We start from the raw sequence: 121,896 nt of genomic DNA, 5'->3' as shown, positions 1-121,896 counted from the left end.
CTGCTAAGAAACCTGTTTTTTAAAGCACCGTACTGAGGTTTTCGGTTAAATTTATAAGTTTAACTTGCTCCGTGATCGGCAGAGCAGAATAGCTCGATTGGCAGAGCGTTCAACTGGTAACCAGAAGAACGAGTGTTCGGGCCAGTGGCGTAGCTAGACCCGACTTTCGGGGGGGGTTACTTCTTTATATATATATATATATATATATATATATTATATATATATATATATATATATACATATATATATATATATATATATATATATATATATATACACATATAATATATATATATATATATATATATATATATATATATATGTATGTATAATCGCTTGGAATTTTTCCCTTTTCTTCTTTTTTTTTCTTTCTCTTCTCTCTTCTTTTTCTCTTTTTTTTTGAGACTAACTTTTCGGGGGGGGGTTTTGTCCCCAAAACCCCCCCCTTAGCTACGCCCCTGGTTCGGGCCCCGTCTCTGATGATCTGCATCGAAAAATTAGACAAATATCATGCATTACGTGGTCACTTATAAACAATAAATAACATAAGTGAGGGAATAAAATAAATGAAATAAGAACGCTTCTTGCTGTTACGAAAAGTTGATGCAACCTGTAGCTCAAATGATTCTTAATTATAAGGTTTTGTTTTTAAAGCTTTGGCTCCGGTCAGAAAAATAAAGTATGATATAAGCGAAAATATAAGTATCACACAGGTTAGAATTTCAGACTACAACGGAATAATTTTTGTTCAGATAAAAAATCGTATACTAAAATGAAGATTTTCTAATAACAGTTTTCGACTCTTTGGACAGAAAAAAAAAACTACCCCAAATTGAAATTACGCTTTTCATTTAGTTAACCTATGAATATTTATTAGAATACCAAGTAAAACATTAAAATTACTAACAACTTGATGGGTAAAATATCTTTTTCTTCTTTCGGCAAAATACAAATAACCAGTCACATTTTTACTACATTCGAAAAGCTGCGCTTAAGAAACGAGCATAATTCAACTGATTTTGTATTTTAACCGATCGTTTAAATGATGAACACGTGCTGCCATCTAAGCCATAACGGTTCAAGCAGCCTGCGATAACAAATTGTATAAATTTTAAAAAACAAGAACACTTCTCTTCAATACCTTATATTATACACTATATCTGTGCATTATTTTTCTGTCGGTATGCGAGATCCTTATATTTTATTTCTGTTGCCTGTTTTTTGTTCCTACGCAAGATCTTCCTCAATTCTTGATCGAATTCTTTGATTTACCGCTCACTTTAAAGCTTATTGAGCCGGCTAATGACAAAAAACAGACCTACGGTCGAAAAATCAATTTTTCGAAAACGCACCAACACACCATGCTCTTGCATAACCTTGACGCAGCCTATAGTTCTTATGCAGTTTTTTTATTCAAAATTCTAAATAAAAATTCCAATTTTTTGCACCGCTTTCGGCGAAACAAAAAAACAATTAAACCTATATATATATATATATATATATATATATATATATATATATATATATATATATATATATATATATATATATATATATATATATATATATATATATATATATATATATATATATATATATATATATATATATATATATATATATATATATAAATAAAGCTCAAAAGCACTGGGCTTAGTTGTTCGGTTTTATTCATAAGTTTTTTTTTTTTTTTTTGGTAGAGCGTTCTGCTATAAATTAGCTGAACTTCGGGTCTGCCATTATAGATACTTTAGATTAATATTACGCATTACATGTATAGTGCAGCTCTGGTTAGTTGAGCTGTGACCTTGACTATGTTTACTTTTTTTGGGGGGGAGTTTAGTGAAAAATAGACGCGTTATTGGCTCGAATTTTAATTGGAATATTTTTGAAAAACTACTAAGAAAATTTCTCAACTCAATTTAGTACAAATTACCGCTCCCTATTTACCGAAACAGAGGCAAAGATTGTCAGAGTCGGAACTCAACTTTTCAGAGCCTCACAATACTCATTACAGCAGATAACACACGTAAGGCAATAACATAAATGCGACGGGAATGCTCCTTGGCATTTCAACTCTTTTATGCAGGCTACAGTTATTATTCAGATAAATTGACTCTTAATCAAAGGGTGTTGTTTCTTTTTTTTTAAACTTTAACTCCGTTCAGATTACTAAACGTAATATACGGATAAAAAAATATTAGAAAAAAAAATCAGGCCTCAAGGAAATACTTTTTGCGCAGAAAAACTCTTTATTGTTTTCACTGAAATGTAGATTTTTGCTGTTAGCAGTGTTCGACCTTTTGTATAAATAAAAAACTACTATGCCAAATTGAAATTACGAGTCTTACCCAGTAAACCTTTAACTATTTATTCGAATACGATGTAAAACATTAAATTTATTATCAACTTCAAAAATAAGAAATCCTTTTCTTATCCTCTGCTTTCGGCGAAAAAAAATGCAAGCTTTCTACGTTCGAAAATTTACACTTAAAAAACGGATTCAGCTCAACTGGTTTTAATTTTGAATTTTAAGTGTTCGATTAAAAGAAAAACATGTGCTGGCATTCAAGCCGTAACGGTTAATGCAGCCTGCTATGGGAAATTGTATCAACTTTCAAAAAAAAAAAACATTTATTTTCAATCTAATATATTATTTCTCTAGAATGTTTGTTTCAATCGCTAGACGAGATCTTCCTCATTCCTTAATCAAATCCCATGTTTTACAGATACTTTTAAAGCGTATCAGCTGGCTAATGACAAAACATAGACGCATGGTCTTTTTTTCTGGGAAAAAGTTTTATGGCTGTTTTTTATTACACATTGCTTCAATGAAGAGCACTCGAAAACGTAGGCACAACTGCTCGGTTGGTTGGAGTGTCGTGCTGTTAATCAAAATGGCGCCAGTTCAAATCCGTGCCAATAAATAGCTCTCTAAATTTTTCTTTTTTTTTCCCGTCACATGCTCACATAGGCAGGATTGTATTTGCCACAACCCGTTTTTTCACATGCACAATTACTGCTTTTTCACGAGTCTTTCAGTCACACTTTTAATGATATTTATGTTTGCATTGAAAATATGTACAACCAAAAAGTGAGCGATGATTACATCATCACAACTTTGTATTTAACAAGGTTTTGCCGCTGATGTCTTTAAATTACATGCCTTCTTTTGTGCATTTACTTTTTTTTCCGTTTACTTAAATCCGCTTACATTTTTCGATTCTCCTACATAATGTTCTTGTTTGAAACTTTTAAAGATAGAAATGCCACATGAAACGATTCGAAGCAAAGTGCGGAGTTCCTTACGGGACAACTAGTTATCGTCATAATTGTGTCCCTTTCAACATGTTTCAGATAGTTTTTTCTTACATTTGTAGTCACTTTTTTGAAAATGAATGGCTAGTATAGTTTTTGTTTCTTTACTTACCTTCCCTATTCTTCTCATAAAGCTCTTAATTCGTTGTAATAGTTTTGTTGGAACCCCAAAACTTATGAACGTGCAATTTTCATTGCAAATGGTGTTATACTTACGATTTAACACATCATGCTATGTAGCTATATTGAAATCGGGCCCTATTTACTGAAAAAGGGCAAGCGAAAAAAAATATTTTAGTGATGGTACAACTGAGCCTCTGTAAAATAATAAGTGATTTAGATGACACCATCTATGAAATTATTGATTAGCTGGACCAATGGACGTTCTTCTTCACAACACCAAAAAATTCTACAAATGTGCAAGTTTAATCTTCGATTCTCGAAATATGGATAAGGTTATCCGAATATTGTGTAATTGACATGCATCTGGTAAACCAGAGTATAATACACAAAAATTTCAACCAGCAGTGTTCTTGACGTTTCAAATGTCCCTTTAATTGCAGTTTTCTATCTGCCGCATCAATGTATTTTGAATAAGCTTTCTAACCTTGCAGATGATTAAAGTGAAAAACCACCGTAAATAAAGCAAATTCTGAAATAAATACAGCATATAGCTGTTTCAAAGCTACAATGGAACTTCTTCATCAGTGCAAGAATCTCACCAACACAACCAAAGTCGCGAGAGAACTAACAACAACCACGTGGACAACGATATTTATACCAAATATAGCCAAACAATAGGAATTCAGGACAAAAGACATCAAACAACCTATCAGCAAACGACACGGTTAACGTTGGCTCCTGAGCAAGGGGGAGAGACAACCAATGAGAAGACAGGAGACAAAAAGAGTGAGAGAGAACGAAGAAACCGAAAAAGCAATTATAAAAATTTGTCGATGAAAACTCACACACAAAAAACAGCAAGTTCTTTAACATATATGTTAAACATAGAGAACTTGCTCGTTCTTCCATCGCTCAGCATTGTTAGACTTCTGGCCACTGTTTTGATTTTTCATCTGTAAAGATTATTTGTAAATGTTCTTCGGTCTATGACCTCGATTTCTGGAAAGCTTACTACATTTGGAAAAATTCTCATTCTCTAGTCAATGATTTTTCCAGCACATCTTTTTTTTCATGATATTTGGAAGCAATTTTTATAATTGCTTTTTTGGTTTCTTCGTTTTCTCTTACTCTTTTTGTCTCCCGTCTTCTGATTGGTTGTCTCTCTCCCTTGCTTTGACCCCGAGGTAGACCGTGTCGTTTGCTGATTGGTTGTTTGTGTCCTGTATACTGTTCCTTTTGGTTGGCCAACTTTAATATAAATACCGCTGTTCTAGTGGCTGTTGTTAGTTCTCTCGCGACTTTTGTTTGTGTTGGTGAGCTTTTTCCACTGTGAAGAGGCTCCATTGTAGCCTTGAAATAGCTATATGCTGTATTTTCTCCGGAACTTGGGCATTATTTACGTTGTTTTTTTCATCTTAATCATATTGTAGCACATAGCTTATATGATAATTTTTTATTTAACATGCAGATGTTTATCTTATTAACTTCTTAGTTTAGCTTCTTTTCCTTTTTATTGAGCAACCACGTACTGCTTATTGTTCTCACTTGACCGTTTTAGACGTCCGTTCATCCTTTAAGTTTATTTTTGTTACCACTATGGATTTTTGGCGGGAGTTCACCTCAGCCGTTCCCTCCTGATGCTGCACCTCAAGCGAGCACCATCTCCAGGTTCCGTCTATATCCTACTCACACACCCGCACGCACACACACACCAATATAACCTACACACGTGCCTGCACATACACACACATAACCAACACACACACACACGTGATTGCGAAAAACATAATTTGAATTCCGGATGTTAAAATTCAAATTACGTTTTCTTCGTTTTTTTATTTATGTTTTTAGTTGCGATAACTCCGTATGTGCTAAAATTAAAAATTTAGATATAGCAACTAGAAATGGCAGGTAGATAATACTGGTAGTCCCGGTAAATGCTGTTATACAGCATGATTTAGAAAAGCTTTTCAATGAGAGCCAACCTCAGACCGGAACTTAAAACGTGTTTTTCTAAAAACACGTACACAAACTACTTGCACGTTTATCACACAAAAAAATATTAACTTACATCCCTTTCCTTGTCACTACCTCAAATGCAAAAAAGAAAGGGAAAAAAAAAACTATTTTAAAATCCAGTTTATTGAAGTTGTTTTGTAAGTTCTGTGATAAGTTAGTTTTAGGAGAGTAATTACTGATTACTGAGCTATGTAATTAATTGGGATGTTATCAGCCTAAACTAAACATGGGTTTGACGGTCATCAGAATAATTACTTGGCTCACTCGTTTCGGCTGCAAATGGGCTTAAGAGTTCGCGTTCTGTCCGTCAAATTCGAATTTGGATTGAAATTTGATATCAGTTCAGTTTCATTGAAACTAATTATGATGAAGCTACATGTTATATTTTGTAATAAAGTTATATGCTACATTATTACAGTTGTTCAAGTTTGTGTATGAAAATATCGTTTTAAAATGGTTTAATTGAGATATTTTACATAATTTATGTAAGGATATTTATAGTTATGTTTTGCTTGCTTCAAGGTTCCTTTTCGTAATGTGAATGAAGTTGAAACAAAATTTGTAAGCTTTTCCTGAACTGTTTTATTTGGTTCGTGCCAAGCTCGGTGTCAATCCCTTCGTCGAGTTCAGTTAACGTCTATCTAACAGAGTAACGTAAAATTTCGTTGTTGGTGAGATACATTATTGTTGCGAGTTACAATGACTCAGTCAAAACAAGTGCAGACGAGACAAATGTCGAAATGTTCTATTTTTGGGAGCTTTAGCGATTTGAATGAAGTTTTACTTTCTATATACGAAGATGTAATGAAATGCTACTGTTTCATTAGACACGGCCTGAAAAGTGCGAATGGAAAGGATCCTTCTGTGAGTGAAATATTGTAGCGAAGTTTGTACTACCCATTCGTGGATAACGATGGCTCAGTGGTAGAATTCTCGCCTGCCACGCAAGCGACCCGGGTTCAAATCTCAAGTACGGTAAAGTGTGTTTTACTAAAATTTCCTTTCTACTGGTTCCCGTGTTTTCTCGAATATTCTATTAATTTCTGTATCTTTCCGAGTCTGGAAAGTTCCAGCACTTTCTTAAGTTGTATATAAGCACATGTATCGTTCATTCGTGGTTCTGAATAAAGATCTCGTTGAGACTAACGAGTATTCGCTTCATTTGGCTTTCACATTGTCCTCGTTAGCTTCATCTACGCGACAATATCTATGCCTTTAGTTTCCAGAATAAAACACATTTGGTCAAGAGCTATTCCTGTTGTCTCTAACCAAAGAATTTCAGATATGATAAAAAATTATCATATCTGAACAAATATAGGAATCATAACAAATATAGAAATTTGCAGAAATGTAAAAAAAGAAGGTCTGACTCGATCTTCCTAAAATTTAAAGAAGAAGCTAAACGTTTGTTTGACATTGTTGCCTGCAAGTGTCAAAACTTTGATACTTGTAGCTGTAAAAAAAGAAAAAAAAAGTATCAGTTATAGAATAAACATTCTTGAAAGACCAACGCTATGCCAGGAAAATGGTTATCATTAACATTGATGGGGTAACTACAAGCGTCTTGCAGAAGAGAGCAGCAAGAAAAGTAAAAGAACAAGAAAGACAGTCTAAATTTAAACAAGGGGCAACAATCACTACACTGTAAAAAAATTCCGAAACGTTACTGAGTATTTCCGTGTAACGTTTTGGGATTTTAATGGTTTTTATCCACTTCCTGGAAAAATCAAGTATCATTGTCAAAAAGTTTCCTGGATTGCTACAAGTTGCACGAATGCGGACTTCTCACTGTTGTGAAATATTTTAGCTCCCAGTTTAAAGATTAACTGAGCTATTTATTAAGTGAATCGGCGTCAGTTCGTTTACGGTCCGTCCATGCTGATTAAGCTCCCAAAGGGAGCGAATAAGTACGGGCTGCAGTGCTTTGTAAGAGTTGCAGGCAAGTAAAATTCTCGATACTTTCTTGCAATTCTGGCTTAGCGTTGGCCATGTTTATAATACTGCAATGGAAGTTAAATAAATCCGGAAGGTTCCAAGCTATAATATCATACCTACGTAAGTTTACCCTGAAGTTCCAGAGAAACGACTGGCTTCAAACGGGAAGGTGTCTTAACTTTTCAGGAAGGTTACAAAATTTTAGCGGAAAATGTTCCTGGTTTTTGCAAGTTATGTTACTGGCAGAAATTGGGCACATCAGCTGCCCATTATTTTCCAGGAACGTTTCTGAATCGTTTTTACTGTGTAGTGTAAGAAAAACTATTAATGACGATAGTGATAACGCTGAATTAAATAAGAAGAAAGACTCGATTTTCAAAGAGCAGCAGTGCTTCTCGCCAGAAGAGGAAAACCTGCCAGGCATTTCATATGTACAAGATTTTAATCTACACGGCCCTACCAAACGAAAAAAAAGGGATAAAGAAATGCTCTCAAATGCGTAATTAATTGCCATCTGTAGCTTTCATTTGTGATCTTACAGGGATATCAGATAGAGCTGTGTAGCTAGTGCATCTTTACAGGATTTAGGTTTAATCACAGAGGAAGACAAAACCAAGGTAATAGACAGAATGAAAATTAGACGCGCAAGAGCAAAAAGTTGAAGTGATCTCATTGATGACAGTCCTAGTCAGACAACCAAAAATAGAGGTTTGTTTTTCGATGGACGAAAAGGCAAAACACATATACAAGAAAAAAAGAAGGAACAAAGTTTTACAAAAAAGTTATTTCAGATGAGCATGTTTCGTTAGTAGAAGAACCAAATTCAAAGTTTTTAAGCCACGTGACACCTTCATCTGGCACTGCAAAAGATATAGCAAATAGTATACTTGAATTCATTAAAGACAGGGGAAAAAAATACACAACTTCTGAGCTTTAAAGCTATTGGATGTGATGGAACTGTAATAAATATTGGAAGTAGTAACGGTGTAATCACTTCGATAGAAAATGCGATAGGAAGGCCTTTTCAATGGTTAGTTTGTTTGCTCTATTTAAATGAGCTGCCTTTGCCGCCTCTTCTGCTTTTAGATGGCAAAACGGTCTGGTGACCTAAGTGGATAAATCATGAAATGATAACTCAACTTACCATTAATCATCATTTTGACTACGGAATAATGAATAACAAGTGGCGTGGGCACCCATAAAGGGGCTAGAGGAGGGCTCCAGCCCCCTTTATACATTAGCAGTGACAAACTTTTACATAAACTGTATGCATAAACATCAAAATATTTCAACTGACGCCATTAATAAACAACGATTGTAAAGATTCATTTACTTACTCACGCTTAAACTCGTTGAACTTACAAACTTCCTTTTCATATAATTGCTTTCAGAATTACAACAGTGTATGTATTTTAAGTAAGAGCTTTGTCTTTTAATGAAAATTAAATAACAATCCCCTTTACATTGGGGTTGGAAGCCTAAAGTTCTTAAATGAAACTCATTATTGTAAAACGCTTCCAGCATTATAACGAGGACAACAGTAAGGATCAAAATCCGCATAAATTAATAAGATGATAAGTTTTTTCTCTAAAAATACCAATTATACTGAAGACAACAGATCCAAAAAATCCTCATTGAAATCAAGTGAGAAGGAAGTTAGTAGGAAACAGGTAGAGAGTAGAAAAAAGAAAAACTTAGGCCTTAAAACCCAAAAATTGTCTTAGCCCCTACTAAAATTACACATACGGGTGCCTGTGACAAGTGGGACACATACAATATCGCGCTGAGATATCCAGCTGCAGTTAACGTTAAACTTCACAACTTTGAATTTTTAGTCGAGCTCTACCAAGTCCAATATCCCCAAACCGGCAGCTTATGAAACCCCACCATTCTATTTGAACCACACACTGCATTTCAGTGAGAATAATTGTTCTTTCAGGTCTTCAGTTATACATGCAAGCCTTGAAGACCGATTCACTGCCGTTGCTGACACGTGAACTGGGGATTCGTGTCGTGGTTCACGATCCCCGGTCAATTCCGATAGCAGCCGAGGACGGAGTAGATGTTCGACCTGGAGATATGACTTCCATTAAGCTCGATTACGTGGAAATCCATCGCTTGGGGAAGCCCTGGGGTGTCTGCGCGAAGGACGGAGAAGTTCTCAGTTACAACTATTCCAGAGATCCTTACAGCCAGAACGTGAGTACCAACTCTTCCGAGGCTACAGGACAGAGATGGTCAACCTTTATACCAACAGCCCTCTTTTGCACCTATGTTAATAGCAAAATTAACCACCCACCAGTGTTGGGCATTAATCAATTTTTCAATTGCCTTGTTAATTGATTAAAAAAAGTAATTAAAATTAAATAAATTGCAATTAAATTAATTGAAATTAAACTATTATTTGCCCTTTGCAATTAATGTAATTGGATTAATGTACATTAATCGTTTCTCACAATTAAAATAATTGCAATTATTTTTTAAAATTGTTTTTTGAAACAATTTAAACTAACAATTAACTTTATGTATCAATAGGTACAGCGCAAGGTACAGAGTCGAAAGTATTATTCAATTTCGTTTTTTTTTTCAATGCTGATTGCTTGCTCGCCGCGTGAACTAGTCTCGTCTAGGCAAGCTTTATCCACACGTAAATGTTTGTGTTTTAATTAAGTGTTTTAACTTAGTGTAAATCATTGTTTTAGTTTAACTTATAACAGGGAAGGTGAGAAAGGACATAACAGGGGACGTGTGGTCTCAGAGACCGCTCTGTTTTATTTTATTTTTTAAAATCATGTACTAATTAAGATACATATTTCTTAAATTTCTCTCAGATGTTATTTAGACTTTTATTAATAAATTAAAAAAAATGAAAAAATGGGTTTTGAATTTTTAATTGAAATATACCTTTTCTAAGGAAATTTCGCTGGGACCATAATCAAGAGGAAAGTCATATGCTGCAGTAAATAATTTATTGCTCGTAATAAAGTTACTGTTGAGCATTGATCTTTTATTGGTTCGAACATGTGTATTTAAATAGATAGTAATATGGTACCCGTCCAGCGTCCACATCCCAGGTAGACCTGTCGCTTTCGCCTGTACAGAATATTATACAAAACCAGTAATTTTTTAAGGGTTAGTTTTAATTAAAAGTCACAAAACAATTGACAATTGTTAATTGTAGCAAACTACAATTAACAATTAATTAATTGTTAACTGTAGTAGTAAACTACAATTAACAATTAATTAGTCGTTAATTGCAATTTTCCACAATTACAATTGATCAATTGTTAGTTGTTGTGGTTACGTTCACCAATTAATAAATTGTTAATCTTTATTGTTCATGCAATTAAAATTTGCCCAACTCTGCCACCCATCCGTTAAACATTAATGTTGATCTATACATTAGGGCATTATTATTATTATTATTTTTTGAAATTATTTTGAAGCAGAGTTATTGTAAGGTAATCATATACAGTGTACCGATTCCCGACTTAACGATATCCTCAATTTAATGATACATTTCACTGGTCCGAATTTGACTGCATTGAATATATATGATCCTCGATTTGACAATGTCCTTGATTTAACGATAATTTTTAGCAGTCCCTTGCCAATCGTTGAATCGGGGTTATACTGTATACAATTTCGTATAATTCAATTCAATCAACAAAAATCTCATCTCGGACTTTCGCTTATTATCTTCTTTATCTTCTTTACTAATAATAAAGATGAAAGTCTCTCTGTCCGGAGGATGTCTGGATGTCTGTAGGATGTCTAAATCCCTGTGACGCGCATAGCGCCTAAACCGTTCGGCCGATTTCAATGAAATTTGGCACAAAGTTAGTTTGTAGCATGGGGATGTGCACCTCGAAGCGATTCTTCGAAAATTCGATTTTGTTCTTTTTCTATTACAATTTTAAGAACAAAAATATCATAAGATGGACGAGTAAATTACGAAATTATCATAACGTGGAACTGTAACATGGGCACAAGCGAATTGGCGAGATACGAAATTATCATAACGTGGAATCGTAATATTGGTACAAGCCAATTGGCGAGAAAATTCACCATACATTATTTGTAAAAATACAGACGAACAAAAAGACCTTTTAATTTTTCTATTACGGGCAAAGTCGTGCGGGTACCACTAGTGACAGAATAAATCTTCAGTATGGATTTTTGCTCTTCCTTGGCCATGCAGTAGTCATGCTGTTTCTGAATAACGCAATGCACCAGTCAGATGTCCTCTCAAGTTCAGCTAGAAGTTTCTGTCTAAAACAAAACGAACCTACTTTCCCATTGACTTTCTAGTACCGTAAACCGGGGCTACTTGAGCCTTTAGGGGCAATTTGGACCCATGATGAAAAGAAGAAAAATTATTTTGAATTTTGACATCTTGAATTCAAATTATGTTTTTCGCATTCACGAGAGTGTGTATGTTGGGGGGTATGTGCATGTGTGTGTAGGCATATGTATTAGTGTCTGTGCAGACATGAATGTGTGGGTAGTTGTGTGTATGTGTGTGTGTATCTTTTTGTGTGTGCGTATGTGTAGTTGTCTGTATGTATGCGTGTGTGTATGTATGTGTGTATGCGTGTGTGTGTATGCGTGTGTGTATGTATGTGTGTATGTGTGTGTAGGTGTATGTGTGTGTGTTTGTGTGTGTGTGTAGTTGTGTATTTATGCGCGTTTGGTAGGACATGGATGCAACCTGGAGACGGCTTTCGCTATAGGAGCAGCATCGTGAGTAGCCGGTCGACGGTGATGGTGCGGAGGGTGGCGGTGGGAAATTAAAATGATAGGACGCCAAAAACAGTCAAATGAAAGCAATCAGCAATCGTGATAGCTAAAAAAATTGTTTAAAATCCGTCCAAGGCTTATAAAATTGCAAATGAGACTTATGACTGGCTGAAAAATCCTTTTACAGCAAATGTTGAATACGCTGATGCAGCTTGCCAGAAAGAACTGTTAGAAATCAGATCAGATGTATTGAAAGAAGTAAACATTAATTCAACAGCAGGGATTATGAGGACTTATCGCAAAATATAAAAAATATCTTATTTATATCCAAGTGTGGGGAAAATGATCCTCAATTTATTCTTTTCCCTACCTCCTTCTTGTGGAATCAGGTTTTAGTTATGTCAAAAGAAAGAAACTGCTTGTATATTTTCGACGGAGGAAACTTTCATCTGTTCTTTATCAAATTTGGACCAGTGAATTAATATGTAATTCACTGAAATTTCGCATTGTACTAAGAAGCCTGAAAACTTGGATTTCAAAACCGTCGAAGCAAAAAATAACATAAACATTAAAAAAAAAGTTTTTTCTTCTGTTTTGTTTTTCATATTTTAATTGTTAATATTAAAATGCAGAGAAAAATGACAGTTTTGTTGAAAATTGTTATCACTTTCTTCAAAAAAAAAAAAAAAAAAAAAATCAAAATTGTAACTCCATCACACATGGAATGGCCCTAAACTGAAAGTCATTTTTTTCCTTGTTATAATCAACGTAGTAGGATTAGATTGTAGATCGCTATAAAATAAAATACTTTTAAGAAATTCAAATGAGAAAAACGATACGAATGAAGGATTTAAAAACGTAACCATCGCAACAAAATGAAACGTGAAAACTTGATTGGAGGAAGAATTTCCAAATTAGGTGTAAAACGCTTATAACTTTTTTTTTTCTTATTGAGATAAGAACTTTGATCCTCAACCTTAAGCCGTATTAAATCTAAGATGAAAAAAAAACGCTCTTTCGAATAATGTAAAGAAAGGAACAATTTAATCAATTTTTAATAATGGTTTTTAAAGAAATGAAGAAATTAAAGACCAAAATCTCTCTCTCTTTCTTTTCCAGCAAAACCAAGTAAAAATGGGTTGAAAACTCGACTAACTCTTGCCGTAATAAAGTTTGAAAATTGGAACAAATTTCACCCAACGCAAAAAAAAAAAAAAAAAAAAAAAAAAAAAAAAAAAAAAATCAGTTTTTTCGAATGACATATAATATTTAAATATACAAGCAATTTTCAATCCCCAAATTTCACCTCATTTTATTTACATGCTCAAAATTATACTGAAGTGAAATTTTTTCTTTAGGACTCACCCTTTTTTGTAAACAGCTGCTTTTATGGTCAAAAATGGCCCCTTTTTTCATTTAAAAAACGACTATAGTTTAAATTTATTGAATAATGAAATAAACAAAAATTCCTTAAAACTTTACTTTGGTAAATTTTTCGATACCTCTTGAAATCACTGTGAAAATCGTAAGTTTTTATCATTAAAACGTTTTGAGAAAAGGTGCTTAATGTTTAGCGATTTAACATTACGCATATGAGGGAGAGGTTGTACCTCGGGACACTACTGATTTCTGAGAATCTATTTTTAGCAGCCATGCTTTTTTTTTTGTAATCTCTAATAGTAACCTCCACCACTAAATGGTGCTATAGTAACATTTAGCATCAAGATAGCTAAATTGATGATTTTGTGAGGGAAAGAAAATTTCATGACTCCAAAGTTAATGTCATTTTCTGTCTTCGTATTTGTGAAACTAATCAACTGAGTTTTATATTGTTATTAAAGAGAAGTACTTTAAATATTTTGGTTATCAGAAAATAATTATAGTGCATCTAGATTGACCCCATTTTGATTTTTCTTAAACCACGTGGAGATTTTGTACTTCGGGACAGCCAAACATATTGCACCTTAGGACACGTCCCAAGGTGCAACATATACATGGCTCTTAATAATTAAGATTTGTTTAGGAACATGGAAAAATGTTCTAATCTCATATAGTCTTTTAAACACATTTTTTTTTTTTGGAGCAAAATTGGTTTAGGTTTATGGTTGTTTCCTGAATAATGAAGAGTGTCCCACGGTATAACAGGGTGTATCCCAAGGTACAATAGGATATTGTACCTTGGGGTACAATAGGATATTGTACCTTGGGGTACAATAGGATATTGTACCTTGGGACGGTTTGGAACTCTTAATTTAAATGACTGGCAATATTTTATTTCAAACTGACTGAATTTAAAAAAAAATACTGCAGAGAAATATGCCGGGGTATTTTAATGTGACTTTTAGATTTTAAATTTGATTTAAATAACTGACGTTAAAAATTTAAATATGAAAAGTGTCCCAAGCAGCAACACTCTCCCCTACAGGGTACCTATCCCCTTTAAATTGGAATGAAAAAAAAACTACTAATCAAACTTTTTTCGGACCTGCCTCCAACTCTATCTGGTGCTAAAAAAAACAAACTGAAATTCTTAGCAAAATCGACTGGGTAGCTCTCATATTTTGCGCATTCAAACACACAGACGCTTTTTGGAGATATCATTTTATACTACGTTGAGATAGTCCAGTGTAAACTTTAGACTTTTTCCAATTTATATTGATTTTAATCACATACATATTGTACTTGATTTTCTGGTTTTTGATCCCGAAAACTCCTGTAGTTGTCTACAGAATTGATCTACAGTTTTTTTTTCTCTCCAGGACTGTGAACGTGCCTGTGTGAACAACGAAATATTCCGAAGATGCCACTGTTACCATCCTCGTTTCATCCGGTCTACCATCATACCACGACGAGGATTCATCTGCCCTACTAACGGCACAGCTGGAGGTAGGAATCTTTTCAGTTGCAAATGCGTTTCACAATGGATTTGGCGATTCTACTTTGAAACGGAAGGATGATATAGTTTCATGATCAAAGATTATTTAGTTAATCAAAGATTGATATATTTTTTAAAACTGCTTTATTAATTTAAAAATTAATATTTTTTTATACTAGTGCTTAAATAATTATTAAAGCTTTAAAACAGTTTAAGATAAGTGGTTTTAGTTATTTTTATTGATTTTTATATAAAATACCGAACTGCTCCGCAAAATTTCCAATGGCTCCTCAAACTCACCCTAGATGCTCCTAAAATTGTTCCTCCAAGGTTTGCAACCTTGGTTTTCACTAATCCCTTTGGTGTGCTTTGGCTTTGTCTAAATATTGATAAACATCTTCCACAAAAAAAAAAAAAAAAAAATCACCCATTTGTCTTATTTTGTTTCTATGCAAAATTCAAATATACCAAGAAAAGCCGACAACTGTCAAAATGACCATGGGTTACATTTTTTAATTTTTTTTTTTTAAACATTTCTGCTGGATAGTTCCATACTAGAGGCAGAGAAAGTAGTGATTTGAAGTGTTTGACCTTCAGTCATTCATTTTTCAGGGAAATATTCGCTTGCGCGGAATTTTAGAATTTTTGTTTTCTTGTTTTCCAACAGCGTAATTCACATTTCTTCCATTGAGCAAAGTGCTCGTAAAAAATGTTTGAGACATATTTTTTTCGATTTTTTTTAATGCTTCAAGTTAAACTGTATGAATTGTAAATCATATCAAAACAAACATAAATTGCTTTTCTTCGTTACATACATTTTTATACAATATTCACAGCTTCTTTTAAAGAATGGTCATTTTGACTGTTGACATTACTAGGTAAAGGGTAAAAATCCTAATGTTTAAATCAATATCAATTTAATGTCACCCAAAGAGCACATCTAACATTTAAACGTTTCATAAACTTTTTAAAATGGTTGCCACATTGTTGACAAACGTTTCATAAACGTTTTAAAATAGTTGTCACAATGCTTACAAAGGTTTTAGAAACGTTTTAAAACGGTTGTCACATTGTCGACAAACGCTTAGGAAACGAAGTTTGCGACTTCGGAGGTTTTTGCAGGACAAAGCATTTTCCCTGATAATAAAACATAAAAAATCCAAGCTCTTCTAGTAATTTTTAAAGATACATCTGTTTTAGAACAAATGCAAATTTTAAACTTTGAGATTTACTATGCTGTCGTGGTAAGTGCAAATGTCCGAGTTCAAAATGAGATATTGATTTTTAAATTTACACTTGATTGAATTGTCACGTGTTAAGATTTTTTTAAAAGTATTTCTCATTTACAAATAATCATAAAACATTGCATTCAGATAAATTGTGTTACAAAGATCTCCACTCCATACAATACCTTAAAGTTCATAAAAAGTGACGATACGACATCTTTGTGCTTAGCAATGAAGTATGTTGAGCATGTCATTGCTTACGTTCGACGAGCACGACCGGTAGCGATCGGTTGGTTAATCACGTGACAGCAATGAAGTCAGTGGTTACTAACCGGTTGTTCACGAAACAATGCTTCATCGAACGCTTTCGGTTGATCACCAGTTACTTGCGCAGACATGACGCAGACGAATAACACGCAGGTGAAAAATACATATAATTGTATGTGTACATGTCACGTGGTTCCATCAACCAATCAACCAGCTAGAGTTGCGGTCGATCGGTAGATCAACCGGTGAGGCTCATAAAACTAAGGCCCCTATATATACGAGCCGACGCATCAGCTTAAGATAAGCCTTTTTGGGTCGTGTGTTTGAGTCCTTGTGTTTTCTGGCGAGTTATCTTGTTGGTGATCGTTCACTGTAAGCAATTATTAGCGGCACGTGAATTATTTATAAAATAAAATTTTATTTTCTGCAAATTTGGCGAAATCCGAAACTTTGCTGTGGTAACCCAAGCAGTGCAAAAATGAAAAATCCGATCCAAAATGGCTAAACTTAGACTGATGCGTCGGCCTATCTATATAGCGGCTCTAATAAAACGACATCGGAAGCAACTAGTTAACCGGTAGCTCTCAAGACAAGAACGCTGCGGTTAGCAACCGGTTACTCACCGGTCGACCGGTGAGGTTCGTCGAACGCAAGCTTAGTAACCTTAACGGTGAAATTAGTTTACATTAATAATAATTATTAAAAAAATATACCTTCGATGTTTATTTATGATTATTTTTTTTTTCTTTCGTAGCAGAGATTGACGATTGTTTCGTGGAAGTAATGACGGACAATGACGCTGGTAAAATTGATTGCAGTTGTCCTCCGGCATGCAGGTGAAGTGACGATTTATTTCAGCTCGCATTGTTTGTGATCGAAATTCGATCACTTCTGTTATGTGTCTCCCCTTATCTATTTGCATGTCAGTTCGACCCGTTAGCAGTTCATTAAAAATACATTAAGCATTTATTTTGTTTAATTTTTAGCCTACTTTCTAAGTAAAACTAAGAGAAAGAAGAAAAGGGCATTAAAAAAATGCTTAGTGTCGTCTTAAAAATATCGCAAAAAACAAAACAAATTCAAAAATAAATACAATAAATTCAATTTTGAACGGTTCAAATCCGTTAACATTAGCGCCTGTGAATAAACTGAAAGTCAACATAGATTTCAAACTTGAAGGCGGATTTACTTGAAACAAATTTTGTTCGAAATAGCTCGTGACGACCTACTCCCGACTCCGAGAATTTTGAGGCACCTGACTCCAACTCTGACTCCTATGCCCGAAAATTAGTCGGACTCCGACTCCCCGACTTTGATTCTGACTTCGTATTTTTCATAAAAATGTATACGCGGTGGAAAAATGACTGACTCTGACTCTTAGAAACTGAGACTCCGACTCCTTTATCCAAAAATAAGTCCGACTCCGAAAACAAACATTGGCAGTGTTGCAGACTTTAAAGGATAATAACCAATTCCATCTCCAAGTCTTTGAATTAAACACCTTCGGCTCTTGAATCTCTTTTGTCTTAAAATGAGATTGACTTCGACTCCAACTCTGCAGCCATGGTTTTTACTTTGAAATACATATATTTTTAACGTGGTTTGTTACTATTTTCACTCTGAAGTTTAATTTATGTATTCAATTTTTGGCGGAGAAATTCGGAGTCCTTTATGTTTCTACATAAGGATATGCGCAGACGATTTTTATTTTTTTTTTCGACAATGAAAATTATTTCTTTAAGTTGACATTTTACTGTTTTCATTATTTTGAAAGTAGGGGAATGTGGGGCAAAGTGACTTAAGTGTGGGGTTAAATGACTGATCTTTTTCAAAATGAACAAATCGGAAATTGGTTTTGAAGATTACAGCACATAAAGAAAGAACATTCTATTTTATAATAATACTTCCGTCGAAACAGTATTTTTTATTTTTGGCAGTAAGTTTGTGTCTTTAAAAAAAAAGTGGAAAATTTTCACTTTTTTTTCATGGGGCAAAGTGAAAAATAAAATATTTTTCTAATGAAATACTTTCTATTCGATTATAAAACATGTTTTTGATCAAAAGAATTAGTAAATAAAAGGTTGAATAAATAAATGAATAATAAAATGAATAAATCAATTAATATATGAAGAAACATAAATGAGCGAGTAAAAGGATGAATGAATATGAAAATAAGTAAATGAATGAATAAAGAGAGAGAGAGAGAGAGAGAGAGAGAAATGAATTACTTAATGAAGAAATTAAAATGAATTAATTGATAAATGAAAACTTATAAGTGATTTATATTAAATGATTGAGTGAGAAAATGAAACAAACTATTTCACTTTGCCCCCCCCCCTATGTGCTTGACTAATTGTACAATTTATTTCAATCACAAATAAGCTTAATGTTAGTTAAATTAATACTGCATTGAATACTAGGAGGTGTATATTTATGTTTAACTTAATCATTTTACAGTAACAAAAATAATTTGGGACTTGCAACAAAATATTACAATATGAGAGTCGTTTTTTAAACATTGCCTGCACTGTTAAAACCAGGAGTTCCACAGGGGTAAAGAATTTCACCCAAGGGTGAAAAAACAGTGCCTCTGGGTGAAACAGAGGCTAGGAAGTGTCGTTAAGGTGCTTTTGGTTCCTCAGTGGGTGAACGACGTCAACAAAAGTGCTAAAAGACCATTCAATAGGAGAGCGACTCCTTGCGCATGCGCTCTGACTTATCGTCCAACGAAACTTCAGTTTGAATCGCGAACGAAGGAAGTTGCAACGAAATTTACTTTCACATGGAATGAAGTACAAAACTGAAAATTTCGTGGATTAATCTTCGAAATCTGGCGTAAGTAAAGGCATTTGGTCATATTGTAGTTCTTAGAACTTTCGAACATATTTAAAGTGTTTAAAGTATGTTGACAACTCTTATTGTTCCGTTTACCTTATTAAACATTTAATGTCTTGTTATTTATATCCTGCAAAACTGTTACCTAAAACTATCTATCAGTACTATCTTGAACAACAACAACATTAAAAATAAAAACGTTTAAATCAGCTGATAATTGAATTGCTAATTCCGGAATAAAAATGCATCGACGTAAACAGCCTATATACCAATGTCTATTTCTTCTGAATGAAATAACTATGTAGTGGAAACGAACAGAGCAGCAAAGGCAGAGGAAAAAAAAACTGCGTGAAAAGAAATCTCTCACTCAGCGTTTGACTCATGTTTCATATCGTGTTTTGGTTAACGTATCTTTCTCAGGTGTTATTGCACGAAGCTAATGTAGTTATCTGCTCGTTTTTATTTTTAATCTGACGGAAAACTTGACATTGGAAAGAAGGGCTTTTAAATTAGTATTTATCTTGTACGCATAAGGATACTCAAATTTCGACTCTTATAATAAGTATTGATAAGTTACGCTCGATTAAAATTTTAAACGTTTATGAAACGCTTTTATTTTCCTATGATTCTAATCTAATGTTACCTAATATTTCTGGTTGTTGCGGCAAATGATTGATAAATACCTTCCCTGTTCATTTTCGGTACGGATTATAGTAAAAATTGTCAACAACATATTAATTACTGAGCAATTCAAGTGTGAATATAAGAAAGTTAGTGCACGAACAGACAAATTAAAGTCATGAACACTTCTAAACTATGTTCGAAAGTTGAAATGTGATCAAATGCCTTCGTATATATAAATCAAAATAAATAAAACACAATTGTATTCAAAAACGCACACAACACGGAGGGGTGGGGGGGGGGGGGATCCCTATAGGAAGCAATAAAGGTGCCATTTTTCTCAGCTAGGGTACCATCTTTTCACCTACGGTGCACGTTGGGTGAAGGGAGCCAGTTTTTCACCCTTGCTAAGGGTGCAATTTCGGCTCTTTTTCGGGTGTCGCTGGTGAACAAGCGTTTCACCCCTGACAGGTGCCAAACGCAACCTGTAGTTTTAACAGTGTGTATCACCAAATGCTTTAATCTTTATCGGTATTTTTTTCCTGACTGGTACAAATTTGTGCTTCTTCTAACGTTGTTTTGTCTTACTTTACATATGGTACTACATAGTTAAAATAATTCCAGATAGGTGGAGCTAAAAGCAGAGAAAATGTTTCACCTTTTCACTTTGCACTATGTCCCCTTACATTAATTCATTTTTTAAATTATTTTTCGGCAACATGGGAAAAACAAACTATTCTTTTGATGTGATGTATTTCATTTAATGAGCTTATTAATTCTAATTGCTTTTTTTTCTTTTTGAAAGCGGTTCAATAATTTTTTAATACGCAACTCCAATAAACTATAGGGGGCGCTGGAGCTACTGTCTAATGGCGGATGAAAAAAGTAAAACAAATAAATGCCGTAATTTATAACTTGCTTTGACGCTTAGTGAATGACAGTAATTTTTCATCGTGTTTGTGGGAAGCTTTTTTTTCTTACTCTTCTGAAATTACATTACACCACAAACTGTCTGAAGCCTGTAATTTACCCCAAAGAAAACACATGGAATGAAATGTTTTACCTATTTCGGCGGTAGTGTTAATCACCGCAAGATAGCGTATTCGAGCTCTGGAGTTGCGAAGAGAGAAAAAAGTATTATCTGCTTTGTTTAAAGTATTTGTTTATTCATTTTTTAACGCATTTAATTTTCTAGATGATCGAGGTGTATTATTTTATTTCAAAAAATCGGCTTAAAATATTAAAAAATTATGTTGGAAATAATTTGCGGTTTTAGCTTTGAGAATATTGATCAGATACTAGAAAGTCGGTGTTTGTGTACGGGAAAGTAGACTCGTTTAACTCTAGACGGAACTTCTTGTTCTGGAAAAAAATGCAGATTTGCTTTTAGAATAATAATAGGCAGTTCCCCCTCGATCAAACGCGGACTTGGGTGGCACGAGTACCACGAATTATAAAAATCGAGGATAACCCGAAATCGTTCAAAATAGAGTTTATGCAACAGCTTCGCCGGCACTTTAAATTTCCTCTCACCTTTAATATATCAAAAGGTATGACTAAATCTGAAAAGGAGGGGTGGAGGGTAAATGGACTGTGGACGAAACTGAGGATACACTCAAAAAAGGAGATGAATAAGACAAAACTTGTGCTTGCATGAAAATGATTATATTGTAATCGTGACTCAAACGTTGAAAATATATGTGGTACGATGTTGAAAACTAAATCTATTTTATAAACCGAAGTACTAAAGAGCAATTAAAAAAAATTGTTCTTAAGTTAACGCTAAGGTAAGCTAATTTATTCGTTAAAATGCATCTCACTACACTGTTAAAAATTCAGGAAGATTTTCTGGTAATTGTTAGTGTAAAATGGTGAACTTACAGCATCGCTGATTTTTACGGTAATTTCTACCGAAGAAATAAGTGATCCCAGCTCCAATTGGTTGCTGTGACCTACCGAGGAAACCGTGAAATTTTACTGTAACATTTGATTTTTACGGTAATAGTTACTAGCAACATGGATACCAGTAGCAATTACCGTAAATTTTCCGGAAAATTTTTAACAATGTATTAAGTTCAAAATTTACAAAAACAACATACTAAAAATAAGATTTGTAGATTTTCTTTTATTTAATTTGTTGTTGCGAAAACACTTATTCTTAACTAGCAAAAATACCCGGCGTTGCCTGGGTCAGTAATAATTATGAGAAAAAATCGTTACTTGCTTTTGTTTTCTGTTTTAAGTGAAAGAATTTAAAACAAATCTTTTTGACTTGATTAAAAATCGAGCTTTTTCCTTACCCATAAAACTAAAATAGCAATAAAGCAATAAGTATAAAGAACAAAATAGTATTGATTTAGAAACGAAAGCACTATATTTAAGCATATACAAATTTCCAAAACATGAAATTAATCTTCTCATGTTTAAAAAGATTAATCTGTTGATACTTTTTTTTTAACCTGGAGTCTAAAACCTTCTCTGTGTTGCTATTGAAGTTGCTCGTGATCCCCTTTTACATGCTTTAGTTATTTTGGGAAATTTCAATCATTGTGGGCTCTTGGTGCGATTTTACCGAATTTGCGAAAGTCGTTTTGTCGTACCTTCGATGATGCTCCCCCCTTCTTCCCTTACTTTGTAAAACGATATGATATTAATTTTTGTTACAGAGATATCGTCGGCAGATGCTGACATACCTGCCAGATGCTTGGTCACCATAAAATGGTGCTAAACAGTTTCATCCGAAATGTTTCCAAAATAAGTAGTAAAATTTGGTGATTGTTTGAAATTGTGCAAAAAAGGAAAATTAATGGAAGTTTTTGTGCTATTTATGGATTTGCCTAATTTAGTTGCTGGATTATTTAACATAGTAAAAAAAGTTTTTTGAAAATTCTTTGATTGGCGATATTTTGTTTACATGGTGAAAGCTGAGAAACATTATGACATAGTATTCGGCTTCAAAAACAGCGACGTTGAAAAAACTGCCAAATGCATCAGCTACGGAAATCTTTCTGCAAAAATTTTGGCGATATTTCTGCTGGTTGATTGGATAATGAGTAAGTGTTCAATCAGCATAAATAATAATAAAAACCATTAACATTGAAGTTCCGTTTAGGTGAAAAATGATCAACCAAATCATGTATTATTTGCCAATCTTGTGCAAAAATCTTACTTCAAGATTTGACTTGAGAAAAGCCTTGAACAGTCACGAAAAGCAAAGATAGTCAACAATACAACAATTGTCGCTATCGTCAGGGAGTTGAGATGATACACTAAGTACTGTATTGAGTTGAGGAAAGCCTTCGAACATGGAACTAAAAAGCTCATAACTCGTTTTTTATTCTACTTACAAATTTCGAACAGGTGCCATCTTCAGCAGAAAAATCAGAGCTTTCGATGGACAAATAATGTAAATATGTGCAAGTATTTTTTCATCCCAATATTAGAGAATTTATACAAAAATTGTGTTTTATTGCCCCCCTAAGGGGGGTTTGCCCCCCATAACGGGACAAAAACTACCCTATGTGTTATTCTGATGCATAAGCTATATTATTGTAAAGTTTCATCAAAATCCGTTCAGTAGTTTTTGCGTGAAAGAGTAACAAACATCCATACATCCATACAGACAATCTTTCGCATATATAATAGTAGTAAGATTCTTGACTGACTTATTCTTAACATCAATATTTCAACCGACCGTGCTACATCTTGTCTCTCTAAATACCGTATTAGTTTATCAGCTTGTTATGAAGCCGTTTTATTTTTCCATCAGCGCTTGTACGTTGAACTCTTCATCTTCATTTTCATCTTGCTCTTATTCTTTTCTCTATAAATTTATTTTCCTTAATACAGTACAAAATCCCCCCCCCCCCCCCCCGAAGTTAGCGAGTAACCCACTCTCGGGTAATCAGCAGTTTTCTGTAGTTGTATAAGCTGATTGAAAATTCTGCAGATGAATTTTCGGAACAGTTTTCAATCTGAAGTAACTCGTATTCAGTCAAACCTTAATATCTCGAACCTCCTTATCTCAAAATCCTTGATGTCTCGAAAAAAAAATTTCCCCAGCATTTTCTATGAAACTCCTATGTATTTTCCATAGTTATCTCGAAATTTATTTTTTGAAACCCTTGAATGTCGAAATTTTTGCACAGAATTGTTTTAATTGTTTTTCTTTGGCAACTTTTGTAGTAAAACCAGTTCCAGGGACAATTGCTTGACGTTTTTCATCAATTTTCTAGGAAATTTTGTAAATGGAGGATTGGGGCAAGATAATAGGGGAGTGTTGATATGAGGGAGGTGCTGTGTTTCCCCCACAGTTTAGAATCTTTGTGCATTTGTTGTGCACTTTGAGGAAAGGGGGTCGATTATTTCGTCCGTTAACTGTGAAATGTGTTCCTCATTTTAATCATTTTGCTTTTTAACTCCTACAAAATGGCTGCTGAGAACTTTTTGAATGTGAGGTTACTGGTTGAAGATATAGTTAGAATTTTTAAGTTTTTAGGTGAATACACCAAGTTGAAATTGTTGTTCATTTCAAAATCTCATCCTGTGCACTTTCGACAATTATAAAATTTCAAATCTAGTAAAATATTGAAGACTACTTTATTGATCGTAATTCGAAGTGACCCCATAGTACATATATAAATGCATATAGCGTACGTGTGTGTAATTGTGAGAGTTACTCGTGTAATTATTTTAAAACCTTGATAACTCAAAAACTCGATATCTTGAATTTTTTTTCCTGTCCCAAGAGATTTGAGATATCGAGGTTGTACTGCATATATATTTCTCAAGGAAAAAAAGATACTGTAGAGCTGCGAGAGAAAATCCAAGTGAATTTGATGAAACTTTCCTTGAAAGTGCATAAAAAAACGAAATAGATTACGAATTCGAAATGAATTATGACTGAAGATTTTAACTCTCTAAACAGTTGTTCCAGCAGCTCCAACTGACGTATATGATTCGAACAAGCTTAATATCAGGTTAAGTTTGGGAGTTTTCTATTAGTGTCGAAATTCAAACTTTGGAAGGATTTTTTATTCTTGATATCCGTAAAACAGGGAATGTATGAATACTCTGTCTAGAAAAAAGCGAAAACAGAAGAAAAAAGGCGTGATATTTCGGTTACCTTTGCGTTCATACGCATGTATGACGTACTATCTGTTCTCCAAAGCAAAGACTAGCCCTCGGGATAGATTCCATTTTAAAAATGGGCGATAGGTTGATGATGTGCAGTTTCCTTACATCTCTGTCCTTTTCGACGCCACTTAGGAAGAGCTGCTGAACACGTTATAGTGAGTGTCCAATTGGCCTTCTTTTACTTCCGGGTTTCCACCAGTATTTTGATAAAATCAGAGCAGAACTTAAACATTGGCATATTAAATGAAGGTTTTAGCTTAGGAAAACATCAGGCTGTATAGTGGTGTCCAAAACAGTTAAAAAAATTTCGTCTGTGTAGATTAAAATATAGATTTAGGTTGAAATTTGAGTGGGAAGCGTTTCGTTTATAAAATAGAGTCGAACTTGGATAATTCGAAATGCAATGGGGCCACTGCAAAACTTCGAATTATCCAAAAAAATATATATGTATTTTTTTTTTTTTGGTGCCATAAAATAATTAATTATAACAGAAATTGCGAAAAAATATTTTTTCATTAATTTTAAATAAAAGAACTACAGCTTTGTAAAATATTGAGATATTTCAGATTACATCAAAGAGTTTACTTATTTTTTTGAAGCAAAATCTTTCCATGAATGTCCATGTATTCATCCATGTTGACGTAATTAGTAAATAGTTAGCTGTCTTTCATGCACCTAGGGGAGGTACATTTTCTTTGTCAGGAAGGTCGCTAGGGACAGTGCTCTTGATCGATCCTGCCTTCCGGAAATAATTAGCTACTGTCGTTTGGCTCAATTCGGACCATGCATATAAATATATTCTTGTTGTATCGGAATTTAAATCATAGCAGAAAATAATTTGGCCACTTTTGAAATAACTACACTGAAACTGAATTTTGGCATTTTTGAAAGTGACCGCAACTTCGAATTCAAGAAGTTGGACTTTGAAATAACCAAGATTCTGTAGCATTATAATTGAATAGAAGTTTCAAGGGACAGACAGAAAACTTGGAATTATCCATGAATTCAATTAAAAGACTTCGAATTATCCAAGTTCGATCGTCTTCGTACATGAAAAAAAAGAAAAAGAGAAAAACTACTTTATATCTCAAAAAATAAGCAAAACAGAGAAAAATGGCAATGGAGTGGTTTCCTTCAGTCAAAAGTACTTTTAGTCATTGAAATGGATAGAATGAGCAAAAAAAAAAATAAAATAAAATAAAATAAAATAAAATAAAATAAATAAATAAATAAATAAAAAAAAAAACAAACATGGATCCAGAAAATACTTTTATTTTCCCAACTGTTTTTTTTTTAAATTAATTTTTTTAAATGTCCGATTTTTCAAACAAGGCATGGTCTTGATGACGTCACAAATGATGCACTTTGCCGCATCTTTCTACTACGTTTCCACGTTATGATAATCAAGCAGCGAATTAAAATTGCGCTCTACGCTTGCTATCAACCATATCGTTGCCAATGCACGTGAGTAAAGATGCGAATTATATATTTTGTTCTGTGAATGGCAACATTGAATGGCATTTCATCATTTGTGATGTCACACGACAGAAGTGTAAACAGTGAAAACGCACCGAATTACGTAATTTTTTAGAAATATTAAACTTAAATAAATTATTTGAAAAATGGTCAGATCCTATGTTTTTAAGCATGCTCTTTCAGAAAAAAATACTTTTAGAATTTTGGAAACGACCCCATTGGTGATTGAAAATGAACAAACACAATCAAACACAAGGAAATTTTCACTAGTTCTTGAAGGAAAGTAGGAACTATTTTTAAAGAAGCAGTACAAACAATAATGTCGAGATAAAGACTCGTTTTCAGAAATTTGGAAGAAAGAAATGCAGAAGAAAGTGCGAAACCGAAGTAACATCCAAACGTAACGAAAGAAATAGCGACTGTTGAAATGAATCGGCCTCGATACCTACCGCATTACAAAATCATGTATAGATATGCAATATTTTACTGTGGAACTGCTTTCACATTTCTCTGCAGGATACAAACAATCACTGCAAGGCAAATTTTGCTGCTGTAACCTATTACTTCTTTTTATGCTATTTTTACTATTTCTAGCTTGTTTTTGAGAAGGTTTTTTTATGCTATGACATTAGATCAATACAAGTCGATTTGTTTCGCAATTTTTTTTTTTTTTAAATTTTTCTTTCTAAACATTCTTGCAAGAACCAGTTGTATTTGACATTAGTTTCTGTAGAAAAACGATTTTTTTTTTGCTTTAAACATTTCGGAAAATTTAAGGGAGGATAGCCCTCTCCCCCTTATACAGAAAGGGGGGAGGGAGGATTATTGCTTCATACCAACAAATTCATATACTGGTTTAGGCTCATAATATATACTGCTAAACAACTTTTTGAATAATATTGATCTATGATGATTTTAAAAAGTTTTAAAACGTTTACAGGAGATAAATATGTCTCTCCTCCCCCCCCTATATATATATATATATATATATATATATATATATATATATATATATATATATATATATATATTACGTGATTTCTCATTGCACACTTGTTTTTTTTTTTTTTTTTTTTTTTTTTTGTAGGGAGAAAGACTATGACATTGTCCTCTCCAGCAGTAAGCTTAACTCCGATTTCTTCCAGTTGGTCAAAAAATCTCGATCTCTAACCATGAAGAATGGAACGCCATCTGTGATCAGTACTGATTCCGAGTAAGTTTTGCTTAAAGTCAAAAAAAAAAAAAAAAAAAAATAATAATAATAATAATAAAAAGAACAATTTGATTGCAATTTCGACCACTGCGGAAAACACATTTAAAATCGCAATGAATAACGAATGTTAACCCCTTTTAACATAACTTAGTGTGTCATTTTAATTTTGATAATCCATTTTGAAAACCCCTTAAAACATTTAAAAACATAGAGCAGGGGTTCACAACAGGAGGGGGTGTGCCCCCCTGGAGTGGTAAGGATGGAGAATTTGGCATAGTAAGGGTTAGAAGAATTTCCAGGGAGACGTGAATGTATTTCAAAATTTAAAATGAAAAAGTAAAAGTAACTACAATTTACTCAAATTTGAGGTCACATGTAAATATAATCGACGTTATTGCAGTTCTTAAGTTTTTAACGCGGGGTTTGTTCACATATTTCTGTAAATACATATTTGCAGCATTAGCAGGCATAAAGTCAATATATCGAGCAAGCACCCTGACAAGTGACCCGCAGTGCGCTTTTTCAGAAGCTGCAGCCTAAAAAGTCAAAAACTTGTCGAGAGAAAAAGCGGTTGTCCTCTTTTTTACGTTGTCAAAGTGGCTAGTACAACATGCCAATCTCACATACACTGGTGTACGAAATTAAGAGAATTTTCAGATTTGGTCAATAATTTTCAGAACCACTGGACCGATTTTAATGAAATTTGGCATGTGCATACATTGAAACAATACAAAACAAATAACCATCTAAAATTCAAAATACACAAGCATGATCATAAATGACACTCGTTAGAGTCGGATGGTATGAAACAGCAATTGCAAAACTAAAAAAAAGGGGGGTTAGTAGGGGGTTCGGTCCCCTCTAACAGACATATAGGCCTCGCAGTGTGACTCCGTACTTGAAATAAAGCAGTTTATGGGATCCTTAAGCAATTATTTCCACCCGTTCAACAACGCCGTTCTCAGGCTATGGATGGTCCCCGGAGAGGTGTTGCGAGTTGTTATTGCCCTCCTGAAAGCGTGCCAGACATGTTCTACAGGATTGGAGTCTAGAGATCTACTTGGGCAATCCATCGAGTGAATATCCTTCCCTTCCAGAAATTCGTCGACCAGAAGAGTTGTATGTGGTCTTGTGTTAACATCCATTAAAACTAACTTGGGGCTAACAACGCCCCTCAAGAGGGGATCATAGGGCTCCAAGATCACATCCCTATATTTCGCAACTGTCACAGATTCTCTCTCAAAGACGTGGAGGGGTGTGCGGCCATCCAACATGTTTCCTGCCCAGACCGTCAAACCTCCTCCTCCATAATGGTCGACTTCCCGGACATTGGAGGGTAAATAGCGAGTCCCTACTAAATAAATATTCTTGTCCTACGTTTACATGGATAGAAGCAGGGACCTGCTTCCTAACCTCCAATACCGGCGTAATCGACCATTATGGTGGTGGTGATTTGACGGTCTGGGCAGGCATCATGTTGGAGGGCCGCACACCCCTCCATGTCTTTGAGAGGGACTCTGTGACAATTTCGAAAAATAGGGATAAAGTCTTGGAGCTCTATGCTCACCTCTTGAGGGGCGCTGTTAGCCCTGAGTTATTTTTAATGGATGTTAACACAAGGCCACATACGGCTCTTCTGGTCGACGAATTTCTGGAAGGGGTGGATATTTCTTCGATGGATTGGCCAAGCAGATCTCTAGGCTCCAATCCTATCCCTAGTCTGGCACGCTTTCAGGAGGGCAATAGCAACTCGCAACACCCCTCCGGGGACCATCCATAGCCTGAGAACGGCGTTGTTGAACGAGTGGAAATAATTGCTTAAGGATCCCATGAAATGCTTTATTTCAAGTATGGAGTCACACTTATGTCTCTTAGAGGGAACCATCCGTCCTAATAACCCATTTTGTTGTTCAATTTTGCAACCGCTGTTTCATGCCATCCGACTCTAACGAGTGTTATTTATGATCATGCGTGTGTATTTAAAATTTTTGAGGGTTAATTGATTTGTATTGTTTTAATGTATACACATACCAAAATCTGGAGATAATTGACCAAATCTGAAAATTCTCTTAATTTCTTACACCAGTGTAGTTTCTAGATTACTTCAAATTTCGTTGTATTTACAGCCATAGAAAAAATTATAAGGACACGTTGAAAAATGAGTGTTATGTATGAAAGTAACCATCAACTGCAAACAAAATCAAACATAATTTACTACTTGTAAATAGGAAACATAAGAAACCTATATAACATGAAATTAAGTTAAAATATAATTGTTCAATCCCAAATTTTCACCAATGTATTAGGTGAAACATGGAAAAAAATATAAGGACATTAACAAATATGTCCCGGAAGAAATTAATTTTTTCCAAAATGACTTTTTTTTTTACCCGACTGCGAGTGCGTGACGCAAAGGAGGATAATGTGTTTAAAAGTCTATGTATGTCTGTTCCTATGTGGCGTTCTAGGGGCTAAACGCCTTGGTCAATTTTGGTAATTCTTACGTCAATCGATTTGTCTTAACCTTGGGAGTGTCACTAAGCACATGACAGTAATCAAAATTCACCATATCAACAACCTGTTGCCATATTTTGTCAGTTCGGGATCGGCGCACGTTTGGTTTTGCACACTGTGTCGCACGCTACCTGCGTGCGACAAATGCAGGTAGTTTCCGCTGCCTGAATTCTTTTGTTTACTAAGTCTACTAATTGGGATCTCAGTGGCAGAGTGGTCTAAGCGATTGCTTTTCCCACTTGAGGCGGTGGGTCAAGACACCCTCGCTCCGAACGTACTTTTTCCTCTTTCTGATGTAAATTCTTTCATGTGTTCTTTATTTGTATTCTGTACTGAAATAAAAAGTATATTATACGTAACGAAGGCAAGACGCTCAGATTGTAGTCCTCATTAAAATTAATCCGCTGCAATAAGCACCAAAAGAAAGAAAGTCTACTAATTCGATTTTCATCTCTAAACATGTTGCATTTGTTTTTGCTTTGATTCAAGGGACTGAGTGTCGCGACGTGTACTTTCTCGACATGTTTTTTAGTTTTGCGAGAAAGATTTGATTCACGGACGTTTCCAATTTCGCGTCATCATGAGTTATACAGGCTGTTTATATAGCTGTGCTGTGGTTGACTTAAGTTCACGCATTTTTGCCGAAGGTCAAGCACGTGTAGCTTTAAGCGGAGTTAGGTCCATAGAGGGACTAATTATTAGTAGTTTAGACCACCGCAAGTTACTTAATAGACTTCACGATACAAACAAACTCTCTCAATGAAATGACAAGATTGCGTAATGTATCGTATCATAATCATAATCACTAAGTCAATGAAAATTAACTAAAAAGTGTCAAATAAAAAATTATTAAATAAAAAACAAAAAACCCGACTGCGTAAAAACCAAAAAAACTAAAAAGAAAAATGTATAAGCCCAGTAGCTTAGAATGTTATTAAGTACTACTGAATAACTACACCGTTGAAATAGTTTTATAACCGTACACAGATAAGACAAATCATAAATTCAAAAGCAGAGTAGAAGGATCAACAGTCGGGGCTCATTCAAATTTTACTGGGTTCCTTGAGTCAGAAAGGAATGGGCCCCGACTGTTGATCCTTCTATTCTGCTTTTGAATTTATTATTTGTCTTATCTGTGTACTCTTATAAAACTATTTCAACGGTGTAGTTGAAATAGTTTTATAACCTTTTTTATAATATATAGTTGTTTTTATAATATATAGTTGTGTAGAATGTTATTCAGTAGTACTTAATAACATTCTAAACTACTGGGCTTATACATTTTTCTTTTTAGGTTTTTTGGTTTTTACGCAGTCGGGTTTTTTGTTTTTATTTAATTTTTTTTTTCAATTACCCTCATCAATCGTTCAGTCGTCAACTCAGAAAGTTCAGTTAAAGTTTATTTTAAAATGTTTCTTCACGCCAATTCAATGGATGACGTCCGTTTCTCTTTATTTGCATATTGTGTCCCATCCTTAGAACCTTTTTGTTTAAAACGCCCCACAGATTCTCTATGGGGTTTAAATAAAGACTTTTTGTGGGCCAGTCCAGAATTTTCACTGAATTGGCCTCACACCATGAATGTGATCCACAAAACACATGACAACTTGCATTGTCTTGTTGAAACAAATAATCACCTGTGATCAGGGGGGTTTCGGGTAATAAATTTTCAGTTAGTATATCAACATATGATTCTGAGTTCAAGGGATCTCGAATGGACACAATTGGTGGTGCTCTATTAGCTGCAAAACCTGCCTACACCCATCACAAAACCACCTCCGAATTGTCGTTTGGAAAAAAGAAGGTTTCGTTTTGAAAATCATGCAAGTAATGGTGAAAATCATCAGGTCAGTTTAAATAACAGTTTTTTCATGAGAAATTACGACGTATTTCCATCAAGACCCAAAAGAAACGCGTTTCTCAGCGAATTCCAATCAAAGATTCTTTTAAAGCTTAGTAAAGAGTGAATGTGACCGTAGTTTACCATATGTAACATTGGAATTCTTTTGAGAAACATTATGTACTATTCGGCTAGTGCAAGGTACATTCATTTATCTTTCAGTTTGAGTAGAATTCGGTTTTTTTAAGCAAGCTCCATGAACAATTGCTCGTTTCTGGTGCTTAGTAAGTGTGGCAAGCTTGCCTGTAAGTCTTTTCTTGCCATACACTTCTGGAATCTTCAAAAAATTATAAGTTACTGTTTTAAGATCTGTTTACCTTCCTTAAAATTTCACGTCTCCTTATTCTACATATTTTGTAAGCAACAATTTGTCAATTTTCATATTCAGAGAGTTGTGTGCTGTTCGGCATGATGAAGAAGGAGATAAAGTGAAAAATCTTTCTGCGTAACAGTTTTGGGTTATTGTAAATGATTATATGATACAATTAAATATGCAAATTTTTGTTCTCGGTCTCAAAATAAATGTGTCTCCTTATAATTTTTTCCAAGTGGCAAACTAGTAAAACCTTAAAAATTCATGCATTTATTAATTTTAGAAAAATTTTAAGCGAAGTTCGTTTGAAAATGTTTTGTTTCTCATGTATTTTAATCATGAAAATATTTATTTGCATGCTTTACCAACCAAGTGGCACCTAGAATTGGTGACATTTTGCTTGTCCTTATAATTTTTTCAATGGCTGTATTTCTTTGACGCCATGTGTTGTAATATTTTTTTACAAAATTTTGTATATTTTTATTTAATAACCAGCTTTAGATATCCCAACTGGCTTCAGTTTCAAATGTTGATTGCACTCTAGTATTGATCATGTACGGTGGTCAGATGAGGAGGGGGTGGCATGAGCTTACATCGCTTTTCAAAGAGGAAAACAGACCCTGAAAGCTTGAGAACGTCTGCCTTGGAGGACCTCGAACCACCTATTAGGAACTAACTTGGGGATATGGGTTATTAATTTTCGAAAAAAAAAAGTTTGTATCTTTAAATACATCAGTTGGTCGATTTTCCTTATTATTTTTTTTAAATTGTAAATTGAAAAAAATATTAGTTACAAAAACAAAAAAGAAAGAGAGAGAGAGAGAGGCGTTAATGGTAATGATAATAAATTACAGAAGGGTGTTCCATTTCTTAATGTAGATAAAACTCGTTCAGAATTGGACAGGTAATTTACCTGGAAGTAGTGCGATACAGTGGCGTAGCTAGGGTGGGGCGGAGGGGGTAGTCCGCCCCGGGCGGCACTTTTTTAGGGGCGGAAATTTGACCCTTTTGATGTGGGAAGAATAAACGTATTTTTCCAATAAGGATATTATGTTTTGAATCTATATTTGCAGGCAAAATGAAAATGTCTTCGAAATGTAAGACTTTCGTATCACTAGTACCATAAAATTATTTTAAAACCAAACAAGAGTTTTTCTTGATAGCATATCCGTACAATCCCTTGTTTTTCTCTGAAAGGGGTGGCAGTGGAAAGTCATGTAGTCATGGTACCTTTGGTTTTTTATACCTTATACAGGGTTCGTATGGGTCATGAAAATCCTGGAAAAAAAATTAACAAATTTCAGACCTGGAAAAGTCATGGAAAATTAATATTTTTATTAAAAGTCTTGGAAATTTATTTTAAAACATGGAAAAATGTCTTGGGCAGTAAGAAAGTAACAATAGCTAAAAGAGCGCTAGAAATATTGAGTGATTTAGTAATATTGCATATAAATTGAACGATCTCAAAAACAAATCCGAGTTTTGGAATCCAATTTCATCCGCTTCTGTAACAGCTGCTCGCCTTTTTTTGTAATGTGTTTGTATTACTTGGGTGTAACTAATTTTGAATTAACCATTATTTTCAGCACTTATATTTTGTATTCTGTATAGTAGTGAACTTGCATATTCTTGATTTTGTCACTCCCCTTCAAAAAGTGTAATTCAATTGCATCCGAGTTAGTTTCAACTACTTGGTAAAAAATTCATTATTAAATTTACCAGAGTTTATCTTAATATGTTGAAGGCTTTAGAAAATGAAGAATTTAGTCAGGCAATAGGACATAGAAATAGGGAATTCTAATACTCTAAAACAGTGGTGCCCAACATACAGCTCGCAAAACTGATCCTTGTGGCCAGCTTAAATATCTGGTTTAGAAAAAAGAATTTACTGAAAAACTTGGCTTTATTTTAATGAACGCATATATTGTCAAGTTACATGGGTGTTTAGATGCACTAATGACACCAAACGATAATGTTTTTATGAAGTAAATTTATTATTGGAAACTTAGTAATGATTCATTTCATTTTGCCCTATTTATTACTATTCGGCCCTATTTATTGAATATTTATTAGATATTTAAACATCAGTTGTATTGCGTTTACTATATTTTTATTTTGCTTGAATTTATATGATAAAGACAAATACGAATAATTTATTAGTATCTGCAGTCTGCACTGATATTTTTTCAGTCACTAGTAAGTGCTTCAATGAGGCAATGGCACTCACGTAACAGTTTTTCTACTGCCCATTTCCAGAAAAGTTGTTAAGTTTTACTTTAGATAGTACTATTCTCTTCGTATACTGTGGTCATGAAAAATTTTATGAAGTCATGAAAAAGTCTTGGAAAAGTCATGGAATTTTTTTATCCAAATTGAGTATGAACCCTGCTTATAGGTTAACTTCAAGAAGAAGTGAACAATGAAGTTTTTCCAATTTTCGTTTGGGAAACAAAAACTTTCCTTTTTTAACTTTAGGAAAATGGTCATGAGAGGAAAAAAAAAAAGGGGGGGGGGGGAGGAGACGTAAAATGGTAGGTACACGAAACAATTTATTGTATCTCGCAGGAGCGGCTTTTTACGTTTCAAAGTTTGCTTTGAATCCTCATTCATTACAAGAGCTCTCTACTTCAAAAGAAATGGAGAAGGAGTTCTGTTTACTCATTTTTGAGAGCATAAAATTTATCCGACAACTTTGAATCATACGTTAGTCAATTCCTTTTGGAAGACATGCTAATTTCAATTTTCAACATTTGGTTTGGCCATAGCTTGGTCTTCAGTTACTGATTTCACAACAGAAGGGCGGCAAATTGAGGAACTGCCCCGGGCGGCAAACATAGTAGCTACGCCACTGGTGCAATACTCTCATTAACCAATTGCACTTATGTGCCAGCAAGTGTGGAAGAAAATGTTTGAAGTTTTTAATTCGATTTATAGAGAGTATTACTTAATATAAATTAAAATTATTTTTCCGAGTTTTGGTCATTTCTTAATTTACTAGTTGCGTTACCCGGAAATGTACAGTCTAGCCCGAAAGTAAAAGTTACATCAAGTGACGCATGTTCAACAAATCGTCTCAAGTAAAAGTAGAAAAATATCTTAAAGTTCCTTTTTAACTTGAAAAAAAAGCAATTTTCTACAAAAGAGCTGCTTAAAAAAATAATTTGATTTAGAATTAAGCAACTACAGCACCCTCTCAACGTCCTTAACTACAAGTTTTGCTTTTTGAAGAAACATACAATCAACGTTGTTGCAATATCGCTATGCATTGTTTTTATTTTTGAAACTTTTTTATTTACATTTGCCGTTTCCGCAAAAGCAATAAATGCACTACTTGTGTGAAACGTCTGCTTAGCTTTGCTTAAAAGATTTAATATAACTTTTTTTTTTTTGACTTGAAAGTTGCAATGACTATAGTCAACGCAACACATAATATTATTGTACAGCATAGCATCGGTAGAGAAACAGTGTAATGCATTTGCGGCGTACATCAGAAAGCACATGACCTAACTTTGCCCCGAACCTTGAGGTACTTTTGGTTTAGTTGGTAAAGCACAGGGTTAGCATCACAAAGGTTCGTGGATCAAATCCCGAACTGGACAATCATCGTCCACGTCATGATGATCTGTATGCCACATAATGGTGACCCGCCAACGCAACAGATGGCACCATGTAACGCAGCATTAGGAAGACGCGATAGACCCTTCATTCTTTGAGCATTGAGCACAACTCACTCGTCCACCCAACCTCTGGTGCTCACACACGCGTCTGACTGCAAATGCTCATATAATTGCTCACTCTGCTGCAGCGTAACGGCACAACTAGTCAGATCGCCTGGCTTCTTGGCGTCCCTCGTGTTTTTTGCTGCTAATTTGATAAGTGTTTTTTTATTATAATTTTTCATTATTACTGTCTAGTTTTAGGTTTTTTTACTTCACTTTATCATGTAATTTAGTTTTATTGTGTTTTGGGGGCTCATTTTTGCTGTTATTGTATTCTTGAAGTGTTTTTGCATTTTTTGGAGCTAAGCCTAACATGTGGTGATCTCCTGGTTTTTGATCTTGTGTGCTTTATTGGGTGTAGCAACTCTGTTTATTTACTGCTGTTTTTAGTATTTATTCTGTGTTTTTTTGCATTTTTATCTTACTGTTTTGCCTTTTGGAACATATTCACTGAGTAGAAATGGGTGTTATATGCATTATGAAAGAGGTAAAGAGTGGGAAGGGGGACAGGTGGATCTCTTGTGATTTATGTCATATGTTCTGCCTGTATAAGGGGGAAAATGAGTCTGTTTTTGAAGAGGATTATATTTGCACTAAATGTGCTGAACTCTCAGACTTAAGACTTAAGATGCTAGTTTTGGAAGCCCAGTTAGCATTAGGGTGTAAGCCAGTTGTAGAGGGTATAAATGTTCCAGAGATTCAGGGGGAAGTTTCAAATGAGGAGTTAGATTGGGAAACTAAGGGTGTAATTTTGGGGGACTCTATGGTAAGGGAGGTGGGTAACACAGTTGGGAGAGTAAAGCGTAAGGTGGCTAGGTGTTGTTTACCAGGGGCTCGGGTAAAAGACGTTAATATGGTTGCTGAAAAGAAGGGAGTATTGAATAAGGAGGACATGGTTACTTTGTGGGTGGGAACAAATGATGTAGGCCACAGTAAAAATGAGGAGTTTTCTAGGGAATGGGAATCCCTGTTGGATAAAGCAACCAGCTTTTCGACAAATGTCCAAGTGGTTGGTTTGCTTCCCAGGTATGGAGTGCATAGGAGCTGGCTAAATCAACGTGCGAGGTGTATGAACTTGCTACTGAAGTCAATTTGCGAAAAGCGCAGTATCAGGTTCATTGATGTATGGAGTCACTGTAAACGGGATTGGATTGCTAGGGATGGCCTGCATCTGAGCTCTACAGAGGTCAAAATGGTTAGTGGATTAATTTTAAGGGCTTCGGAGTCAAAAAACTAAGTTGGAATGGGGGGCATGGTTCAAGCACCAGGTATCGAGAGAATGAAATGTTTTTGGGTATTGCTAGAAATGGAAATAAAGTGACAAACAAGAGTAGTAATGTTAACAATTGTAATTTAGGAAATTTCAGGGTGTTAAATAAAAGCAACTTCGGCATGCTTACAGTTTTCTATACCAATGCTCGCAGTATTAGGAACAAGATGGATGAATTGAAAAGCATAGTTATGGATGAGAAGTTGGATGTTATCGGAATTACAGAGACATGGGCTACCGAATCTGATGCAGAGTTATTACATATTGCTGGGTATAATTTATTCAGACAGGATAGAGTAGGTAAAAGAGGTGGTGGGGTTTTATTTTATGTTAGAGACAATTTTATTTGCAATGAATTGGTCATAAATGATAAGTCTACTGATATTGATATGGTTTGGCTGGAGTTGATGAGCAGTAAGGGCATAAAGCTACGCTTTGGAAACATTTATAGGCCACCTAATTCAAACCAGGGACAAGATGAACAGATGTACCGTATTATTAGTGACATGTCCAGTAAGGGATCCGTTATCATAATGGGGGATTTCAATTTTCCGGGTATTGATTGGAATAATTTTTATCCTGGTAATGGCAAAGAAGAGGAATTTTTAAAAGTAATTGGTGACTGTTTCTTAGATCAAGTTGTAACTCAGGGAACTCGAGAGGAGGCCATTTTGGATCTAGTTTTTTGTGACATAGGTAGTTTTGTTCAGGGGTTGAGTGTAGGGGAGCATATTGGAGATAGTGATCATAACAGCATTAGGTTCCGGGTTAAATTTGAAGTTTGCAAAGATGATAATTTTAGGTTTGTGCCCAATTTCAGAAACACCGATTTTGTTGCACTTAGGCAGAGCTTGAAAGAGGTTTTTTCGTCAGGGTTGGAAAATAGCGACGTAGATCAGCAGTGGACGGAATTTAAGGATAAACTTGCTAAAACCGTTGGGGACTATGTTCCATTTAGGAGAAAAGGTGTTAGTACCAAAATTTGGCCCATGTGGTTCTCCAGGCAGACTAAAGAAGCTCTTAATTATAAGCAAGCCACTTTTCGTAAGTTTAAAGAAACTGGTCAGAGTGCGGAGAGGCTCCAGTATGGTAAGGCAAGGCGAAATTTTAAGTATTTGGTACGGATTCAGAAAAGGGAATTGGAGCAAAGGCTGGCAGATGACATTGATGGGAACCCTAAGAGGTTTTTTGCTTACGCTAATTCTGGGAAAGCTCGAAACAGTCAAATTGGGCCTTTAGTTGATGAGCATGGAAATTTAATCCAAAACGATAGGGATATTGCAAATGTTCTAAATAACTTTTTTTCCAGTGTGTTTAACGATAACTGTATCTCAACAGTTGACACTAACAAGACACAAGCTATTATACAGCTTGAGGATTTTGTATTTTCCAGGGAGGAGGTTTTATTTCATTTGAAAAAGATTAAAGCAACTAAAGCTCCGGGACCAGATAATATTTATCCAAAAATTTTAGTTGAATGTGCAGAGGAATTAGTGGATGTTATTTTGAATATTTTCAATGCTTCTTATAACTCGGGGACGGTGCCAGAGGACTGGAAGCTGGCTAACATAATGCCACTCTTCAAGAAGGGGTCTAAAGGTATTGCTGGGAATTATAGACCTGTAAGTTTGACTTCGGTGATTTGTAAGATTTTCGAAACTTTGATCAAAATTAAGATCATGATGTTCTTAGAGACTAATAGTCTGTTGACTAGTTTGTAGTATGGTTTCAGGAAAGGTAAATCCTGTACTACTAATTTATTGCATTTCTACGACAAGGTTACCTCAGCTTTAGATAACAAAAAATGTGTGGATGTTGTTTATATTGATTTTCAAAAAGCTTTTGACAAGGTACCGCATGTTGCTCTTCTCAGCAAGTTAGCTGACATTGGAATAGGAGGAAAAACTTTACTTTGGGTTAGAAATTGGCTTACTGGTAGGAAGCAAAGAGTAGTTGCGAGAGGAAATCATTCTAATTGGAGTGATGTTTTAAGTGGGGATCCTCAGGGATCAGTTTTAGGGCCTCTTTTGTTTATTATATTTATGAATGACATCAATGATAATATTTCTGGAAGCATGAATTGTTTTGCCGACGATGTAAAAGTTATGGGGATTGTCGAAAATGAAGAACAAGTAAAACAGCTGCAAGAGGATTTAGATCATATTACTAAGTGGGCAGATAAATGGGGTATGGCAGTTAATGTAGGGAAATGTCAAGTGCTACACTTAGGTCATGGAAATAAGCGTATGAGATATCGTTTACAGGGTTCAGTCATAAATCAGGCAGAAAATGTTATGGATCTGGGTGTCTTTATAAATCAGGACTTAAAGTTTAGTCAACAGTGCAGTATTGCTAGTAACAAAGCCAACAAAATGCTTGGGTTCATCAATAGATCTATTTCAAACAAATCTAAGAAAGTTCTTCTGCCTTTATATAGGAGTTTAGTAAGACCTCATTTGGAGTATGCTGTTCAGTTTTGGTCTCCTTATCTGAAGAAAGATATTTTTGTATTGGAAAGGGTTCAAAGAAGGGTAACTAAATTAGTAAGGGGACTCTCAGATTTAGATTATGATACCAGACTTAATAGGCTTAACATGTATAGCCTGGAGCAAAGGAGAGTCAGAGGGGACATGATTCAGTTATTTAAATTTATCAAAATGAAAGATGTAAATGGATTAAATTTTTGCGGGGAAAGCAGGACAAGGGGTCATTGTTTTAAGCTATTTAAATCTCAGGCTAACTTGGAAATCAGGAAAAACTACTACTTTCGCAGGGTCGTGGGCACTTGGAATAGCTTACCGGAAGAGGTGGTAATGAGCAAGGGAGTGGATAGCTTTAAGAGGGCCATTGATCTTCATTGGGGACTAATTAATTGACTAGGACCAGCCTAGCTGGGCCCAGTGCCTGTTGCTGGTCGTCACATTTGTATTTGTATTTGTATTTGTATATAAATGAATGTTTGTCTGTATGTCATCCATGAACTCAAAAACTACCCAGCAGATTTGGCTGAAACTTTCACCGTTTGTTATTTTTGGTACTGGGAATGTTTATAGACTAGTTCGAAAAAAATCCGATCGATAGTTCCTTTTTTATTCCAGTTTAACGGACGGACAATCGTCGTCTACATACTGATAATCTGTACCCCACTCATATATTACTTCAAATTATCCACTGCAATGAAACTTAATTTCTAAAAATCTTTTTTCAGATTCAGCCTAATGGGAGTGCAAATCTACTTCAATTCTTTCTTCGTCACTAAAATCGATGAAACAGCCATTTACAGCGTAAGTCCTCTCTTTTCTTAACTTAACTCATCAAATGCAGTATAACTGAAAAAGCATTTATCAAGCAGCTCGTTCAGTGGAATGAAAAAAATCGTGCCTGTTGACATTTAAAGTGATTACCATTACCCCCGAGGGTCCCCTGTTCCTGTCACCACCTGTCTGTGGCATACCAGATGGGAGTCCCTCGGGAAACTTTATTTAACACATTAGACAGTTACAAATTACAAGCAATCACATGTAAACGAAGACAGACAAATACAAATACAACCACTCACTACATTTTAACACGTAAATAATAAGAAAAAAAAAATGATTAAGAAGCCATGATAACAAGATGCTTGACAAAACCAATGTCAAGCAGTTTAACGCTTGACATTTATTTACAAATTGATATACATTCGATTCAATGCGAATGACAGTATGAGAGTTGGAAATGAAAATTGTCATTTAAAGTGACTGAAGCGTAGTCTACGTTTATTGGACAACCAAGGACCGTAACCTGTAAACCATCGACAGCATTGCAGTTTTTATAAGAACCAGGCAGAAATTTTGTCGACTGGGTCGGCACCCAGTCGACAGTGATGGTACCCAGTGATGGTAAGGCGCTGGTCCTTTTGCAACGTGGTCCCGGGTTCCGACCCAAGGTGGACAGTCGGTGTATTTTCGAGATGCAGAAAATCGCCAGCACCCATGGTTATGCGACATGTAAAAGATCCTTTGGCTTTGAATTCCCTCGGCAAAAATAAATTCTAGTGCATATTAATTGAATAGTTGGCTGCCTTGTCGATAGGAGTGGTAAAAAAAAAAACTTTGAAGATCTTTAACATGGGGGGGGGGGGGAATTTGCAAGCTTAAGAACATTTTTAATATGATAATTGTGTAAAAAAAAATTCTAAAAGATTGAAAAATCTTCATTTTTACTCTGAAAAGGCCAATTGTCTTGAAGAAGCTGTGCGGTCCGTCAGCGCCATACGCACCAGGTGTCTGTCATCGCGAGCTGACGTCACATTTCGGGGTCCACTCCCGGATTTCCGAGCTGTCCGACTGTCCAAACACGCAATCATGCGTGTTTGGAAGCTGTCCACTGCTTCCAAACACGCATGGTTGTGCTGCTGTTACGTTGCACACGAGCGGCTACTACACGATAAGACAATTCAGCTTCACGAAAGCCGACGATTCTGCCCCGCTCAAACTCCGAAATTTGCTCAAATTTCTCTTTTTTTCGTTGAAGAGGCATAGTAAAGATTTAGTTAACTTTTACTCTAGTATATAACCACCGATAATCACACACGCCTCGTTACAGCCGTCTATTTATATTCGGTTTGATCCGCCGCGCCGTTCAGAGGACGCTGCTCAGCATAAGCATGCGCTACAGGTCTGCAATTCTAATCATTCGCATATCATGCCCTACTTTACGTTTCCTGTAATTTTCAGTTCACTCACGTAAGTCCTTCGTGGTGTTGCAATTTTCACAAACAGGAGTGTATATCCACTATATAGAAGAAAAGATGAAATATTTCGGATTTCAACGGATCGCACGTTTTGAGGTGTGTCGAGTCCATTTTGACCATTTTTGGAAAATGTCTGTCAGTCGATCTATGTGTCTCCATGTGTTAGACCATTTTTTGTGACCGATCTAGAGCTGCTGCATGAAATCGAATGAAACTCAGTGCACATATGTTCCCCATGCGAATTGGTGCCCATTAGTTTAAGGTGTACAATTCCTCCAAGGGGAAACATGCAATTGATTGTTTTCTCCTTTATGAATGTCTGCTATATCTCGTTAAGTAACGATAGGAATCAACCAAAATTTGGTCCATATGTTGACCCTCGAGGGTACAGTAGTTAGTTCAATTTTGGTAAAACTAGCTTAAATAGGGGTTGAGCATTCGTACGCTTTTTCCCGATTCTTGCAGCTGCTATATATCGAGAGGTTTTGAAAGGAATTGAAGAAAAGTTTAACAACAGTTGGATTTTAAAGGTAACAAGAGCTGATTATATTTTGATTCCAATAGCTCTAGAAAATGCAATCGAACGTTATTTTTTGTTCATTGTAACTGCTACATCTCAAGCAGAGTTATGCTATGATTTTGATGAAATTTGTAACTTATGGGAGTCTACCCAGGAACAGGCGCTGATTCAATTGTGGCGTTAATCGCACAGAAAGGGCTGATTTTTTTCTCTTTTGCGCTTCATTAAATCAAACCTGAGGGAAAAATTTTATTAAAATTACTTTCACTTTTGAGCCAGCCATTCACGCGGTTCAATTGTTACAGTTAATCCGAGAAATCTCAAATGATTTATAATTTTTATCTGTTGCCATTTTTATTTGTTAACAAATACAATGCGTGTAATTTAAAAAAAGCATGAATTTTAAAATGATTTTCGATTTTCATTCATTGATTTTACTCTTCGGGGATATTTAGACAATTGGGAAACTGGCGCGGTTGTCAGATTGTTGCATTAGTTATTTAATTTGGTTGTTTTATGGTAACTCTATGCAATAGATATTGCCTACTCTTTGCATGCGAATGAAATACTAGGGCAAATCAAAAAGTCTTTGCGCCTACTTTTTTTAAGCTAAAATATGGCTGGGAATACAAAACGAATATATGTACATTCCCAGCAGGGACAGTTCCTTTAACCGTACCAGCCGTATCTGCTTTTTGCTTGGAAGAGCGGAGCTGCTATCAGTCATTTAAGATGACGGTCCGTCTTCAGACGTCCACAGCTTATGAGCAGCGAAATGTTATTCGTTTTCTATGGAGCAAAAGAGACAAACGCCTCTTGTGCCTCTTCAAGTGATTCTCCGAGCGAGACACTTTTCCCCGGGTGTAGGGAGCATCTCCCTGCGAATCGCTATTTGCGTTTGTCCCTTGCTCCATAGAAAACAAAGAATAATTTGCTGCTCATATGCTATGGACGTCTGAAGAACGGCCGTCATCTTAAATGACTGATAGCAGCTCCGCTCTTCCGAGCAAAAAGCAGATACGGCTGGTACGGTTAAAGGAACTGTCACTGCTGGGAATGTACATGTTTGTTTTGTATTTCAAGTCATATTTTGGCTTTAAAAAAAAGGCGCTAAGACTTTTTGATTTGACCTTGTGCATTCGTACCGTAGTCATTGATGTCAAAAATTTAACGCCAGTAAATTAAGATCACTAACTTCCCAATTATTGAAGTTTTTCAGCTCTTGCGGATAGCAGAACTTTGTGATAGCACACATGACATTGTGCGTTAGATCCCAGAGTTCATAAGATTCATAAAGTTTTTGTATGGCCACAACAGTCTACATGAAATACGCCGCCAGCTCAGTCAATTCCAGCCGAGGACTGCAGTTTCGTGCTTATTAGCACTCATCAGCCCGGCATAGGACTAACTGAGCTGGAGGTGGAAAACCACTTAAGGAAGCCAAGAGTGCCAAACAAACTGGTAGCTAACATAGAGTTAGCACTGACCAGACGAGTGACCGAAACAATGGTTCGGTTCGACTCGAATATTGCAGGCAAGGCAGGTATATTCAATAAGTTACCGGGCTGATGAGTGCTAATAAGCACGAAACTGCAGTCCTCGGCTGGAATTGACTGAGCTGGCGGTGTATTTCATGTATTTCTGCCTTAGCCCTGGCTATAGGGCGGCAACTTATTGAACACAACAGTCTAGTTTAAATAAAAGTTTATTTTTCATATGACTATCCTCAACAATAAAATTCTAGTAACGTTCCTTTGTTTCTTTTGCAGTGGGAGTCCTTGGTCGCAAACATCGGTGGCAATATGGGCCTCTTCCTGGGCCTGTCTTTAGTCACCTTGCTCGAAATTGTAGAATTCGTGGCCGATATGATCAGCAAGGTGTGCCGAACTCTCAGAAACCAACCAGTGAAAGTCGCTAAACAGGATAAGTGGATGCATTCGTCGTGAAAAAGTACTCTTCCCGTAATCGTGCTGATCCACAAGTAAAACATTTTCGCGAATACGATACGTACTTCCTTTTTGGTTCAAGGAAGTAAAAAGAGAATGGATGTGCACGGGGACCAACAAGAGGGTGTCGCCGAAGAAATGCGTTGCTGTAAAATGTAGAAGTTGATTTCGAAATTCATTATTGTAAATAGTTTTCGGTACATATGTTTTAATCTCAATTAAAAATTAAGTAACGAGTATTAGGTGAGTTATAATTTGAGTGACAAAGCTTATTTGTGAAATACACCGCCAGCTCAGTCAGTCAGTTTCCAGCCGAGGACTGCAGTTTCGTGCTTATTAGCACTCATCAGCCCGCATAGGAAAGTGACTGAGCTGGAGATGGAAAACCTCTTAAGGAAGCCAAGAGTGCGAAACAAACTGGTAGTTAAAATAGAATTAGCAGACCAGACGAGTGACCGAAGCAATGGTTCGGTTCAACTTCACGTATTTCTACTTTAGCCGTGGCTAATGGGCGGTAATTTACTGAATAAAGCTTATTTGTGTTAACATCAGAACCCATAAAATCGTACAATAATATGAAAAAAATTAAACTGCCCAAGCTTGACTTGAAAAAGTTTCTTTGTAGGAAAGCAACGAACCTGTTCTTCGTGAGAAGGATTAAACAACAATTCCTCTATGAATTCACTGAACTTTTTTGCACTTCGTTTCGAATCAAAATATCTCTATATCTCAATTCAGCAGTCATAAATATTTACGACAATTTTAGTCAAAAGGAATCGAACCTTATTTAGTGGAAAAGAAACAGGTTGCTCCACGGGTCGTTGGTAGGGGGAGTGCGTATTTTTCACCGTTGTTTTCTATCGGAGGAGTTCCGCAATTTTGCTGCTTTCTGGCACAGCAAAGAATTTGTCGTGGGTTCAATGAATATTTGCGCAACCAAAAGAAAGCTGCAGAGTTCTTCGTGAATTGGAACTCTAAAAAACACCCTCAAGAGACCTTTTTGAGAACTATTTTTACTGCTGAGCTTTCATGAATAAAATATTGCTGAATATGTTACTGTTCCAGGATTTCTACCGTCTACTTTTTACTTTCTTCTCTATCTAATATATAGAAGAAAGTATTGGATTCGTGCAAATTTTTGAATTTTGACGCATTCGACGTTTTCAGGTGTGCTGAGTCTATTTCGACCATTTTGGGGAAATGTCTGTATGTGTTTGTGTGTGTGTACGTATGTGTGCGACCAGTTTTTGTGGCCGCTCTACAGCAAAAACTGTCGCATGAAATCGAACGAAATTTGGCACACATATGTGCCCCTATGTGAACTTTTACTCATTGGTTTTTGGCGCGAATTCCTCCAAGGGGGTGGAGCAATGAGAAGTTTCTTGAGTTATGCGTACCTGCTATTCCCCAGGAAGTAACCAGCGGAATCAAACAAAATTTAGTCCATATGTTGCCCCCCAACTCAAACGGTGTTTGAGCTATAGAACATATTTTGTCGTCAATAGTGACTGATGTATCTCAAGAAATAATACACGGAATCAAACAAAAATTTATCGACAAGTAGCCCTCATAAGAGCTGATTCTATTTTGGTGTCAACAGCGGAAAGGGGTGTGGAGCAATCGAACGTTATGTTTTTTCTATTGTGAGTGCCATACCTCAAGAAGTAAAGCTGCGTTCTGAATGAAATTTGGAATAAATATAAATCCGTATGTAAACAGGCGTTGGTTCAATTTTGGCGCCAATCGCTCCATGTGGGGCTGATATTTTTTTTTTTTTTTTGTAAATAAAAAAAATAGCTTTATAATTGCTACTGCAAAGACCATAATATTAGTTCATTGTAGTGTCTGCAAGTTCTTCGGTTTATTTTAACTATTTTCTCAATGTAGGATCCTCGATATTAACTAAACTTTTGTCACAATTAAAACTTCAACCTTTCTAATATGGTTTTGTTTATTTTTCGGTAGTTTACAGCGAATCTCTAACAGTTTTTCGCGTATTCCTGGTTGAGAACCAATGGCTTAGTACCGTCTTCTCTGATACACACACATCGAACATATATAGTGAGACCATAACAGTAATGATTTTAGAAAAATGACTTTTGTTTTTGTTCTTTTCCAATTGGTGGGACTAGTGTCTTTAAGAAAATATTGTTTCCCGACAGTTCAATTCATGTTGAATGGGAAACTACGACGCATGAAGGAGAAATAGCATATTGCTCATTCTCCTTTCTCATAAGCAGATTTCCATATGTCTGCGAGGCAAACTGACGAATGAAATCTGTAAAACAGCATGAGCGGCAGAGTGGTGTGGCTGATGAACATCCACAAAAACTCTCCGAAGTAAGCTTTCTGTCCGTACTGTGACTCGACACTTTTCGCTTCAAACGTGTTGATGATCCACATGGTGAGGTTGCAAACTATGAGGAAAGTGACTATTTCTCTTCCGGGCTTCTTGTACCTCAGAGACTGAGTGTTGCTGCACCTCCTGAGGCCGTCGATGATGAACGGCGTCTGCAGAAGAACTTGGAGCGGCACGAGCACCCACATGATGGACCTCAAGAGGTTCTGATTGTGAAATTCGCTCATGATTGTGAGAAGAGCTTGCACGAAAAAGAAGGGCAAGGGAATGAATAACAGAACGTCGTCTAAAAACGTAATAGGATGGTAGTTGAAGTCCAGTTTGGATAATTGCTTGTAAGCCAGAATCACGCCGCCGAGCGTGACGATGGTTAATGTTCCGTCTTGAAAATGGTGGATCGACACTCCAAGTGCGTGGTACTCTTTGCTGCTCATGGCGACGAAGAAGACTATGATGGAAATGATTGACGTCATCAACATAAACAAACCGGCGAACAGTCCTTTGTTGGAGGCGTGGCAGTCTGCGCTGATGACCAGGTTGCTTTGATAGATAACTTCCTCGGTGCCGTCCGTTCGGTCGATTTTGTGGTTGAAGTGGTGCGGGTTCGCTCTCTGGTGATCCTGTCCTATGTTGTGCCAGACGATGAACCATACTCCGGCAAGCAGAAGATTAAATTCGATGGTGAATGGATACAAGTAAGGGATTGCTTGAATGTTGTTGAATGACAGTATTTCGCTCGATACACACAAGCATTCCGTCGAGTTGGGCATATGATAACATGATAGTTCATCTGTTGGGAGGAAAGAGAAATTATTAAACTTAAATACTTCTGGATAGCTTTATAATAGTAATACATAGTGATGTGCCGGATCGTTAAAAAAGTAGATCCACGGATCCGGATCCGGATAATTAGTGTCAAGATCCGCGGATACGGATACGGATCTCAATTTTTTTTGCCCAATTCAACTATCCAAGTTTAAAATTTATTACGGAAGGTATTCCCGTCATAATAATAACACTGTTTCTTTAAAAAATGTCATCTACGCCGAAAATATAATAAAGACTATGAAACTGACTCTTTAAAGAAATCTGCGTTAAAATTGAGGGAGAGTTGGAAGAAACGGTCAGCGCTGCATTAATGCTTAAAAAGAATGTGAAAAATTATTTCCAGCTTGCTCGGTAGATGTGGGATACAAGAGCAAGAGTGTAAAGCAGCTACTGGATTGGCTAGCAATAATTTTTCGCATTTTATTTCAGCATAAATGCAGCGCTGATCCATTCCACCCAGATTACTCCGACCGACGGAATAACAGAGCCGGGAACACCTTTACAAACAGTAAATGGAGAATTTTGTCTTACTCTTTTGAAGGATGCGGAGAAAAACCAAAATGAAGAATTAACAGAAACCTCGAATCAATAACAAATACTAGCATTAAACTAAAAAAAAAAAAAAAACATGTCTCAGAGGGCCGTTGGCATCTGAAATAATACCTTATAATTTAAATAGGGAATATAACCTAATTTTAAACGGAATTTAAGAGTCTTTTATTCAAATATTTAAGAATTTTTAGAATAGAAAAGATCCGTTTAAGATCCGTCAAAAAAGTAACGGATACGGATACAGATCTTTATTTTCCCTCGGATATCCGCGGATACGGATATCCGGAACATCACTAGTAATACATATCAGGTTATACTTAGTAGGGGAGCTAGGGGCTTGATGTAATAGGGGTAAGTAGTAACAGTGCTTTTTCACTAAGAATTTGAACTTTATTAACCTTTTTTTTTTTTTTTTTTGACTCATTCTTACTCTTATAATGTACCACGTCGCGTCCTCACCGCCAGTGTCCCGCCAGGCGACGCAGTGAGTGGGTGTGTGTGAGCTCTCCGTTATTGGCAGGTAACGTATTTTTTCACTTTCGTACATTTTTGGTTAGCTTTATTATTTTTGACTAAATAGAGCTTTCAATATTTTATTTCGTATTAACATTTAACTATGTATGATGTATTATCATAGTTTTCAAGGTTACAAAGTTGTTTGAATAGTTAACACGCTAAATATGAAAAACTATGGTTTGGGGTTAATTGTAACAAAATCTCGGGGTATGTTGTAACAGGTTACAACTTGCCCCATATTGCTGTATGTTATTTCTAATGTAATAAGGGATTTAAAGCTTCCGGTGTTTGGCCTTTAAATGTAGATATTTTTTAAGACAGCGACTTTGCGCCCTCTTTTGTCACTGATCGTCCAGATCCCACTGAATAATCAGAAAATTCTCTAAATGTGATTGAAAATTTATCGTTGAATCTCGAAACTGCAAACGAACCAACTCCGAGTTGCTCTGGTCTAAACAAATTTTCCCCCTCGAAAATTAGACCATTACTGAATCATCATCATGGAAAACAAATATAAATAACAGGCGTAAAATTAAGCCCACTGTTTTGACAGACAAATCTGAAAAAGTGGCTTTGAGAATGGAATATGAAGAAAAGATGAAAAGAAAGCAGAAAAAAGATGATAAAGATAAAGAAAAAGTAAAGGGAAAAAGCAAAGGTAAAAAATCTGCGAACAATAAAGATGGAATAGAAAGAGAAAGGAAAAGGGTTTTAAATTCGGAATCTCAATCTGAAGAGTGGTATTGTCTAGTTCGCAGCGAAGGGTACCGTCATTCAAAAGGTGATTGGGTTGAATGCATTGTATGTAAGATGTGGACACATGTAAGATGTGTCGGAGGAGATACTATTTCTTTTGTTTGTATTAACTGTAACTCAGATGAAGACTAAACTTATTGATAACTAGCTGTACCCGACGCGCGTTGCTACGCCAACAAAAAAATACATGATTATACTGATTTTCATGACAATCGGTTGAACGGGGCAGAAGTTGCTACTCTGCAATGCCACCTGGTGGCGAGTGGCTTCAATGAGCATATTATGCACCTTCTCCGTGGAAAAATACATATATACAGCAATTTTCATAATAATCGGTCCGAGGTATCAAGTGAAGCCGTGACTATACTCAAATTTTGTACTCACGCAGTTTGCAAGATCAATCAATCGCTAAAAAATAGAAAAAGTTTAAAATCCCCCCGTTGCATGAAAAGCCATAAAACAATAAAAAAAGAATTTATTTGTTCAAACTGAAGAAAAATGGCAACAGCTAACTTCTTATCAATGAGATCTTTCGTGCGAATTAATTTCTGCAGCCGATCATTTTATTCGTATTTATCCAATGGATTGTGACTTAAATTGGAATAAAAAAGGAACTATCGATCGGATTTTTTTCGAACTGGTCTATAAACATTCCCAGTACCAAAAATAACAAACGGTGAAAGTTTCAGCCAAATCTGCCGGGTAGTTTTTGAGTTCATGGATGACATACAGACAAACATTCATTTTTATATATATAGAAGAGACTTATGAACAGACTGATAATTATAAGATGTAAGAACTAAGAGATAATTAAAATATTTAATTTGGAGGTTTATAATTTAACTTATTGTGATTTGGAAGTGCCTAGTTTGTATATAAGTACCTATGGTAGAATTTTAATGCAAAAAAGGATAATAGTTTAAAACTAAGATATTTAAGTTGTTGATTCCCTTAATGTGTAATTCAGTTAATTATTTAATAGTAGATGCATTTAATAGAAGTATCTTATTATTTTCGTTAAATACCTAATTATTTGTTGAAAACAAAGCAAAATGTGAAGAGAATAAATGATTGGGGTAAGTTGTAACACTTCTCTTTTTTTAGAATTTTTTTTTTCCTCTTGAAAGAGATACCTATAGATGTGATGTTTTTTTTCAATTAGACTTCATAGAAGAATAGTCAGAGTACCAATCAAAATTTAGTTAGTGATAATTTAACCAATACATCTCAAGATATGACACCATTTGTAAAAATTGTTACAACAAGCCCCTCGCTCCCCTAATCAGTTCTGCCGAATGTGGTTAATATATTCTGCTTAAGAATAGTGAAACAATGAAATATAGTTTTTTTTCTTTTTTTTCTCATGAATATTTCCACCGATGCCCGTAAGAAAAGAGCTGAAAACGTAATTCCTTCAATCCAAAATCTTACAATATTTTCAAAAATAAAGTTCGTAGAAATGTCTTAACGTAAATTCGGAAAAGAGAAAAAATGAAATAAAAAATAAGCATTCAAAAGTTAACCCTTAAAAAACTTTATTTTCTCCCCCTCTCCCCTTTCTTGGCTTCTCTAACAGACTCTTATGATAATGTATGTGTGAGATATTATCGAGTAAAAGATATTTTGTTGATTTCATTTAGGCAATGAATAGGATTAAATTATCTCAATATGCATTTTTTGAATTCATCATTTTCAGGGGTGCCTACCAGGCGGGGCGTGGATGAAACTGAATAGTTAAAATTTTTCAGGGACTGTTTCTGGGGATTCTTTTTGCTTTTTTGAGGAATATCGTTCATGGAGGGAGGGTGGAAGCTCCATAATATTGTGGGAAGGGGGACGATATCGCCTTCGCGATGGACTCCTCGGCAGGGCCTGATTAACGCACGGTCCGGCGGGTCCGCGGACCTGGGTACCACAAGTTTAGGGGCACTAAAATAGCCTAAACTAACTTAATTCCTTCCTTTTTTTTTCTGTTAAAGTGAACGTTCCTTTTCAGCTTTGAAATCGTTTGAGAAGCTGCGTTTCTCAGGATAATTTACAGGCGTTTTTCTTATTGACCATTGAAAATTCTGTGACATCAATATTAGATTTCGATCATGTGATCGACACATTTGCCTCTGTTAAAGCCAGAAAGAAGCCTTTTTAAAACTTAATGTCAGAATTAGTTTTTTTTTTTTTTTTTTGTTGATATTTTTGCAGTTTTAAATTGTTTTTTAATTCATTTTCACCTTGAGGTAAGGCAATTTTAACTATGATTAGTATGGTGACTATCAAGTGTTTGGTATTCAAATCCCAGGTTTCTGTAGTAATATGTAGGTTTCTAGTATAAAACATTGACTTTGAAATTTTGCTGATTTTCTCATGGGGGGGGGGGCACCAATTTTTACTCAGGACCTGGGCACCAGTTTATCTTGATCGGGCCCTGCTCCTCGGTAATTCATATATTTATTAATATTTTTTTAATTGAGGCAAAATTTCGCAAAAATCAGTTGTCAAAACGTATGTTTGAAATGATTTGAAATCCTAATTTATTGAGAAAATATATTGACTTGATTGTGAAAAAAAGTGCTAGCAAATAAAAAATTAGGCTCGTTTAGAGAGTTCCAGAGTCCTAGAACGGAACTTCTAGTTAATATCGGCTTCCAAATAAGGGACATATTTCTTAAATGTTTAGTGGCGCCATCTTTGCATAGAAGATAAAGCTAACCTTTTTTCAATATATAAATGGTGATAAATTAAATATTATAAGTATTCACATGCTGCCATGCCATCTGTGTTACGTTTAACAAATTAAAATGTTAATAATTATTTTCGAATTTGTGGCTTAGAAAATATTTTCATGTAAATTTAAAATTGGAAAAGTGACTTTACAGTTTCGAAATTTATGCTCTAAAACTTTTATTGTAACAAAATCGTTTCGTTAATTACTTAGTCATTAAGCTTCTGAAAATATGTATCCTTGTTTAGGTTATTTTTAAAAAAAAATCTATTTAAGAAGTTTTTTATTTTTTTTAGTTAATGGTTCCGAAACACAAACCCAGTGTCAGGAAGACTAGAAATACGTAGATTTTAAGTCGGCTGAGATTTTTTTTTTTGAACAAAAAAAAAGAAGAAAAGAAATGCAGTTTTTTGATGGTGTATTTAACAATATTGCTAACCATATTGTAAAATGATTATGAAATTATGAAGTTTGACAAGTACTCTAGATTTAATATTTAATGACGCCGTCAGTTTAACTAACAGTTATGGCAATACTAATTAACAGACTTGGTCGAAATTGTTTTATGTATTATGCTCCCCGATTGCCTGAAGACGCCTTGACCGATTCTTTTTCTGTTTGAAACGGTACATTTATCTTGGTCGCTTAATGGTCATCAAGTTCGGGTATGGAGGGATTTTGTAAAAATCAAGGTACTTCTTCAAACTTCATACTCGCGCTTTGTTGTTTGTAAATTCATAGCGTGTCACTTAGTGAAACGATTTTTATGGTTTTTTGTTTAATGGATAGGGGTGATCTAACTTAGGTCCCAAACCTTTGCCTCACCATATTTGTTCTTTAGAAAAAAGTTATGTACCGAAAACAAAAAACTTTATTAAATTTCCCAACTAAACGATTAAATATAAAACCCATTGTAAAATAAAGTACCATAAAACAAAGGTACCTATTCAGTATAAGTCAGGTACTGCCTGATCACGGATTGTATGGAAAGACAAACATCCGTTTTACAGCCGGAAATGGACGAATCTATTATTTTTTTAGCGATGCCAGCTTTTGCAGAAGCAGAGTCTCATTCAAATGAGCGGAATACGCGCATCAAAAATTTTTACTTTCCCCCTCATTCAGATAAATTCGTCTTATTTGGACGTTTGAAAATTCCATACAATCCGTGGTCGGACAGTAACTACTTTCTTTACTCAGTGTTAAAGAAAGTACCTTAAAACATTAATATTAATCAGGGGTGCACACCAAGGGACTAGAGGGGGTTCGTTTTGAGGGCTATTTTCCCTTTTTCAGGGGCTCTTGCTTTGGGGGAGTGTTCGTGATATTACGGAGGGCTGCGCCCTTGCGCACTCCCCCTAAATATCACCTTTGTATTATTCATTAGTGTTCATATCGCAAATTTTGAATAAAGGCTTCTCTGAAGCAAACAGGAAATTTATTTAGTACCATTGCTCTAGTATTATTTTGATCTTCATATATTCATCATCACAGTGGAGACTCTGTTTCTAGTGTGGGAGGCCATGTAAAGAGAAATGTGACTTTTATCACGAGTTACGTGTCACGTATTATTAAGAAATGTAAATTAGTTTGGGAAACCATTAACATTTAAACGGTTCTAACTGAATTAGCACACAAATCAATTCTGGAGAGGAACAAGGATTAGTTTTTAGTACCAATCGCACGAAATTTAATGCGGATTTTTTTTTTTCAAACCTTCAAAAAAGACATTCGCAATTCCTCGGAATCTTTTTATGTACATCACCCGATAACTCGAACGCGCATGGACCAATTTGGAAAATTCTTTTTCTTTTTACTTTCTTCTATATCTAATATATAGAAGAAAGTATTGGATTCGTGCAAATTTTCGAATTTCGAATTTTGACGGATTCGAACGTTTTGAGGTGTGCTGAGTCCATTTCGACTATTTTTGGAAAATGTCTGTCTGTCTGTGTGTGTGTATGTGTGTGTGTGTGTCACGTCTGTGTGTGACCAGTTTTTTGTGGCCGCTCTACAGCAAAAACTACCTCATGAAATCGAACGAAATTTGGTACACATATGTGCCCCTATGTGAACTTGTGCCCATTGGTTTTTGGCGCAAATTCCTCCAAGGGGGGTGGAGCAATGGGACGTTTTTTGAGTTACGCGTGATTGCTATTCCTCAGGAAGTTACTGGCGGAATCAAACAAAATTTGGTCCACATGTTGCCCCTAACAGGAGCAGGTGCTGATTCAATTTCAATTTTGGTGTCAATAACTCAAACGGGGGTTGAGCTATAGAACGTTTTTCGTCGTTAATTGTGACTGCTGTATCTCAAGAAATAATGAACGGAATGAAAGAAAAATTTATTGGCAAGTAGTCCTTAGTGGGTACAAGAGCTGATTTTATTTTGGTGTCAACAGCTAAAAAGGGGGTAGCGCAATCGCCCGTTCTTTTTTTCCATTGTGAGTGCCCTATCTCAAGAAGTAATGCTACGTTCTGGTTGAAATTTGGAATATATGTGAATCCATATGTAAACAGGCTTTGGTTCAATTTTGACGTCAATCGCTCCAAGAGGTGTTGATTTTTTTTTGAATAAAAATAGCTTTATTAATGCAACAATAAGAAAGATAAATCGTAATAGATTGTCGTATGCGTATTTCCCGTGCTTTTAATTGTATGGAAATGATCGGAAATATTATCTCAATGATTTAAAATTTTTAACTGTTGCCATCTTATGTTTGTTAACAAATAAAATATTTGTAATTAATTCAAGCAAGGCTTTTAAAATAACTTTCAATTTTCGCTCTTTGCTTTGCTTTTGCAATAATTCAGACATTGGGATGGTCGTCAAGTTTTTGCATGTGTAATTTTGTTTTCATTGGGAATATTGCTTCCTCGTCAAGTATAGGGAGGGATCAGAAAAAAAAAGAAAAATATAGAAGAAAGTTTCGTGATAGCCACAGCATACTAGTTTTGTTTGACTTCCCGGGTGATCTCATGGTCATTAAGTCAGTATCTGAAGATGGGTTTCTTGAAAAATCGAGGACACTCTTCAAATTTTATCGGCAAAGTTAAAGCGAACAGATCCTGTATACACAAATACAAATACAAAAGTGACGACCAACAACAGGCTCTGAGCCCAGCTAGACTGGTCCTAGTCAATTTACAATCCCCAGTGAAGATCAATGGCCCTCTTAAAACTATCTACTCCCTTGCTCATTACCACCTCTTCCGGTAAGCTGTTCCAAGGTTCCACTACCCTGCAAAAATAATAATTTTTCGTAATATCCATGTTAGCCTGAAATTTAAATAGCTTAAAACAATGACCCCTTGTCCTCTTTTCAGTGCTAAACTTCAGCCCCGTAACATCTTTTATTTTAATAAATTTGAACAACTGAATCATGTCCCCTCGGTCTCTTCTTTGCTCAATACTGTACATTTTTAGCCTTCTAAGCCTGGAATCATAGTCTAAATGAGAAAGATCTCTACTTTTTATACGATCTCTTAATTTTTAATAACCTTTTTAAGTCAGGGCCTCCTATAAAATACTACCAGTAACATGTTAACGGACTTGACTGGTAAGGGACATGACAGTAACATTATACTTATTTTCATGACAATCGGTTGAACGGGGCAGAAGTTGCTACTCTGCAGTGCCACCTGGTGGCGAGTGGCTTCAATGAGCATATTATGCACCTTCTCCGTGGAAAAATAACGAACTGCATTTCTCATCTAGTGTGCAACTTGACAGGGATTTTGTTTTTTCCCAGTATTTTCACCAATCGTAAATTGTTCTTATAAATACTCCTTCTGCTTTGAAATGAACTTGAACTGAGCTCGTAAAGATAGGGACCATCCAATTTCATTAAATTGAGTTTTTGGCAATGCAGGGGTATTTATTAGTTGAAAATTTGAAGCATTTATATAAGATGTTTGTAAGAGCTTCTCTCTATACATCTTTCGTATAAAATCCATTTGCAAGTTGAGGTCAAATGTATGTCAAGAACAATTGGAATAAATAGATTTGTTTGGCCGAAAAAACAGGATGAGTATTGGTATGATAATCTAGACATATTATGCACAATACATCTGCCTGTACCTATTTCAAAACGGGCATTTTCTATTCAAGAAAAAGACGCTCTTACTGCCCAAAGCTATTTATGTTAAAAGATACACATTTTTGTATTAAATTAAAAATAAATATGTTCAAAAAAACTATCTGGGGGTGAAAAGATTAAATAAATAAATATAAAAAAACGCCATAACGTACTAACTTCGAACGATTATATTTCCAAAAATAATAGGAGTGACACCGATTTTTTTTTGTGCAAATGTTAGACAAACATGTTGGCTATCAACCTAATTTAGTATTAGATCTCTGCTATGAGGGCGACAGTTGTAGTTAGATTTTAAATATTTGTGTTTTTGTGAAATTTATCGAATAAAAGTTCCAATATCTTCTGGCGCCCTTATAGTGACACCGATTTTGATACATATTTTTGATGTATGTAAGTGTGGCTAAAAAATGATCTAAAAATGTTGGTGTCATCATGAAGGCGCTTTGAGAAAATTAGCCTTGAATATAGAAAAAAATTCATTTTCGGTCATTTTTAAACGGAGTTCGTGGCCGTCGCCCTCGTAGTGACACCAATTTGACAGCTGTAATAGTATCTAAGAAGACCATATAATAGTATAGAATTTAAAAATCCATGTCATTATAGGGGCGCTTAAAGCAACAAGAACTTTAAAATCTGCAAATTTGAAAAACACGCAAAAATGTGCCACGCCCCCTAAACGGCAAGGCAGACAAAGCTCATATTTTGCACAAACATTACATTCATGATAAGGAACAACATTTGCAAAAATAAAGAAAATTAAAAATGTCAGCAATCACAACCTGCCTGATCCTTACAGACAATGGCTCTTAAGCATGTTATTTTCATCTTTTACTCTTCATTTATAGTAACAATTTTCGGAAACTTGATGAGGGAAAATTACTCATTTTTAGGCACTTTTCAACCTCTGGCAACCCTGATTAGTTCACGTGAAAGAGGTAGGAATTCTTACTTTCGCGTTTTATTTACAACTTTTGTGTAACAACAATTTTTTTTTTTTTTAAAGACGCCATTTTGTGAAAAAAAAATATTTTCAAAGTGGCTACGTCCAGACAATTAATTCTACATCCTTCTTTAATAAGAATTAAACTTAACTTCATGTTTCAGATCACCTGGAGCATCGAAGTCACGTCAACCAGCAGACCCCCCCCCCTTTTTTTAGAGTCCCCACTTTGCCAGCCTCCCCAAACTTCAATTTTGATTTTTTTACAACTACTATGCATTTTTTATACTTTTAAAGTATTAATAAAAAACCGATAAAATGAATAGTAAATAAAAAATTATTAAATAAAAACAAAAAACCCGACTGCGTAAAAACCAAAAAAGCTAAAAAGAAAAATGTATAAGCCCCGTAGTTTAGAATGTATTAAGTACTACTGAATAACTACACCGTTGAAATAGTTTTATAACCGTACACACATAAGACAAAGCAAAAGTTCAAAAGCAGAATAGAAGGATCAACAATCGGGCACATTCAAATTTTACGGGGTTCTTGAATCCGAAAGGAGTGGGCTACGACTGTTGATCCTTCTATTCTGCTTTCGAATTTTTGCTTTGTCTTATGGTGTGTACGGTTATAAAACTATTTCAACGGTGTAGTTATTTGGTAGTACTTAATACATTCTAAACTTCTGGGCTTATACATTTTTCTTTTTAGTTTTTTTGGTTTTTACGCAGTCGGGTTTTTTGTTTTTATTTAATAATTTTTTATTTTACACTTTTTAGTTAATTTTCATTGACTTAGTTACAACGATTATAAGACGGTGCATTTCGCAACCTTGTCATTTCATTGATTGAGTTTGTTTGTATCGTCAAATTTATTAAGTAACTTTCGGTGATCTAAACTACTGTTAATTAGTCCCTCAAGGGACCTAACTCGGCTTAGAGCTACATGTGCTTGACCTTCGACAAAAATGCGTGAACTTAAGTCAACCACAGCACAGCTATATAAACAACCTGTATAGCTCATGATGATGCGAAATCGGAAACGTCGTCAGTCAAATCTTTCTCGCAAAACTAAAAAAGCCTCCCAAGAAAGTACACGTCGCGACACTCAGTCCCTTGAATCAAGGCAAAAACAAATGCAACATGTTAGAGATGAAAATCGAATTAGTAGACTCTCTTTCTTTCGGTGCTTATTGCACGGGTTTATTTTGAAGAGGACTACAATCTGAGTGTCTTGCCATCGTTACGCATGATATGTTTTTTATTACAGTACAGAATACATATAAAGAACACATGAAAGAATTTACATCAGAAAGAGGGGAAAGTACATCCGGAGCGAGAGTGTCTTGACCCACCACCTCTAGTGGGAGAAGCAATCGCTTTGACCACTCGGCCACTGAGACCCCAATTAGTAGACTTAGTAAACAAAAACATTTCAGGCAGCGAAAACTACCTGCATTTATCGCACGCAGGTAGCGTGCGACACAGTGTGCAACACCAAACGTGCACCAATCCCGAACTGACAAAATACGGCAACTGGTTGTTGATATGGTGAATTTTGATTACAGTGAAGCCTGTGTAAGTTGACCACTCGCGGTGCAGTACTTTGGCGGTCAACTTAGACAGGTGGTCAACTTATAAAGGGCGGTAATGTTTTTTTCTTTTTTTTTTTGTCATTTCTTGCACCATGTATTCATTTTTTGAGGAATTCACCCTTACTCTTTCTGTTCAGCTCCACTTTCATTTTTCAACATTATTGAAAGTGAAACAATAATTAAAAATACTATTCTAATACTTTTGTTATTTTCAACTTGTTTTTAACTATATTAGACACTTTAGTTTTAGAAATTCCATATATGCCAGCTATTTTTCTCTGGCTTTCTCCATTTTCAATTACTTTTAATATTTCATACTTTTTATTAATCTCAAGCTCCACTAACTTTCTTTTTGAAGCCTTTTTATGTAAAACTTATAGCACGAAGAGCAACAAGCTCGACTCTCCCAGTTCATAAAGGCAAAATTAAAATGTCCTATCTCTTAATCCCTTGCACCAGAAACATGTAACTTTACTCATTCCTCATTAGCTGGCCCAGATCTGCGTACCCGCAGTGCGAGGGGCCAGCGTCCTTAATGGGGCTAACGGCCCTAGAAATTGATGAAAAAATAGGAAAAAAAAAACAACTAGCACTAAGGCTTATTCGCTTTTCAAATAGACACTGCTCGCCACTAGGGAGAGGCCGTACATATTTTGTTGCAGTGGGTCCAAAATGTATAGATCCGGGACTGCTCTTTTTAGCAGAATTCCTGTGTTGCCACAACATATTGCAACTGAAAGAAAGGACTTCGAACTTTTCTACTGACAACTATTTTCATTGAACAGAGTACAAAAAGCTGTCTCAAATAGAACAACAAATGAAAAATAAGTTTGGAGAATAAAGAGCAGTATAAGCTTTATGCTGCTGTTAAGTTCGTAAAATGCTATAGTATGTCATCAAAGCTTTTTTTTTTTTGAAAGCTATCCAAAAAAAGATATTATTATTATTATTATTACTATTATAAATAAATAAATAATAAAGTAAAGTAATATTCTGAAGAAAGTTTTAAAAAAGAAACCAAGTGGTCAACTTACAAAGGGTTTTTTACAATACTCCAGACCAAATTTGGCGTACATTGGTGGTCAAGATAGACAGGTGGTCAAGATAGAGAGGTTTTCCTTTATTATATGAGATAGGGCTAGTTCCGTTCCTGACAAAAGCGGTCAACATAGACAGATGGTCAACTTACAAGGGTGGTCAACTTTACAGGTTTTACTGTACTGTCACATCTTTAGTGACATTCCCAAGGTTAAGACAAATCGATTGACGTAAGAATTACCAAAATTGGCCAAGGCGTTTAGCCTGTAGAACGCCACATAGAAACGGGCATACATACATAGACTGATAAACACGTTACCCTCCTTTGCGTCTTGCACGCGCAGTCGGGTAAAAAAACTACTGTTTTTTTTTTCTATTACGTCCGTAAAATCACCTTAAAATCAAGCCTCTAGACTAGAATAACCCCTTGATTCTTTAACCAACAAAGCCTAGAATTTGCCGCAGTTCTACTGGGTTCCACGGAGACAGTTGGATTTTGATTACTGCTGATTTAGGCAATATGTTGTCATAGCTGAGAGACAGAAGAGAACGTAGGCTCACCTGTATTGTTTTTCTCTTCGTTCATTTTTGCCAGCCTATGCTGGTAGTCTTCCAGCGCATCTTCCACAATCGTTCCGAACCAAAAGCAGATGCATGTTGCCATGATATGCATCACACCAAATCGAGCCAGCTCTTTATATCGGTAGATTATGACCTAGAGGAGGGGAAAAAAAATATTTTTCAAAAAGATAGTATCCTCATTTGGAGTATGCTGTTTAGTTTTGGTCTCCTTATCTTATGAAAGATATTAATGTATTGGAAAGCGTTCAAAGGCGGGTTACAAGGCTAATAAATGGACTTTCTCACTTAGACTATGATTCCAGGCTTAGAAGGCTAAAAATGTACAGTCTTGAGCAAAGAAGAGACCGAGGGGACATGATTCAGTTGTTAAAATTTATTAAAATGAAAGATGTTACGGGGCTGAAGTTTAGCACTGAAAACAGGACATGGGGTCATTGTTTTAAGCTATTTACATCTCAGGCTAACATGGATGTTAGGAAAAATTATTATTATAGCAGGATAGTGGAACCTTGGAACAGCTTACCGGAAGAGGTGGTAATGAGCAAGGGAGTAGATAGTTTTAAGAGGGCCATTGATCTTCACTGGGGATTGTAAATTGACTAGGACCAGTCTAGCGGAGCCCAGAGCCTGTTGCTAATCGTCACTTTTGTATTTCTATTTGTATTTTGATGAATGGAAATGACACGTTAGAGAAAAGAGAGGTAAATTTAAAAGGTTAAAGAGAATTAAATTGTTTTATAAACGGAGAAGATACATTGTTGAGTGAAAACATATTAAATAATCAAAGCTAAATTAAGGTAAGGCCCGTATAGTTGAGGAGCCGACGCATCCGCGATTTTGGAGCAAACTTGATCCAGTGCTTTGCAGCGATAGCATTGCTGCTGATGTTTACATTTCTTTAGCATAAGTTAAATTGAGTCAAATGGGTGGTTGTTCGGCTGTTAATTGTGCCAATAGCTCCAAAAAAGGATTTCAGTTCCTCTGATTTCCAGCAGATGCATAAATAAAATGTAGTGGATAATTAATTGCCGACGAAGTGACTGGCAGCCTGGAAATGGAGCTCGCTTGTGTGAGGTTACTACGATTTATTTCTCACGATTTTACTTTCACTACGATATAAATGCTCCGTAATCTTTGCTAACATGTTGCAGTCTTCTACCGAATGTCTTTTATTCTGTACTAGTGGTACCCGCACGGCGTTGCCTGTAATAGAAAATTAAAAGGTCTTTTGTTTTACCTGTGTATTTACAAATAATGTATGGGGAATTTTCTCGCCATGGCTTGTAACATGGGCTTGGTAACATGGGCTTGTGCCCATGTTACGGTTCCACGTTATGATAATTTCGTAATTTATTCCTCCATCTTATAGTGATTTTGTTCTTAAAATTGGAATAGAAAAAGAACCACATCGAATTTTCAAAACATCGCTTCGAGGTGCACACCCCCCTGCTACAAACTAACTTTGTGCCAAATTTCATGAAAATCGGCCGAACGTCTAGGCGCTATGCGCGTCACAGAGATCCTGACAGACAGAGATCCGGACAGACAGACTTTCAGCTTTATTATTAGTAAAGATTTCCCTGTTGTGCGATAAGTACGCTTGACCCCGCTTGCTCCAACATGGCGGATTGGCGGATGCGTCGTCCTCTCCAGCTGTAGGGGTTCTTCGATTTCGATTTCGATTCCGAGTCACAACTGACTACAACTGTATTTATGTGCCTTGCCTCCATTATTTTTTATACCGATAGATGGCAGCACCATCACCGGATCGAACAGTTAATGAGAATTTAGAACTAGACCAGGAGCTATTAGCTACCTGGTACTAGCACCCCCAGAGGTATCGTTTCACTTGGAGAACATTGAGACCACGAGCATATTTAACGTCGCCCAGTCCCCTTTAATGATGACGGTGGATCTTCGACCATCGAGGTTCGAACTCAGGACCCTCCGGCCCCGAATCCGACACTCTACCGATCGGGCTACCACGGCCCTGGTGTGAGGTTACTACGTTTTATTTCTCACGATTTTACTTTCACTACGATATAAATGCTCCATAATCTTTGCTAACATGTTGCAGTGTTTTACCGAATGTCTTTTATTCTGTATTTCCCTGTTATGTGATAAGTACGTTTTACTTAGGCTTGCTAGATGTCCCGGTTTGACCGGGATAGTCCCTGTTTTTCAACAAAATCCCGGTGCCTCGGCCGGTTTACTTCACGTCCCGAAAAAAGATGAATTTTATTAGATGTGACCATAAAATTCTAAAAATAATTAACTGTGAAGGATTATTTAGGATTGCACATTGACTTGTAAAATTAATACCGGATTAGCTGGTGAGAATTTTACAACAAAATTGAAACCAAAAAAGACTGTCTAAAAAGTCCTATAAAATGAAAAGTAGATCTAAATATTTTTCAATTTTTTATATCTCTTTCAAAGTGTTTTTCTAACTAAAACAAATTGTAAGTATTTACATTTAAGAAGCGAAATGCTCAAATTTTATCTACTTATATCATATTTTATCACCTCTGTTTTAGGTTTATAACTAGGACCCAATTATTCATAGTATTAAGAATAAACTGCCCTGGCCCCAAAAACCAGCCAGGGGTGTGTACCCTTTTGAATACTAACGACGCCCGGGGGGAGGGAGCATTCCGGTGTTTCGGTTGAACATTTCAGAAATCTGGCAAGCCTAGCTTTACCCCGCTTGCTCCAGCATAGCGGATGCGTCGTCCTCTCCAGTTATAGGGGTTCTAGTGTAAGGGATAAAGAGTATTCAGCGATTATATAACCAGTGGTGCAGTTGAGATATATATTCAGCAATCAGAGTTCTGTATATCAGTGTAGGGAAAAAGCGTCATATTTCAACCCTTCTAAGCTTTTTGACCTCTGGGTATCATGTGTATTTTACTAAATCAGAAAGAGCGTTTACAAATAGTATTGCGATAATTCAAGCTTTCAAAAATCAAAATAAGTGTTTCCAAACGACAACGCAGCAGACTAGACTCGTGAAACTTTCACGAGTAGTGTTCTTAACTGCATGCAGAAAACATATCTTCGGTGGCGACACCTAGTATCAGACCAGAGAAATTTAGGGTGACGAAAATGGGCACGGGGACGAAATATGCCTGCTCAACCCTAATGAAGTATTGTTCTACTTTCATATTAGGACTTTATTTAAACTGCTCATCATAGTGATAGAGTTGTAATAAAGCTGTGAATCATAACTCTGATTATATTGCTTTTGTATTTGGCTGAAGTAAAAAGTGTAAAAAAAAAACAAAAAAAAAACAAAAAACAAATCCGCATTTTCCAATCTGGTGAGTAAACTTTAAACTAAAATGGAAATAAATTGATAGAGAAAAATCAGCATATCATTCTTTACATCGATATTTCAAAAGCTTATAACCGTCACAAAAATGTGATATTTTTCCAAAATTGTAAGAGTTTTTCGATTTTGTTGAAGTCTTCAACTAAGTTAATGTAGTTTCAAGATACAGTGGCTCCCAAAAGTGTTCGTACACTTCGAAATTTTTTAGTAAAATCAAAATAACGCAAAACTGAATTCGAATATGAAGTCCAATATTTTTTTCACATCATTCCTATGTCATTCTAAATAAAACCCTGTTTTTCCAAAATATTGACGGATCTTCTTTTTGAAATGGGTCAAAAAACGAAGAGACAGAGAAATAATACGCCACAAAAGTCTTCGTACACTCAAATATTTTCGAATAAATTCATGATTAAAATTTATCATATATCGTTTTTTTTATTATTTTTGCATTGTGTTGACCCTTAAAAGTCATTTGGCTTTAATTTTTTGTTTATTTATTCCTTAATATTGTGCTTATTACTTTAAAATGGTTGGTATTCGCAAAAAAAAAAAACGAACACCATTCGAAATTTGAATTTTTTCTCACATTAGCAGTAAATTAGTTTGAAATGTCTCTAAATTATTTAATTTATTCCATTTTATAGTAAAGTGCTTGATAAAATGCTTTAAAGAAAAGAATCAGACCGAAAACAAGGTAAGAAAAGGTCAACCGGCGAAGTTGACAAAGCGTAATCGAAGATTTACAGTTAAAAAACTAATGAAAAATACACATTTGACTGCTGTAAAAGTTTCTACAGAGTTAAATGAGAATTTTTACCCTTAATTTTCACCTAAAAGTGTTCGCCAAGTTCTCTGATTAGTTGTATTAAATGGGACCTCTTCCTGCAGAAATTTTCTTGGCCGTGAAAAAAACAAAGTTTTCGCTTTTCGTCACAAAATCAATGATAAATAAGCTCAAAACGGTTTGAAATTACGTCTTACTTACAGATAGAAATGAATTCAAAATTTTTGGTTAAAATGTTGTAAATAGAAGAAAAAATTAGGAACTTAATCTTAAGAACTTAGTTGGACGAACACTTTTGGGAGCCACTGTATATATTTTTAAAGCGTAGTATTGAGCGACGATACATAGGTACAACCGAACTATTCGTTGGTATTAATGAGAAGCTAACAAATTAAAATTTCGAAGAAGTATTTCAGCAGATGAATTACCATTGCAGTTTCCCGGGGGTTGCTGAGCTTAGCATCAAAATATGGGTAGCATGTTTTAATTCTTTAACCAACACAGTCCTAGAATTTGCCGCAGATCTACAGGGTTCTACGAAGACAGTTGGATTTTGATTACTACTAGTTTAGATAATATGTCGTCAGCATATTGCTGTAAACGTTTCATTTTCGATTGCTTCCTTTACGTCGAAGAGGATCATCTCTTGCAATAGTCCAGCAGTACTTGACGAGCATTAACTCAGCTTAATGACCCTGAAATCTGCGATCCATTGAAGAGCTCATTTTGGGGAAACATTTCCCCATGCTCATCGCTAACAGCCACACCGTTTTAAAGAAAAATATGCTGGAAGAAGTGGAGGAAATGATATATATATATATATATATATATATATATATGTATGTATATATAAGAAACTATGGTCATACAACTTCTGTAGGCGTGTAGGCGCATGGAGAGGCGGCGATTGGAAGTGAAACGAGGTCAACTAAACGGCATTTTTTTTTTTTTTTTTTTTTTGCAGCCTAGCGGCAGCAAACAAAAAAAAAAAGGAAAAAAAAGTATAAATTTTTTACTAGGCTGGTTTTAGAGAATATTAGTTGTAATTGATGTAAATCTAACAGCTTAATTCACATTTTTCTTAAGATTTTGATGAATTATACACAAAATAATTTTCCCCGAAGAAACACTTAGACATGAATTAGACTTACGTTATTTACCCCAAAGCGTTTTAAGATGTCACAAACACTTGGTAATAATTTCATTAAGCAAATATGGCTTGTTTAAGTAAAATGATTTATTAAAATATCTAAACTATGAATACATAAACTTCAAGTTACTGTTTGTGCTAAATAATATTTCGTAAACAGTACAAAATAAAACGAATAATTATGATCTGAAAATTTTAACATTTCTGCCTTTTTTATAATTTCTAGTTTTAGTTCCTAAATTGGAAAAAAAAAATAAATAAACTATAAAAAGTGCTTCCCTCCCCTCAAATTGCCGCCACTGGGCACGTGATACTCTGAAAACTTCAGAGTACTTACAGTGCGAATTTTACTAATACGGTTAAGAATGTATGAGACATGTAGAGAGATAAATTGAAATTGAATGCTAAGTAAAAAAAAAAAAATGTTTCAGAAATAGATTTAACCAGTACGTAATAGATAAGAACCATATAGTAAACTAGTCTTAAGTATTATGAGTAGTTGATTTGTTAAGAATAGCTAAGAGTGCGATTGAGAAAGTCTAACTAGAGACAGAAAACGAGATTGATCTTATCTTAACCAGGAGCTAGAGTAAAATAGATGAACTCAAATAAAGCCACCATGACTTTGAGGTACAGTGGTTTCATTTCAGATCACCTGATGGATGCACAGTTGAAGCCAATCTATCGGTTGGTTTAAAGATAAAAATAGAAAGACTTCGTGATGTTAAATGAAGCATGGCGTGAAGGAGGAGGAATTTGAGCCAATATATTTTAATCTAGCTACTGGTTTGAAATAAGTTCGCTCTCATTTTCTGTCTCTAGTTGACTCTCTTAGTCTTACTCTCAGCTATTCTTCAGTCAAGTACGTATCTTTACAAATAATGAAGCTGAAAGTCTCTCTGTCCGGAGGATATCTGGATGTCTGTAGGATGTCTGGATGCCTGGATTTCTGTGACGAGCATAGCGTCTAGACCGTTCGGCTGATTTTCATGAAATTTGGCACAAAGTTAGATTGTAGCATGGGGGTGTGCACCTCGAAGCGATTTTTCAAAAATTCGATATGGTTCTTTGTCTATTCCAGTTTTAAGAACAAAAATATCATAAGATGGACGAGTGAATTCCGAAATTATCATAACGTGGAAACATAACATGGGTACAAACCAATTGGCGAGAAAATTCACCACACATTATTTGTAAATATACAGGCGAACCAAAAGACCTTTTAATTTTTCAATTACGGGCAAAGCCGTGCGGGTACCACCACTAGTGTTGAATAAAGTTCGGTGTGTCAAGTTCAAATTTAAATCAAGTTCCTGTATTTTTATCATGCTCAGTATGCTCTAATCGCTAAGGGCAAACCAGGGAGTTCAAGCATGTCATAATTTTTTATCATTTAGTGCAATGAGTAAACAGTGAGGAACTTTTCCCAAGATTAGCGTTAACCCCTTCAGACCTGGTGTCCGGTATACCGGACACACACTTTAAATAGCTGCTAATCATTTAATAATTGATTTAATTAGTTGATTTTTTTTGTAGTTGACTGTTTACATTCAACTTATTATAATCTGTGAAATAATTTTTCGTTTTGGGATTGACAACACTGACATTTAAGGATTGAGAGATAGAGAGTGGGTCATTTTTCCAACCGTGGATTCTCATCTGAAAAGCGAGTTTTTTTACCTGATTTTTTTTAAAGATATATAATCTTTAATTAATCGTTTCAAACGCTTATATTATGTTTTATAATTGTTTGTAAAACATTTTATAATGAAGTTTGTTCGGCATTTTACCGTTTTGTATATGAAATATTGATTTCAAAAATACAAGTCCGGAATATTGGACGTGCCATAACTCTTTTAATTTTTCTCCTACAAACCTGAAATTTTGTCTATAAGATTCCCTTTACCATAGTACACTGTGTACCAAATATTAACATCTTTGGTCCAATATTTCATAATTCCGACTGAAGGGGTTAAAGCGATGCAGAAGCACATGTTCTTACATTCGAGTACTTGAAGACCATGAAAAGCTGGTAGAAAGAGTAAAGCGGTTTCAGCGTGTGAATTATAAGTGAGGAGAGCTCTGCACATCCTTGGTCCCGTCTTTCTTCGTGGAGGTAGTTGAGAACTTGCTGCGCCAGCTGTAGTCCTTCGTTGATGAGGTGACCGAAGCAGAAAGCTGTAATAGGACAAGGATATTTTCAAAGATGATTGTCATCAAACTCAATTAATTACGTTTTTAAAATAGGGTGTCCACTCATGTCCATTTATACGCCCTTAACTTTTGAGTGCCTGCAGCGAAACTCATAACCGTGTTGCTAGGCCGAAACCCCATAGTGGAGTTAGGTACAAAGCGTTGTGTTTGATTTGGTGGACTTTTGGATTGTAGAATATAGGAGAAATAATAGTTGGATTCATTATAGCACATTGAATATTTATTAAATAAAATAGTACATATACAATTCTAGTCCAAGCTTAGATATTTAGTCAGGAGTTAAACATTTATACTAAAAACATTAAGGATTTCAAAAATTAAACATATCATAATTCTGCTCTCCATAGAAATTAAAACTTAATCTACTGGTTTAAACTAAGTAGTGGGAAGTAGGAGCTAGTATAGCACGTACCAAGATTTCGGTCCTTTCTCCGCGTTTCTATCATGACTCCGGACAAAACGGCTCGGAGAAAACCAGAGTTCTCGAAAGCTCTTCTGCCCTCAAAACTCTATCTTCTCTCCTTTCTAAAAATCCTAACTCCCCGTTTTATACCGGGAGATACAGTTCCCTGAGCGGGACACATTCTCAGAGGATCATAGTTCTACATCTGGAGATCCAGCTTCTAGGAAAACCCTATGTTTTATGGAGTAAGGAGTGTCACAAAGTGTCGGAATGGAATTTTGTTATTCCCAAGCCTTCTATTTTATGGGCTCGAAAATGTCAGAACTTCGGAAGTTATATCCTGCAGCTGTGACTCGGGGACGGGAAAATGTTTGAAATCTCCGAAGGAAGCTAACCCCTTTTGACCCAATGCGGGTGTCGCAGAGAGAGGAAAATGCCCTTCTGAATTCCAAGTGTCGTTTACTCAAAACAAGCGGAGGGAAACTTTCCCGCCAAAATGTGTTTACTTCTAATTCTCTATTTTATGAGATGCAACTGTTAGAAGAATGGGGGAGGATGTCCCTTTTCAGGCATGTGGGGCAGAAGGTCAAAATCGGGCCCCACAGTGTTTAAGTTTTATAAACCTACTACCAGTTTAGACTACCTGGTGATATCAACTACAGAGTCACATGACAAAAAACGGAGACATTGGCTTTCATATTTCAAACCCGGTAAGAAATGCGGAATGAAATAGAGAATTTGTACAAAATTTTTAAACATCATTAATTTAGTAAAAAAGATACTACTGGTGCGTGAATACTGAGAGCTTGCTTTCAAATAAATCCTTGGTGACGTGCTGAAAATATATTAAAGAGAAAAAAAACTTTTAGTTGTTACAAGGTACTACCTTTGCGTTTTCGATATTCAAACTCTCTCATCTGCAACATACAGGGTTAGCATTAAAAAAATATCCCGGTTTTAAAAATTTATATTTTATAAACTATTGTATTTACCACTATAAATGATACATAAAAACAAAAATAAACCGTCCAAGTTTTTTTGAACGTAAGTAACTACTTAAACGTACACATTCCACACTAGCGCCGTCAACAATTCCTACCGGAAGGGTTTTTTTGATCGCAACAGTCCTTACAGGGAGTTTTACTACTGTATTAGGATTGGCAGCAATGTTAAAACAAATAACTCTGGAGTGGGGCTAATTTTTTTATGCGGTTACGTCAAAGATAGTGTTTATACAGCACCATTGCCCACAACATTGCAAGAACTGAAAGATCACATTTGTGTAGCATTACGAAAAATCGACAGCGATTCACACTTCACAATGTATGTTACAGATGTCTGTTGCGTTACGAAAAGCACACACAACGAACATTCGTGAGGGGGGGAAATCACAGTTTTTCGTTATTCTTATGTATTATTCATAGTTCTAAGTGTAATAGTTTATGACATATAAATTTTTAAAACCAAGATATTCTTTTATGCTAATCCTGTATGTTTTTTTTTTTTTTTTTTTTTGCAGGAAAGAAAATTATTTTATTACGCATTAAATAGTTCCTGATTTACAGTTTGATAATTGATATATTTCCAGCGTCTCTCAAAATCACCAGGTTAACTCCTTTATTTGTCTCCAGGGAGCTCTGTTGCAAGTGGTCAGTGGTCTCATCAAATAACGCAAGTCACTTTACTATATCTAGTCACTACTTCAATACTGGATGTAGAAAAAAAGGAGTGGATTTTAAAAATTCATAAAGAAAAACAGAGCGCAATAGAAAGGTATCGTTAACGACCTTACTCTTAGAAAATCCAGGGAATTTTGTCAGTTTAAAAATACAAAAATACGAAGAAAATTGACTTGATAATTAATCTTTTACTAACTTAAAAATTCATTGCATACTTGAATGTTAGGAAAATTTTTGAAATTTAATTTTAATTTAACATTAATTCTATTTTTATTCTTCAAACGATGTGGGATAGTTCTAAATCTTCATTCTAAAAGGCAAGGAACTATTGGAGAAACACGTTACCCTCTAACATAAAATATTAAAAATGACTGCTCAAAACATGGAACTGTTACTGTCAAATACATTTGTATGTACTTTAAACAAAAGAACAAGCATTAATTAGACTTCTCAAGTTCTGTTAACTTGAATATTCGGTAATCCGTGCGACGCCAGATTAACTGAATACCAGTAGTGTTCGCGTTAATTGTAGTGCTTTTCTGACAAAAGGACATCCGGCATCGACGATGTTCACATCTTTTTTGGGTAATAAGAAAGGGTAATGGACGTTCAGTTGAGTCCTGTTTTGCAAAAGAATTCCAACTCAAATCCACGGCAATTATCCTTTTCTATTACCCGAAAAGGATTAAAACATTGCCAAGATCGGAGATCAATTTACCAGAACCGCTCTATAATCGGGATAGATTTAACACAGCACACAAACCTGCCAGTCCAGCCTTGAGGTAGAAGCTTCCGCTGTGTCTTCCAGTGAGGAACCTGTAGGGCGGGGCCTCATTCCCGAGAAAACTGATGGCGAAGTTGAAGTCGGTGCAGGTGCTGATGTTATCCGCCTGCAGCGAGGTGCCCAAGAGTCGACGCAGTATCTTGCGCTTGTAAATGAACAGGTCGATGTGGAAGAACAGCAACCAGCCGATTCCCATCAGTGAAATACAGATGCTAAATAGCTGCAAGAAGAATAACTGTTAAATATGATACTGTATGCTAAGGTGGGTCGAAATAACACTTTTTTCTATTTTCAATGATGGGTATCGTGGGAAAATGCCATTAGTTGCACTATTCCCATAAGCATGTGGTATTATTGTTCCTTTTTCGCAAATGCGCAGAAATGTCGACAATTTCCTGCTTTTTTAACGCTTTAAAAAAGTATTGTCAAAACGTTAAAATACTGTTTTCGCCTTATTTATCAGAAAAAAGGCAGTCTCGAGACTGGACAACGGAAGATTTATTGAATACCATAAGCACAAAGTGTTCAAGTTGCAATAAATGTATTTAAATTGGTGCTGTTTCGCCAAACTATGTTTTTCAGAAGGCAGCGGTTGCTTTTCGCGTGCTGCTGTAAATGTTTCATTTTGGATTGCTTCTTTTACGTCAAAGAGGATCATCTCTTGTAATAATCCAGCAGCATTTGGCGAGCATGAACTCAGCTCAATGACCCGGATATCTGCGATTCATTAGGCGCGTTTCCATGGGCACTTTCGACCCCGGAAAAACCTGCTTTTCACCGCATCCCGGTTATTTGCGGGGTATATGTGGAGTATTTCTCCTCCTGCTTCCTTTTGGAGTGAAAGCGGAGTTTTTACCCAGAATGCATTACGCGAAACAAGTTCATCTACTCGCTGCGTATAGCCGCTAAGGATGCTTGGTAAAAACCGCTTTCTCTGGTGCAATGGAAAACCTCTTTTTACATGGAAATTTGGAATTTTTCAATCGTTTTTTGCGGAACCGGAGCGGAGATTTACGGGGTCGAAAAGTGTTGGGAGCACGGCTGTTGGAGAGATATTCTTAAGGAAACCTTTTCTCTCGCTCATCGCTAACAGCTCCACCGTTTTAAAGGGAAATTTTGCTGAAAGGAAGTGGAGGAAATGGGTTTTCAGAGGTTTCATACAACTTCTGCAAGAGTTTTTTGACCAACTATTTCCAGTTCTCGTCTTCTCTGTTGTTTAGAAATACCTGTGACACACCCTTAAAGGCTTCCAAAATTCTTTTCCCTTTCCTTCATTTTTTTTTAATATCTAAAACAGAAATTTTCATAATTGTGCTACTTAAAGGGCCGCTAATTAACCCTAAGGTATTGTAAAACCATCTTTGTTCATAGCTTTCTCGAAGTTCTTCGCTATTACTAGCAGATTGAGCATGTGTTCAGGAAATTGGTGGGCCTACCAGAGAATCATTTTGGACATTTCTCTCCTCTGAATTTAAATGTCTTGAAGTTCATTTGTATCCTATGTCGTGAGATTTTCTATCTCAATCTGGGGGTAGAGGTTAAAAAGACGGTCTATCCATGAGAGATGCTTCTATCTACCGAGGAAAAAAGAACTTTAGTGAAAATTCACTACCCCCAGTTGGCTCTGTATCTTGAAAACAGAGCTATTCTCTAGTTTTCAAGTTTATAGTAGTTTTCTTGTTTAGGAAGAAAAAAAGCTTCGGAAATAACTAATTAATCATAAATAATAAATATTTTTGGTGCTGGGTAGTAATTTCTTCAAGACGATATTTAGTAAATACTGTACTGAACTTCTGAAATAAGGATATATCTCAAATATAGTACTGGATATCTGTAAGAGGATATACCTGTATATGTTAGAATGCTTTCTCTGTAGAGTGTAGTATTTTAGCTCTGAGATCAATTCAGATCGATGAAAATTGAGATGACGAGAAATAATAACTGGTGTTCAAAGTCACAGTTGAACAGTTACAAGTTAAAACTGAACATGAAATCATCAATGAATTCCTACACAGTACAAAGTACAAATGCGATAATAATCACGAGTGAAGTAATTTTACATTCCTTAAATTTATCGGGAAACAATGCAAGATTAGAATCATGTTTTATCAGAAAGAGTTCTTGTAAAAAAAAAAAGAAAACAAGTGAAGCATCTGAGATTTTTAAAAAATGTAATGAGGTAGTGAGAAGCAAAGGGATGCAAGTGGCAAAATTAAAAATTTGGAGATAACCAGTACAAATGGTAGGTGAACCCCTCCTCTGTCTTGCGGCAAGAGATAGTACTAGTAGCCCTGGTAGGTGCTGCTGTACAGCATGATTTAGAAAAAGAATTCAAGTAAGCCTACCTAGGACGTAATCTTTATACGCGTTTTACTCAAAACTTGAAACTGTCCACTTGCATCTCTTTGCTTCTCACTGCCTCACATGATTTAATCCCAATATGAAGGAAGAAGTTAACAAATTTGCAAAAGTGTATGTCGTTACTCCGCTTCTCCTTACCGCGTCATTTTACAAAAAAACATTGAAAGGGTCTTTTTTATTGCTGCTCTTACATTCGGTGGCCGCTGTAGTTAATAGTTACAGATAGCACGCTAGTGAAAAATGAATCAAGTTAAAGTTCTCCCAAATACGAAAATCGAATGTTCAAACTAAATTACTGTCAATATTATCCCTTCACTGCTAAAATATAAATAATTACTTCACTTACCTCACTAATATATTTGTATTCTCGACTTTGGTGATTGACGTATATGATGCCACCCATAACTGCTAAGAAAATGGCGTAAATGCAACTGTAAATAACAGTGAGATTGTGCCTGTGAAAAAAAAAATATCTAATTAATCTAGACTACATTTTGAAAAGATTCTATTCAAGGAAGAAATAAATTTCAAAATAGCTCTAAACACTAGTTGGAATAATATTAGCACATCTGCTGTAGGCAGGTAAACAGTAGGTACTGCACACTGTTAAAACTACAGGTTGCATTCGGCACCTTTCAGGGGTGAAACGCTTGTTCACCAGCGGCACCCAATACGGAGCCGAAATGGTAGCTCTAACTACGGTGAAAAACAGGCACCTTTTAAAAAATAGGCAGCCGGGGTGAAAAGAATGAACCTTCGGAGAGAGAAATGGCACCCTTACTGCAGATCCTCCCCCCTCCCCGTATTGTGTGCGTTTTTGAATACAGTTGTGTATTTTTTTTTTTAATAGTTTTGTTTTGAATCATGATAGTCTACGTTTTGCACATTTTTCACATTGCATGAATTCAGTACTGGAAATGATTAAAACTTGTAATTACAGCATTTGATCATATTTCAGAGTTTTCAACATAGTTAAGAAGTGCTCATTGCTTTAATGCATCTGATCGTGCTCTACATCAGTGTTTCTCAACCTCTTTTGACCTACGGGTTGGTAAAAGCTAATGAAAAACATTGCGGACCTGTGAATTTTCTATCTTTTTCTTAAAAATAAATAATAATAATTATAATAACTCTCGGGCCGTTAAAAACTTGTGAAAAAATTCTGCGTACTAATGAGTTTTTTTTTTTTTTACAAAGTAATATTAAAAATGAATAAAACAATAAATATCCACCCACTTTATTTGGTATCTAAGAGTTGTCACAAATATATTTAAAGTTGAAAACGAGCAATTATTTCAATAATCATAGTTAAGTTAATGATCATTTGTGAGAAATAACCGCACCGAAAGTAAAGTGTAGAGGTACTTATGGATTATTTACATGAAGAGCCAAAAATATTCTGGGATATTATAGTTACGGAAAAACAAAATCGTTTCTCAAACGTTCAAAATTTCAATCAAAATAACAATAAAATAAAATGCGCATGAAAATTTTCGACAGTTTAAAAACTTAAAGAAATTCCTAACGCTATCGGAATATTAACCGCCGACAGGAAATGATTCAAACACTTGAATGAAAAAGCAAAGAAAAAAAAAAAAAAGCCAGACGGAGAGAGATTTCTTTTTTATTTTTTTGAGCTTGCTGTTCTGTAGTAATCTACGAAGCACAAGAATCATTTTTATTTAGGTTCTCACTTGTTGATTATTGATATCTTTTTGCGGTTATTATTTTGGTGATTAAATGTTGCTTATAGAGTACGCAAGAAAATAATGATAGATATATTTAGTAGTGTTTTGAATGATGGAAATTTCACCACAGTAACGGTAAACTGAAACTAAACAACTAACGGTACTACGGTACCATAACGGACTAACGGTAACTGAAAAGCAGTAAACGTACTTTTAACTATGTTTGAAAGCCCTAAAAGCTACAAAGTGATCAAAAACTGTACTTACTTGTTATTTTAAAGAATTATCCTAGAAAAGTTGAGGTTTAATCCAGTAGCGTACTTCATTCAATGTGAAAGACATAGAAGCCACGCATAGATGCAACCTATCATTCGTCCGCCATATTGAAGTGGTTGAATGGTGAATGTATGCCGGAAGCGCATGCGCCAGCAAGTCATTTTGCTTGCTGTTTTGGCAGCCCTGTCTGCGATTGTCTGCTGTTTTCGCACCCCTGCTCTACTTCCTGGCCAGCATGGCACCCTTGGGCACCATGCTTTCATCTTAGGGGGAATATATTCACTCGTCTGGAACACCTGGTTATAACAGTGTTGAAATATTTGACTGACGACGTTTTCGAGCTCGCGTCATCATGATATATACAGGCTGTTTATACAGCTGTGGCTGCTTAAAGGGGAGCATTTTTGCTAAAAAAAAAAACAAGCATATGTAGCTTTAAGCCGAGTTCTGTCCCGAGAGGGACTAATAATCAGTAGTTTAGACCATTGCAAGTTACTTAATAATCCTAACGATCTAAGCTCTCCCAATGAAATGAAAATATTGCAAAATTTACCGTCTTATAATCATAATAACTAAGTCAATGGAAATTTGCTAAAACATGTAAAATAAAAAATTATTAAATAAAAACAAAAACCCGACTGAGTAAAAGCTAAAAAAAAAAGAAAAAGAAAAATGTATAAGCTCAGTAGTTTAGAACGTTACTAAGTACTACTGAATAACTACACCATTGAAATAGTTTTATAATCGATACACACACAAGACAAATCATAAATTCAAATGCAGATAGAAGGATCAACAGTCAGGGCGCATTCAAATTTTACGGGGTTCCTTAATGGATCAAAAATTAATGGGGCCAGACTGATGATCCCTTCTATTCTGCTTTGGAATTTATGATTTGTCTTATGTGTGTATCGATCATAAAACTATTTCAATAGTGTAGTTATTCTGGCCTTGTATTTTTTTTTCTTTTTAGCTTTTTTGGTTTTTACGCCGTCAGGTTTATTGCTTTTGTTTACAAATTACTTTTTACTACACTTTGAATTTAAAACGTATTTTGAGACGTATTTGAAATTAAAACGAATGAAATTATTACTTGATCATTTAATATATCATTATAACTCAAACCATCGAATAGTTAACTTGAAAAATAAGTCTAGTCACCATTAAAAATGAGTACCCGTTCAAGAAAGTCAAATGAAAGCTTAATTTTTCTAATGTGTAACCTTTCAAGCAATTTCTCTGTAAGCATAGGGAAAGGTGGCCCAAAGCAGGTAAGTTTTCGAAGAACGCTCGAAAATTGCAGTTTTAGGATTTTAATCGCAACAATTTCGGTTTTATTTCCTAGCAGGGTTTTTGAACTTCAAAATAAAAAGTGATTTTTGTATTATTTCAAATCCAATATTTATTTATCATCAAACTTAACAAACATGTGAAAAACCCGATTTGCCCTACCATTGAGCCCAAAGCGGGTAAGCTTAAATAATTGTGGTTTGGTACATTTTCCAATCAAATATGAAGTTATTAATAATTTATAAAATAGTTGACTACCTACCTGTCATTATATAAAAAATATAAAACAGTTTTACTTAATCCAATTTAAAGTCAGTACATTTGTTTATAAAACGTAAAGAACCGAGTTAAACTAATAGACTAATTAATTGTGTGTGCGATCCTAAAAAATAACTTTTTAAAGTTATACTTATTCTATTGAAAGAGAAAATCTAAGTCAGCACACGAGTCAAGAAATTTTGAATAAATATATGATTAAATTCTATACCCGCTTTGCCTAAAGGCACGTTTTTTATTTCAATAATTATAACCTTAAATTAATAATTAAAAAAACGGAATGACCATCGTAGTTTATAGGTGGATAGTGTCAGAATAAGTTAATATTATTGACAATAAAAAAATAAGCTGGTTTTTGACTAATCACAAGTTACAAAACTTCATTTTTTTTAAATGTATCATTTTTTTAAAATTTTAAGTCTGGTTGCGCCATGCCGCTTCACTGCTGCTTCGCAGGGACTGATGATAACTCGTGGTTGTTCGGGTAAACACGACATACGTAGTCATCGCCGCTAACATACCATGGGGGGGGGGGCATACGAAGACCTACCCACTTTGGGCCACCCTCCAATACTGAAAATTTTGGTGTATTCTTACGAAGAAATTGGTGAGACGTTACGCCATAGTTTCATTACCATGGTGCAACTTTCCACAAGCGATGTGTATCTTTACACCACTTATATCAGTGAAGTTACTCCAAAGTAGTGGAGGCAGCTAAGCTGCCACCGATTTCATGAAGTTTACACAATTTGTTTTTATAGAGTACGACTGTACCCCGCACCGCCCTTTTCTTTTAACTCAACATTTTAAGGAGTTCGTTAAAATGTTCAGAACAATAATTAGCTACGTAGGTACAACATTGAAATTGATTAAATGGCTAAATTTCATTCGCAGAATCAAAACATAATCATTGCTTGGCTGAAATTAGAAAAACGACGATTACTTTGTTTGTTGAAGTTGCAAACAAAAGCAGCAACTTCATATCCCAGAATCCATCCGGCTAAGTGCTGTAGATGCATGGGTACTTAACACCATTTACCGATTATAATTAAAAAATCCAATAATTGCTTTGTCTCACTGTACCCCGGTCTCCTCTATACTTATAAAACAAAAATACACAAAAATATTATTTAAAGTACTCCATCTGCATCTTTTCTTCACTGCCAGTATACAGCCTTTGCCGTCAAGCGCGTTTTACAGAGATGTAGGGCAAGTATTTCGTAAGAGAGTTTGAAAAAAAAAAAAAAAAAAATGCCAGGAAAAAGACATCACATTGAAAAGATTTCAAAAATACAGAAATAAAGATTTGATTATTTGGATGTGGTCAAAAGCTTTTATTTTGGTGTTTATTTATAAAACAATTGTATTCTAGAACATATTTTCCCAACCGGTGGTTTGCGAATCCCTGTGGGCTAGTGAGAAGTATAAAGGGGGTTCGCGAACATAATATTGTAATGGCGGAAATTTAACATGTTTGTTTGAGTTGAAGTCTAAAGTTCCAGCGTCTTTTGTTCATCATTCATTCAATTGTCTCTTGCAGATTCAATACTTTTTGGATTTAAAGGCAATAGCCGAGTTCATATATCAAATCTGCCCTTGCAACTTTTTCGACTCGCACTTGGGGGATCATTTTGGTGTAGAATTTTTAAAAAATTAGCCACATTTTTAGCTCTTTATCTCTAAACAACCTTCGAGTTTTTCAAAAAACCTGTTTTTTTTTCGATTTTAATTTTTTTCCATAGTAAAATTCAAAATAAATGAATGGTGTTTTTTCCTTATTCATAGGAATAAAATACATGAAAAAATATTACGGTCATAATTTTTAAACAAAAAGCCGATTTTTTGGCGACGGAAATAAAATTTAAATTTTGTTTTTCAATGCTAGGTTCGTAAGCTTCAGTTACATCTATGAATCGTAAACAACCCCATAATACTATAGTTTGAAGTACAAAAAGGGTTTTTAACGGAAAGTTTTAAGGAATTGGTATTAAAAAAAAAAAGCTGAAATCATCAAATTGAGCTTCCGATTTCAATATTCACACTCATTTTTAAAGGGATAGCGAGCATAATAATCATTATGTTAGATAATTTCGAGTTATGGCCAGCTTTAGGGCTTAAATGCCCGTCTAATGCCTGTGCGCCGTATGTTGAAAACAGATTTGTACTGGTTGGATGGTTGAGTACAGTGGAGGTTGAGGGACGCGTCCGCGTCTGGGTTTGAACCAAGAGCCGTTGTAATACTAACCCAGTGCTTTAACAACTGAGTCAAAAGGACAACAAGGCTCGGAGGCAACGTTGGGTTATGTGCTCTTTGACTTACGCCATTTCATTTTCCCCGCAAATTAGAAAAAAATAAAAATATTAATTTGAATTTTTTGCATCTTGAATTCAAATCATGTTTTTAGCAATCACTATTATGTGTGTGTATGAATGCGCGTGTGTGTTTGTGTACGTGTATGTATGCATGTGTGCACGTGTGTGTGTATGTATGCATGTGTGTGCATGTGTGTGCGTGTTGTGTATGCAGTGCTGTGTGTATACGCGCGTGTGTGTGTAGGCGTTCGTGTGTGTGTGTATGTAGGCATATGTCTTTGTGTCTGTGTGCAGACATGAGTGTGTGTATGTGTGTGCATGTGTTTGTGTGTGTGTATGTGTGTGTGTAGCTGTGTATGTATGCGCGTGTGTGTGTAGGACATGGATGCAACCTGGAGACGGCTCTCGCTATAGAAGCAGCACTGTGAGGAGCCGGTCAACCGTGATGGTGCAGATGGTGGTGGTGGGAAAATAAAATGAAAGGACGCCAAAAACAGTCAAATGAGAACAATAAGCAATCGTGATTGCTCAAAACCACACATACAGAAAAAAGCTTTAAAACTTTGAGAAATCATGACTACTCAATTCGTACATCAAAAATTAAATTAATGCCTACCTATATACTTGCAGGCCACCAACACTCCAACATTTGCAACTGAATATTCGGACGCGGATTGGGAAATCTTATAAACTTCTGGAATGGTATTAAATTCCGAAGATACAATTAAAAAAGAAAGTGACTGACTTGAAGAGACTGCGCTTTTCAATATGAACCAAAAGAATCTGAAAAGTTTACCCCGAAGTAAAAGTTCGACAAAGACTAAAGAAGAGCATGAAGCTAAATGCCAAAAAGAAATGCAGAAATAATTTAATGTATAGTTCTAGAAATAAATACTCCCCTAACTAAAAAAGACTGTTGCTGTGAACTTCATCTATCAAGTCAAATTCAACATCTGGGTCCAGCAAAGTTGCTGATGCGGAGGCCAGAACAACCAGTGATCATCCTTCACGATTGCGAAAGCTGAAACTAAAGTACATAGTCCACTCATCGAAATCAAAACGTTCCTCGATTGTAGGGAGAGAGAAGTTTCTTTTGCTTTCTGTATGTGTTCGTTTATCATGAGAAATTGAACCTAGGAGGATACTGACTGATTTTGACTAAAGGATTTAACTGAGTGATTTTGTTTTAAACAATTGCATCTCTGAAATGAGGGGTTTTGTTTTAAACAATTGCACCTCTGAAATGAGGGATTTTGTTTTAAACAACTGCACCTCTGAAATGAGGGGTTTTGTTTTAAACAATTGCACCTCTGAAATGAGGGATTTTGTTTTAAACAACTGCACCTCTGAAATGAGGGATTTTGTTTTAAACAACTGCACCTCTAAAATGAGGGATTTTGTTTTAAACAACTGCACCTCTGAAATGAGGGATTTTGTTTTAAACAATTGCACCTCTGAAATGAGAGATTTTGTTTTAAATAATTCCACCTCTGAAATGAGGGATTTTGTTTTAAACTATTGCACCTCTGAAATGAGGGATTTTGTTTTAAACTATTGCACCACTGAATTGAGAGATTTTGCTAAAAAAAATGCTTTGTTTCGAATATTCTAACTAAAATTGTGTTTGAAGATTTGATCAAAAATTAATAAATAAGTTTTGATTGTATTGTTTCTTGTTTTGGTCATTTTGTCTTTTCATTTTGTTCAATGAATTTTACTAACATTAGCGCCATTTTCATACGTATCTCTCAATGTGCTTTGTGAATAACCTGTCTCCAGCGACATTTTCCAATCCTTGTTTGTCACGAAATGGATTTTCAGAATAGGTGTGCACAAAGACGAACCGGCTCACTGGCACATCGGTAGGCGCCTCCTATGCGCTCTTGTGCCCTCAAACCAGTGCGTTTTTTTTTTTTTTTTGGCCCTAAAACTTGCGCGGCTTTGCTTTTTTTTTCCTTTCCTTTTGCTCCCTTGAACTTGTGCTGCTTGAGGGTTTTTTTTTTTTTTTGCACCTTTCTTTTTTGCGCTCTGAAACGTTTTTCCCCCGCCTTCAAACCTGTGCGACTTCATTTTTTTTTCTTTTTGCTTTTATTTGTACTGGAATACACGTTGTAGTGTTTTTTTTCCAATTTCTTAGTACAAAATTTTTCTGATTGCTTTTCATTTTCATGCATCTATTATTAAAAACAATTACGTTATTCTTTACATGATAATATTACCTATAAGTCATCCTGTACGCACATCCAGGCATATAAACAAAATTCATCAAATTCAGCGCGTAGATTGCAGCACTATGTTTTTGTGTTGCTCATGTGTTTTTCTATATGTACACGCAAACGAACGCAACAAAAACTTGTTGAACTAAAATTCAAGCATGATAAAAGTACAAATTTAGGTTCAAATTTAAATGGGAGAATTTTTTGAGAGAATTTTTTTTTGAGCAATCACGATTGCTTATTGTTCTCACTTGACTGTTTTTGGCGTTCTTTTGATTTTTCCCACCGCCACCCTCCGCACCATCACCGTCGACCAAAGAGTTCTATAATAGGGTAGAGACTGAATCTGGCAACAGTTCCATGTTCCAGTAAGGGGAAAAATTAGAGTGGCAGAATACAAAACATTGTATTGAGTTCGAGTCGACCAAGATTTTAAATCTGCTTTTCGCCTTTGTCAATGTTTTCAAAATGGGGAAATCTTGTTCATCATATGGTTGCACAAACAGAGCAACTGCACTCAATCAAAGTTTAAAAAATTTTCGATGAGTAATTAAAAAAAAAACTTTATTCATGCTTGTGTTAGTGTTTACAAAAATGAATAATTTTGCATTTGATAAAAATATATTTCAAACTATTATCGAACTCTATGATAACAGATGGCTTGTGAAATATGTGCAATTAACTTTTTATTGGTGATGTGATTTAGTAAATCTGTCCGAAGTTTACGCAAAGGCGACACAGTATTCTTGTTGGATACAACATACAGAAGTAATAAATAGTGCAAATAAATTTGTTTCATTTTATTAAAATTAGAGGATCATCTTACAGACCGTTGTTTTGTTAAAAATAAATGTGACATTGTAAATAAAAAATTATGCATAACAGTTTTTTTTATGAAGCTGAGTTGAGTGATTTAAATCAGTTGATTTAAAAAAAAATCATTAATTCACAAAAATCATGATTTTTAAAGATAAAATTTTTAAAAGTTTAAAAGGCTGAGTTTGATGGACATGAAGTTCAGAGTATTTTTTAAAGAAAAATAATGAACAAACAAGTATTAATTATAAGTAATCTTACTAAAAGAAACCAAAAAAAAAAATCATATTGTTATTAAATAAATTAAATTCAAACCGAAGAAAAATTTAAAAAAATCATAGTAGCAATTAACATTAAAAAAGAAAGAATTTGCGAAGTATATATATGTATTAAACGAGATTACCTTTCAATGAAATTAAAAATAATAAATTAAATTGGATATGTACCTATTAAGAGTTAAGCTTAGAGTGGTTCAAAAAAAAACTTTTTTTAGCTAGAGTCCGGGATACACCCCTTTTCTTTGGACTTACTAATAGTATTATGCTGCAAAAGTTTTAGTTTCATATTCAAGTTTTAAGAGGGTGGTCAATTTAACATTAGTCGTTGCATGGAAAATGTCAAATTTGGAAACATTTAATTTCCCCAGCTGTGTTTTTGTAAATGAATTTTTTTGCAATGTATATGCATATTACTTTTGTATATTATAATATATAGCATTGATTTTTCTGTTCAATGTAATTTTTAACGCCCCTCCCCATACTTACGATGTTTGGGAGAGAGAGTTGAGTACCCTCTTTCAGTTGAAATAAGAAGTCAAAATTCTTTCGGTATATTACTATCCACAAGTCTAAAAATATTGAGGAGTGTCCTGTTATCTAGGAGAAATTTTTTTTACATGTATTTTTGAACCACCCTAGTTAAGCTATTTACTTATTCACTAAAACATAAACATACAATTTTCCTTAACTTACAGTAAGTCAAAACAGTGAAAAAAAATATGCATGCGTTTTATAAGATAAGAATTCTAAAAAAACAGTCTTCTTTTCAGTCCTTGATGAGTTTTATTAAAGTATTTAAAATACAAGAAGCATATGGTTTCCTTTTTTCTTCATGCATTTTATTTCAGCTGTTTTTTTTTCAAAAAAAAAAAAAAAAAGGAAAATAATTCAATGTTCTATGCTATTTTTATTCTTTCTCAGTTTATGTAATTCCATATTATTTCCTTTTTTTTCTTAGAAAAAGTAAAGGTGTTATTTATTTAGATTGTTAAAAAATGTCTGGGAAATACACCCATATGGATATGGGACTTTATATTGTAGCAAGATTTTATCAAGCTCTGATGTGTAATTATTTTTTACTGATTTCTGAATTACTCAAATCTAGATTTTATGAATTTTTAACCATATATGGGAAAAGAATAATCTAATTTAACATCTAACTTGGACATTTTAACTTGTTAATATCAAATACCATATTTAAATAAATTTAAATTTCAAAAATTCTATTTAAATAAAGAAAATCCGATTTAAATAAAAAATCCAAGTTTATATATGTATATATATATATATATATATTTTTAAAAAAATTCTGATTTTTATCAACCCTATTATGAAGTAAGATCCAAAAATTTAAACACTATTTTATAATCCGTTTAATAAAATATGCAGATTTTTTGTTGTTCTTGAGTCCTGATTAAAAATTTCCCGATTTATGTGTTGAAAATCATTGTATTCTGTCAGTGCATTATGTTTTAACACATCATTCATTAAAACTTTTTATACAGTTTAACCTCAAATTATTCGACGAAAAAAACCAAAAGATTCCATCGTTATTTCCATTTGAAGTTGCATTTGATTTGAAAAAAAATATCAGTTATTTGACGCAGTAAAAAACATATATCTCGCCGCTTGAATTTCATTACGTTTCATAACGGAACTACCGTTTTTGCCACTCTAATCTCTCTCAAATCGGTCTCCGTGCTTGGTCATGGCGGCCAATGGAAGCAGTATACGAGTCGCTCCTCTACCCTATTACAGAACTCTTTGCCGTCGACGGGTTCCTCACGATGCTGCTCCTATAGGGAAAGCCGTCTGCAGGTTGCATCCATGTCCTACACACACGCGCATACATACACATACACACACGCATACATAGACACCCACACATACACACGCATACATAGACACCCATACATACACACACAAAAACATACACACACACATACATACAACTACCTACACATTCATGCCTGCACACAGACACAAACACATATGCCTACACACACATACACATACCCCCCCCCCCACAGACACAAACACACATGCCTACGCGTACATACACATAACCCGTATACACAAATACATACCCTCACACACAAACAGACACGCCCACACACACACACTCGTGAATGCGAAAAACATAATTTGAATTCAAGATGTCAAAATTCAAATTAATTTTTTTTTCACTTTGTGTGAAGAAATAAGAAGTAATAAGCACACCTCAATCTGTTACTCCGTTCTTGCTCAGTCATGCCTACTGTAGACTCAATCCCGTAGAGACTGTCGTCCAGATTTGGCGCAGGGCTCCGGAGCGCACTCAGATCCTTGGTTGAAGACGTCCCCCGGGCATGGACCAAGCCGTCCGAGAACCCTGAAATGCTTCTAGGTGGCGCGCGTTTAAATTCTCGCGGGGTACTCCTACTTCTCGGGGTACTCCGGCCACTCTCACTGACCATCGAAGGACTCGGGGGCACTTTACCCCTGTCGCCTGTGCCGAGGTAGGTGAGTCCAGTTCCGAGCTGGGGCAGTGAAAGGCACGACAGTCCTCTGTTGTTTTTGTTGTCCACTGTGTCGTCGTTGTCGCTGGAGCTGCTGCTGCCCTTGGAGTTGCAACTTGAACTTATTAGGGAAGAGATGCCGGATAAACGATTGTTCATCTGTAGATAGACGAAAAATATAAAACTATGCAATGTAAAACTAAGAATCAAGAAATTAATTGTAGTTTCTTTGAAATATTTATTACTGTTATTGGATGATTCACAGTACAGTAAAACCTGTAAAGTTGACCACCTTTGTAAGTTGACCGCTTTTGTCAGGAACCGAATTAGTCCTATCTTATATAATGAAGGAAAACCTCTGTAACTTGACCATCTCTCTATCTTGACCACTAATATACACCAGCTTTGGTTTGGAGTATTGTAAAAAACTCTTTGTGGGTTGACCACTAGGCAAAAGCATTAGATTGTACTAAAAGTTTCATCAGCTACGCCTCAAATAAGTAACCAGACATTTTAGAAAAACCAATGAATATTTATGTTTCCATCGAAAAATATTGGGCTAATGTTTAGTCCCAGAAAATGCACCAAACTTCTATAAGGAGTTATTTTGTTGAGAAGCAGATTACCATACACACAAATGTACAAGAAAAAATCAAATGAAGAATTTGAGTCACTTTTTACTTGTTATGAATCTTTAGGAATTGTTAATATCAAGTAAATAGTTTTTCACAAGCGATGAGGCTTTTTTTTTTTCTTTGATCGATTTACAGGAATTTTAAATTTGTATGATACTTTGATATATAATCTCTAAAAATATTTAAACAACTTTTTTTTCTTATTGTTTTAAAGTAATGTTAAACAATGAAATTGAGTTTAAAGTATATTCCAATTAGTTAAAAAATGAATGCATGGGACAAGAAATGACAAAAAGAAAAAGAAAACATTTTTCATTACTACCCTCTATAAGTTGACCACCTGTCTAAGTTGACCACTAAAGTACTGCACGCAAGTGGTCAACTTACACAGGTTTCACTGTACCTGGAATGCATCATCCTCAAATATATAATAGCCAATTAACACTGATCAAGTAATGCGGACGTCACTAACAATGAAACTCGTACCATATCATGATAATTTGATAATATTTTCCGTCAACGTTTGAGATTCAGGGAAATGCTTTATTTGGCCAAGGCTAAACTGGATCTGGTAACTTAACTGTTTTACTGATAAGACTGTCATTTTAGGAGGATGAAGAAGCGATAAACTCGCCAACAAAGAACAATATCTACTGTAGCTTAGGGTTCATCCACTGGAGTTAGGTTAAAATTTCAATCATCAAAATACAGTCGGACCTCCATATATCGAACTTCCACATATCGAAATTTTCTATATATCGAAATCCCAGCAAATTTCTATGTTCATTACATAGAAAAATTGTTTCTATATATCGAAAAAGTCTCTATATATCAAAAAAATTTTCGAGACATTCGTAGGGTTTTTTTCCATTTAGACTGTTTGTCTTATGAAAAATGAAGGTTAGCGGAGAAAATTATAATCACTAAAGGTTGCTACGAAACTCATAAGGAATGTGGCGTTCAGGGGTGTGTAGATAGGGTCGTTGTTCCGTTCTAGAGTTTTTACATTCCCTCAAGTTTATTTCAAATCTTAGTTGCAACCAGTAACACTAAAATCAGTTTCAAGTTATCCCTTTTGTCTGTTGATTATCATTCTTAGTATTTTTAGCTTCAGTAAAAATCATTCAAGTTAAGTAGATTGATTTTTTACTTTTCTCTCGATTACATTGTTAAAACGAAAATCCCCTATTGTGGCGGTTCAAGAATTTCCGAAGAATGAAGGTGTATGAAGGAGCAAAAATGTAATTTCTGTTAAATATTTAACTATTAACTTTCATTTAATCCGATGCTCGTTTAAATTAGCAGTTGGGTTTCATGCACGAAAATCAGTTTTAATTTTAATGTTTTAGGATATTTTTATGATAAAATAAGATTGTTTCTATATATCAAAATTTCTATACATCGAATATTTTCCCGGCAATTTGCTACTTCGATATATAGAGGTCCAACTGTATAACCAACAGGCAATTGCTTCGTTCAAATGTAGAAGGAATTTTCACCCGTCATACCAAGACGGGCGATTTTCGAGTCACATCAATAATCATTGTTTCACAGTAAAAACCAGGGGTACGGAGTCTTCCTGAGTTTGGAGTAAAGTCTGAGTCGACTGTTTAAAATCCCAAGAATCGGAGTCGGTCATTTTTCCTCAAAGTTCGCAACTCCGCTAATGCTTGCGGAGTCAAGGTCGGACTGATTTTAGGGCAATGGAGTCAGAGTCAGAGGAACTAAAATTCCTGGGATCAGGGCCAGAGTCGTACATTTTTGCCTCAGAAACAGTTGCACTGATTTTGGGATAAATTAGTCGGAGTCGGGAGTTGTGGACTTCAAAATTCCGATAGCTGGAGTTGGTCATTTTCCCTCCGAGTCCGCATTTTCTGCCAAGACTGCGGAGTCATCAGTCGTCGGGACTAGAATCCCTATAGTCCCCTAGAAAGGTCATCCAACCGGTCACTATTTGTGGTCATTCAACCACAAATAGTGGCAGGTATGGGGAACCCTGGAATGCGATGTAGTGTAATGTTTTTAAGAGTTGATACATGAATTGAAATGGAAGTGCTTATAGCAGCAAGAATGAAACAGTACGAAAGAATGAGTTAATACTGTGGTTGAAAATGAGAAATTGCCCTCGCGTGTGCATTAGTTATTTCCGCTGACAGCGTTTGTAACGCACATGTACCCCGATAACTAAATAGGGGAGGGTGGGCCACAATGAGACAAAAAACACATATTTTTCATTTTTCGTATATTGGTGAGTTCTAAAGCACAGAAACATACCTGATTATATTAAAGGTATAAAATTATAGTATATTGCATCAAATTTAGCTCATTTAATGTTAGAAAAAGAAAGTTATGAGGATTTATAAATTTGATGAAAAGTGTTACATTGTAGCCCAGTGTTGGGCCACTATGAGACATTAAGTAGGGCCGAAATGGGACAGCTGAATAACCACTGTATTTTTACCAAAAGTTTGCAAAATAAGTATTTTTAGCTAGTTTATTAAAGAAACTTAATTAAGTACAGAGTTATTAAAAAATTACAACAAAAATATTACAACACCACGTGATACAGACTCATTTTTCCCGCAATTCCAACGAAATTTTTTTCCATCAATTTGATGAATTCAAGGTCCTGTGTCCTCTTAAAAGCATATTTCAAATGTTTAAAACTTTTTTTTTTACATACAAAACATTTTTAATTATAGTAAGCAAAAAAAAAATAAAATAAAATAAATCATTAGGATTTAAAAAACAAGAAAAGAATAAATTAATAAATGCCAAATATTAATTGATAACTAGCTGCGTGCCCGGCGTTGCACGGGCTACTTAAAAAATGAAATTGATGTCCAATTGATGTTTTTGTATTACTTTGACATCAGTTTCTAAAGCGCTAAGGAGTAAATAAATACGCGTAACGCAAGGTTTGCAAACACCGGTAGAGCATATTTTTGGCAAAAATCTCTTTAAAGTTAATCATAGTTATCAATAATGCAAGTTACGAGTATTTTTAATTAGCACAAAAGATGAAAATATATGCATTATCAATTATAATCTGTGCTCACTTTAAACTGAATTAAATCTGATTGACTATACCTGAAACATTTGTATGTACAATTACGATCAGCTTTTTACATAAAATGACACATACTTTTTGGTTGCTTACGTGAAACTAAAGCACCAAGACTTAATAAATACCAATCAGCATTAATTTAATACCAAGTCATCAGATTCGAATTAAGCTTTAGTTAAAATCCTTAAAAACAATATTTTTGTTCAACTCTGTTTCACTTAAAGAAATCCAAACAATCTTAATTTAACATGTTCTTTTAACAATACAAACTATATTTCAAAAATAGAAACAGGAAGGAAAAAGAGAGTTATTACAATTCGAAAACTCACAGATGTGACGGGAAAAAATTCAACAAAATAAACATAATTAGTCGCACATCCTAAATGTACCAAAATATGAGGCCGGTGAATGATAAACTTACACTACAATCAATAAACATAGCTAAAGAAACAACTTTCATATGTTGAAAGGAGTTAAGAATGTTGAATGTAAAAAATAAAAAAAGGACAGACGATAAAATAAAGGCTATATCCGAATAGAGCAACCAATTTTAAACTAATTTAAAATGAAATTCTAGATGGAAACGTTGTTTTAAGATTTGGACAGCAGCCAAAAAAATCTCTTTTAAAACAATTATTAGAATTTTACTTGCTCACGCAAATTCAAAATGGCAACAGGAAAGAAATAAAATTCCCGAATAACGTTATGTTAATTAACGTTTTAATTAATATCTCCGCTAATTAAAGTCGCACAATTACGAGATTGGTCCTATTGTTTTCTTTGGAAAATTTCGAATTGATCGGTATCTCGTTTGACTCCCGATTCGCAGCGGTTCTCGAGAAGATAGATTTTCAGACAGACAGACGCGAACAGATTTTAATATTATAGTGGATGCTATCAAAAGTTGTAATTAACGTATTCTCTTATGTGTGTAGAGTGAAAAGTATGTAGTTCAAAGATGAATTTAACCTATTAAATTGGTTTTAATTGATAAATCGTCACCTCAGAGCAACAGTAAGACATCTAATCCCAGAAATAACACTAAGATATCTTAGGTACTGTTACTCTGAGGCGAAGAAATCATCTTTAATTAAAAACAGCGATAAGCATTCACTTTTAGTACACAATTATTTTTTAAACATCAAAAGAAAAATCAATCATTGTATATTCACGAGAAAATTAATGCAGAATTAAGTTAACTATAGATGTGTTAATGATATTGGGAATATAAAAGTGCTTTGGAAGTAGCAATTTTATTGGACTGGGTTTTGGAAGGATGAGTCATAGGTTACTCTTATGCAAAGTTACATCAATATTTGCTAGGGGAAAAAGCTTTTTTCCTTCATTGCATTGCGTGAAACAACTCTATAAAGAAAAGAATCCTGTTATACTAACACCATATATTTAGTAGAAAAAGTACAATAAAATCAATAGCTTTAGGTTAGCCTATGTTGGTGTTCTAAAATCAAATATGAAAAATGAAATTAGATAAGTAAAAGTACTTTTTTATTCCTTAAATCAATTATTTGTTTTACTTTGTTTCTATGTAGAATGCTTGTTTAGCAAAAACATTTTGTTTAACACAGGAACTTCATTATAGCATGTATTGCATATAGCAATCTTAGCAATCATTAGCATATCTTAGAAAACAATCGTCTGCTAAAATTTAGAATTATATTTGAAAATATAAATAATAAAAAAGTGCAAATATGAAATAAACCTTTTAGGCAAAATTAATTTATTGTAATTTTTGTTAAACGTTTGCTTTTTTTGCTCTAAATTATTATTATTATTGTTTAGAAACATGTATAACATGAAATGAAATGAATGTATAATATACAAACATTTAGAATATGGTTATAATTAATGAGAGTTAAGAGAAAAAAAAAATTAAAATAAGGGGGCCGACTGGTCCGGTCCAACGTGCCTCACAAAGAGTGTACCAACCTACCCCACGTTCTTGGTCTGAAAAAGTGATGTCATAAGTTTTTTTCGTTTTGACAAAAAATGAAAAAAATGCCAATTATTATGAACTAAAAAATCTTACTTTAAGAAAGGAGTTCAACTTTTTTTCCACAATCTTGATGAAAATCATTAAAAACATAAAGTTACAGTTTTCTAAAATTACTCAGGACTACTGAAATAAACACTTACTGGGACAAAATTTGTTCAATATAACTGTACCATGTGATTTCATTACAGGATTTTTAGAGCTATAGGTGCTACTTGTTGGTCATAAAATAAAAAACATTAATAGTTAAGTATTAAAATAATTGAAACTGGTCCAACGTACCCATTCTCCCCCCACTCAAATATTAAAAGTTGAAAATGTTTTCAACGTTATTATAAAAATCAGAAATAATAACCACACATAAATGCACAAAGCCTAAAATAATAATAATTGTAGAATTCATGTAAATACAACCAGGGGTTCGTTGCTGGTTTACGATTTATTTGAAAACACTAAGTAAGCGTGTTTCTTGGTTTGACCTCAAAAAATAAAAAGTCCTGGGCCGTGATACAGGCCACCAAAAATGGCGTCTCGGGCATCGTTTCACATTTCCGATTTTTGGACAATCCTTTTAAGTTCCTTATCTCTAGAACGGTGCATCATATTTTGTAGTGGTTTGTTTTATTTAAAAGGTTTTTTTTTCCTTTTTTGCTTTAAAAGACGTGAATCATTCTGAAATATGAATTTATTTTTCCCCCCACAGTATTTTTTAAAAATTTAAAAGAAAATCATTTTTTTTTATTTTTCTCAAAACTGCCAATTTCAAATTTTTTATTTTCTTTAGTGTTGATCGTTACCATATAACTCTACAATTTCCTGAAAAGTAGAGCTTCTACTTTTTTGTTTAACAGTTTTAAGAAACATTTCAAAAAATTTAGGAAATTTTGCAAAAATCGTACCAACAAAGGTTGGCCTACTGCATGTCCTAAACCAGACGTTCTCAAACTTCAGACCTCCGCGGGCCCACTCTGGAAAAATTACGAACTTCGCAACTCCCCCCCCCCCTTCTCGGCACGCGAAAAAAAGGATTTGACACAGTTAAATCTATTTTTTTCTAATAGAGTTTTGCGCTTTTTTTCCTTTAAATTTATTTATTCTTTGTTCTGTATATTTTTCAAAGCTCTTGTCTGGTTTTTATTTTTTACATTATTATTTTGAGTTACAGAAGTAAAATTCTGTTTGAAATTTAGTTAGGTACAAAAATGTTATCACCAAATTTCTACAACAACAACTTTACTAAAAAAAAATGAACTTATGAATTTGGGTGAACAAAGCACTGTTAGCCTAGTTTAAGTGCCTTAATTTTTCTAATGAGCTGTATTTTTATGGCGTATTAGGATTTTAATTATTGACTATGGTTCGGACAAACGTACTCTGGCAGCATCGTATTGCTGTAATTAGGATCTGCGTAGTTTTCTCAATGCTGCCTGCTTACGCTGAATTTTCTTTTTCTTTTTTTTTTTTGCGTAAGTATGGAATAAAATAGTGAACACTTTGGGAAATTTGGGTCAAAACTCGAAATTTTAAGACAAAATTTGAAAATTTCGGAATTGTTGGACAATTCCTAATTAAAAAAAAAGAAGAAGAATGCTGAAATACTTTAAAATTAAAAAATCTATCGAATTACTTAATTTAAAAAAAAAAAAACAAAAAAAAAGGGTCTTATTTCGTTCAGAAGGGGAACAGTTGCAGTCTCTAACGAAGTTAATTAAAAACTAATTATATGAGCAAAATATCCAAAATGACGAAATTTGTACTGCCTATTTCATAACTCTTTTGAAAGAGAAGCAAGAAATTAAATAAAACAAAGAAAAAAAAAACAATAGCAGCTGCGCAAGGCAGATGTTGAAAATTGGTGCATTGGAAATAATAATAATAATAATAGCAGCTGGTGGAAGGGGAGTAAAACAAATCTTTTCCTCTCAATTTGAATAGTAATGTGTCTCTGTAAAATACGTATAAATAAGTTGAAAATGATCATCTACACTAAAACAATTCCGCAACTCTACTGGTAATTTCTGTGAAACGTTTCGAGATTTCGCAGGTTTTCACCAATTTCGTGGGAAAACTAAGAATCTTTGTCAAAACACTTCCTGAATTATTATGAGATGCAGACTTCTTGCTGCTGTGAAAAATATTTTTACCTACAAGTTTAAAGAGTAACTGAGCGTATTTATTAAGTGTATTGGCTACAGCGCACTAATCGCCCATCTAGTTTGACTAAGCTCCCAATGGAAGCGAATAAGCGTCTGGAATCCGCTGCTTTGCAAGAATTGCAGGCAAGCGAGCTTGGTACTTAAAATTCTGCATTAGCTGTGGTCATGATTGCAATAATGCTTCTGGAGCTTTCTTGGCAAGTTAATAATTAAGTTTTCTCTACAAACTCGAGAAACATTATTGGCTTTAACACCCGAGATATTTCTGTGTTTTTTAGAAAGATTAAAGGATCATTTCAGGAGGGCGTTGACTTTTAGAGGAAAATATTCCTGTTTTTTGCATAATATATTACTGGCAGAAATTCGCCACATCAGCTGCCTATTATTTTCCAGGAACGTTTCTGAATCGTTTTTATAGCGTAGTGTAGTATTTTGGTATTTTGATATGCCATTATGGTTAGAGATTTATTTAATCGTTAACATATACAGCAAATAGAAATTCCGCCTAAGTTAATATATGTAGCAACCAACTTCTAGCAATGCTTAAAACATGATAAACTTTGTAGGTATCTGTTTCTAGACTACAAGTAACGCTTTTTTCAAATCCAAAATAGCATGTTGTACTGTTTAGGACATGCAGTAGATCAACCGTTGTTGGTACGATTGTAGAAAAATTCCTGAATTTTTGAAACGCTTTTAAAACCTATTATAAATAAAGTGGAAGCTCTCCTTTTCAGGGAATATAGTTATCAATGGGTAGAAAAATTTAGATCAACGGTAGAAAAATTTTAAAAAATTAAAATTGACGTTTTTGAGGAAAAAAAAATTATTTTATTCTTTTTTTAAAAAACGTGCCGGAAAAAACTAAACATTGGCATTTCGAAAAGGTGCACGCCTCAAAAAAAAAAAAAAACTTTACATGAAACATTCCGCAACAAAATATGTTGTACCGTTCTAGAAATAAGGAACTTCACAAATTTTGCCAAAAATCGCAAGTGAGAAATGATGTCCGACATGCTATGTTTGATGGTCTGTATCTCGGTCCAGGATTTTTTTTTGGGGGACAAAACCGAAAAAAAAAACACGCTTATAACAATTTTTTTTACCGAATTTTAACTTATGTTTAACTCAAAAAAAAGAAAAAAAAATCAAGAACCATCAAGGTGAACCCCCTGGTCGAATTGACATGGATTCTACCTTATACATGAATATAGTTCAACAAAGGAACTTATAATTAAGGTAGAAACATAGAAGTAGTTAAAACCAAACCACGATTACTCGATTAAAAAAATAAATAAATAAATAAAAGGTTTTTTGGGGGGGGAAGGGCGGGTCAATTAAGTGGCCGGTTAGGGAAAATTACAGAAACAAAGAACTATTATTATCACGAGGTTTCACATATGGATCTTAAAACTTACTTCATAAGCATACATTTTTATCGTCTCTAATTTAAATGTATTTCTATTAGTTTAATATTTGCATAAGTTAGTATAATTCAAAACTAATGCTCATAATGAAAGAGTTTCGTAGATTAAGTAAAATTGTAAATATTATTCTTAAATGAATATTTCGTGCAGAGTAATATACACCTTTCCGATTGTACTGCATCTTTAATATACAGAGGAAGTCGAGGATGTTGGATCACGGGACACTTAGTATCGTTCTCAAGCATAGAATTTATAGTCACACAAATCCAACAACCCAACAACGATATACTATGGAAGTTACATTGATCAAATTTTATTATAAAACAATGCTAATTTTTAGGTGTCTAAAACTCTTTTATTTTCCCCCGGTTTTAACATCAAGATTAGTATAGTAAATTGAACTCCTCTGCTCTTTTAGTTCAGAATTAATTACAGATGTTTTTATTTATTTTATTTTATTTTATTTTTTTGTCACAAAGAGAAAAATATGTTAGCATTTTTTCAAAACCAAGAACTCAGGTACGTTGTCCACTCTTTAAAGACTTCAAAAGAAATAGTCTGTTGATAGAAATATTGAGCTCTGACTTGTGCTGATTCTTGCAAAAATTTAGATGGTTCTGGCGTAAATGGTGATGAAGTATAAGTTTGTTACAATATTGATAATATTCATCATTGCAATTGTAACAAAAGGTTTTCTTAATGCGGACCAAAGTACCCCAATCTCGGGCTCCGTTTCTCCAAAAGCATAAAGGTATCAATTTATTTCTTATTCCGTGCAATGTTTATTTATTAAAATTTTCGATTTTCCAATTTGTTTATTTCGAACATTAACCAACATTTTGTCTATTGAAATTAACAACTGTTTAGAGAAAAAAATACTTTTACACGGAACTAATTTGAACAGATTATTATTCAGTTAAAATCATTAAAAGAGTAAACTTTCTTAGTTCTCGAACTTTTGTTTCATTTAACGAAATCTAAACAATCTTAATTTAACGTGTTTATTTAAAGAAATCTAAACAGTCTTAAAATAACGTGTTTATTTAAAGAAATCTAAACAATCTTAATATAACGTGATCATTTTTAAAAATCTAAACTGTCTTAATTTAGCGTGCTCTTTTAATTGTACAAAATGTATTTCAAAAGTATAAAAAAGAGGGATAAGAAGAGTTTAAATTCGAAAACTTACCTATTCTAGAGAAGTGACAATGTAAAATAGAAAAGTTCAACAGAATAAACATAATGAGACGCACAAAAACGAATATATGAGCGTTGGTAATGAAAGGAAAAATAATGCAGCCGATTGGGATTCGGAATAACACACTTTCTAAAACAAACACGGCGAAAGAAATAACTTTCATATGCTAAAAAGATTAAAGAGCGTTGACTAAAAAAATAAAACGGCAGACGATAAATAAAGTTTGAGTTCGAATAGAGCAACCGGCCAACCAATTTAAAATAAAATTCTAGACGAAAAAGTTGTTTTAAGACTTGGATAACAGCCAAAAAACTGCGCTCTTAAAACGATCATTCGAATTTTTTTTTTCTAACCCATAAGTAAAATGGCAACAGGAAAGAAATAAGAATTCCCGAGAACGTGTTGTTAATTGACGTTTTAATTAATATCTCAGCTAATTAAAGTCGCACAATTACGAGATTGGTCCTATTGTTTTCTTTGGAAAATTTCTAATTGATCGGTATCTCGTTTGACTCTCGATTCGCAGCGGTTCTCGAGAAGATAGATCTTCAGACAGACAGACAGACAGACGCGAACAGATTTTAATATTATAGAGGATTAACTTACATAATTATTTTATACAAATATCAATTATAATTATAAAGTGCCTTGAAATGAGTACCATGTTTGGCAATCTTATCAACAACTAACCGATTTCTAGTTTTGTTTTGTACAAATCTGTGTAGTAAAATAAAAGTTCACTTGTAATAATTAGTCAAAAAGTAAATATTTTTAAATCAAGCCTATTTTTTATTGTTAAATTTATTTTTTGTAAACTAAGACAAGAAGTAGATAAGTATTCTACTTTTGCTTACTGCTCCTTGGGCCACAATGATACATCTCATTGTGGCCCAAAAAGATTGTCTCATTGTGGCCCAAACAACAAAATAAAGATTTTTGCTTGATATTATTAAAATAATACAAGGATTAAAAATAATATAGCTGAATAATAGAAGATGAAAGTGTCAGTAGCAACATAAACTACAACACTTATCTTAACTATCGTAGTTTTTCAAGATTATGATAGATGCATGAAATTATCCAAATAACTTTCAATGTGTCCAAACAACAAAATAAAGATTTTTGCTTGATATTATTAAAATAATGCAAGGATTAAAAATAATATAGCCGAATAATAGAAGATTAAAGTGTCAGTAACAACATAAACTACAACACTTATCTTAACTATTGAAGTTTTTCAAGATTATGATAGATGCATGAAATTATCCAAATAACTTTCAATGTGTCCAAACAACAAAATAAAGATTTTTGCTTGATATTATTAAAATAATACAAGGATTAAAAATAAAACTACAACACTTATCTTAACTATTGAAGTTTTTCAAGATTATGATAGATGCATGAAATTATCAAGATAACTTTCAATGTGTCCAAACAGTAACTATTTTTTTTTCCACAAAACAAAACATAGAACAGCATGGAACTAGGAATTTTGGGAAGCGTTTTGGTTATGTTTACTCCTCCTAGGTGGTGGTAGCTGTCAGAATTGTATTTATTTTTGAATTTAGAATGTCTCATTATGGCCCATCCTCCCCTAGCTAGTAAACTTCCGACTGTTGAGATCAGGAGACTTTTTTTTTAATCAAATATTCTATTGACTGCTACAAGAACCGAAAATTGCATGGCTACGATCTTCGTAGCTAACGCTAGCATAGCGGGGTCATCATCTTAAATTACAACATCGAATGTCCTTACTTTTTTTGGTGCAGTGAATTGGCATAATTCGGAGTTATCAGTTCGTGGTTAACAGTGACACCTATCAATTTAAATATAAAAATAAAATATACAAATTTCCGATTTCAAACGGAAATGTACGTACGATAAATAGTTACGTTAAGAAATTCTAGCAGGGAGTTTCGGATCTGAAGACATCACTATTTCATTGCTTAAACGAGCTAATGACTTCCTTTTACGCCATCACATGACTTCCTTTTACGCCAATTTAATGATAATAGCACCTTGGAGTAAGCAAGGAAACATTAAATATTTTCACCCCTAGTTTTTTGCGAACCGAAGCAAAAAAAAAAAAAAAAAACTAGTATGTTGTGGCCATCACGAAACTTTCTTCTAAATCTTTCTTATAATTCTCATCCCTCCCCATGCTTAACGAGGAAGCAATATTCCCAACGAAAACAAAATTACACATGCCAAAACTTGATGACCATCCCAATTCCTGATTTATCTCAAAGCAAAGCAAAGAATGAAAATTGAAAATTATTTTAAAAGCCTTGCTTAAAATAATTACAAACATTTATCTGTTAACAAACACAAGATGGCAACAGTTAAAAATTTTAAATCATTGAGATAATATCTCGGATCATTTCCATGCAATTAAAAACACGAGCTGAACGCAGACGACAGTCTGTTACGATTTATCTTTCTTATTGTTGCAATTAAAAAGCTATTTTTGTTCACACAAATAAAAAAAAATCAGCCCCCCATGGAGCGATTGGCGCCAAAATTAAACCAACGCCTGTTTACATATGGATTCATATTTATTCCAAATTTCATCCATAATGTAGCATTACTTCTTGAGATATGGCACTCACAATGGAAAAAAAACGAACGTTCGATTGAGCCACCCCTTTTTCAGCTGTTGACACCAAAATAGAATCATTTCTTATACCCTCTAAGGGCTACTTGTCGATAAATTTTTGTTTGATTATGTTCATTATTTATTCAGATACAGCAGTCACAATTGACGGCAAAAAACGTTCAGTAGCTCAACCCCCATTTGAGCTATTGACACCAAAATTGAATCAGCACCTGTTCCTGTTATTGGCAACATATGGATCAAATTTTGTTTGATTCCGCCAGTTACTTCCTGAGGAATAGCAGTGACGCAAAACTCAAGAAACGTCCCATTGCTCCACCCCCCTTGGAGGAATTCGCGCCAAAAACCGATGGGCACAAGTTCACATAGCGGCACATATGTGTACAAAATTTTCGATTTCATGCGGTAGTTTTTGCTGTAGAGCGGCCACAAAAAACTGGTCACACACAGACGTGACACACATACACACACACACACACATACACACACACATACACACACACACACAGACAGACAGACATTTTCCAAAAATAGTCGAAATGGACTCAGTACACCTCAAAACGTTTGAATCCGTCAAAATTCGAAATTCGAAAATTTGCACGAATCCAATACTTTCTTCTATATATTAGATATAGAAGAAAGTAAAAAACACACACAGATTTATTTCCCCATTATTTGTTTATTAACTCTTTAAATATCTCTAACATTGGCCGAATAAAACCAGACTTAAAAACTTAAAAAAAAAAAAAAAATATTGCCAAATTTTTCGCCAAGTTGGCGACAAAACTTGGCGATCAAAAGAGGCGATATATTGCCAAGTCTCCGACAAATTATAAGACAACTTAAGTTCACATCGAAATTAACTATGATTTCCCCACAAAAAGGGGAAAAAGACCCTCTTAGGAACATCCGAATGCAACCAAAAGGGAAGGTGCACAACTAATCCCCACTAGGAGTTTACGTACCAAATTTCAGCTTTCTAGAACATACCATTTTTGAGTTATGCGAGATACATACACACATAAGCACATACATACGTACATACGGACGTCACAAGAAAACTCGTTGTAATTAACTCGGGGATCGTCAAAATGGATATTTCGGGTGTCTGTACGTTTCTAGTTATCTATCCACGTGTGGTCGAGTCGAAAAAAAATCTCAACATTCATTCGGGGGTGAGCAAAATGGAAATTAAAGCCGATTTTTGAGTGAAATTTTTTTCGTGAATACAATACTTCCTTTTTACTTTCTTCTATATCTAATAGAAGAAAGTATTGGATTCGTGCAAATTTTCGAATTTCGAATTTTGACGGATTCGAACGTTTTGAGGTGTGCTGAGTCCATTTCGACTCTTTTTGGAAAATGTCTGTCTGTCTGTGTGTGTGTGTGTGTGTATGTGTGTGTGTGTGTGTGTGTGTGTGTGTGTCACGTCTGTGTGTGACCAGTTTTTTGTGGCCGCTCTACAGCAAAAACTACCGCATGAAATTGAACGAAATTTGGTACACATATGTGCCCCTATGTGAACTTGTGCCCATTGGTTTTTGGCGCGAATTCCTCCAAGGGGGGTGGAGCAATGGGACATTTTTTGAGTTACGCGTGCTTGCTATTCCTCAGGAAGTAACTGGCGGAGTCAAACAAAATTTGGTCCATGTGTTGCCCCTAACAGGAGCAGGTGCTGATTCAATTTTGGTGTCAATAGCTCAAACGGGGGTTGAGTTATAGAACGTTTTTTGTCGTCAATTGTGACTGCTGTATCTCAAGAAATAACGAACGGAATCAAACAAAAATGTTTTGACAAGTAGCCCCTAGTGGGTATAAGAGCTGATTTTATTTTGGTGTCAACAGCTAAAAAGGGGGTAGCGCAATCGCCCGTTCTTTTTTTCCATTGTGAGTGCCCTATCTCAAGAAGTAATGCTACGTTCTGGTTGAAATTTGGAATATATGTGAATCCATACGTAAACAGGCTTTGGTTCAATTTTGACTCCAATCGCTCCAAGAGGTGTTGATTTTTTTTTTTTTTTTTGCGAATAAAAATAGTTTTATTAATGCAACAATAAGAAAGATAAATCGTAATAGATTGTCGTCTGCGTATTTCTCGTGATTTTAATTGTATGGAAATGATCGGAAATATTATCTCAATGATTTAAAATTTTTAACTGTTGCCATCTTATGTTTGTTAATAAATAAAATATTTGTAATTAATTCAAGTAAGGCTTTTAAAGTAACTTTCAATTTTCGCTCTTTGTTTTGTTTTTACAATAATTCAGACATTGGGATGGTCGTCAAGTTTTTGCATGTGTAATTTTGTTTTTGTTAGGAATATTGCTTCCTCGTCAAGCATGGGGAGGGATCAGAAAAAGGAAAGTTATAGAAGAAAGTTTCGTGATGGCCACAACATACTAGTTTGTAAAAGGAAGTAAAAAATATAATAACCGACACAGAAAAAAGTACACGTCTAGCATAAGAATAAAAATTAAAAGTATTAAAAAGATGCTTGTCTTACCTCCATCTCGTCGACTTTATCTTCTGTGAAATTTCCTGGCATATTTCAGAACATAGTTTAGCTTTCGCGCGTAGGATAAATTACTCTATTCTTTTACTTTTGTTTTACCGGCTGAATAAAAAAAATCAACAACACAACATGCTCATTTAGCTGGTATTTGTTTACGAAGAAAAAAATAGGACAACTCTATTTTATACCTTCCTTATCAGTTGAGATAATCGAGGTATCTGGAGTTATCTTGGACAACGATAATGTTTGCAAAGAGCTTTACCGGGAATTAAGTGAAATATGCGGCAAAAAGGGTTAAAGAATAGCTGCTGTCAGAGCCAGATCTAGTATTTTTGCTCCCCTCCCCCCAGGCGATGTTGGCAAGTGCCGCCCCCTGTATATATATTGAATCATCGAGCATACTGTCACGTATTAGTGCAATTTGAGCTGCAAAGAAAAACAAAAATATATAGAACAAATATGAGTCTTTCTTTTTTTTCCTTTCTTTTTTTCGAGCAATTACGATTGCTTATTGTTCGCATTTGACTTTTTTGAATTCCTATCATTTTATTTTCCCACTGTCACCCTTTGCCAGCACCCCCGTCGCGTCGACTGGCCTCACGATGCTGCTCCTCTTGCGAAAACCGTCTCCAGGTTGCGTCCATATCCTGCACACAAACGCATACACACACACGCCTACACACTCATGCCTGCACACAGACACAAACACACACACATACACATACACACACTCATGCCTGCACACAGACACAAACACATATGCCTACATACACACACACACACACGAGCGCCTACACACACGCGTACAAACACAGCACTGCATACACAACACGCACACACATACATACACACACACATACACACACACATACACACACACATACACACACACATACACGAACCCACACACATGCGCCTACGCAAACACACACGCGCATTCATACACACGATTGCGAAAAACATAATTTGAATTCAAGATGCCAAAAATTCAAATTAATATAATTTTTTTTGAGCAATCACGATTGCTTATTGTCCTCACTTGACCGTCATTGGCGTTGTGGTTCCTTTTTCAGCTTGGACTAGGGGCAGCTGCAGCACCACCGCCCACCGTCCTCTGCAGGCGGCGCGGTTGCTTCGGTCCTGAGCTATCCGCTTCTCTTGGTCGGAGGCGTCCATGTCCTACACACACGCACGCTCACACACTCACACACACACACGATTTTACACACATACACTCACACACGCCTACGTGCATACACACAGATCTACGCACACACACAAGCCACACACAACTATGCACACGTAACCGCCCAGGAGGAGAGGCAGGCTTGGAGGGGGGGGGGGGCAGACAGGAGCCGTTTCTAGAAACAATAACTCCAATGAGTCTCCTCGAGTCCTGTCGCAACTCGTGATTGCAAAAAACATAATTTGAATTAAAAATTTTAGAATTCAAATTAATTTTCTTTCTTTTTTTTTTGCCTTTTTTACAAATTGCCATCATGAAATTTGCCACCCCTAAAATCTGCAGCCCCAGGTGGTGACACAGATCGCCTAACCCAGGAGCCAGGCCTGGCTGCCACTGCTTACTCAAAGTGAATAACATCCAAAAAATGTAAGCTACTGTTTTAAAAAAGTTAATAATGGGAAGAGTCTGTCGACGTATTTGATAATCAATCATTTCCATTTCCTCGCCTTTTCTTTCACTGAATAACTTCTGCATCAGAAAGAATACAAATTTAATTTATGCATTAAATGAGTCGAGAATTTAACCTTATTTATTGGTTTACAATGTTATAATTCTGTCTTGAGCTTCTAGGTTTTGAAAATTCAAACATCTTCAAATTTTTGGTATTAGAAATCACGCCACATTCGCATCATTATTCTTGAAAAAGATAATCTTTCACTTATAATACCTTTTCACTATTTAATAATCCAAAAATAAATAACAGCTCAACAAATTTGCAATCATTCGTTTAATTACTGCATCCAAATTTGAAAAAAAAAAAAAAAAAAAAAAAAAAAAACGTTTCTAATTGTTTTTGAGTTATTCGTATTTGAAAAAATCTGTGTTTTTCACAAAAAGAATCAGTTGTGATGAAAAAAAAAAAAGGAAGATAACTTTATTATCACTTGTGTCGTTCTTTTTATAACTGAAAAGTTTACTAATGACTTAACTGTTGGTTAGTAAAGACTAAGTAATATTTCAAACATGTTCTTCCAAACAATTGCGCCATCATTGTTCAAAGATGAAGTTATGGAAAAACTTAACTTTTAAAGTTTCATTCTAAACATTTATACGATTTTATGAAGTGTTTCTAAGAAATGGCGCAAATGATTAATCTCCCCCCCATCCAATTCTTAAACAATGTCTCTTAGTACTTACTAATATAATGTGCGAAAGAAACAGTTTCCAAGTCATTAGTGCATAAAACGAAAAAGAAATTAATTGATTAAGACCTGAAAGGAGCTTTCTGATTTTGTTCAGCTCATCGATAAGCTATGATAAACGTGATAAAAAATATTCAATATCGCATCACGATTTACAGATAGACCAAGTTACATCATGCGCACGTGCAGTGCTAGCGTTTTATCAAGAAAGCACAAGTAACTATTATGTTTTCTCGCTGTAATAGTTCGCTTAGTACGCATTTACGGAATTTTTTTTTTTCTTTTAACCGGCATTGATAAGACAAAAAACAAAAAGTATCCATTGCAAATCTTCCGAAACTTTTTGAACACGGTCACTTGTACCCTTTCTTAGGACACTTTAATACAGCATGTCTTAATTTGTTTAGTAAGTGGAACCCTTTTGAAGGACTACTTTTTCCATGGAACCCCTGTTCTTCCCCTCAAAAATACAGTTTGACTGCAATATTCTAGGAGTGGTTTCTTTGCAATAAAAGTGTTTTTTATATGCGGGTCATTCCGACGAAAATAATACATTTCATGGCGGGCACTTTTGGATTTTTTACAGAAAATTTGATAGTTAATATGAATTAATCATATTTTTTTCTTTATTCTTCATGAAATTTTGTATCATGAGGTATTTTTTGTTTTTAATATTTTGATTTAGGATTAAAAAAAAATGTTAGCCAAAAAGGCAAAATCTTGATGTCCCAGTTTCAAAACAGTGACAGTTAAAAAGTGATTTAAGTAATTGCTTAGATGCAATAACAAAAAAAAAAAAAAATCCAATTATATTGCATTACCTTTATTGTAACAATTTAAACAATAAATTTTTTTAGAAATATATTTTTTAATGAAAATGCAAAGAATTTACAATTGTCCCTACAGTTTACAAATTTTGAAATGTCCACTCTGTTACAGTCATTAAAGAATAAAAAAATATTTTTACAAAGAAACTAGCAATATTTTTGAGATGACCAAATGGTAAAAACTCCATGTTTAGCTAACCCTAGTGGATTCAACAGTCAATAAGCAAAGAAAGATTCATTTTTTGTCTCTAATAGTAAATTTCAGTAACAAAATGTCCACTATGTTACATTAATTTTACTAATTAAGATTTTAAAAAAGATTGGACAAAATATTTCATTTCTGATGAAAGAACTGAGAAAATTGGATATTAATACCAAGTTGAGCTAATTGATTTTTAGCCTACTTTCCCAGTAAAAGTCAGAAATAAAAGAAAAAAGCATGAAAGAAGGCTTAATGCATCTTAAAAATATCCCGAAAAACAAAAAAAGTCAAAAATAAATAAAATAATTAAATAAATATCGAAAAATTAAAAATTGGAAAGTAGGGTATTGAGATGGGGAAAAATGTCTGTCGGTCTGTCTGTCGGTCTGTCTGTCTGTCCCCCCCCCTAATAACTTTTGAATGTATAGTCCGATTCGAACAAACTTTTGTTTGTTCGAAAGATCTCGGCAAGGACACCTCATTCCCATATTTCGCTTTTTGGTTTGAATTATTTTTTGTTCAATTTTGAACAGTTCAAAAAAACTTAACATTAGCGCCTACGGGGAAACTGAAAGTCAATGTAGATTCCGTACTTGAAGGCGGATTTACTTCAAACAAATTTTTTTGGAATTAGCTCTTGACGCCGAACTCCAGACTCCGACAATTTAGGGGCACCTGAATCCGAATCCGACTCCTGTGCCCGACAATTAATCGGACTCCGACTCCCCGACTTCGACTATGACTTCCTAGCTTTGGCAAAAATTTATACACGGACAAATGACTGACTCCGATTCTTGGATATTCGACTCCGAATCCTTCATCCCAAAATTAGATTGACTCCGACTCCGACGCTATGGTTTTAACTGTGAAATAATTATTGTTGATGTGATTTGTTTTTATTTTAACGCTAAAGTTTTTATTTAGGTATTCAGTTTTCGGTGAATAAACTCGAAGTCATTTATGTTTCTACATAAAGATACGCGCAGACGATTTTTTTTTTTTTTTTTTGACAATGAAAAGTATTTCTTTACGTTGACATTTTATTGTTTTTATTTATCTTGATAAGTGCATTAATTCATTAAAAAAATTATTTTTGGCAACAGGGGAAAAAGAAACAATTTTTTTTTTGATAGGATGTACTTATTTTAATGAGCTTATTAACTTTTATTATTTTTTTTTCGTTTTGAAAGCTGTTGAAGAATTTTTTTTTTAATGGAAAAAAGTGTATTAGCTGCTTTGTTTAAAAGTTGCTGCTATTTTATTTGTTCGTTTTGTTTTTTTTTTCTTTTTTTTTACGCATCTAATTTTTTTAGATGAGTGAGGAATATTTTATTCCTAGAAAGTAGCTTAAAATATTGGAAAAATATGTTTGAAACGATTTGCGATTTTAGCTATTTTGAGAACATTGATCAGGTACTAGAAAGTAGTATGGGTATACGGGAAAGTAGGCTCGTCTAGTTCTAGACAGAACTTCTTGTTATAGTTCAGATAAATTAAACCCTTTTGCCAATATTTGACATAAATTTTTGTTGGATTAGATGACTTCGAAAAAAAAAGTTTTGAAAACTGAAATGTACCATGTTCAACCGGAATTGCATAAAAAATATTGACACAGAAAAAGTAATTTCAAAATGAACTTAAAATTTCTTTAACATCTTTAAACAATTTGTTTTAAGCAAAATTTTTTAAGTTTTAATCTTTATGATATGAGCGGTAGCTATTTTTTACTATGACAGATGCATCCTTATTATCACTATCAGGCTTTATGGTATTCTCAGATTAGGTTTAGGACTAAGTCTGTCTTGATATTTATTTAGTGTTTTTTTTTTTTTTTTTTTTGTCGACTCATACATACATTTAGTGCAAATGGTAAAAATGCCCTAACCAAATTTCGTGACAGTTGATAACATCCATCTTCTAATTTTCACCAGAATTTCACTGAATGGCATCAATTTAATTTTTCTGGAAGGATCAAATGTCATTTTAATAAAAGGGTCGTATTCTAGAACAGACATAATTGCAGACAGCCACAGTAAATGGGTTTTTAATCCACTATTGGCATTTTCTGAGCTGTTCATTCGGAAAATATTTATTTAAAAGTCACTGAAACCTTATTTTTCGTGTGACTAATTTGAGAAAAAGAAAGAATGCAAGTTTCTTGGAACCCATGAGGGATGCTCGTGGAACACTAGGGTTCCGGTAAACACAATTTAAGAAACGCTCCTTTAATGCATCGTTTTTGGAAGAGTTTTCAAAACGATATTAAAGAAATAAAAATTATATACAATTTTTTTTTTTTGAAAACGAGCTGATGTGTGCATTACATGACTTCCTTTTACTCCAATTTAATTCCATTTTCCCATTATTGACAATTTTAATATGATTCAATTGTTTACTCTCTAAATGTCACCAACAATGGACAAATTGAAACAAAATTTTAAAAAGAAAGAAAAAAAATCGCCAAATTTGTCGCCAAGTTGGCGACATAGCTTGGCGACCAAAAGACTGGCTATATATCGACAAGTGTCCGATAAAATATGCACAACTTGAGTTTACATCGAAATTAACGATTATTTCCTCCCAAAAAGTGGCAAAAGACTCCCTTAGGAACATCCAAATGCAACTAAAAGGGAAGGTGCACAACTAAACCCCACTAGGAGTCTGTCTACCAAATTTCAACTTTCTAGGACATACCGTTTTGGAGTTATGAGAGATACATATACACATACACACATACGCACATACATACGTACATTCGGACGTCACGGGAAAACTCGTTGTAATTAACTCGGGGGTCGTCAAAATGGATATTCCTGGTGTCTGTACGTTCCTAGGCATATATCCACGTGTGATCAGGTCGAAAAAAAACTCAACATTCATTTGGGGGAGAGAAAAATGGAAATTGAGGCCGATTTTTGAGTGAATTTTTTTTTGCGAATACATTACTTCCTTTTTTGTAAAAGGAAGTAAAAAATGATGGTGTTCTTTTAACTCATGAATGATCGTGAATAAAAAAGCAGTTGAGTTCAATCTTTTTTAGAATCTTGTTCCCGTTTCAAGATGGATATTTTTCAAAATGAATATTCCCATATTTTGAAATATTTCTGAAAGGCAGTCAGGGTGACCCATAAACGTCAACAGTTTAATACCCTTTGACAAATTGGGAGGGCTCAGTCCGTAATCTGTTTACCCGTGAAGCGTAATATATACCAGAAAAATATAGGTCGGCGTTTTTAGGAACAAGGTATATGTAAATGATTTCGTAAAATGATACAAAATTCAAGGCTCAAGGCATTAGTATGAATACCATTTTAAAAGCAGTGAGATCGGGGTAACTGGACTCCTTGTTGATAAGGACTGTTTTCGGCTTACGGTGATATTTTCTTCTGAAAAAGAAAGTAAATAAACATCGGCTAAATGGAATGTTTCTTAATTTATCACTTTGTTTTTAATTTTTTTTAAATACAGATTATCCTTGCGCACTAACAGCCACAAAGCAGATTTGCGCATGACGTCATGGATGACTTAGTTTAAATAAGGCCCCTATAGTGGAGGAGCCGACGCATCCACCATTTTGGAGCGAACTTGATACAGTGCTTCGTAGCGTTAGCATTGCTGTCGATGTTTACGTTTCTTTAGCATGTGTTAAATTGAGTCCAATGGGTGGTTGTTCGGCTGTTAATTGTGTAAACGGCTCCAAAAAAGGATTTCGGCTCTTCAGGTTTCCAGTAGATGTAGAAAGAAAAAAGAAATGGATAAATAATGGCACGCGAAGTGACAGGCACCTTGGAAACGACGCCAACTGTTTCCAAAATTTCGCCAATGTTCACCTTCGCTCCCGACTCTCTCGTTCCCTGTTTGGCGAAGGATTGCCAATAAAGGTAGCTTTCCCTGTTGTACGCTTGCTCCAAAATGGCGGATGCGTCGGCCTCTCCAGTTATAGGGGCTCAAAGTTTAAAGACACGGCTTTCTGGGCATTAATAAAAGAGATCTGGGGAAGCGTAGTTTATGCATTATTAAATTCGAGCTTGAGTTGAGTGGTCTTTCGTCCTCTAATACGAATGAGAAAATTCAGCCTCATCTTATACATATAAAATCTGAGTATCTATCTATCTATCTATGTCCAAGCTTCTTCTCCCGAACGACAGTGAACTGACCATCGAACCAGGTATCGATGGATTCGTCATCTTCCCGTCTTCATGTTTGGCTATTTAACATAATCCTCCGATAATAATTATCGGAGATATCAATTAAAAACTATTAATTATGACTCTTAGATTTCAAAATCAAATCCCTATTTTTTGAAAGCTTTCCTCCATTCAAATTATTATTCAGTGCTTCATCTCAACTTTCCATAACAATGCTTTTATTAAAATGTATAGCGGGTGAAGAAAATCATTGAGATGAAAGATCTGTTGCCATTTTTTTTCTTGAATATGAACAGGTAAAATTCTTGTTTTTATTTTGAGGCTTTTCCTGTAATCAGAAGATTTAAAATGTTTACTTTTTGGGGTTTTCCGCAATCTGCCGCAAAATTTCAGTGGCTTTTTTTTTTTTGGTTCAAGCCTGAGTGTTAAATACGCGTCACATGACATAACTTTCATTTTCGAGGAGGACCGTGACCGTCGTAAAGTAAATGAGTGATTTACAAGTTATTTGAGTTCTTTGAGGGTTTGTACCTGGAAAACGGATTGATGTAATTCTTGTACGACCATGTGGATAGAATCCATCCAAATATTTATCTGAGTGGTATGTTGCATTAATAAACGCCCGGGCAATGCCGGGTAGTAGACTATTTTATGTAAAAAGCGGATTGTTATTGTGCATAAATATTTCCGATACAGTATATCAGATGTAATTCAGTTTAATGTGAGTAAAGATTATAGTTGATAATGCATATATTTTCCCCTTTTGTGCTGACTGAAAATGTACTCATAACTTGTATCATTGATAACGATTATTAACGTTGATGAGGTGTTTTGGCAAAAATATGTTTTACTGGTGTTTTGCAAACCTTGCTTTACGCGCATTTATTTATTCCTTAACGCGTTAGAAACTAGTGTCAGTGTACTACAAAAGCATCAACTGGACTGCTCTTACATTTTTTAGGTAGCCCGTGCAACGCCGGGCACGCAGCTAGTATAAATACTAATAGCCGATGATCGAGTTTACCCGCGTGCTTCAACAACGAAACTCGCGCCACGGCATGATAATTTGATAATATATTTTGTTAATGTTTAACATGCAGAGAAAGGCTTTATTGTGACTAGGCTGAACTCGATCCCACAACTTAACAGTTTTACTGGTAAGACTGTCATTTCAGAGGAATGAAGAAACGAAAAAAATGGTCAACAATTAACGCTACCTACTGGAGTTTAATGTTCATCCACTGGAGTCAAGGTTAAAATTTCAACTATCAAAATATTACAAAACAGGCAATGGCTTCGTTCAAATGTAGAAGCAATTTTCACCCATTATAATTTGACGCGCGGTTTTTTGGTTAAGAATAAGAAGTCTAATATACGCCTCTGCTCGTTTTAAAAACATGCTTTTTTTCAATTGTTTTATGCTTACAGATATTAAAAATTCCTCCGCAGAGATAGTTTTTAATTGAAATATTTTTAACGTATTATAATCTAGCGTAGGTCACTAAAAGCGTATGTTTCTAAATGTAGCTAATAATGATATGGTAAGACCATTTTCACTTGTTTCTAAAAATACTTAGAGGTTGTATGTCACACAAATACACGTGCAAATTTCAAATTCGTGCATACATAATAATAATTTTTCAAATCTTTACTAATAATTAAGCTCAAAGTCTTTGTCTGTAGGATGTCTGGATCTCTGTGACGCGCATAGCGCCTAGACCATTCGGCCGATTTTCATGAAATTTGGCACAAAGTTAGTTTCTAGCATTGGGGCGTGCACCTCGAAGCGATTTTTTGAAAATTCGATTTTTTTTCTTCTTCCATTTCAATTTTAAGAACATTTTCCGGAGCAAAATTATCATAACATGGACGAGTAAATTACGAATATCATGACGTGGAATGGGAGAGCGAATGAAAATAGCCAATTGGCGAGAAATTCGTCATCCATTATTTGTAAATATACAGGCGAACCGAATGACCGTTAAATTTTCAACTACGGGCAAAGCCGTGCGGGTACCACTAGTAATTAATAAAATTACACTGAAGAAACGGGTAATGAAAGGTTATTTTTTCAATAAAGATATTCTAGAAGTGTTGTTTTAAATTAGTTAATCAGCTATGCGGTTTTAAAACTAATAGGCCGAAGAATTTCTTACTTTTTAGTAGTTTCAAGGAACCCCTTTTGTAATGAAAAATAGTAATTCCATTGCATTGTCATTTTGCATTGAAAAAGGAGTTCTTTGAAACCTTGAAACACGCGTCTGCAGTTAATCTGTAATTTCGTACTACGTTGATTATTTTCTTATATATGCATTTATGAGTCAATTTTTAGTTCAAGTTAACTCTTTTATGAATAAACGGCATCATAAAATAATCGAGTAATAAATTTTTATCATTTTTCACTCCTACCTCACTTGTTACAATTCAAACTTTAGAATTTTATTAATGCATCCTTATTTCAACGTCTCCCTTAAAAGTTCCTTCACATAACAATTCAAAAATGAAACAAAATAGATTGAATAGCTGAATTCTGCTTTGGTGTCTGGGTTACGAGCTATTTTTATCCAAACACTGATAAACAGATACAGGTTATCGGTTGTTAAATTGTTTGTTTCTTTCTTTTTTTGGTAAGAATATCTAAACTTCGTATCATATTCAGCTAGTTTTTTCTGGTTAATCCTTTGGATTTTACCTTTAAATGCGTTTCTGTTTTCATCTTTCTGAGTTTTGCAACTTTTTTTGAAAACAATGAGAAATTTTATCGTGTCGGGGGGTGGAAATTTGTAAAATAAGGTAATGTATCCATCTCGATGGATGTTTCTAACTCCTTCAGTTTTAAGAGGAAAACCTATTTAAAGGGGTCTAAGGACCTTTAACCTTCAAACTTTTCGATTTTCTGGAAAAAATTTATGTTATGCATATTTTAACTCTGAACAATTTGATACCTTACTTTTTACCATACTCAAAAAACTTTTCAAGTTATCGTAAAAATGCGTAACCTCTCCCCATAGAGATTAATGTTAACAGCAGCTGTTTAAGCGTCTTTTTCTCAGGTGCCGGTTTCTTCGGTTTTCTCGTTTTGCGCGCATGATATCTCATAAAGTTTCTTATATATTTCCGTAAAAATTTTAATGTTTGTTTAATTGGTTTATATTTATGACCTGAATCTAAATTTGTTTATTTTTTTTAATTAATTATTTATTTTTTTGAAATTTTTTAAGTCAGCATCAAAAACTTCCAAAAATTTTGCCAAAAATATTTTTTTTTTAAATAATAACTTTTATTTTTAGTTAAAATTTAGGTTCAGATCATAAATATATACCAGACAAATATGTATGGAAAGTTTTACGGAAATATATAAAAAACTTTATCAGATATCATGCGCGCAAGACGAGAAAACCGAAGAAACCAGCACCTGAGAAAAAGAGGCTTAAACTGATGCTGTTAACATAAATCTCTACGGGGAAAGTTTACACGCATTTTTACGATAACTTGAAAAGTTTTTGGGCGTATGCTAATAAATAAAGTATCAAATTGTTCAGAATTAAATTATGCAAAACATATATTTTTTCTAGAAAATCGAAAATTTTGAAGGTTACAGGTCCTTAGATCCCTAAGATGCCTAAATTTTAGTGTTTTTCGTGAACAGAAAAGAAGTAATCAGAATTTCTTTAAACGTGGAGGATTTTATTCATCTTTTGAAACACACCTTGTCATTTCTTAGTCATTTCCACCAGAAATAGTGGAATTAGAAGCTGCTGTCCATGGGCAATCGCCATCAGAGCTTGTTGCTGGAGGGCATTACCGAAGCCACAATTTTCATCTGCAATGATTTCTATTTTTCCTTCTCGTAAAGAACGTATTTACTCAGAATATGAAGCTAATTGTGATCAAAAAAGTAGAAAATTGCATGTAATGAGGCGTTTAACTACAATGTCATGTTTTTCTACCAATTTTTTCACATTTCTTGCATTAAAAAAATTTAATAATATCATCCTAGACCTAGGTTCATACAGAGTACAATTAAGTAAAGAATAGACGCACAAATTTTCAGAACGATTGGCCTATAACGTTTTGTGCTAAGATGCACACCAGTTGAAACGAGCTGATGTGTGCATCACATGACTTCCTTTTACTCCAATTTAATGTCATTTCCCCATTATTGGCAATTTTAATGTGATTCAATTGTTTACTCTCTAAATATCACCAACAGTGGCCAAATTGAAACCAAATTAAAAACAAATCGCCAAATTTGTCGCCAAGTTGGCGACAAAACTTGGCGACCAAAAGACTGGCGGTATATCGCCAAGTGTCCGACAAATTATAACACTACTTGAGTTTAAATCGAAATTAACAATGATTCCCCCCCAAAAGGGGCAAAAGACCCCCTTAGGAACATCCGAATGCAACCAAAAGGGAAGGTGCACAACTAGGTCCCACAAGGAGTCTTCGTACCAAATTTCAACTTTCTAGGACATACCGTTTTTGAGTTATGCGAGATACATACACACATACGCACATACATACGTACATACAGATGTCAAGAGAAAATTTGTTGTAACTAACTCGGGGGTCGTCAAAATGGATGTTTCGGGTGTCTGTAGGTTCCAAGGCATATATCCACGTGTGGTCGGCTCGAAAAAAAAAAACTCAACATTCATTCGGGGGTGAGAAAAATGGAAATTAAGACCGATTTTTGAGTGAAATTTTTTTTCGCGAATACAATACTTCCTTTTTTACTTTCTTCTATATCTAATATATAGAAGAAAGTATTGGATTCGTGCAAATTTTCGAATTTCGAATTTTGACGGATTCGAACGTTTTGAGGTGTGCTGAGTCCATTTCGACCATTTTTGGAAAATGTCTGTCTGTCTGTGTGTGTGTGTGTATGTATGTATGTGTGTATGTATGTGTGTCACGTCTGTGTGTGACCAGTTTTTTGTGGCCGCTCTACAACAAAAACTACCGCATGAAATCGAACGAAATTTAGTACACATATGTGCCCCTATGTGAACTTGTGCCCATTAGTTTTTGGCGCGAATTCCTCCAAGGGGGGTGGAGCAATGGGACGTTTTTCGAGTTACGCGTGCTTGCTATTCCTCAGGAAGTTACTGGCGGAATCAAACAAAATTTGGTCCATATGTTGGTATTAACAGGAACAGGTGCTGATTCAATTTTGGTGTCAATAACGCAAACGGGGGTTGAGCTGTAGAACGTTTTTTGTCGTCAATTGTGACTGCTGTATCTCAAGAAATAATGAACGGAATGAAAGAAAAATTTATCGGCAAGTAGCCCTTAGTGGGTATAAGAACTGATTTTATTTTTGTGTCAACAGCTAAAAGGGGGGTAGCGCAATCACCCGTTCTTTTTTTCATTTTGAGTGCCCTATCTCAAGAAGTAATGCTACGTTCTGGTTGAAATTTGGAATATATGTGAATCCATATGTAAACAGGCTTTGGTTCTATTTTGACGCCAATCGCTCCAAGAGGTGTTGATTTTTTTTTTTTTTTTTTGCGAATAAAAATATTTTTATTAATGCAACAATAAGAAAGATAAATCGTAATAGATTGTCGTCGGCGTATTTCTCGTGATTTTAATTGTATGGAAATGATAGGAAATATTATCTCAATAATTTAAAATTTTGAACTGTTGCCATCTTATGTTTGTTAACAAATAAAATATTTGTAATTAATTCAAGCAAGGCTTTTAAAATAACTTTCAATTTTTGCTCTTTGCTTTGCTTTTGCAATAATTCAGACATTGGGATGGTCGTCAAGTTTTTGCATGTGTAATTTCGTTTTTGTTGGGAATATTGCTTCCTCGTCAAGCATGGGGAGGGATCAGAAAAAAAAAGAAAAATATAGAAGAAAGTTTCGTGATGGCCACAACATACTAGTTGTAAAAGGAAGTAAAAAAGTCGTATTGAGAAAAACGCGTTTGAAAAAAACTACTGTGAACGATTTCGAATCTCCACGGTCACTTAAGTGCTCATTAGCACTGGAACTAATCGGAATTTTTCACTCGAATTTCAGCAAAGTTTTCTTGAATAGTTGTTTTAACATTTTATGACACAAAAAAGGGGATTTTGTGACCCGTCTAAACTTGTTTCCCCCTTAAATACAAGAAAAAACATAGAAAATGAAGGACAATAGATTTTCTTTTATGCAGCAAGCTTACAATTTAGCTGAGAATTTTTATCTTATCTGTAACATGTATCAAGTTAAATTTTTTGTAAAGTAAAATTTAACTAATTTTAAGATACACTTTAAAAATGTAGATTGTGGACCACCTGGGAGCATATTGCTCCAAAGGAAACCCATATGGGAAAATCATTCTTTAGATCTGAAAATTAATAATTGGCAACTGTTTGTTCTTATACAGGAGTAATACAATGTTGAATTTGAAGAAGACATTTAAGTACAAGAAAAGTTTAAATAAAGAAACAATAAATGTGTTTTGTACCCTACTTTTTCACGATTTTACTTCATTCAGAATAAAACTTAAATAATTATAGCGGAACAGCGTGTAAAAAATAATAAAATACAGTACAGCACCGAAAACATTCTCATCACATTACATTAGAACCTCGTTTGACCGGATCTCTGATTTTTCCGGATTCAGTTTGTACAGTTGAAAATAAGTTATATTTACTTAAATATTAGTTTTAAACTATGATAGCAAGTGCGGGACTATAGCCAAATATTCGGGCTTTATCCTCATATAAATAATAGCCGATGATCGAGTAACCCGCGTGTTTCAGCAATGAAACTCGCGCCACGGCATGATAATTTAATAATATGTTTTGGTAATGTTTAACTGCAGGGAAAGGCTTTATTGTGACAAGGCTGAACTCGATCCGATTACTTAACTGTTTTACTGGTAAGACTGTCATTTCAGGGGAATGAAAAAACCAAAACGATTAACGCTATCTACTGGAGTTTAGGGTTAATCCACTGGACTTAGGTTTACAATTTCAAATATCAAAATATCACCAAACAGGCAATGGCATCGTTTAAATGTAGAAGAGTAGAAGCAATTTTTACCCGTCATACCTTGACGGTCAACTTTCTAGTTTTGATTAAACGTACTACTCCTGCAAGAATCATACAATAAAGTATAGTACGAATCTACCAAACAACTCGGCGGAATTTCAGACCAACACTACTGCAAGTAAACTACAAATGTTCAAGCATTTGTTAGAAATTATACTATGTAATTTTGTTACAAAGCATCTTTCTTTTTTTTTTTTTTTTGAAGTAATAAAAGATAAGTCTAATTATCTTTTTGCCTATTATCCTTACAATACGGATCGCTTTTGGTCCAGCTGATCCAGATAGATGAGGTTGAACTGTAGTTTGGGTACTTTTTTAAGGGGATCCGGGACATATTTTGAAAAAAAAAAAAGAGAATTAATTTGAATTCTGAAATTTTGAATTCAAAATACGTTTTTCACAATCACGAACTGTAACAGGACCCTACTTGTTGGAGTCATTGTTTCTAGAAACGGCTCCTGTCCCCCCAAGCCTGCCCCTTATCCAGGGCGGTTATGCGTGCATAGTTGTGTGTGTGTAGGCTTGTGTGTACGTATACCTGTGTGTATGCACGTAGACGTGTGGGAGAGTATATGTGTGAAGTCGTGAGTGTGTATGTGTGTGAGTGGACATGGACGCCTCCAACCAGGAGAAGCGGATAACTCAGGACCGGAGGAGCCGCGCCTGCAGAGGACGGTGAACGGTGGTGTTACAGAGGTTCCTGGTCCCAGCTGAAAAAGGAACCGGACATCAAAGACGGTCAAGTGAGAACAATAAGCAATCGTGATTGCTCAAAAAATTAAACAGTTTAGAGTTTTGAAATTTTTGCACGGATTCATCATCTGTTTAAAAGCAAAATCATTACAAAAAATTTTTTTTTTATTTTTATTTTAAATATAAATTTTTTTTTTTTTCTTTTATAATGGGGTTTCTATAAATCGCCAAAACCTCGAAATATTCTTGGTCTAATTATTAAACAGTTTACAGTTTTGAAATGCTTTGCACTGATTCACCATCTATTTAATAAGCAAAATCATGACAAAAATATTTATTTATTATTTTTATTTATTTATTTTTTTGTTTTTTGTTTTTTGTTTTTTTTAATGGGATTGCTTTAAATTGCTATAACCTCGAAATATTCTTGGTCTAATTATTAAACAGTTTAGAGTTTTGAAATTCTTTGCACTGATTCACCATCTATTTAATAAACAAATCATGACAAAAATATTTATTTATTATTTTTATTTTAAATATAAATTAAATTTTTTTAATGGGGTTGCTTTAAATCACTAAAATTCAAAGTATTGGTCAATTTTCAAATTGTTTTCAAAAAATTATGCACTACCATCTAAGCTTTAATTTTTATTCGGCAAATTGAAAAATATTAATTCAATAAAAAATAGAAAATGTTTGAAGAAAAATTTCGAAAAATTCAAATACTTTTTTTAACCATTTTTTTTTTTTTTTTCAAATTTACCGAATAAAAATTAAAGTAAACTGTTTGAAAAAGATATACTCCAAATTTCATTACTATATTTTTATCAGTTCTTGATTTATAAGAGTTTGAACACAAACAATATGAAAAAATTGCATCATGGAGAAAAACGCGTTTAAAGTTTTTAAGATAAGTTTAATATTGGTTAAATGCATACAACAAAAATAATTATATCTTTCGTTCTAATTAAGATGGAAACAAGATTCAAACGTCCTTTTAAGCAGAAAAGAAGAGAAACGTTTTTTAATTGATTTAAAAAAATGCAAAATTTGACGTTTTTTGTGTCTCGTACCCCCTTAAGGTGGCCATGTTAGGAACATGCACAACGTCCCAATCTGCGCGACGTAAATTATTAATCTCTTAAACTTGTTCGGGGTAAAATGGAATGTGATTAAAGAGAAAGAAATAATCATTTAGATTTTTTTGTTGCTGTTGTAAATATATAAATTTTTTGTACCCGGAAATATGCGGTCCTCTTCTTTAAAAATAAAATAACCTGCATACTATGGCCACAGATCAGGGTAATCTCTTCAAATTCTACCATTTGCACTGTAGAACAGGCAAGTGGAGGGTTTTAGGGGGTAACACCCCTCCCATTATGAAAAAAATAATAGAAAGTCAAATGAAGAACAGTTCACATTTGACTGTTAATTAATTTTTAATGGTGAATTTAGGGTTCAGCAGTTGAAAGGGAAAAAAAATACCTCGGAAGTTTCCCGGAAATTTACGATCGTCCTCTTTTTATCGACTAAGATCATATTTTCAAAAAGTGATCCATCATAAAGTGATTCATAAATTGTCCATCAGCAGTGATGGAGGAACCGCTGAGTGGACTGTCAACACAAATAATTTTTTAATATTGTTTTTTATGAAAAGGTTATGATGACTTAGGCGGTTCACAAAAAGGGAAGGGTGTTGCTGCTATAAATTAATATGCGTAGTAATTGTGCTCGGTTATGTAATTTGCATCTGCAACGAACCCCTTACTATTTAGTTCATTAAGAGCATTATCTTAGAATATGAAACCTGAAAACATATGTCATAAAATAATTTTTAGAATTTTATTGGTACTTGTTGCAATATAGTGCACAGTAAACAAATAATAAGGTTTGAAATTTAAACAAACAGTAATACAAATACAAATACAAATACAAAAGTGACGACCAGCAACAGGCTCTGGGCCCAGCTAGACTGGTCCTAGTCAATTTACAATCCCCAGTGAAGATCAATGGCCCTCTTAAAAATATCTACTCCCTTGCTCATTACCACCTCTTCCGGTAAGCTGTTCCAAGGTTCCACTACCCTGATATAATAGTAATTTTTCCTAACATCCATGTTAGCCTGAGATTTAAATAGCTTAAAACAATGACCCCTTGTCCTGTTTTCAGTGCTAAACTTCAGCCCCGTAGCATCTTTCATTTTAATAAATTTAAACAACTGAATCATGTTCCCTCGGTCTCTTCTTTGCTCAAGACTGTACATTTTTAGCCTTCTAATCCTGGAATCATAGTCTATATGAGAAAGTCCATTTATTAGCCTTGTAGCCCGCCTTTGAACCCTTTCCAATACATTAGTATCTCTCTTAAGATAAGGAAACCAAAACTGAACAGCATACTCCTAATGAGGTCTTACCAAACTTCTACATAAGGGCAGAAGAACTTCTTTAGATTTGTTTGAAATAGATCTATTGATTAGCCCAAGCATCCTATTGGCTTTGTTACTAGCTAAGCTGCACTGTTGGCTAAACTTTAAATCTTGAATGAATAAATACTGAGGTTAAAAGAGCAGCCAGAACTTAATTTCTAGGAGGTGAAGTTCATAAGGGTTCTGACATGTATAGAAATGTATATAATAAAACGATTCTGACATATACCGTCCCCCCTCGCCCCTCCGCAACGCCCCTCATTGGGACCAGTATAAAGAAATGAATTATTTGACGCACTGTTGCGTTCTTAATGAAATTCTGGACACGGGCCTGACCATGTCAGCCTATTCCGAAACTAGGGGCCCGATTTGAAATTGGAGTAGTATAAGTTTTGTAACTTTTATGGGGGAGGATTACTCGAAGACCAAACTGAACGGGGGAAACTTTGAATCTCGGCGACTCTGCTGTGAATATGTTTTACAATGCAGCATTGCTGTTTTGTTATAAAAAGAAATTAGTTCACTTTTTCCAGGGGGTCTACCTCAGGAGTATTAGCCACCTTTGAGTAACATATCTGATTTTCAAACTGAACATCAAAACAGTTTCCGCGGGTACATCATTATCATCTTGAAATAGTGCAATAGTAATAGAAAGAAGTTGCTATAAACTTCTTTGTAGAAAAAAAGTAGGAAATTATCTACAAACAAAGGAATCCACCCGAAAAATTTGACGGCAGACGACTTGATCGAAGTCAAATCAATCATGCCGAGTCACATTAAATAATATTGAAGTGTGGCGACATTACCTCCGCATCTCAAAGCCACACTACTGTCATTCACACTACCACTACATTGCAGGGTAGCGTAAAAACAGAAAATCATGATTTCACTGCTTAGTTACAATGTTATTATATGAACTAGGCAAAAAAAAAACATGATTGTCTTTTCTTTACTAATAATAAAACTGAAAGTCAATCTGTCTGTCAGGATCTCTGTGACGCGCATAGCGCCTAGACCGTTTGGCCGATTTTCATGAAATTTGGCACAAAGTTAGTTTGTAGCATGGGGGTGTGCACCTGGAAGGGATTTTTCGAAAATTCGATGTGTTTCTTTTTCTATTCCAATTTTAAGAACAAAATTATCATAAGATGGACGAGTAAATTACGAAATTATCATAACGTGGAACCGTAACATGGGCACAAGCCAAATGGCGATATACGAAATTATCATAACGTGGAACCGTAACATGGGTACAAGCCAATTGGCGAGAACATTCACCATACATTATTTGTAAATATAAAGGCGAACCAAAAGACCTTTTAATTTTTCTATTACGGGCAAAGCCATGTGGGTACCACTAGTTAACAATAAAAGAAAATGTTTGATTTATCCCTTGTTGTTCAATGTTTGAACAATTGAACAACTGATAACTCAGCGCATTTCTATTACTTCCTTAGTAGTTAGACATTAGTTGCACGTTGAACCATTAACCACTCTCTTCTATACTATTAGAAGGGAAAAAATGTCACAGTACAGTCGAATAGAGGATTGGTAAAACATGCCGAGGAGTATTTGCTTTAAAAAATAAATAAATGAATAAACAGATGCTAAAAATAATTTTTAAAGAAGAAGTGGATAAATATATTCAGTAAATTACCGCCCATTAGTCAGGGCTAAAGCAGAAATACGTGAAATACACCGCCAGCTCAGTCATTTCCAGCCGAGGACTGCATTTTCGTGCTTATTAGCACTCATCAGCCCGGCATAGGAAAGTGACTGAGCTGGAGATGGAAAACCTCTTAAGGAAGCCAAGAGTGCGAAACAAACTGGTAGCTAATATAGAATTAGCAGACCAGACGAGTGACCGAAGCAATGGTTCAGTTCAACTCGAAGATTGAACGCGAGGCAAGGTATATTCAGTAAATTACCGCCCATTAGCCAGAGCTAAAGCAGAAATACGTGAAATACACCGCCAGCTCAGTCATTTCCAGCCGAGGACTGCAGTTTCGTGCCTATGCCGAGCTGATGAGTGCTAATAAGCACGAAACTGCAGTCCTCGGCTGGAAATGACTGAGCTGGCGGTGTATTTCACGTAAGTGGATAAATAGTTTATCATCAATATTACTATTGAGCTTTACTAATAATGTAAGGTAAAGTATGGTGTTTATGTGTACTTCGTGAAAAGTCAGAAATCTTTGTCCATTTTTCATAGAAATTGACAAAGAAATGAATTCGCAGCAAAGGTGATGGAGACCTCAAAACTCTTTCCCCCTAAACTTGTTATTATTATTTAAACTTTTAATTATTATTTCAAATACCAAATAAAAAACAATAAATACTTTTTTTAAATGAAATGTTTTTTCTATAATATATTTTAAACTTAATTTATAAACATTCTTACAATCATCACACAATTTTTAGCATCGAGAGAAAAATAATGTTTATTATTTGACATTTTTATTTCAACCAACCCGACCTTCTTAAAATCGATTTATTTTTGACTAAATCTTCAACGTTAATTTGAACAGCATAAAAAGAGATTGGTAGCAGAAATTCAAAGTTTAGAGTTCACGGTTTTTTATTTCTTCGCTCACCGAAGTGGAAAAATAATTGTTTCTGGATGACAATTCATGTGACTTACATTCATTTGGATTTACAAGGTAGGAGGGAGGGAGGGAACGAGCAACGTTAAGACTTTTCCTCACAGATAATAGATAAAGTACAATTGCATGGAATTAAAATTTTTTCTTTTTCTTTTCTTTCTTTTTTTTTTTTTTTTTTTTTTTGCATCTTTAAGTTTTGGTATGTTAGGTTGACATGGGTACGTTTCTTTAAATACAAAAAATGTTTCCATTTATATTGATTCCAGTCTAGAAGGGTTGCGTGTACTCTTAATAAAAATTTAATACTTAGCCCTATAAATTTCTCGATTTTTTCGCAGTTAACTCTTTACAGTCTGCTTATTATTATCTGTGCAAGATTTTTTCATTTTGGGATTGTTAACATTAAGAAATAGGGATTGGGAGCATGGAAATGGCTCATTTTCCCAACCACGGATTATTTTTTTTATTTTTTAAAAATATAGAATATTTTATTAATCACTTCAAATAATTATATTATTGTTTAGAGAATATTTTACAATGAAGTTTGTTTGAAGTTTCATCGTTTTTTATCTGAAATATGTATTTCAATAATATTTGTCCGGATTATTGGATGTGTCATAACTCTTTTAATCTTTCACCTATAAACTTGAAATTTTGTCTATAAGATGCTCTTTACCATAGTACACTGTCTACCTATTCCTATTCAGAGTCATAACTGACTACAACTGTATTTATGTCGAGGACTGCATACTGAGTGCCTTGCCTCCATTATTTTATATACCGATAGATGGCAGCACCATCACCGGATCGAACAGTTAATTAGAATTTAGAACTAGTTCAGGAGCTAATGGCTACCTGGTGCTAGAGCCCCCAGAGGTATCGTTTCACTT

The 121,896-nt window shown here is 34.7% G+C and overlaps 2 protein-coding genes across 2 annotated transcripts; one reads left to right on the top strand and one right to left on the bottom strand.

The window, feature by feature from the left end:
* The first annotated feature begins 9,348 nt into the window (after nucleotides 1-9,348).
* Nucleotides 9,349-28,290, top strand: LOC129234275 (degenerin mec-4-like). The gene is made up of 5 exons (XM_054868271.1): nucleotides 9,349-9,594; nucleotides 14,895-15,021; nucleotides 17,258-17,339; nucleotides 27,659-27,784; nucleotides 28,251-28,290. Exons 1-5 carry the CDS (start codon nucleotides 9,349-9,351, stop codon nucleotides 28,288-28,290), a joined length of 621 nt encoding a protein of 206 aa, XP_054724246.1.
* An 18,361-nt stretch (nucleotides 28,291-46,651) lies between these two features.
* LOC129234393 (proton channel OtopLc-like) lies at nucleotides 46,652-84,888 on the bottom strand. The gene is made up of 6 exons (XM_054868389.1): nucleotides 84,771-84,888; nucleotides 73,744-73,852; nucleotides 71,016-71,256; nucleotides 67,959-68,134; nucleotides 60,668-60,821; nucleotides 46,652-47,850 (listed from the first exon to the last, which is right to left on the bottom strand). Exons 1-6 carry the CDS (start codon nucleotides 84,800-84,802, stop codon nucleotides 46,919-46,921), a joined length of 1,644 nt encoding a protein of 547 aa, XP_054724364.1. The 5' UTR covers nucleotides 84,803-84,888; the 3' UTR covers nucleotides 46,652-46,918.
* Between the last annotated feature and the right edge of the window lie 37,008 nt (nucleotides 84,889-121,896).

Source organism: Uloborus diversus, chromosome 1, assembly GCF_026930045.1.
Source record: "Uloborus diversus isolate 005 chromosome 1, Udiv.v.3.1, whole genome shotgun sequence".
NCBI lineage: Eukaryota > Metazoa > Arthropoda > Arachnida > Araneae > Uloboridae > Uloborus > Uloborus diversus.
This window is presented reverse-complemented; position numbering and strand designations above follow the sequence as displayed.

What these genes read in the sequence shown, in the direction of transcription:
- LOC129234275 (XM_054868271.1), top strand. Translation starts at nt 9,349, where the DNA reads ATGCAAGCCTTGAAGACCGATTCACTGCCGTTGCTGACACGTGAACTG. An exon ending in GAGATCCTTACAGCCAGAAC is followed by an intron (nt 9,595 to 14,894) that starts GTGAGTACCAAC and finishes TTTTCTCTCCAG; the next exon opens with GACTGTGAACGTGCCTGTGT. An exon ending in GTGATCAGTACTGATTCCGA is followed by an intron (nt 27,785 to 28,250) that starts GTAAGTTTTGCT and finishes CAGCATTAGCAG; the next exon opens with GCATAAAGTCAATATATCGA.
- LOC129234393 (XM_054868389.1), bottom strand. Translation starts at nt 84,802, where the DNA reads ATGACTGAGCAAGAACGGAGTAACAGATTGAG. An exon ending in GAACGGAGTAACAGATTGAG is followed by an intron (nt 73,853 to 84,770) that starts GTGTGCTTATTA and finishes TTTTTTTCACAG; the next exon opens with GCACAATCTCACTGTTATTT. An exon ending in TGGTCTTCAAGTACTCGAAT is followed by an intron (nt 60,822 to 67,958) that starts GTAAGAACATGT and finishes CCCCTCCTCTAG; the next exon opens with GTCATAATCTACCGATATAA.